General features: G+C 38.5%; 5 protein-coding genes across 9 annotated transcripts in view; 3 read left to right on the plus strand and 2 right to left on the minus strand.

Moving 5' to 3' along the window:
• Nucleotides 1-5,089: 5,089 nt before the first annotated feature.
• Nucleotides 5,090-28,325, minus strand: midn (midnolin). Its single transcript, XM_048165503.1, has 8 exons — nt 28,039-28,325; nt 25,501-25,732; nt 23,324-23,411; nt 23,169-23,231; nt 16,178-16,636; nt 15,921-16,041; nt 15,445-15,750; nt 5,090-8,289 (listed from the first exon to the last, which is right to left on the minus strand). Exons 1-8 carry the CDS (start codon nt 28,112-28,114, stop codon nt 8,027-8,029), a joined length of 1,608 nt encoding a protein of 535 aa, XP_048021460.1. The 5' UTR covers nt 28,115-28,325; the 3' UTR covers nt 5,090-8,026.
• Nucleotides 28,326-45,811: 17,486 nt separating this feature from the next.
• atp5f1d (ATP synthase F1 subunit delta) lies at nt 45,812-59,550 on the minus strand. Its single transcript, XM_048165510.1, has 5 exons — nt 59,297-59,550; nt 57,102-57,255; nt 47,240-47,328; nt 46,059-46,196; nt 45,812-45,934 (listed from the first exon to the last, which is right to left on the minus strand). The coding sequence occupies exons 1-4, from the start codon at nt 59,408-59,410 to the stop codon at nt 46,074-46,076; spliced, it is 480 nt and encodes a 159-aa protein (XP_048021467.1). The 5' UTR covers nt 59,411-59,550; the 3' UTR covers nt 45,812-45,934; nt 46,059-46,073.
• Nucleotides 59,551-61,124: 1,574 nt separating this feature from the next.
• Nucleotides 61,125-86,617, plus strand: cbarpb (CACN subunit beta associated regulatory protein b). 3 transcript variants are annotated; one of them, XM_048165541.1, is made up of 10 exons: nt 61,125-61,328; nt 63,725-63,795; nt 67,195-67,340; nt 71,045-71,106; nt 71,320-71,482; nt 72,371-72,542; nt 73,707-73,859; nt 74,803-75,034; nt 79,567-79,756; nt 83,081-86,617. In XM_048165541.1, the coding sequence occupies exons 2-10, from the start codon at nt 63,751-63,753 to the stop codon at nt 84,516-84,518; spliced, it is 2,601 nt and encodes an 866-aa protein (XP_048021498.1). In that variant the 5' UTR covers nt 61,125-61,328; nt 63,725-63,750; the 3' UTR covers nt 84,519-86,617. The 3 variants fall into 3 exon arrangements, with proteins under 3 accessions (XP_048021498.1, XP_048021479.1, XP_048021488.1); XM_048165522.1 differs by having other exon boundaries at nt 61,127-61,328; nt 71,027-71,106; XM_048165531.1 differs by lacking the exon at nt 61,125-61,328 and adding an exon at nt 62,696-63,373 and having other exon boundaries at nt 71,027-71,106.
• A 32,442-nt stretch (nt 86,618-119,059) lies between these two features.
• On the plus strand, nt 119,060-128,228 carry fstl3 (follistatin-like 3 (secreted glycoprotein)). The gene is made up of 5 exons (XM_048165604.1): nt 119,060-119,379; nt 120,242-120,427; nt 125,903-126,118; nt 126,486-126,713; nt 126,806-128,228. Exons 1-5 carry the CDS (start codon nt 119,304-119,306, stop codon nt 126,838-126,840), a joined length of 741 nt encoding a protein of 246 aa, XP_048021561.1. The 5' UTR covers nt 119,060-119,303; the 3' UTR covers nt 126,841-128,228.
• A 12,935-nt stretch (nt 128,229-141,163) lies between these two features.
• The window catches only part of bsg (basigin), a 14,922-nt gene continuing 11,906 nt past the window's right edge, over nt 141,164-144,179 (plus strand). For 2 of the 3 annotated variants that reach the window (XM_048165584.1, XM_048165576.1), the window contains exon 1: nt 141,169-141,406. In XM_048165584.1, the coding sequence (XP_048021541.1) occupies nt 141,337-141,406 (70 nt within the window). In that variant the 5' untranslated portion in view covers nt 141,169-141,336. Of the gene's footprint in view, nt 141,407-144,179 lie in introns of all 3 variants that reach the window. The other variant, XM_048165592.1, reaches the window with a different exon arrangement.

The raw sequence follows: 144,179 nt of genomic DNA on the forward strand, positions 1-144,179 counted from the left end.
AGCATGTCCCACATAAGTGTGACACCAAAAAAATCTCCCAGCACTAATTACAGAAACCACATACTGTTAAATTAATGTCATGAGAACTGGGGTAACAAGGACAAAGCACGGAGGAATTGCATGCACGGTCACTGACGAATAGCCAGAATCTGAAGTCTCTATTATCACAACACAAGGTGGTTCATGCAGGTCTGGTTCCATGCTCCAGAAAAACTCACTGTTAATTCGCCATGGTGGTGGACCAGGGTCAAAGTTTAACCCTGCTGTTGTGACCGGACAGCTGGAAAAGCATGAGAACCATCCAGAACAGCTTGGTGTTGTCCAAAAGCAGTAGAGAAGGACAGAAAGGAAAAACTATGATGGTATTAAAGGTCCATTCAGCCCCAACAGCTGCATAAATAAGATGAAGTTTTAAACAGATCACCATTCTTCTCTTGCAACTACACAGGAAACTAACAGACGTGGATGGAGATGCCTGTCAAGAAATCACATGAGGGTTTTCACTTTGTGTACTCACAAAGCAACCCTTCTATAAACGTCCTGCAAGACTACCATGATACATTTCAGTCTAGCATGAAAAATGGGCAGGTTTGTACACATGAAGCAAAAACTGGGGTACAACAATTATATTTAAAGTGGGGCAGGTGAAAATATAAAACATGTTAGCTTTGTTCATGAATATTAAATGTAAAAATTATGCAAAGCACTAGCTATGATTACGTCCTAAAGACGTTTTTCACGCAGTAGTTGTCTTTTACACAAGTATTTTTTGTCAATAAAAACAAAAATACAAACTTACAATGATTATGTCCCAAAATGTGTGGAAATGCCTCTAAACCTACACAATTGCACCATTTTTCAATCAGCTAATGCTAAACATAGAAATGTCAGTGTCACGTGACCAGTCTCAGCTGTGCCCAGTCGAACTGTGGAAATGTCTTAATAACGCAACCTCAAGATCTGCAGTTTGTGGTTTAGGTCCTTGGCCACAGGCTCATCTCTGTTCTCCATTGCTAAGTTTCGTTTTAAATGCGCACTGCTAACTGCAGTTTTCTTCTCACCAGCTGGGTGTGGAGGCAGATGCAAAGCTAAGACAAAGCATAAAAGAGTTGTCTGCTTCTGGGAAACTCGTCTGACAGAAGAGTTTTAGCATTACAGGAAACTTAAAAGGTTAGCCTTCAAGCTTTGCTTGGGCAGCAGTTCTTACTATGATAACAGTAAGTTACAACAATAGTACTTTGTTCTTGTGTCTGCATGCACTTGGACTCGATATTGCACTTAGTCTCTGCACATTCTAACAATTACCAGTGACAATTTTATATATGAGTTGCACATGACATTCTGTCAGATTCTAAAAAATACTATAAAACCACAGACATCAATGTCAGCGGTTGGCTCACTTCATAAATTCATTCTGAGTTTTTTTTTTTTTGGTCAATTTCTTTTTTATTATTATGAATCGAAGAAATTAGTTGCAGAGAATATGGATAATTTGAGTAGATTCAGAATGAGGAAATTAATCAATGTAAAGTTCATGGAAGCTTTGATTGAAGCAGTGAAATGAAAATGTTAGCAAGTTTTACTGATCCTGATCAAAAACTGAATTTTAACATTAGTTCATGGAAGGGGTTAATGTGCGGTAATGATACATATGAAAACTATCCTACCTGTAAATATCATTACTGAGGGAAGACCATAAGGAACTTGGGGAATTGGTGGGTTTCCCTCTTTTGCCAACCAAAACTACACAAACTGCTTCTGGCACACCACATATGTAAACAGCCATAAATCATACACCATAAATAGTAAGGAAAAAGATAAAGAAATAGCCTAAGTAGATATGTATTAATTTAGCAGATGGTTTGTTGACATTTCAAGCAGTGTATTCTGCAGTCACATTTGCTATATTTCATCAAAAAATACTTAAAATCTATCTATCTATCTATCTATCTATCTATCTATCTATCTATCTATCTATCTATCTATCTATCTACAGTATTTGTAAATGGTATAGAGGTAAGTTAGGCTATTGCAGCAGTTTAGGACAAACTCAGAAAATCAGGGACAAAAATAAAATAAAACACCATGGCAGGTATACATTTCAGTCACTGTGATTTTGCCAAGTAAGACATGTTCCTGGATCAACATATTTTGTGGTATAACATATTATGTGGTATAACATTCCAGTCAGAAAATGTAGTCTTAACCCTATTCCTACCCCTAAACCTAATCCTACCCATAACTTATCCCTAAAATCAGAGGGGAAAGATAGGTGAATAACATTGATGTAGATGTCTTGGCAAAATCACGGTGACCATAGATTTCAATGTATGCCAATTTTCCTACCTTATTTGTATATATCAAATTCATCCTCCGATCCTTCTTTCGTAACGATTACGTTAGCTAGGCCTATGTTTTTAAACCCATTTTGCCAGATAAAATGTAGGCCTACTTTGTGTAGGCTATGTCAAAATTTTGGTGGATTTATTTTCACAAAATGTGTCACAAAAACGTGAAATATACAGTTTGATTTAGCTGAGCTAAACCAATGGTATTTAGGTTATTTTCCGCTTATGCAAGTTAGATGCGGCATTTCTAATGCATGAAATCACCCTCATGCCAACCAACCAATGGGAACGTGAAACGATGATGATGATTAATTGCAGTTGAGCGTAGGTGTTAAAAGTTTTGTGGCTCCGCTGGCCCGAATCCCGACTGTATCAGATTGCAGAAAGCTACCTTTTGCCATATTTCCAACATGTAATTATGTGGCTTTATTGTTAACAAGCTTTATGCACCTCAAATGACAAGGACATAGGCTAGATATTAATGTTAATAATAACATTATTAATGTTAATTATTTACATTTAGAGACTAAATGTAATGTTTGTCTCACTGCATAACAGATGTGGTGATCGATTGGTCACAGCACCTAGCCTAGGCCGTAGGCTACACAATATATGCATCAATATAAATTTGAATGTAAAATCCTAAAAATGTTGCATTGACCTAGAAATAGTGCAAAATTTAGTATTAAATAAAGTATTTTGTTAATTTCAATGTGGATTCAGACTTTTGGATCCATGGATCCATTAGACCCATTCTTCAATTTGTTTAATTCAAGTCAAGTCACCTTTATTTATGTAGCGCTTTATAACTTACAATACAGATTGTTTCAAAGCAGCTTTTACAGTGATAATAGGTAAATGAGCTGTTGTTCAGCTGAAATCAGTTCAGAATTGATTCAGTTCCATTGTAAAGATCATCAATTATTAAATTAGTTCATTTCATTTATAAATCAGTTCTGCAAAAAAATGATGTCATCGTCCAGCTCAGTTCCATTTTCATATAGCAGGTGAATGTGATTTCACCAAGTATGACATGTTCCTGGATCAACATCTTTGGAACAACATTCCAATCAACCAATCAGATTTGAGGGACAACTTTACCATTTATGTCAAGTTTAGGCTTGCAACCAGGGATAGGTGCTTCTACATCAGTGTTATTCACCTATCTTTCCCCTCTGGGTAGGATTAGGTTTAGGGGTAGGGATAGGGTTAAGACAAAATTTATGTGTTCCAGGATCAAAAAATATGTTGATCCAGGAACATGTCTTACTTGGCAAAATCACGGTGACCCATATATCATCAGTGCAGTCAAATCAATAATACTGTGAAAAAAATATTAAGTGTCCCCAACTAAGCAAGCCAGAAGTCACCGTGGCAAGGAACCCAAACTTCACCAGGTGACAGAATGGAGAAAGAAAAAAAAAACCTTGGGAGAAACCAGGCTCAGTCGGGTGGCCAGTCCTTCTCTGGCCAGCGAACGAACACGGTGTTATTATGATTCAGGCAGCATCACAAGACAGAATTCAGACCGGAATAGGTAGCATTCAAATATTCATCCAGTTCCTTTTGCTTGAAGCTCAGATTCATCACACCGGTAAGAAGCCGAAGCTGGCCCTAGGGTCTGTGTGGAGGACTGGTTCTTGTGGTCTCTGCTGAGGATCTGTGCTGATGGCGCAGACTTGTAGCAATAAAACAGAGCTAAAAACACACGTAGAGATAAAAAAAAAAGATGCTTTATAATTGTGTTTGGCATTGCAGATTGAAGAGACCCAGAGGGAAGTCACCCACATACTATTTCTGAGATGACCCCACTCACTGGCAGGGATTTTAAATAGAGTAGTTGGAATTAGTGTGCGTGGTGTGTGCTAGTAATCTTCCTCTTTTGAAAACCAATTTGAGCTCCAATGTTCTTGTCTGTTGCTTTAATTTTTCTGCAAATAGCTTCCTCTTGTGTTATGCGATATTTTATTTCTCGATTCTTCGGGAGAGTGGGAGCTTTGAGCTGAAGACTTCTCCTTAAAACAGCATGTGTCTGTGCACCATTTGCCTACTGTACAAGCCAGTCCTGCGCTCACCCTCAATCTGTCATCTTGTCTCAGCTCTCGAGAGGACGACGGACTGGCTGACAGATGGGGGGAGCATTGGAGTCTCAGTCGCCGTCACTTCGCTCAATCCGGCTCTGATCTGGCACCCCTGCGGTTGAGCGAACAGCAGACACATATAAATCTATACGCTTTCAAAGCTAGCTTTCATCACGAAACTGCACAGCTGCTCTGAGACTCCATGCAGTACGTAGATATACGCCACCCTTTTTATAAACTAAAAGGAATTGGTAATAGTAAAAGACACGAAGGAGCAGTAAGGTGGCATGTAACACACAAGCTACCAACATAGTTGATCTCTTACCAAACCTAGTGGTATACCATTAGCATTTTAGCAAACATAGCTTTTTGAAGCATCATAAGTGCGCTCTTGACACAAAATTTGTTCTAAAAGTTGAGTATTTTAGCTATTCTGCCTTAGATAACTTGTTTTGGCCAAATTAGACAACATGACAAGCTCAGTGAAAACATGAATCCAAGATGGTGGACGATGCTCAAGTAGGCTGCTGTTGATTATAAATAATCTTATATTATCTATCTTATATAGTAGCTCATAGCTTTTCTTAGTAAAATATATATAACTTGCAAAATCCACATGGGATAAGTCACACATACAAAAAACACAAAATACACCCAAAGTCATTTTTTTTTTCAATTTATTACCTAAAAAAAGAAAATGTCCTATCACAAGTCACACTGAAATGTATTGCTTAAGAAAAAAATATATTTAGATATTTTCCTTTTTTTTTTACTTGATTATTTCCATTATATTCCACAAAAACAAAACAGGGCACAGCAACGCCCTTTTTTCCACCTTCTGCCCACTTTTAAAAAAGCACAAAGAAATACATAATTCACAGTTACCATTTTGGTTTCATAAATTAATACAGTCACACATGTGCTACACCGGTCTATAGCTAGAACATTGTAAAATTGTTTTTTTTTTTTTCTTGACTCTTGTAATCAGTTTTCATTGGCTACAAGAAAGAACAGGCAACTTAAATGATGTGATCAGAACTCCAACAAACTATTGAAAATGCCCCCGTTCCCTCCCTCCACCCTCATTCAATTACCCTATCCTAAAACTCAGATCATTTCCTATGCTTTTTTTCAGTTTTCACTTCTTTTTTTTTTTTTTAACCATTTTACATATAGGTGAGGCACACACAGAGTATATTTCATACATATATAAAAATTAAATAATGATTTTCTTGGGGGAAAAGGAGAAATCGTCCACTGAAGTAATTTATCTGAGAAGAAGGGAAGTGCACGTTGTCAATGTGTCCTTAAAGGACTTCTCAGTTGAGAGTTAGGGCACTTTGTCACTATAGCACTGCAGTTGAACCTTCCTTTTTTCAATTAAATTTGTAAATTTGTTGCTTCTTTGTAGGACAGCAGGGTTCAAGGGACTTAATCAAACAAACAATGGAACAAACTGATGGAACCCGTTTAACCTCCAGGTCGTGACTTGTAACAATCAAACCATAAAAGACAATATTCTACTAGAGCTCCTATAAATTGATAAAAACCTGCATAAATGCGAATTTGTTCAGATTTTTTTTTTTTTTTTGTACACACCGACAGGGCAAAACTTTAAGGCACTGAAGCCTTGACATAATAGAGCCTCCACCTCCTAAACACAAAAATTGCCCCAGAAAAAGTGATGCTTTAACAAAAACACAGGACAAAAACAACAGAAACATCCCTATGTTGTCCACCACTCTGCAAGTGTTTCGATAATGAACGTTAAGGCCACTTGAACAGAAAAAAAAGGAAAAGACAATGTTCCCTTTCAGGTAGGTAATCTCATTGCAAACTCAGTGAGTGCAACATCAATGTGGTTTAGGACATTTTCACGTTTATTTCCAAGTAGTCATTGGGGCAAATGTTGGTTGCTAACATCCCTGTTAGTCTGCATCTGGACAGGTCAATGGGAGTGCCAGGGTTTGCTCTGAGGATCCCTTGGATGTTGGGAATAGAAAACGTTCCATTGTTCCTTAGTTAGTCCAGGAATGATCCATGTACAGTAGAATTCCAGTCCGTTTTGGTTTGCGACTGATATGTAACATCACGTTTCTAATTCAAAAATCCCAAATAGCTGGGGCAAATGTCTTTTTTTTTTTTCTCCATTTTTCACAAATTCATGCTTGTTTATCTTTTCTTTTCAGCACCAGTTTCTCAGTATTGTTGTTATTATTATTATTATTATTTTCTTCTACAAAAAAGGATCAGGATAATTCACACGTTTGCATGCAAAGAGAAATCCCATATAGCAGCAGAACCGTCTGTCTGTGGAACGCCTGATTGAATATGTCAGTGCGTCTACGTATGAGGCACTATCAAGAGTGTGAAGGTGGGGGATACGCTCTGGTCTAGATGCTTATGTGGGAATCTGCAAAGAAGTCTGGCTGAATGGACAAATAAGGGTAATCTTGTTGAAATTTTGTCACAACTGTAAGTGTTTGCTGGGATAAAACCAGGCAGGTTGTTTTAGTTGAATGCATAAATGAGAGATTCCACTTTGCCATTATAATGTACATTTGTAAACTATTCCTCTGGCACCCCACCACTCTCTCTATTATACACATTTAGACAGTAATGTATTTAAATGATTATATAACATCAGATTAATTTCACAGCGTGACTTGAGTCTTGATGAGCAACTGCTGTTTTACATTTGGTTGGTTGGTTGGTTTGTTTGTTTTCACGGAGGTAAAAAAAAGGAAAGTCGTTCTTTATATATACTAAAAACAACCGACTTCACAAGCCTGGTATCTTCAATCGCATCAGCATATTTATGTTTCATGTTTTAGTTTCCTACTTGAACCTCTGACTACTGAGATGTTGTTAAGAAAGACTTTTTTGTATTTTTTTTTTGTACATTTATATACTAAACATGCACTGTGCCATCTCTTATGTTATGATATCCTTTGTCTATTTCAAATCACAGGTGTGTGTGCAAATGAACCCTCCTCATCTACAAGATAAAAAACCTGAATGCTTTGTGGGTAATGCTACATATTGTTTCAGAAATCATCATGATTCAAGAAAAACAGGACTTGAAAACAAGATAACCCCCTTCAAATGATTCTTGAACTGTGAATGCCCATTCGTAACAAAAAAAGGAGGAAGTAGGTTCAGTATCTGATTTTTGTCAGTTCATCATGCCCTTTATATGGCAAGTATAGATCTTCCCCCTGGATAAAAAAAAAAAGAAAAACATAAAAAAGGAAAGAGAAAAACAAATCCCAACACCGATGATGTCTGCTATGCTCATTTGTGTTTACTTCTTGGACATTCAGAGTCCAAATTCTGTCTATTCATCAGTCCAATCCATATCCAAACATTGTCATTTGGAAACTTAGTCTATTCCAAGATCGTAGTCTATCAAGGATGTAAGGATGTAAGTAAAAGTCTGTGAATCTTCCTTTGTGTAAAGTCTTTGTGGTCACAGGAGAGACGAGGAGTAAAACCTGCCAGATTCTAAATGTGCATCTGTGTGTACAGTCTTCGGAAATTCTCCTCTCTAAAGTGTAAACCCCAGTTTTCCTCGAAAATGGTGCAACCATAGCTGCTTTAGGCCATGATGAACTCCGATTTCATATCAGCTTTGACGTCGGGCTTCCACACAGAGTCCTCAAAGTCCAGGTCCAAGGAGCCTTCGCTAGACATACTGCTGTTACTGTTGCTGCGCCCGGCCTTGCGGTTGGGGAGCCAGTGGTACGGGGCACGAGAATCTCGCCGGGCCTTCCTGCGCAGGCGCTTCTGCTGCATGAGCAGCTGCAGTCGCTCCACCTTGCAGCGTGTGGCTCGGTTCTCGGTCTGACGCAGTCGGTCTCCTAAAGAACCAGGGAGAAAGAGCAAAAGTTAGTTCCAGACTACTTGGCACTGATTTGGTTAGTTTAAACTAGCTAAAGTTGCTAAGAATGTGCAAAACTACATAGTTTCAAAATCAAAGTGTCACTAGGTTTGCCTGAACAATTAGTTAACTCAAGCACAAAAGACTATAACAGAATGCAGATGTCTTGATTTGGATGGATTATATGCTTAAAATCACAACAAAAGTGTGAGATGTGAAGCAACGGCCAAAGACATATGGCTGTAATGGGGAAGAAAGGTGTGAAAAAAAGACAATTTGAGCATGTCAACAAATAGATATATTTAAATAAATAAAAAAATGATACAGAAAGTATATAACAATTAATAACTAGATGACAGAATAATAGAAAAAAAAAACAATAAAAGATTAGGAGGTTGTTGAATGACTAGTTGACCACTGTGACTCATTCAAAGCTGGCACACCAAAACATTCTGGCAGAGCTGGCTGACCAAGAAATACATGAAGATTAAGAAGACTTGTGTGGACACCATCTGCATTTGAGCATCCAATCCCAAGCTAACGACTAGCATCCAAAACACAACATAAGGTGGTGACTATCTACACTAGTGTTTTCAGCAGGGGAAGTTCTGGTACAGTACACATATTTGGTCTAGGACAGAATGACTCAGTGCTTTGGATCCTGACTGCTGATCCTGCTGAATGTTATCAAAGGCCGGGTGCTGGATAAATAAACTCAAGTCTGAGTGGTGACGTTGATGTTCTTAAAAAGGCATGCTGTGATTACCTCCGGCCCATCACTCTCTCTCTCTCTTTCCTTTAGTAGGTACAGAAATAAGAACACTACGTTGCTGTCTCATTTTAGAAGAGAGCAACCTAACAAGTCTGCTTTTCCCTTATCAGAAGTGGCTGAAAATGTCCTGGCAGGCGTGCCCTTGAGATACGCAAAAGGGAGAAGTGCGTTCTCACAAAGGGACCTACACGCCCATGAGAACACCGACGCCCGCATGTGCACACACATTCCTAAATGATACAATTTCTTTAACAGGAAGCAAATACCTTGCACTTTCTAATCTCACAAACAATGCTAAGGTTTTAGCGGCTAATGCGCCAATTTTTTTTGGGGGGGGGGGGGGGCATGAGGGGGTTTTCCACTCGACAGCTCAACCCTAAACCTTTCATTTATAAATATATTCAAGAGAATGGGAGAGAAAAAGAAACCACAATCTATTAGCCAGCTCCATTAGGAACTATCCCCGAATTAAATAATGAAATAGCCAGCTAGAATGTCAATAATCCCGAGCATAGACTTTCATCGCATGTGCTCCGCCACACATACACACACACAGCACCAGCAGCAGTAGCTTTTAACATGGATCGATGGCAAATTAAAAAGACCTATTGATTAAACCTTAGCTCTAGCGCAGCAATCCATCTCCAGGCGAGGACACTGCTATTGGCTTTCAATAGAAAATGCAAGCGAATGGAAATTGTAAGCGAAGTGAGCTGGGCCCTTTTTCCCCTCCTTTCTTTTCCTGGCCTAAGCTCATTGAACAAGTAATCACCCACCCAACCCCCAATACCAAGACCCCCACCCCCATATGCACACATAGTTCACCCCTCCCCAATACCTTTGGAGAGAAAGACAGACAAGGAGGTAGAGTGAGAAAGACATGCTCTGGAATTCCACCTGGAATGCAATAGAAAAAGAGATGCATATTCTCATTCACTAATCAATTTCATCCACCTCTCCATATCAAAATGAAATCAGGATTTCGTGTGGCTTCAATTTCCCCCTTTACTTAATACCTTTCCAGGGTGGATGGATTTGAGCCATCTAGGAAGGATTTGCGCTATAAATGTAAGTGGTAGTTTTAATAATTTGGATATTTGTAGAGAAAGAACAGGCTGTACAAACAATAACAACAACAGAGATCCACCAAACAGTTCCTTCCTAACCTGGTTAGACAAATCAGATTTGAGCCTTGCTCTGGCATTTTAGCATGATTAGAGAGGTTCTGGTCTTATAGGACATTACAGGTTATGAAGGTCTTTGTTCGACTGCACAAGCTCAACAGATAAACCATTCAGAAAGGGTTTCTATGCTTACACTCATGCTTTTCTCCTTCATCTGCCCTTTCAAAGAGTCTCGCTTTAACTCTAGGCCTCAAAAGTAGGCCAGCCACCTCACCTTGCAGCCTGTCAGCTCTTCTCTGCATACCAACTGGGGCTAGTGAAAAAAAAACCTTGCTGTATGAGGCTGCAGTGCCCCAAGGGACCTAACTACAAAAATCTGTGAAGAAAAAAAAAAAGCAGAGGAGCTCATTAACAGCACTGGGCACGCCATGCCACTGTCAAGGTATTGTACAAAGCTTACAATGGTCTCAAAGACATTAAGGCAGACCCTTGGCTACTAAGCCAAGTTCCTTTTTGTTCATTGTGAGAATTTGTGGCCCCTGCCAATGTCCTTTCCCACACAGTCACCCATCCAAACAAATCCACGGACACTGTGAAAACATCACCACTAGTTTGACATGGCTTGGGGACTGTGCTGCAGGGAAAAACAAACTTAACTTGAATGTCTTGAACAACCCCCGCATCATTATGAGGACGAACGTGGCTGCCCGGGGGGGTGTAGTCAATGCACCCGTTTAGGAGGGTTATTATTAGGCTATGGCATGGCTCGCCGGCCTGAAGCCATCCCAACAGATCTGCCTAAGCTGCCGTGAGTGCAAAAAGAGTGAACGGCTGTGGTATGGGGGCTGGGATACACTGGGAACAAAGGCAGAACAAGCAGAGCAAAAGCTCTCCCTTCTCTGTCCCTTCATGCTTCCTAGACCCCTCCCTATACTAAGGTTTGGACTTATACACATACGGGGGGTGGGTGGACAAGAACAGAGAGTTATTTTGCTGCCAGCAACGATTGCAAGTGAACATCATGGACAGAAAAAGCCCCTCCCCCCTGTGTTCACCCTCTCTGCCCTTCCCTTCCTCCCCTCATCCTCCTTCGCCAACGATGCATTGTCTCAGAGCTAGCCGTGTGTGCTGCAGTGTCCTCACTGCGCACTCGACATTCTCAGGCTCACGGCTCAAATTAGGGGGGTTGGGGCAAAAAAAGGCTTGTGACAAACTCTGCCCGAGCCTCAGGGGAAAGGAGCAGGGGGAGAAAAGGACAAAACAACCCTGGCCCCGCCTCCTGCCACACAGCTGTTTGGGCCCGCACATGAGATATACACCTGGCCTTCCTTTCTAACCCCCTCCCCCCAGCACCCGCATCCACCCACGCCCCTCCTCCTCAATACAGCCTCGTGACGGAGGCCTCAGAGGAACATAAATAAAGACAGAAATAGGCAAATGAGAACAAGCCATGGAGGGCGGAAGATTACACAAAAACTCCCTCTGGAATCTAAAAAGTAGAAGCATGCTGGCGAACAAAAGCTTGGATGTTATGCACTCGCCTCATGCTTTTTGAAGGGAATGAGCTGATGTATGAGAATGTATTGATCCCTTCATGGAGGGAGAAAGATTCAGACTGAGTGCTGATAACCACGTGAGAGGGGAAAATGGAAAGGAGGAGGATTAAGAATGAAGAGAGAGAGAGAGAGAGAGAGCAATGGAGGGAGGATTTTTACCCAATCGATGAGGCTGTTGGCCTGTCTGCAGGTATTAGGTCAGTTAAGCAGGGTTTTGGGTAAACATTAAGCCCAACCCAATGTGTCGGCCCACAGTACAGCGATCTGGCAGTCTCTCTGAGATTCCGTTTTGCCATTGATCCATTAAAGATCAGCTTAATTAACACTTGTCTTTGACTTGTTTGTTTGTTTGTCTTGATAAGTCCTGTGATCTTTTTGAGTCTGGGTGCAGCAATCACTCTACATCAAGGGGAGATGTCTTGGCAGTGGAGGAGGGAGTAACACAAAAGTATGTCACGGCGTGTCAGACATCATCTAATGGTTATTTTTCATCCAGATCGATTAATTTACCCAAAAATACCTTGAAAATGCAATTCACTCATAAAAATGAGTTGAATACGCTTCCTCTATGATGATCACGTTTTTAATTTAGGTATTAAAATTTATTTTGATATATTTTGGAGACATAAAGGTAAAAATTCTGTCAAAAAAACCTGTTCTGATTTTAATCTGAAGCAAAAAAGAAAAATTAAAAATAATATAAATAATAAATAGTACAATTCTTAAAATATTTTATGTTTTTATTATTATTATTAATAATAATAATAGTGATTATGATTAACAGTGTTACTTCTTAGAAATAATAATGTTATGAAAATACTGTAACAAAATTACTTCACTACTTATTAATATTTAAAAAAACTTTTGCCCACAAAATCAGTCATGTAAAGTGACCACCATGCAGAAAAAAATAAAATAATGGTCAATAAATGAAAAACTTTTCAAAACCATAAGAAACCAAAATAGGTACAAAGAGTATATTTATAAAATATTGTTTTTAAGTATTGTATTGTTTTCAAGTAAATTTGAAAAGTTTTTCTTTATTGTGGGCACTCTTATGGACCATTGACCCATATATAGCCATTTATAGCATTTGCAATGTCCAACCAAAACTCCTCAGGATCTTCTAACAGAGTGACCAGCTTTGCCCCCAAAATAATACTCTTTTATAGTTCTCAAGCCTTTGCAATGCTCCTGTTAAGATGTACTCTGAGATCAGTAGGTGCTCCTGTTCTATAAGCCAGCTGTAGCTAACTCCCAGAGAGCTGGGATGGGCGCCAGTGTTGCCTCTGGGTTGGGAGGAGCTCAGAGTGGGTGCACAGCATAGGACAGGCATTGTGTTCAGCCATCTGCACCCCTAGCAAGAACTAAACCAGGGGAGCAGCCAAGGCCTGACATCTCCATTGCTTCTCTGATGCGATGGCATCAATGACCCTGCAGGGAGCCGTGGTCTCAAATGACCACAATTTGCATACTAGGAGCAATAAAAGGCATTGGATATGGCTAGCCATGGCCCCCGCCTGATGAGCAGCTAAGGATAGTCAGCCTGGGGGGTTTCTTACATGCTTGTTGGCAGTGAGCAAGGAGGGGGAATTAATTATTTAACTACCGGTCGAGCTGGGCAGGTCTGAGCACCACAGTGACATGATAAGAGCCCTGGGGCACTTGATCAAGCAATCCTCATAGAGGCAAACTGTCTCTTTTGGGTTAGGAAAAGAACTTGGCAATGTTTAAGCACCAGGGAGCTCAGGACAAAGAGGACTGAAATCTTGACATTTCACATTGCTGCAGTATGTACACAGCAGCCAGGAACGTTTGCTTTTGGTCGGATTAAATGAGTGAGGGGAGGAATTTGAGCGCCCTTCCTTGTTCTTTCTCTCTCACTCTGCTAAAATACAGCTCCACCCTGACACTCTTACACAGCCCAAACTAAACTAACCTGAGCTGACAGAATGTCGAGGGGCGAAAGCATTCCTGCACTATCCGCCCCCTCCCAGTTTGAGACTCATTTCATCCCCCTTCCCTCCCTCTGTTCAGCGCAGTGGCCAGGCAATACCAAATCTAAAGGCCAGCCCTAAGTTTTAAACCTACAGGCTTTTCTTCTTTCACAAAAGGTGAGGCTGGTACACTACTGCACTATTTGATCACACTAGGTCAAACAAAGGGGTTGCCTGCAGTGGGCAAAGGGGTCAGAGAGACCCTGGCGAACACAGGAATTTGAGTCAAGAATAGCTAACCCTCTTTGCACCCCCAGCTCTCCATCCCCCATATTCTCCCCAACCTTTCTGCAAACACTGACTACAGTACGTAAAAGCCAAATGTCTAGAAGAATCCAACAACAGTATGCATAGATGGATGTCTAAACAAGAATGGTGGGGATATTGGGTTTATTTGGTCTGCAATCACATTAAGTAGACAGTGATGTGAGAAATGATTATACTGTGCTAAAAGTATGAGACATTTCAAAGTGGTCATGAAAGACACAGGTGCCTGTCCAATGTAGACAAGTTGGTCACCAGGTGCTAAGAGATAACATCTATCTAGCAATATCACAACTAAATCTTACCCTACACCATGGGTTCACAAATATGTTGACAAGCAAGGCAGTTTTGTCTAAAAAATAGGCCCAGCACCCTTCCCTTTTTTCTCTTTTGCCCAAGAGGAAGTGCCAGTTAATCAGTGGGCAGTCACTGGCCGGATATAACAAACAATTTTATGAATGGACTCTTGGTATTTTCCCTCCGCCTCCTCTTGCTGACTTTCAAACACAATAAGCATTCTCTTGGAGCTCATATTTATTGTGTAAATCTCTATTTAAAGGCTGATATGAAAACAAGCTTCCATTGACTAGCCCTGGCCCTGACTGCTGGGAGTTTTTGCAAATGAGCAAGAGGGGAACCAATAGGATGGCCCATTGACTTTCAATGTGGGAGCAGTATAAAGAGAGAAATGGGCCAATGACTGAGCATTAATATAAGCAGAAGAGGGGTTAACACACGGGAAAAGTGTGCATCATCTCAAAAAACGCGTAGGATTCCCTACCCCTTTGTGTTAATCGAGTGACCGAAGTTATTCCACCCAAGTAGTTGATGATATGTTTTCATATTATGTAGTGTTAGCTTGGTATGCTTTTAATCTAGTCTAGATTGATAACAGGCCCGTGCTTTGAACAGTGCTAGGATGATATTTCTTCATTATCTCTATACTCTCCAACAGTGGTGTTTCATGACAGAGCAGTTCAATTTCCTCCTCAGAGCTAAAGCGAGCTGCCCCATATAATCAGTTTTTACCAGACAGAGCGGGGTACCTGCCACACTTCTGTGAGTGCTATCTCGCTTCGTTATCTCTCTCGCTCTGGCTCTCTGCCTCCTTCCTTCTGGTAACAGAGTAGTCCACCCCCATTCTTTGCCTCTCAGAGGAAAGAGGACACCATCAGCACAGAGACAAAGCCAGACATGCTGTGGCTGCTGGAGCATGACTACCAGGGCCTGAAAGAACAAGCCTAGTTCTTCCTCCCCCTCTCTAACATCTCCACTTTTCTTATCCTTACACACTTGTCTTGGACCTTCTGAAGCTATGTTAACACTGCCTTGGATTTAAATCCTGAACCTCTTGGCTACAATCTAAACACTTTTACCTGAATAACTACACATACAAATTCTGGCAAATGCAATAAAACTTACCAGGAGGCTTGCACATACGGATCTGGCTCTGGCACTGCACCAGTGGGTGGAGGGTGGGCTGAGTCTCAGAGGGCACTGTGGTAGGCAGACTGGTTAGTCCGGGGGTGTGGGGAGGTGAGGGTGGTGGTGATGGTACTGGCGAACTTGGGCTGTTGCACTGGGTCTGGTAGCGGAGCTGCGTGAGTGATGGTGGCATGCCCTGGTAATGCCGGGTGGCACTCAAAAGGTCATTCAAGATTTGAAGGATGGTGCCTATGTCCCGCCTGGGACGTCCGGTGCTGTCCTGACAGTTGGGATGCAAAGTGCCTTAGGGAAGAACCAATATAGATATTAAATAGAGATTATAGATATATGGTTAATTGGATCACATAAAACTTCTATATAAATAGAGGATTATATAAATCTTCTATACAAGTAGAAGAACTGACGTCTTATGCTGGAGCCTATCAGCTAATAAACTTATTAAGAAGTTGTACCTGAAAATGTCCCAGAAAAGACTCCAGGAGCATGGTTCACAAAACTTTCAATGATAGCGCCTGGTTTGCGGGATCGCGAAGGAGTGTTACAGTTGCCGGACGTCTTTGCTGGGCAGTTGGCCTGTGCAAAACATGGGCCTATGGTCAATCCTTAGTATGGTTTGTACATTTTACTAATCTAATTGGTAAAATCAACTCTATTGCCATTCTTATACAAAAATACTGAATTGGAAAATGTAGGAAAAACAGTGGCTCACCTCTGGACAGGAAGCTGCAGGACTGGGGCTGCTTGGAGAGGTGGGACAGGCAGAAGATGACTGCGGGGAGTGAAGAAAACTTCCAGGGAGTTGAGAGGGGTTCGGTGGAGGGCTACAGTGCCCTGAGGCTGAGGTGGGGTACATGGAAGGAACGGGTGGGATAGAGGGGGAAGGTGGGAAGGCCGCAGGGTTAGATGGGAGCTTTGTGTTTGGATGGTGAGGATGTGGGTGCGGGTGATGTGGGTGGGGGTTGTGTGAAACCCTCGCCATCCCAGACCCTGAAGCTCCATGAGACTGTCCTGTCGTGCCCTCTGAACTCCCGCGTGATATGAGATGCCGATGCTGCAACTGTGGGCCGCCTGAGTGCTGTGCTGCCAACTGCAGTTGGACAAACATCATATGATCGCCTACTCGCAGAGCCAGGGTTAAAGGAGACCGGCCAGACAGGAAATCACTGACCTGTGAACAGGAAATGAAGAGGGGGGTGGCTTTAGTAATTCCATTTGTACTGCTATAAACTGGAAAAGAATTTGGCAATAAGACTGAATGCCTTTTTATGAATAAGCAGAAGTATACAAAAGGCACACACATACACACACAACACTCTTCCATTCAGCACACCCACGAAACACTAACTTCTCTCTTGCCCCAGGCCTGAAAAATCAGCCATAGAAACAGGATGCAGACCCACTCGCCACACAGTCACATAATAGCTAATTGTTTGAAAGGCTGGACCGGAAAGGCTTGTCCATTTTAGGAGTACCCAGAATGGTAGTTGAGCCAAGGGTCTTTCCAACCCCTTGGATACAAGGCGAGAAATACAGAGTGCTTGTCTTGACTTTGCTCTTCAAACACTCGAAACAACCTTCTCCTTGTTCGATCTCAACCCTCAGACTCTTTGTTGTGTCTGCCACATTCTGACAAATATGTGACAAATATATAAAAATGCAGAATGACTAACACACAAAGAAAGAAGAACCAAAGGTACCAGAAAAAAGACAATGAAAGCCATGAAGATTCCCCCAGCTGATCTATTCATCGTCCAAGTGTGCTTGTACTGGCTGACCTGTTGTTAACCTTTTGAATCGCTGGGGTCTACTCTCCATCATTTTTTCTCTAGCTTTTATGCTGATCTATTTTTCCATTGAACAGCCACTCTCACAGCCGACTAACCTTTACCACTCTGTGCATTTCACTGACAGACATGGAGAGCCAGACATGGAGACCCTTATTCCATCTTTAAGAAGGATAAAGTTAAAAAAAAAAATCCCACTTGATATCCATGTATGACTAAGAACTCATAAAATTAAAAGAAAACACACCGAATATCCTGTCAATTTTGATTGCAACCCCTCTTTAAACATCAGTTGTGAAATTGGTGGCTCTCCCCAGAGGGTGAATCCCATCCCTGACTGACAGCTGTCTTGTGAGTTGATTTGCATCAAATGCACAAATCAGACTCCAACAAAAGGTCCCTACTCTGCTCGATTACTCTGCTTCCATTACCATATAGCGGAGCGACTTTGTAATAGGATAAAGTCTTTGACTATCTGCAGCAATGAGGGCACTGAACATCTAAGCACTAATAATTAAAATTATTTGGGCCTGCGAATCATCAAGTAAGGCGTGCCAGACCCCACATTAGCCTTGCAGATCAGTCATCATAAAGCCCAAGCATCTCACTGACTCACTCAAAGCCCAGACTCATCCCACATAATGAGAGAGTGCGCGAACCCCCATAAACCAGTAAAAGTGTCTCTGAAAGGCGAGGACATGGTCTGCAGAGACATTCCCCACAACAGCCGTCAGTTTGAGTCACACAGACCTTTGTCAATACATCGGCCAGCCCACACGCTTCTGGTGCAATAAACGAATGACCACAAAGACACAGCGGGTTTAGATCTACAGTCTTCACTTACACAGCATCTAAGAAATGTGTGTTCAAGTATACATTGAACAATGTTTTAGAGGTATTTAAGGGTTCTTGACATGACTGGAAAACTAAGATATATTAACAGACCACTATGGAAAGTATTGGTGCTTGTGGAAGAACGCCAAAATTTATTGTCAAAAGAGGTTCGGAAGCCTTCTGGTCAAATATTCCAGACTTCGGCTAGATCTGTAACACTGCTATATAGAATCTGTCAGTGTATGGAACCTGAAGTGTCAACATGTAGTCTATAATGCCTAAAATGGATAAGGTACTCGAAAGTGTACTTCAACAAGTGTACGTTTGCACAGGTCTCTTTGTTCTAAAGGCCACTGACTCTCTCTTTCGTCAAGGCACACAGATCAAGTTCTATAACCAAGTGCACTTGACACTGACTTAGAAATGCTTTTGAAGCCAGAGGTCTACCTGGATCCACCCTTTCTTCACTCACTACATGAAAAATAAACAAACAAACTAGTGATTACAAATTCCAAAAAACAGGACCACATGGAATCTGCGGCAACAAAGTTTTTTTTTTTTTTTTTTTTTTTGCAGAACTGGAATGCCAATAATGCAACATAAAGAATTCCTTAACATTTAGGCTAATATGCTTCTAACTATAATTAATAATGCTGTACAATGCAGAAAAAAAGATAACTAGTATTTTTATGTAATATTCCAGGTAAGGTATCCATAAAACAAAGTTTTTTTTTTTTAAACTAACCTGAAAATATTAATACTTGTTTTTTTCTGAGAATGCCTATTTGTATCGCTAGGACTTGTTTTCAAATTACTTGTATTTTACTGCATTGGCAGATTTTTCAATTTAGTATAAACAAGTTCGCTAAAAGTGAACAAAATCTGCAAGAGCATGACTTGTATGGAAACAAATCTTAATATTTTATGCAGCGTTTCATCTTATGTAAATTGATCTTGTTTTAAGGATTTTTGAACATTTTACTGGAAAAAAAATCAAAAAGACTAATTTCCATTTAAAACATATCTCCATTTATTCTGCAAATTTCACCCTAAAATCAGTGCAGAAAATTAGGGGAAAAGTCATTCAGTTTAGGCTAATTTAAAAGGCAACAAAGGCAGATACTGACATGTCTATGCCAACAAGTTACCATGTTGAAGAATTCTATACTTTGGTTCACCTGAAACTGACTAACACTACTATTCCTTTATCTTTACACTTCGTCCATTTTGATTTGTTGGGGAGGCATTTTGCTCTGCAGTGGGCTGCGGTTGCTATGCAGTGAAGAGCGAGTGAAGGAGAGAGAAAGAAAACATGATAAGGGGAGACAGGGGAGGAGGGCTGGGGGAGAAACCTTGTAGTGAGAGAGAGGGTGGAGGGGATTGAGGATGCCAGTAGATGCTGATGAAATATTCAGTGAGAGTACGCCTCTGGCTCCTTCCGTTTTTTCTCCCTCCCAACTCTATAGCTGACAGTTTTATTTATTGGGGTCCCTGCGGTTCAAGGAACTCATTTGCAGGCGGTTTCTTCTGTAGCACAGGAGATACGGGGCTGGAGCTCGGAACAGCACCAGGCTGAAGTTCATCTGCAGTTTGAATATGCCCATCTATGAGGGGTCAAATCAGAAAACAGGTTCTTTTGATACCAAGCATGGCTAAAAGACTACTGGTCACCTATAAAAGGCCTCAGCAAACACGGAAAAGTTCTAAACCAGCTTATTAACCCTCATCATTGACGGTCTGGTTTTGAGCGCACCAGGGGCCATCAATATATTCCTCACAAAGGGCACAAAGGGTGTGGTTGCAATAACAAGCTCCTTTACAATAATCAATCACTTGCATCTTTCTTCAAACCCTGAAGAGAAGGCAACCTTCAAAGGTTTCGCTCGAGGGGTTTGACCTACTCAAGGTCTACATGAGATTGAACACTGAGGATTCAGTGGGTAAAGGCTAAATTCGATCATTCAGATCTTGCAAGGAGCCTCTTTACGCTTTCACGGCATCATGTCTGTAGACCAAAACTAAATAATTTTAAGGCACAGACAGAAACGATTCACCCAAGGATAGTTCACCCAAGAAGGAAGATGCTGTCATCATTTATTCACCATCACGTTGTTCCAAACCTTTATGACTACTTCTGTAGAGCACAAAAGAAGATATTCTGAAGAATGAAAAAAGGTGGCTTCAAATGGAAAAAACAGAGACTTTCCCATTTAAAAAACAGCAGAACATCTTTTTTTATTTCCACAGAATAAAGAAAGGTCATACAGGTTCAGAAAGACATGAGGCAAATGATGACGGCATCTTCATTTTTGCTCCTGCCGTGTCCCCTCTTCCTCATTCTCTGAGCTCCGGGTGACCATCAAAGATATGCGCCGTGAAAGCGCAACACCTTTTTCCTCAGATGACTGAACAGATTAGTCTGGGTAGGCGAGAGACTGATTCAAAACAGACGTGTTGCACTTGCAGCCAACAGGATTCAAAATATCTACAATCATGGGACTCAGCATTAATTAATGTCTTTAAAAAACAGAGAAAGGTCACAGGATAAAGAAACATAAAGAACGACAAATACAAGGAACGGTGCTAAAAATGTAACAGCTCAGTACAGAAGAGGAGTTTAACACTAATTAAAAAAAGCTAGCCTGGTGGCTTGGTTATCGGCTAAAAAGAAGTTCTCCATAGCCCCCCTCCCTCCTTCCTTTTCAATTCAGTCACGAAACCGAGCACTTCAATCACAAAGGCGGATGGGAAACAAGAACAGTCACGAATCCAAGTGATTGCCCATGTCAACTTAGTCCCCCTTGGATCGGGAGTGCTCTCTGTGCAAACACACATAGGCATGGCCCTGATCACAGATCAGATGAACGCAAATGAATATCTCCTCCCATGTGCCAGCTGTTCACACAACACACCAACACCCACCTTTTCCATTTCAAATATTTGCAAAATCAAAAAAAAAATCATTGTGGATATGGCACGAAAGCCAACGGCATCCTGTGGAGCCTTGCCACTCAGTGTGATGTGCGATCCCACCACTTCTATTTTTGTCCTCAATCTATACCTGGGATTCTGACTCATCACTGTCCTTTCTGGTAATCACATACACTCCAGACCCTCCTCAAGGGTGACGTCACTACGGCCCTTTCTCATATTCAGTTACTCTCATCCCTTGCTCCCTCTGGGAAGGGGGCTGGGTGGGTGGAAATGACAAGGGGGTGACTGAGAGGTGACTCGCTCTATATTGTTGGATCCCATTATTTGCATCTGCCCATTTTCAGACACAATGACAGGCACCGGACCCATTCTAAAATGAGTAGGTGGGTGTCTGGAGGGTGGAGAGTTATGACAGGAAAACATCTCTAGTCTGTGGCACTGAGACCGCTTGCTTGTGGAAACAAACCGATATGTTATCCACCAAGGACAAAGCGAGCAATCTACCTGCCTTTAGAGGTGGGTTAACACGGAAACCTCTAATTAACGTACTCCGTTGCCGAAAGAATCAGACACCAGTCATTATTTCTACTTGATGGACAAAGTTTCCAGCAACAAAGCGCTGCTCGAATGCAAAAATGGCATTTAAATGTTCAAGAGGACAGCCGATCAATCAAATGGACTGCATAAACTGGGCTATATTTTCCCTTGGAACTAAGAAACTCCTTGATGTCATTCCGTTCTTCCTCTTTAACGGCGGAGAGGGTAAAACTGGAGACTATGGAGAGACACGCGAAACCACAGCAGCTTTAAATTATAGGCCAGAAAAGGCTGTTAGGCCAGAGTAACAAGGGGAAAAATGCCATTCCAATAATTGCAAGCCTTCCCTTTCCATAAAACAGTCTGGTTACGAGGAAGTCTGAGATAGATCTTTCCCTGGAAGCTAACACTTTAGCTCTTGGAATTCTGCTATGTATATGTGGTCGTTCACTCTACCTACGAATCCTGACCTTAACTAGTCATACATGGCAAGAAGGGTAGGTATCATGTAGTGCAGATCACTTTTTACAGTCGTTGTGGCAGCACGATTGTGTTGACTAATATCATTCTGAAGAAGTGATATGTCTCACATTTGACAATGTTACTGACTCAGTTCATGTCTGTAACCATGAAGCTACAAAAAAGACACAAACGATGACTAAAAATCATTTCTAAAACAGGGTCGTTTCATAAGCAACCAGATGACACAGTTAGCTGCCTACAAAAAAAAATAGCACATTAGATCAGAGAAAAGCACATCTAAAGTTTGCACGGCACTGCAAAAGGTTTTTTGATGAGAAAGGCCAAACGTGAGCCACTTTTAACATGTTAAAAAGCTTTTCTATAGACACAGGAGACTGCCGGGAGAAGGCGTATTGAGCGTTAAGAGTTGTGCACTCCCCTGTCTACCCTTCCCCCCTTGTACACACAACCACACTCCTCTGTCGTCATTACAGATCAGTGTTTAACTCTCCTACACAAATGTACAGCCATATCACTCACACACAAACACAATAACTCAGGATTTCCCAAAATATCAGCAAGAAGATGCAGTGGAAGTGGACTATTTTTTGCACATAGAAGTATATTTCAAAAGATATGACTGTCAATATCCAGCAATAGATTGGACAACCAATCTAAACATTAAGTAAAATGAGGTAAGAACAGCTTTCATCATGAGGTTTACCCATTAGCTAAGAAACGAAATACACATTAGAAAGCGGCGTAATCATAAAATAGTAGTTGCAGAGTTTCTTTCATATGAAAGGTGGCGTTTCAATGAAGTGGCTTCTAGGTGGGGTTTGCCTTGGCTCACAGATGTTGCCTAGAAACTGGAAGGTGCTTCTTAAAATATGCGTAGTAAGTGCGTAGAGGTCTTCGAGTTAAAAGCTTAGAAGGGCATCTGTATCCCATTACCCTATGTGTCAATGCAACATCTTGCCCAGTAGAGAGTTCAAAAACATACAAATGATCCTTTAAAAAAAGAGCCAAGTGCGGGCGTTCAGTGCTGCCCTGGCAATTAGGTTAAGTGTACGCACAACTGTCCATTTTAATGGGCCACTGTGTAATTCAAACATCTACTGGGATGACCTTATTAGAGTGAAATCTTACCTGTGTTTCCGTCAAGCTCTCCAGTGCCTGCATTACTGACTGCTCAGGTCTTGATGCTTGAGACTTTAGGAAAAGAGATACAACAGGGTAAATATGAGTGTGACAAAAGGGTCAGCAAAGTACAACAAATTTAATGTAGTTCATGCTATTTTCACCATTAGGCCTGCTTCAACTGTCGGAACCAGCGTTAACTTGCTCCCATCCGTTATTCCCAAATCTTGAAGTTTTCCTGAACTCAGGCGTCTAGAAAGGACAAGGAGATGTTAGACTTCTAGTCTCAAGATGTGAAAAATTCCTGCATGTTAATTCCAAAACAGATCTGTTTACTTCTTTCTTTTGCCAAACACAAAATAAGTTATTCTGAAGAATGCTGTTTTTTCCCATAAAATAAAAGTCAATGGGGTCCAAAATTATGAAAACTTTTTTTAAATTTATTTTTGTTCCAAAAAAATATAAAAAAGAAAAATAAGTCACATAGCTTCGGAATGACATGTGGGTGAGTAAATGATGACCGATTCTTCAATTTTGAGTGAACTATCCTTTTTTAACTGTACACAATACCAGCATGAAAATATCAGTTTGGTCCGGACATGATGGTCACTTATCTAGATACAGATATTTATACAAGTATTTCAAACAAAGTAAGCTAGTACATGTGTAGCCTCTACCAGTAGACCAAAAAAAGTGTCTGATCCAAGTGCATATACAAATCAGCATGTTTAGTCCAAAAACACCCCCGCATGAATCCTAATGTTTCAAATACACTGTCTAAATGTATTCTTAACCCACCAATCCCTTAAAAATATCTGTCCTAGTGGCATAAATGTGCACACATGTGCTTGGGCTAAATGTCACCACCTCCTGCCGAACAAAGGGACTGAGCACTTGGCCTGGAGGCAGCTAAACCAAACAGAAGAGATTAAGCGACTCTCTTCGTTTTAAAAGGATGATGTAATTTGGTGGTGATTACTTGTGAGGGCTTTTCAATCAGCCCAATTCAAAGCACAAACAATGCAACTGTTAGGGTCATTTGCAAGTGACAAAAGAGCTTCTCTCTCACCTCCCAGCTCCACCACCCAAGTGCAATTGTTAGGCAATGTGCAAACTGCACTGAAACTAACATTGCCTCTTATTCTCTTAACGTTCGCTCAGAATATTCTAACACAGCAGTGCAAGTCTCACTAGGAATGCTTTATTCTCCCGGCATCAAATTTATAATGACAATTACTAATGCCATGCATTCTAATCAAGCAAACGAACCAGTTTAATCAAGAGATTCTATTTATAGGCATGTACTACTGTCAGCTGGGAACACCTTTAAGCTCTTTACAAGCTGTAAAACGTATATTGCTTGCATAATGTTTTGAAATAATAGTTCAGTTTCAGATATATCGCAGGTTTCTAGTGCACCTTGCACATGGCCTATATTAAACGGACTTCCACAGCACACTGTCAACAACTTAGATCACTTTCATTTCTCTATTCAAGAGGCTGTGGACTGCCACAGCCCCAAAAAAAAAAAAAAAAACCAAAAAAAAAAAAAAAAAAAAAAAAAATTCACAGTAGATATGTAACAACTGCAATGGTGCTATATGCATGCAACAAAATGAGCCAGGGCTCCAAGATGCATGGGTCTATGGCAAGCCAATTAAATATGTATTCCCTTACTTATTAGAGTTACTAGTACTTATTTTTATACTAGTGACTACCTTTCTTGGTCATACTAGTACTTATTCCAGTAGTGACTATCTATTCAGTTAGTCAACAACAGCTCATTCCTTGCATACTAGTGGTTATTGTTTTGCCTGTAGTCAATATCCCAATATTAGTGACTAGAACACTGGAATAAATGATAGTAACTATTGGAATGGTTAAAAACGACTAAACGGTTAGTACTACTACATAATTGAGTTCGTAAAACTAGAATACATACCAGCAACTACTAGTCAAAAGTATATATATAACTACAGATCTCCTTTTTGACAAATTGAAAAGGAGACAAAAACAGTAACATTGTCATTACTGAATAAGTACTAGTCACTAACTGAATAGATACTATTTATGTGCATTGAATAAGCATTCAATCTAATGATTATTTGCTGGTGAATTGGAAAGATACACCAGTCACTGCTGGAATACGTACTAGTAACATAAATATATACATCTAACAAGTTAGTTTAAATGAATAAGTGTTAAAACGGCTTGCCATCAGAGGTGGCTGAAAATCTCCATTAGGAAGCCCAGCAAAAATCAACCTTCTGACCTGCTCTTAACCATTGTTTAAAACAACCAACCGTGCAGCCTAACAGTAACACATCCGGCTACTACTCACGTTTCTTTGTGTAGCAGAGCGAGTCTTTCTTTGGGGACTTTCAGTCTTTGAGAGAGTCTTCGCTTTAGCCCTTCCACGGTCTCTTCTGCGGGAAGGGAGAGCTCGAAGCGTGTGCCGGTGGTGGAGTGGATGTACAAATTCATGGGGGGCTCGCCGGAGACGCTCTCGCAGGACGGCGCAGCTCCGCGACTGCTGCAGCTCCGGGCGCTCGGATGCTGGTCCATTCGATAGCCTACGATAGAGGAGACAGGGTCGATGGAAGCGGACGAATAGGGCTGGATCTCTCAGTGGAAAGCTATCTGTAAAAGCTCTTGGAAAATATTCCCAATGATTATTCCCGTTTGGTGATCGATCCAGAGGCGAGTCTCCAAATTAATAGCTTCTTACACAGAAGAATTTAATTCTAATTTTCCGATAGTGCATAAAAATTAATATTCTGTAGTCCTTTGTCGTTGACAGTGTACTGCAAAACCAGCGCAACGGTTTTTTTTTTAAACCCCAGCCCTCATAGCGAAGAGGAACTCCAGTGAAACACGCATAATAATGCCCGTTGTTTCGCCGTATCTCGCTTCCACTGTGCTGCTATGGTTACACCCACAAAAGCGCTGTCCAATCAGAGGAGGGTTCTGTAAAGACGTCACACACTCGTAGCGAATGGGGGGACGGAATGCTCACCCACGTGGAGCGCAAACCCTGCCTCCTTTCTCTCCCCCACATCGCTTTCCTCATTGAGGACAAATCCAATCTGAGTGGGCGAGGAGCTCCAGTCCTGGAGTTCCAGCCCACTCTTACCAATTCCACACCATTCATGAGGCAAACTGTCAAAGTAACACAAGTCACCGAATATAACCTTGAATGTTTAAATGGCTACACTAAACGGTATGTTTCCAAAACAACGCAAATCTACTACTATATATTCGCGTGCATTATAAACAAAAAGTGTCGCGTGCATAATTGTTGCCAACTGTGCAAATTATTCAATGACTTTTAGGGGTCGACTTTTCTGTCAGTATTATTTATTATTATCATTATTGAGGTTCGTCTTGTATAACCCATTTTGTTTTAGCGATTTTTGTGATATGTAAAATGTTGTATGTATGTTCAAGCGCGCAAATACCTACTTTCGTCGATACAAACAGCGATCGAGCAGCTTTTTTTTACACATTGATTTATGGGTGATTCTTCAATGATGACAGCCGTTTTGATAAGAGAAATGTGTTATAAATAAGTGAATAAAAAGTTTACATGTCTGGGTGTGGGACAAGTTCAATATAGAGAAATTTAACATGCAAACAATCTTTAAAATGAATGGAAACTAAAGCTATAATGATATTGAAGAATCATCCATATGCGAATATATAATTAAACACGCATGTTCTAAAAGCATGTAATCTTTCTACGTGTGCAGCTTACGTTTAAAAGCATGTATTATGATTATTATTATCTCTATTCAAATAGTCCTCCATAAAAGACAGTATGCTCTTAAGGAAACGTTGCGTCCCAGTCATCCAGCATAAGCATCGCTTGGGGCGATATACAAATCGACACTTACGTCAATCACTATCATGCTCTCTCGTGCCAAATGTGCTGTAAGCTACAGTCTGCAAACGTCTACAGACGGTTGGCCAGCTATGATATAACACCTTATCTGTACAGCAAGACTGAAACTACTGATAAAAAAGAACTTGTTTCGGGTTATATAGCAAATCTGCTTTGCGAAATGCAAGTCTCGTGGGAAAAAAAGCTGGCATAAGGCTTAAGTGTTTGAGCCTTGTGCCAGACTTTACAACTCATTCACGTGGTGCATGAGCAGAGCCATTTCTGACTTATGTGAACCTGTGTGAGAAAAAATATCAATCCATCCATCTACAGTTTACGGTGTGGTTTTAGCGCCTACCAGTGGCCAACAGAGGTATAAGCCAATTTCCAACAAGTGAGGCGTTTACATGTAGCACGTCCAAAACAACTTTTTGTCGTATAAGCAAGAAGTAAACATAAAGTGGAAGCTTATGAGCTTAATATTTCTTTGCTACTTAAAGGAAAAGTTCACGCAAAATTGAATTTTCTGTCATTTACCAACACTTATGTTGATCCAATCCTTACTTTCTTCCGTAGAGAACAAAAGGAAACTTTGACAACTTTGGCAGAATGACAACCTCAGTAACTATTTTATAGAAGAAGATGCAATTGCATCGAAACTGAGGCTGTCAGTTACTAATAGTCTGCTTTTGTGTGCCACAGAAGAAAGAAAGCGACACAGAACAACATGAGGCTGAGCAAAATATATTTTCTTAATTAAAATCCCTTTAATTCTCCAAGTTCAAATTATCCAAGAAGGTCATAGAAGCTTTTTCTTTTCTTTTTTTTTTTTTTACAGATTCTACTCAAAACAAATTTAAAAAGTCAAATTAAACACCTAACTTATCTTAACACGTGATTAAATATGTAACCTGACTTAATGAAAAATTCAAACAGACAGCAACACAGCTGTTGCATAAAAAGTTCACCATCCTCATCAAAAATGTGACTGACACTTACCAATAATTGTGGCGAAAACCTCAAAGTTTCGCGACAATGTCTCAGAATCGTCCACAAAGTTGCCTAGCTTTGGCATGTATAGAGGAAAAAATTTATATAGTTTAGATTTGTCCACAAAGAATGTCCACTAAGATGTGGCCACAACAGCCGGTGCGCTTGGTTAAATGAATCGGCCGTCCCTGTGCAGACACCGGTTTAAATCCCAAGTCTATTCCAGTGCTTCTGCTATCCGAAACTACACCGTGTGACAGCATTCGAGCGTTGGAGTTAAAGTACAACACCTCTTTACAAAGCTGCTCATAGAATAGGTGGAGACTTTGCTTCTTGCGATGTCAGCATGTGATTTAAGGTGGAAGCCTTAAATCACACGCTTTATTTCATTCTGTGTGGACGTTTCAAAACATTTTATGAATTTCGGACAGTAGTTTCACTCGGATGTAATCTAAGACTGAAAATGAGGTGCAGTTGGTTGGAAAACCACAGATATATAGCCAAGTTTGAAGATCCGAACCACCTTAACAGATGCTAACGTGGAGAAGCCTTTGATTTAGGAGGGGCGTAACTATGTCCTGACGTCATAAAGAAGTAACTGGGCAACCAGTCAAGGAAAACACATTGCTTGGATACGAGAGAAGTCCACGGTAAACAACAAACTTACGTGGAATTCGAATCTCAGGAAGCTGGTGACGCCACTTCGATATAGCAGTAGAAATACTAGAGATCAGAAATTATCATGAAATACTTCAACATTTCAAGACATAAAAGTATGTTATGTAAGCAAATAATTTGAACATAAAAAAAGAAAAAACAAAAGAAAAAACAAAACAAATATATTTTGTTTTAAGAGGGAAGGGCTAGGCTATATCTTATTTTTCAAGTCACAAAATGTGTTTTCTCTCAGTGATTTACAGGTTTAAAAAATCTAGCGCAAAACCCATTTAAATTAGTGTAATTTTTTTGAGAATTTTGTCCTCCAAAAATTACCAACCTAATTTTGTGTAATTATCAGATCAAGTGTATTTTTTTTATTATTTTTTTTTTATATATATAAATGCCAGAAAATGTGGTCACAAAATGACAAATATATTTTTTTAGGGGCAAGAATAGTGGAAAAGTTAGGGTTTATTTTGTAGCCAAGACTTTAAGGTGCCTTTACATCAATTGGTTAAATATATAAAGTAGCCCAGTCAAAATAATGATTATGCATTTATATGCATTTATATCATAATAAATACAGAAAAAACTGTAATATTGTGAAATATTATTACAATTAGTATTACAATTTAAAATTATGGTTTTCTATTTTAATATACTTTAAAATATAATTTATTTCTGTGATGCAAAGCTGAATTTCAGCATCATTACTCCAGTCTTCAGTGTCACATGATCCTTCAGAAATCAATGTAATATGCTGATTTATTATCAATGGTGAAAACAGTTGTGTTGCTTAATATTTTTTTGGAACCTGTGATACTTTTTTCAGGATTCATTGATGAAGAAAAGGTTAAAAAGAACAGCATTTATTCAAAATATAAATCTTTTCTAACAATATAAATCTTTACTATCACTTTTTTTTAATCAATTTAACACATCCATGCTGAATAAAAGTATTAATATCTTTCACAAAAAAAAAAAGAAAAAAAAAAAATTACTGACCCCAAACTTTTGAACGGTAGTGTATATTGTTACAAAAGATTTCTATTTGAAATAAATGCTGACATTTTTTTACTTTTTATTCATCAAAAAATCCTGAAAACGTATCACAGGTTATAAAATAATATTAAGCAGCACAACTGTTTCCAACATTGATAATAAATCGGCATATTACATTGTTTCTGAAGGATCATGTGACACTGAAGACTGGAGTAATGATGCTGAAAATTCAGCTTTGCATCATAGGAATAAATTATATTTTAAAGTATATTAAAATAGAAAACCATAATTTTAAATTGTAATAATATTTCACAATATTATTGTTTTTTTTTTATTTATTATGAAATAAATGCAGCCTTAATGAGCATAAGAGATTTCGTTTAAAAACATTAAAAATAGTAATGTTTCCAAACTTTTGACCCGTAGTGTATATATGTGTATGTATGTGTGTATATATATATATATATATATATATATATAGATATAATATCTGATTTTATTAAATCTAAAATACTACAAAACTGAAATGTCTCATATAATCCTATAATTATTGAACCTTTTCAAAGTGGTGATGCAGCAAGGTGGAGGCCATAAACCTGAAACTGATTTACAAATTGTTGATGAATAATAAATTATTTGTACAGTGTTTCTAATACGCTGACACAATGTGTTGTAAGGACGTTTAGCTGCTTTCCCACCCTAAAGGGAATTCCATTAAAGAGGTTCTTTGCCTTTGCCAATTAAACAGCTTTCGATGAATCAATTAGCTAGAATTTCTGTCTTTAAATGGAATGGGTGGATGTGAAGGATGTGACGTGTCACATACAACGAGTTTCTTTATTCTTTATGCTTATCTTTTAAATGTGTGAGACATGTGTGGGACATATGTGGGCGTTTGTGCATGTGTGGGTGAGCAGCATTCCAAACCATCAAAGTCACTCTGGTTCCCATTTTCACGTTCGAGAAATATTCAACAGCCTGTATCCGTCAGCCCATTCCGATTGTTGTTTACCCCCTATTCCTTTGTTGAAACGGAGGGGGAGGCATTAGGATATGCCTGTAAATGCGTAGGGCCATGGCTCATAGGTTTGTCAACAGGAAGTTGGGGATAAATGAGTACTGTGGGAATACAGAAATTACACAAGAATTTACACATCCACCTAAAGGTTATGAAGCGAAAAGACGACAAAGTACTTTGCAACAAAGTGTACTTTGCAGGTGTATTTCCTCCTACAATGTGTGTGTTGACTGTTTTCTATTTTAATATATTGTAAAATGTTTATAGTAGCATCAGTTTCAGTTACTCTAGTGGACTGATTTACAGCGTTGTTATGGATGACAGCGAATGTTAAGAAATATCTGACCAGTGGATGCTGTGATTAACCAATGAGAATCAAGTATTCCAGAGTCACGTAGGCTAATGAGAAGTTAATACCGAACCACTCTGCCAATAGACCCTTTTCACATTTCCGGGTTTCTCAGAAGCGGAAGTCGTCATAGTTGGGTAAACTTTTGTAGCGGTGAATGAGAGACTTCATTAAATATATTTTTTTGTGTTTCCATTTGCACAAATAGCAAAAGAAGAACATTTCAAACCGTTCAAACCAGTGTTTTCCTAGCTTTCAAAAAGAGGGGGAAAAAAGATTGCAATTGATAACTGCAGTCAGGAGAGAAAGATGTAATTTTTGCTGTCACTTCCATAGTTGCTGTATTAGAAACACCCTCGCAGCAGCGTTAACTATTTTTTTAATTTTTTTGTAATTTGATGCAATGTTAATATATAATACTGTTATAAATGTACATACATTTAAAAAAAAAAAATATATATATATATATATATATAAAAAACACAACATTAAAGATCTAGCAGTATATTTAACCGTGGGCATAGGGTACTTTTTATCCATATGTGCACCAAACCCATCTGGTGGGTTTGCTGCCAAAAAGTTAGTTTCATCTGACCATAGAAGCAGGTCCAATTTGATGTTCCAAATTGGATGTTCATTTGATGTTGTGATTTAGACACACGTCCTCTTCCAGGCAGATTTGTAACATCTTGATTGGAACTTCTTGCCCTGATGGTGGAAATGGGGATTTAGCTATTTTCTTACAGCCACTTTCTATTTTGTGTAGCTCAACAATCTTTTGCTGCACATCAGAACTATATTCTTTGGTTTTACTCATTGTGATGAATGATTAAAGGATTAGTTCACTTCTGAATGAAAATTTTCTGATAATTTACTCACTTCCATGTCATCCAAGATGTCCATGTCCTTCTTTCTTCAGTCGAAAATAAATTAAGGTTTTTGATGAAAACATTCCAGGATTATTTTCCTTATAATGGACTTCAATGGACTCCACTGTTGAAGGTCAAAATTATAGTTTCAGTGCAGCTTCAAAGGACTTTAAACGATACCAGACGAGGAATAAGGGTCTTATCTAGGGAAACGATTGGTCATTTTCTAAAACATTCAAATGTATATGCTTTATAAACACAAATGATCGCCTTGCGAGTGCTTCCGTCTTCCATATTCTTCAAAAAGCTTACACTGTATGTCCTACGCCTTACCTATTCAACTTACCAATTTATGTTCTATTCAGTGGTGGAAACAAGCTTAGCTTTCTTATTTAAAGTGGTTAATCTGCAGCTAATCATGAGTTCACTGATGCAGGTATTTTAGATATATAATCACAATATTACATCTTTTGTTCCAGGCCTTAGTAGGCATATTCCATTTGTACAGTCTTTCATAAGTAGCCACCTGCTGAGCTTGACCACATTATAAATGAAAAGCACTCCTTTATGGAAGCCAAGAATAAGCACAACAGAATTGGTCCAACATGTCAGCAGAGCAAATCAAGTGTGTATTGCCTGTTATTAATCCTCATTTCATTCCATATTCTACAAAACATATGATGAATTAAGACGAAATGAAATTACAGGGGTATCTTTGTTAGCCTCATGTTCTGCAAGGTTTATTTGTTCTCCGCAAACCCTTGTTATCCACCACCCACTCAGCAACCCACACTCAAACACGCATTCTCCCATGTACTCTCGAAGTCCTGCAGGCTTAATCCTGGGTTGGCTCGGATTAGCAACTTCCCACGTTAGGCTCATTTAATCAGAACACAGCCTCTATAGAGAAGCAATGCACGGGGGCTGTGTGGCACACTGACATTTCACCTGTATCCGCTGTACGGCCGGTTGCGGTAATCTAATCATTTATATGGAAGGTTATTCTGGCCCTCTGATTCCATCTGTGACGTAGGTCAGTCATCCCGCATCCAATCAGACTTTAAAAATAGAAGCATACACTTCACAGGAATGCCATTATTTCCCATCTCTCTCTAAGCTGCAGTCCCCACGACTGACTGTTCTTGCTAATGTGCCTTATTGCTTACTTCCTTATTTCCCTGTGCTGTTCGAGTTCACCACAGAGAGTTCAATTGTGTCCGTCCGGTAAAGCATTTACATGTGGGCCAATGAGCTTGTTTACTTTTACAGCTTCCTACATAGTGGCAGAAGGAATCAGCTTATGACCTCTATGAAGTGTTCTTGGAAAAAGCTGGATTAATTTAAGACTAAAACATTGCTGGTTTCCTAGACAAGTTAATCCTGTTTCCGAACTAGATTGCTCTCTCAGTAGAGATTGTAATCTGAAAATGCTGTTTATGTTGCTTAATTAGTGACTTCAGAAGTCAACAGCAATATTAAAAGTGTTTTATAATTATTTAGGTTAAGCTACTTAAGAGTTAATCAGGTTCATTATTAAAACAAGATAGATATTGTTTTAAAAAGTATAATAATCTAAAACTAGTGCTTATGTACTGGAAAAGTAGAAGTTTCAACATTCTATACTACTTCATTTCAAAGGAAAAGTGTCATTTGTTCATGCAAATTAATTCTTCTGTGTACCTTTCAGTTCCTTATTAGTTGATATTCGAACAGCTGCAAAGATATTATGAAGCAACAATTTTTACTGAATAGAATTACATTGTACTTGGCATTAAAATTAAATACACAAACAACTATGCCACAAATAATGAAAAAGTGCAATTTATCAATTTGCATTTAGTAATTATATCCAAGGAAGTTTATATACAATGCCTGGAGAAAGCTATCCGTTTGCATTCACAGTCATCTCAATGGCAGTTACTCGGCTGGTGTGGAACCCCGTATGCAATGTGAAATCATGAGCACTTGTTTCAGCAAGCCATGTGACTACTCACTCTAGAACTGCAGCAAAATGATGTGGCCACAGTGCTAATTGGTAATGAATGAGCTGTACAATCCTTAACTGTTTATTGGCGATTATCTTTGTGATGTCAAAAGCAGCATTTCCACTGAATCACGGAACAAACTGTTAAAGTGTGTAACATAACTCTAAAGACCCCGGTATACTTCAAACGAAATCGAAGAACGAACTGATGTGACGTCATTTCGAACAAAATCAGGCCAAAACGAAGTTCGTTTTGTGTTCTTTTTTGGAAGTTCGAAACGGCTTGCCAAACTTTTCCTGAAAGTTCGCTTCTTCAGCTGCAAAACACCTTCGTATTACCATTGGTCAGTGACGATAACATAATAGGAGGTGTGCGCTGAGGCTCCGCCTTCATTCGCGTGGACCGCGTCTTTGTAGTGATGGGAAGTTCGGATCATTTTACTGACTCGGACTTTTGAGTCTCGTTCAACAAAATGAACGAATCTTTTTTCGAGTCATTTAGTTCATTTTAGCAAAATGTAATTAAAATGTTACGTGTTACTTCCCCAACACATCTACCACTTATGCAAACGTTGATCCCACTACAAACAGTACAAAACTACAATGCTATAAGATTCAGAAATGATTAATTCATTACCTGGGTCTTCAGTTTATGACAAGCTGATTAAGCTCACCTCACCTCTTGTCTGACAAGTCTTCGGGTTTAAGTCATTCCTTAATGACGTGACAGGCAGTCCCATGCTAAACCAATGCAGTCGGAAAGGGAACTGATTAGTTCATTTCATGAGTCTTTCGGGTTTTTGAGTCGTTCCTTAAACACGTGACAGACCCATACACTAAGCCAATGCATTCTGAGCCGGAAAGAGAATTGATTAGTTCTCTTCATGAGTCTTTCGGGTTTTGAGTCGTTCCTTAATCACGTGACATACCCATACGCTATTTCTGACATTTCTGTCACTGTTTTTGTTACTGTTTCTTGAGGATCTGTGGTGTGTTATTATAAATAAATAAAGCCCTGTTATAAATAAAATATTGATTAATTTATCTTTTTGACTGTCTATCTGTAAATAAACACTAGGCTATATAATAATATAATAATCCAAGCCTACAATACAAAGTATTTATAGCCTAGTTTGTTCATTTTTACTCCAATTTTGAGTTTGCTGTTATAATAATTGCTTTTCCTAGGCAGACTTGACATATTGGTCTAATATAAGAAGATTGCTCAAAAAGGACATAATGACAAATTAAAAGCAAATAACATTTTGAATTTGAATTATTAATGTTAGTTTAAAACATCAAGGTTATGATAACTTCAGCTTTAACAGTTGTAACACAAACTCAAACAAAACTGGAGAGTTAACGTTATTTACTAATAAATATAATGTGATTAAGGAACGACTCAAAACCCGAAAGACTCATGAAATGAACTAATCAATTGAATCATCAGGCGAACTACTTCTAGCAGTAGCCTACAGAACCTGTAGAATATTGCACATGCGCGACTGAACGAATCACCCCCCGAGACGACTCGTTTTTCCCGAGTCACATTAAAGATTCGTTCAAAATGAACGAATCGTTCAAGAACGACACATCACTACGTCTTTGACTCATTTCAGTTTGAGCTCGTCGAGGTAAGAGCTCCGCGGGTGAAAACATGAACACACTGGATAGCCGCTTTATAGTACAAAATGAAGTTGTGCTTCTGATAAAATGAGGCACTAACACTGTTTTTCATGTTTGATACTTTAAAGCTGCTTGATTTTGAGCAATCTATTGAATAAAGTGCTTTATGAAGACGTGACTTTACTGGAGTGCTAATTTGCAGAGCTCGTGCTAACATTCCCATGCTGTTATGATCAGACGCTTTTTTATGCTTTCTATAAAAAATACTTGCTGTTTTCTAATTTTGGTTGTGTTTATTTTGTTACTGAGAAGAAAGTGCACGGCACATATTTACATATTCATCTAACCGTCGATCTCAGCAGTGTGGGCGGCCTCAGATGTTCGATTACAGTATATTGCTGGTCACGCATTTCGAACTTCATTTTACTCCTAAACGAAGAACGAAAAAGAACTTCGTTTTAAGTATACCGGGGCCTTAAGTGAATGAAAACATCCTGTGCAGTTTTAAATCTGAAAGTACACCGTATATAAAGTTATTGTCTCTCAAATGTAAGAGTCGACTGTATCAATTAAACAAGTCCTTGTAAAACGAATCCTAAGCCATTTCGTTGTGACATCAAGACGAAACATTAGCATATTGCCCGCCCACTTATTGCGTGCAGACACCAGGGAAAACTTCAAACACTGCCAATACGTGAAGAATCAGTGGTTAAAGTTTATTTTTACAACAATACCACAGTAGTATAGCCCAAACCTTGTGCTGTGTTCCCGTCATTTTACTGATGACTGCTTCTTTAACCTAAATGCGTTCAACAAGGGATTCACAGACTGGTTGTTATTGAAGGATGGGTCAGTACCCAGTTTATTTGGACCAGCTTCTTCCTCCTCCGATTTACAAGCTGTAGTATGATTAATAATTGTTGCTGTTATGTTCTCCGTAGCATGCACAATATGTATTTAGTTGTGTGTGTTGTGTACACTCCGCGCAGCTTGTAGGTCTCCGCCTAACCAGCTAACAGCAATATGTATTCGCTCGCAATTGTCTAGAAATGTGTCAAATGTTTGTCGTTGTTATTACTTGGAGTTATGATAAAGCATAGAGAAATACGTTGGTGTTCAAATGCAGTGCTTTATCAATACGTTTCTGCATTGGGCAAACACATATACACTATATTGCCAAAAGTTTTGGGACGCCTGCCTTTACGTGCACATGAACTTTAATGACATCTCATTCTTAATCCGTAGGGTTTAATATGGAGTTGACCACCCTTTGCAGCTATAAAAACTTCAACTCTTCTGGGAAGGCTTTCCCCAAGGTTTAGGAATGTGTTTATGGGATTTTTTTTATCATTCTTCTAGAAGCGCATTTGTAAGGTCAGGCAGTGATATTGGTGAGAAGGCTTGGCTCACAGTCTCCGCTCTAATTCATCCCAAAGGTGTTCTCTCGGGTTGAGGTCAGGACTCTGTGCAGGCCACTCAAGTTCCTCCACACCAAACTCGCTAATCCATGTCTTTATGGACCTTGTTTTGTGCACTGGTGCACAGTCATGTTGGAACAGGAAGGGGCCATCCTCAAACTGTTCCCACAATATTGGGAGCATGAAATTGTCCAAATTGTCTTGGTATGCTGAAGCATTAAGAGTTCCTTTCACTGGAACTAAGGGGCCAAGCCCAACCCCCTGAAAAACAACCCCACACCATAATCCCCCCTCCACCAAACTTTACACTTGGCACAATGCAGTCAGGCAAGTACCGTTCTCCTGGCAACCGCCAAACTCAGACTAGTCCATCGGATTGCCAGACAGAGACGCGTGATTCGTCACTCCAGAGAACACGTCTCCACTGCTCTAGAGTCCAGTGGCGGTGTGCTTTACACCACTGCATCTGAGGCTTGGTGATGTAAGGCTTGGATGCAGCTGCTCGGCCATGGAAACCCATTCCATGAAACTCTCTACGCACTGTTCTTGAGCTAATCTGAAGTCCACACAAAGTTTGGAGGTCTGTAGCTATTGACTCTACAGAAAGTTGGCGATTTCGCTGACCCCGCTCTGTGATTTTACGTGGCCTACCACTTTGTGGCTGAGTTGCTGTTGTTCCCAATTGCTTCCACTTTGTTATAATACCACTAACAGTTGACCGTGGAATATTTAGTAGTGAGGAAATTTCACAAATGGACTTATTGCACAGGTGGCAACCTATCACGGTACCATGCTTGAATTCACTGAGCTCCTGAGAGCGACCCATTCTTTCACAAATGTTTGTAGAAGCAATCTGCATGCCTAGGTGCTTGATTTTATACAGCTCAGCTGTGGCCATGGAAGTGATTGGAACACCTGAATTCAATGATTTAGAGGGGCGTCCCAATAATTTTGGCAATATAGTGTACCATGACTGTTTGGGTGTTTACCACCGAGCTGTGGGCTAGGTTCGCTAACATAAACACAAAACAACATATTTCCTCTCTGAGTCTTTACTTTTAGAACAGAGTGGCACACCATCATTATTATAATACAATGTAAGTGATGCAAGTACTGTATACTGTACTCCTGTATACAACTGACTGGGTTATTTGACCTATCACCACAGATTAACATCAAGCAAAGGAGGGGTTTGGAAAAAATGAACAGTTGAGGGAATCGTTTGGGAGTCGTTGAGCAAATAAGGTAAAAATAAATGCATATTATAAGACATTCAAAGTGTTTTTTTTGGCCTTGCATGCATATAAACCTGTTGTAGGGGACTCCCAAAACAAAAATAGGAACCTTTCAAATACCATAATAGGGGCACTTTAACCTCTAAATACCTTTTAATTAATAACTCTTCATGCTAAGAGGCTGACCAAGAGACCAACACAATCCATTTTTAGTCAGGTTGGTGTATAACAGATCAGAATATCTGCAGCGGTTCTAGCTGCCTACCAGTTCATTTGTCAAAGAGGCCTATTTTTGTACTCTTATTAACCTATCTGGCACCAAGCACAAGGATGTGTTTACATGCAATGCTATGTTAATGTTATGCTAATGTTTCTGAAAACTTATTTGCCTTACTAAAGGTACATCGCTTGTTGGATGGGTTACAAGTGCAGTGAGTCAACACACTGAAGGTTCATTAGACGTTTTGTACACTGATATTGCACACTGTTCATGAGGTGTTCTTACTTAAATGCCTTGCTGCAAAACCACACCAGCAACCTTCTACTTATTACATGTAGTGGTTTCCAATAATCTGAGGCCTTGTGAATTCTAAGAGGTGATCTATTTGGGGGATTGTCCTGGATTGAACCCAGTATTTTTTTTTTTGCCCATGTAATACTTAATCAGCATTCTGTAACCACTGTGATAATATGCATGCCACATAACACCGTGGCTAAACAGTTAAGACGTGTCGACCAGTCAGTAATAAGTTATGTAGTAAATCATGTCCATTTGTCACAAGGAGTCTTTTTGCTTCAAGTCGCCCTAAAGCTGAAGCATTAGAAAGCTTTTACTAGCTTGAGTCAGTACGGAAAATGTGAAAGCTAGCTTTAGCATGCACATTAACTTTCTGGAATGATGACGAGTCGGGAGTTCCTGGGAGCACTGCCTCAGAGGGATCATCATAGCATAACTTGGCGAAAGGGCAACAAGGTGGTAAACATATAAGGTCACTGTCAAGCATTCATTTTGGCATATAAGTCCAGGGTATTAATTTGGATACTGCAAAACTGCTGTCATCATTACTTCTCGTCATCGTGTCCACCATAAATGTAAGTGACCAATTGGCATCGTTTTTCCATCTAGCGCCTACAGTCAGTGCATTCCTGACCTCGCCTAACAGCCCAACCTTCCCCGCCCCACCACCTGCTAATACCGGGCCAGCTGACAGAATTAGATCAATGGCTGGGCTCATGGTTATGTTTGGTCTGCTGTTTGCCAGCACTGGAAAGCGTCATACATTTGCATGGGGGTGTGGGGCCTTGCACCAAATCCAGGACTTGTCCAAAACAGAACAAGCATGTAAATGGCGCTTGGATAGTGCTGAATGGAAACTAGCTTGATGGCATATTTTCCTAGTGCTTCAGCTCAAAGACATGTGATTAAGAAACCAGCACGAGTCACTCACGTTGGGTAGGGGACAGGAGGATAAATTTGAATCTACATTACTTTGTAAAATTATGAAAATAAATTAGGTAAAATTATTAATGCAAATGAACAATTCATGTCCCATAACCTGTACGTAAATTCCATAAGGGATGTTCCAATACCATGGAAACAATTCAATCTTGAAAACCCCCCAAGAGCAAAGCATATTTTTGCAAAATATACATTTAGCGCAGCTGCTACTACAGGCAATGCAACTAGCTAAACCAAAGTTTTTGAGAGTCGGTGGCGCAGAAGTAAGGGTGTGTTCCTACAGGGTGCATTCTTGTGAGCAAGACAGAGCACAAGAGAACTGATCACAATGAAGGAGTCTCAAATAGTTGCTCTATTTTTGTTAATTGATTGTAAAGAGTTTACTGGGAGAGTTGCCATTAAGTCTTTGTTATCAAAAACTATTTTTTTTCTTATTTTGTGTGCAAACTCACTCAATGTTCTTACCAAACAAGAGGTTCTACTTTGAGAGTAGAGATGCATGCACAGACGTGCGAGTTTTTTCTTTTTCTTTTTCTTTTTTTTTTTTAGTTAAACAGTAGGTCTATGTGACAACTGGGTTTTCCCCAATTGGTTTTCCATGCAGTGCTGCAGGGTTGATTCCACAGTGTAATGCATTCTAAGGGGCAATGTTTTGCATTGGGAAAGGGGAAAATCAGAGCTTTTTTCCAGCTGGACACCTTACGTGGGAAAAAGTGATGGGGGTGGAGAAGGAAAGTGATTCTTGATTGGTAACTTTAAGACTAGACACTTCTAGGTTGACATGGAGTCATATGCTGGAGACCGAACAGGAAGTCTTTGGATTCTGGCAAGTTTATGGTGAAGGTTTCTTGAGTTGTCAGTCATTTCTTGATGTCTTTACAGAGAAAATGAGTGCATCTCTATTTATCTGGCCATATAAATCTTTTAAACCTTTACAGTATGTCATACGAGTACGTGTTATGAGCAATCAAACATGGTCTTACTGAAACTGTGCTGTAGAGTTATTGTGCAGGGTTTTACTCTACAAGAGACCCCTGTGCCCACGCCTCACCCTCGCTTTCCCAGTCAACTGATTTAACAACCTCACCCTTCTGGAATGTGACACTTTGCTCGGTGGAACGCAAGACCACCACAAACGTCACTGTTAGCCTGAGGGAGATACAAAGAAAGTTAGCATGTCCGTTCCTTTACTTGCATTCAATAAAAAAGTATGTTCTTCCTACCTCTCTGCCATGGTTTGTGGAGGACTGCATATTTGTCTTGACCAAGTAGGTCAATAATACCTGGTGAAAGTCAGCCGTTAGCATTTCCAGTCATCTCCTCCCTTTAGCTTGCAAAGGATCCCCGGAAGTAAAAGTCTAATATCTTTGGAAAGATACTGTACTATTTACGATCTAGTTACTACATCTACTAGCAGGGACTAACTTGTAAATGATAAACAGTCAAAACATATATATATATATATATATATATATATATATATATATATATATATATAGTTGATTACTTGAGGTGTCAATCAGGATTTTTTTTATCACTAGAACAAAGCTGACAAAGTTCAACCACAAGGTTTTGAGGTGTGTTGTGGATTTGCAGGTTTCTCTAGAATGCTTGCTCTATTTTCTATTTGTAGACACCATTGCAAGTGTGGGCGAGAGTGACAAAAAAGGATGTGGTGTAGGGTCTACATCGAGAAACAGCCCTAAAAGATTGACCTAAGACCGGATGCTTTTCTCAGAACTCCAGCCGTAGTCAATTCCAGTAATTGCAGAACTGGTCGCAGATCTGCGCTGGTCCGTATGTCTGCGTAGGCGGGAGCGTCAGGCCTCCGCGCCCACTCCCAGCCTGCGTGCAGTATCTCACAGCCACCTGAGAGTCTGAAGCCCTGCAGACTGCAAGCAAAACCAGGTCAGAGCTTTAAGCTGCACTTTTACAGTTGTCTGTCCTCCTGCAGACATCTCAAGCATGACTAAGCCAGTGGCTCCCAACCCTGGTCCTGAAGTATCTGCATATTTTTGATGTCTCTCTTTTTTGACAAACCCATTTAAGGTTAGAGTCTTTACTAACACTGGGAGCTGGGGGTACTCCAGGACCAGGGTTGGGAACCACTGGGGACAGGGATAGCTGCAGGTCGGAGTAATGAGCATGCCGAAAGGTGAATCGCTACAACAGAAACTAACCCCTAACCCTACCCCACAACCTGACAGACAGCTTTAGTGACCAATGATAAAGACCTTTCTCCACGTCTATTACACCAACCTGCAGATACCCACACTTGAATCACTGACCTAAGCAAAACCCCTCCAACAAAGGTGTCCAGTTCTTCTCAGAGAGGGCAATTCCTGCAGAGTTTAGCTCAGGGGTGTCCAATCTTGCTCCTGTCGTGTTTAGCGAACACACCTGAGCTAATCAAGGTCTTCAGGATCACTCAAAATTCAGGCAGATGAGTTGGAGCTAAACTCTGCAAAAAGTTTGACCTCTAGGAACAACTTGCTGTGTACCAATTCGCATACTATCCATACTAAAAATTAGAATTAGTGTGTCCCAATTCGTAGAATGTTGAAATAAGTATTGCAAAGCTGGTTTTGATTTGATTAGAACTACAAACACAGTGTTAAAAACTACAAACATGGCAGATGTGCAAGTCTGACTGTCAAGTAGAAAGGTTTAGAAAAAGGGGTTTGAGTGATTAATAATCATTATCTAACCTGATGAAAAGATATTTATTCAATGTTATCCATTATATTTAATCTGCAATTGTGAACTTTTGTAAAGACACATGCAGCAATGGTTTAGCTAGACTCCTAATTAAACACACCTGAACCATCTAATCAAGGTCTTCAGGATGACTAGAACTTGTGGGCAGCTGCATTGAAACAGATTGGAGCTAAACTGTGAGAATGAATTCAGAATTGGGCACTTTTGTCCTATCCAACTTATTTTGCAATGTGGAAGCTATTTTCTGTGAATGTGTTATTTCATTAGCCGCTATAGGTAAATAACTAGAATAAGTACAGTAAAGAGAAGAACTATGTGTGTTATAAATCAGTGTGCTTATGGTAACAATAATTAAAATGATTTCAAAAATGGCAGTTTGCAATTTCAAGCAGCATAGAGGACAGTTTTTGCTCTACTAAAATTACTGGAAGCAGATGACATCGGGAAGCCTTGCACATTGCACAATGGCCACGCCCACTTTTACCTTAAAATGTGGACAATGAAGGTGGCTTTTTTCTTTGGACATTGCTAGATCTGTTTATACCAATTTGGTATACCATTTCTTCAAAATGTGCAGTTGGGACATCTTGTTCCTAAAGTGGTATATATTCATACAGAGGTTTATAAAGTTATGTAAAGTTTTGCTAGGGCAGAATTTCTGACCTAAAATGGTCCCTTCTTGGGACTGCAGAATGGTAATTAAGACTATCCTGTAGAGGAAGTTTAAGAATAGAGGCTATACTCACATTTGAGATGTAGGAACGAAAGATGGCAACAAGGGAAACATTGTGTGACATGAATAGAACCTTGTGGCCTCTTAAACTGTAAGTAATCTTAAAGGTACCATAGAATTTAAAATTGAATTTACATTGGCACAGTTGAATAACAAGAGTTCAGTACATGGAAATGACATACAGTGAGTCTCAAACACCATTGTTTCCTCCTCCTTATGTAAATCTCATTTGTTTAAAAGACCTCTGAAGAACAGGCGAATCTCAACATAACACCGACTGTTACGTAACAGTCAGGATCATTAATATGTACGCCCCCAATATTTGCATATACCAGCTCATGTTCAAGGCATTAGACAAGGGCAGCCAGTATTAACGTCTGGATCTGTGCACAGCTGAATCATCAGACTAGGTAAGCAAGCAAGAACAATAGCGAAAAATGGCAGATGGAGCAATAATAACTGACATGATCCATGATATCATGATATTTTTAGTGATATTTGTAAATTGTCTTTCTAAATGTTTCGTTAGCATGTTGCTAATGTACTGTTAAATGTGGTTAAAGTTACCATCGTTTATTACTATATTCACAGAGACAAGAGCCGTCATTATTTACATTTTTAAACACTTGCAGTCTGTATAATGCATAAACACATCTTCATTCTTTATAAATCTCTCTAACAGTGTGTAATGTTAGCTTTAGCCATGGAGCACTATCAAACTCATTCAGAATCAAATGTAAACATCCAAATAAATACTATACTCACATGATCCGAAGCATGCATGACTAACATTTTGTAAAGATCCATTTGAGGTTTATATTAGCTGTGTGAACTTTGTTTATGCACTGTATTGTAGTCGAGAGCTATTTAAAGGGCCGCAGCCTGAATAGGCGCATATTTAATGATGCCCCAAAATAAGCAGTTAAAAAAAATAATTAAAAAAATCTATGGGGTATTTTGAGCTGAAACATTCAGGGGACACCTTAGACTTATATTACATCTTGTGAAAAAACATTCTAGGGCACCTTTAAAATCTTATATCAGTCTTTGCCACACCTTTTTTTGACACTCTCAGTCTGTGAAAAAATAAAAATGAGACTTCTGACATGACTTCATTGTCTTTTCATTCTATTTTTAAAATATTCATAAGCAGTTCATCACAAACATATAGTAAACATAAGTGTAAGTCACAATTTAGACAAACTAGTGAGCTTTTAACCCAAAAAACAACTTTTCTTAGCAAAGGACGATTACTACATTCTGTAAGTGATCTCTGCCAGTTCTGTACATGTGCTATTGGAGCAAGCTGCAGCATGTTGCCACGATAGATGTCTGACTTTCATGCATACGCATGTGGTTTAGTCTTGTAAAACTCCAGTCAGCACATGCATATAGCTCTTGAGCAGCCATGTAAAATTACCCTGTACTTACGTAAATTCAAAAATGTACCACCACCACATCCACCGACTGTAGAGTGTTTCTTCTTGCAGTGTAGACTAGCTGTATCTCTAACTCTGTTGCTGCTTGTGAGTAACTATCAGTTTTTATGAATCAAGAAAATGTATATGAAGGCAACTTGAATAGGCTGAAAATTAGGCTTGAAGAAGCACAAAAAAACAAATGCAATACAGGTAAAAAAATAATAAAAATAATAATAATAATATTATATATATATATATATATATATATATATATATATATATATATATATATATATATATATATATATTATTATTATTATTTTATTTTTTATTTTTTTAAAAAAATGCAAGATATATATATATATGCATATATATATATATATATATATATATATATATATATATATATATATATATATATATCTCTTGCACAAAAATGTGTCAATAGCTATGTTTCCATCAAAAGATGCGAACGTAACTTGTGCAGAACTGGAATATTGCATAAAACATTTGCGAATAAAGCGCAGTTTCCATTTAGTGAGCTAAAGAGAACAAAATTGTCATTTCCTGATAAGCTTGTGCTAAATATCACAAAGAAAAATGGAAGTTGCTGCAGTAGGAGAAGCCACTGTATATAATAAATTGCACCTCAGGGAGCGTGGACCGAATGCAATAAATGCGGTAATGTTATGTTGCTTTTGGAGGCGGATGTCTGCTGTTTGGGAATGCACTCCTGTAAGACAGTTCTAGGAGGTAATTATATTAAACCACTTTGATGACAGACTTTACTCAGGCATTTCATAATGACCAAAACAGCATTTCAGATGCTGTACAACGAGATTGGTTCACTGATTGGTCCAGTTATGCAGTCACATGACTGTCACATGACTTTGATGCACACTGAGGAATTTATTCGGTAAATATGTTTCCATCGTTGTTTATGCGCATGTTTCCTTATCTGAAGTTTATCTGACTCATTTGGGCACAAACATTTTTAATGCCCATTATAGAATTTATGCGCATCTTGGCGTTTCCATCCAGCGTTTTTATTTTTATGCCATATCCCAAAACGCACATAAAAATACGTGAATGGAGACATAGCTATTGACTGAATAAAGAGGAATGGATTTGCTCCAATTCCCTCTGCAAACGGCTTGGTGATCTTTTAGGTTTCATCAGTACTATACTGCCCCCTTTCTGTCATGAACAGTACTGTACTAATCAAATCTATAGCACAGCAAATCCAGCTTGAATTAATAGAAGCGCAAAGAATGTAAGTGAGACGACGTGTTATTTCAAATAAATTTATTGTTAATTTCATCCACTGTACAAAGCAAGCAGTCTTGCAGTTTCTGACTTCACTGGGGTGGGGAACAGACAAAGCCGGAGACTTTTTCACACCGACAGAATTTCCTACCGAGAAACAAAAAATACAAAAATAGAAAATAAAGCATAAGTACATTCATATGCCGCATGTATTATATTGTATTTAATGAGTGTTGTCCAACATTTCGTATTTGCTAAAAAGTGAACATACCAACACACAAGTCATTTACTCCAGCGCTTTGACGATTGCCTCGTTTGCCTCTATGCTGATCAGAACCTCTGCCCGGGCTGCCTCATCTGAAGCGCCCATCAGTTCTGACTGGGCTTTCTCGAGGTTCGCTTTGGCCGCCTACAAAAAAAAGACATGGCACTCTTGACATTTGGTTCACATTCACTGTTATCTTGACACTGATGTATCGGGCAAAAAAATCAATCTATAACAGCTGACATTATAAAAGGAGCCATCAATTGGAACAAGTGTCGTATATATCTGAGAACTTCAATATCTTGAAGCACCTTATAAGTGAGAAAACTCATCTTTGCCATAAAAATCAATGCTGATGCTGCTGCTGCTACTTGAGCCACATTCTAGACTAGCACGGCCATTTTCTCAACAGTGTGAGCAAATAAACGTGGCCTCTTTCCTGTGAAGGACATTTGTCACAGTGGCGATTACACAGTGTAAAGGCCAAACATTGCTGGGAGTTAAAGGTCTCTCAGTGGGGATTTGACACATCTGCAACACTTCAACGGTGACTGACCTTTCCTTCCTTATTAACCAGCGAGGCCCCCGAGCATAGCTATCTCTAGGAAGAATAAAAAAAGTGGCCTATTTATGTGGAATAAACCCGAAAGTGCTCTTTATTCCGTGTCAGAAAAAGGGCATGTCCGAGAACATCCCGTTTGGAATCAGCTTGATGTGTCATTCTGAACATTTGAGTTGTTCTGAGAAAGAGGTGACTAACAGAATATGAAGAGCATTGTATTTCTTTTTAATGATGCTGTAAACAGCATGAATACAATCAAAGGGTGGCTTGATTTAGTTTCATAGGCTAAATTTAAATGATAATCCAACAAAAGGTGTCTATACAGTCAGACGGACAGATAATAGGGCGTTACCGTAGCAGTATGAACTATTAAATATATTGCACAACTACACAGATTCAACCTTATTAAACACCTACAAGCCAACATTTTAATCTTAACAGTCTTTGTTTTCAAAAAGCACAAAATACCAATCCCTTTCTTTCTTAAAATGGACCTAAAATAAAAAATGCCATAATGATGCATTTCTGAGTGAATAAAAAAAAAAATTAGTGGAGAACGGGGCTATGTATGAATGAGTTTTTCCATTCTTCTTTGTGTCGAGATAACAGAAGAGCAGGGACTCACTGCGAGGTCGAGGTTGTCCAGAGGAACGGCCTCCTCCGCCAGCAGCTGCACTGAAGAGTCGGCATTGACAGTGACTGATCCACTGCTCACTGCAAAACACAAAGCACATTAAATCTCAAGCATGGATGGGAGTTCAGAAGGTGCGCTATATTATTTGTTGACGCTTGAAGAAGCTCTCATTTGTAGGACAAGTCTGACCCCTTCTGGATGGATTTCTAAAATCATATGCGCTAATAAGTCAATCTTTATGGCAGGTCGCTTTCAAACACGCTTGCTTCACCATGGAAAATCATGTTACAAATATCCTTTTGAAGTGTGCAACTGAGGACCAGAATACCCAAAGTCAGAGTCACATCCATCCCCTCCTTGTTTCATTCCTTTTGCAAGCATTTCTATAATTAACATTATATCAAATGTTTTCTTGTCTTTTTAATAGCACTCCTTCCAGATGACATTCATCTTATTCATATTACTCAATTACATGGAAGAATTTGGTGGCAAAATCAGGTCAAGTACTACCGATCAGACTGGATTTAAATGAAATTAGAGTTAAGAAAAATTCTGAAAAAAAAAAAAAAAAAAAAGTTAAAATCACTTTAATTTGATGATTTTTAGCAAGCTGTATTTAGCAAAATGTATTTATTTGGTTGTTTTATGCCATGTCAGAGTTTAAGAACAGGGTCAAATCAGTTAAATTAATGAGTTTGATTCCCAGCTGCACGATTTATCACATCACATCGCAAGATGTTAATATGTAATTCATTATTTCCAGGAGCTCATTGCTTCTACCTTAAACTGCCAACAGTGATTGTAAATTAAACTGCCTAAATTTGTTAGCTAACTGCATGATTATATATACATTTCTGAAACCACATACATTGGATAGTCACCTCCGATACCAGATTCTCTAAATTGTAATGTTGACATGCATTCTCTGTAAAGCTGCTTTGAAACGATAAGTATTGTGAAAAGCACTATACAAATAAATGTGAATTGAATTGAAATTGAAGATGTGCAACGTCAAGGTAGCAGGGATCGTAGTTGATCCCTGATGTGTACGGACCAGGCCCCATGGTTCGGAAAGCATGTGATTTACGGATTAATTGCAAAGTTTAACCATCATAGAGTTAAAGGCCCGGTTTCACAGACAGGGCTTAGATTAAGCCAGGAATAGGCCTTAGTTCAATTAGAAACTGGGGGGATATTACAGAAACTTTATCTTAGGTCTCAACTTAAAGTGCCCCAGTATGCTTTTTCAAAGATTACCTTTCATGTTTAATGTAGCTGTGAATGTAAATGATCTGCAAAGTCGTGAAGCCGAAAGTACACAATAAATAAAAAGTTATCGTCTCTCAAAAGAAAGAATCGACTCTAAACCACCTAAACAAGTCGCCAGGAATTCGAATCCCACTTCGGTGACGGCTACACGTCACTGGGTAACACATTTGCCTAACGCCCGCCTATGTTCTACGTTGTCCATCCCTGAACAACTTGACCAACTCTCAAACACTGGAGCTACCTGTTTGTGTTGTGTACATGTCAAGACGTGTGTACACGTTTTCTGCTCTGCAACAGCAAATTCTCTTTGTAAAAACTTCCGAAGGATGAGGATGTGAAGAGTCAGTGGTTAAAATTACCACAGCGATACAACAGCAGTATAACCTTTTGAGGATTGCTTCTCAAATCTCTGTGAGGTCTAAATAGAATTTACAAAATTCTTATCCATGGGACAGTACCAACTGTACCAACATTAATGCACACTGTTGTTCTTACAACTCTGAGTAATGATAAAGGATGGAACAAGATTTGTTTTACAAACTTTAAAGTTATATCAGTTTTTTTATGTTAGTACTCGGCTAACATTAGCACGTTTAATGATACAGTTAATGATGCAGTTCTCACACGTGCACCGCAATAAATTAGAAATATACACATTGGTTTGCTGATGGACATACACTCAGTGCTTCCCACACATAGACTTTACTTGGGCGGGCCGCCCAGTGCCCAAGGTAGTCGACCGGAAGTTGAAGTCGGCCACGTGCCGCCATCTTGTAGCAGAACTTCACTTGCGTTAGCATCCCATTGACTCCCATTAATTTTGGCGTCACTTTGACAGCGAATAACTTTACATCCGAGGCGTTTAAAGACTCCATTTGTCCATTATTTATTTCTAAAGATACACGACAATGTATAAAGGGCTCCATTACCTTCTGTGTTACATTATGGCCCCGTAGAAACAGTTTTTGTAAAAAATAGGCTAACGATTGCGTCATAACCACTCGACTCTCTGTCGCACAGTAGAGAAATTACCGTACAGACAGGAGGAGAAGCTCGCAGGCAATAGTATGCATTAACTTAATATGGTGTACTGGCGTTACATTTTAAAATACTATACAAACTAATTAATCAGAATACTTACTCCTGCTCACTCACGCCAAAGAACTCCCCGCTCAAGCTCGCCGTCTCTGCAAGATTAACGATGGCAGTTTGCACGCACAGCTACTAGAAGATTTACATCTGTCAGACAGGTTGCGGACGTCATCAAGCTTAGTTTGAGTCTGCGCGTCAGAAACGGAAGTGCTAAAAATCGCTAAAAATGGGCTTCACTTGTCTCAATTGAGTTCCAATGGGGTCGCTGTGTCCATTTCTTTTACTGTCTATGGGGTCGCCCAGGAAAAATAACGGCCGCCTAAGTATATTGGAGACACATTTTTGCTTTTATTATATTTATCTCTTATACTTTTATATCCGCCCAAGATAATGAAACCATCCGCGATCGATTAACTAGTCGTTTCGTACCTGCTCGTTATGTGTGCGTCAGAACTGTTTACTCCCGCTGACATTCCCATGTGCGCTGCATTTTGCAAAGTCACAAGGCGGCGCTGTTGTGTGTTCAATTCTTTTTTACAATCTATGGTTCTACAGGCTTGCGCAAAACTGCTTCAAAGTGATTCTCAATCAATGAAAAGCGCAGATTTATGCCAAGCGATTGCTCATGAACTGAAATTGATGAATTACTACAATGTCTACTTCATGGCCTTTATATAAAACATTTTATACGGTTGTAAGAATCTGAAGGAACAGACATTTCAAAATAAGAGTCCCGGTGTATTTCGGGCTTGTTTATAATTAAAAGTCACACGCTAAGTTTTTTTCTTTTTCTTTTGGGCATTATTGGTATTTTGGTTACACAAATTGTATTTAATTTGATTTCCATTTAATTCATAGTAAATTACTGTAGTCTCCCCCACAGGAAGAAAAGACTAAACATTATTTGACACACATATTATTCATTATATAAATTTTACTAGTAAAATCTGTGTCCCATTCACTGAGAGAGACACTATATGACAGCAAAGAAAACATAGGAAAAGGAGAACCATTTAAATGCTGTAATTTTGCATAATTTACAATGCATAATAATGCATAATATTAGTATGTAATTAAATGTAATAGTATGCTATGTAATTAAAATTAAATAAAAAATAAAATAAATAATGATAAAAACATTATTTGTTTGTCACATGTAGTAGACCATTTTTGTGCTGTGGGTAATAGGAGGATTTTTCACCTGGCTACCACCGCAAGTATATTTCAAACCTGTGGGAAGCACTGTACACTCGTAATGCTGATGGTGAGGAATTACTGTTGCAACATTTCATATTGTACGTCAAATTGAGTAGTGCATCACTGAGAAACATCCTGCTCAAGTCGTCCTTGTGATTGAGGTTGGGGTTGAACAATTAGTTCTTGAAATGTTTCATCATCGGACTCGTTGTGGTAAAATTGACGGCATCATTACTGTCTTTACAGTGTGTACAATCACAGAGCTGAAGTGCACTTATGGTAATGGCCGTTTTGTTTCCACACGCGCTGTAAGCAGTAGACTAATCACAACAGACTGCCAATCTGACCAATCAGAGCAGAGTAGGCTCGCGGAATGTGACTGGTCCTGAATCTTCGGACGAGTCGTTTGAGAATCATTGAAAAATCTGATGTGCCATGTATATTATGAGAAAATTAAAGCGTTTTTTGACCTTTGATGCATATAAACCTGTTGTTAGGAGCCTTTAAAATAGCACAATAGGGGCGCTTTAAGATATAAGTTAATTTAGGATTTTTCAAATTCATTTTACAGAAGTAAATCTTAAAGGATTAGTTCACTTTTAAATAAACTTTTGCTGATAATTTACTCACCCCCATGTCATCCAAGATGTCCATGTCCTTCTTTCTTCAGTCGAAAAGAAATTAAGGTTTTTGATTAAAACATTCCAGGATTTTTCTCCTTATAATGGGCTTCAATGGGCACCAGACGGTTCAAGGTCCAAATGACAGTTTCAATGCAGCTTCAAAGGGCTTTAAACGATACCAGACAATGAAAAAGGGTCTTATCTAGCGAAACGATCAGTCATTTAAAAAAAAAAAAAGTAAGTTTTATAAGCACAAATACTCGCCTTGCTCCGATCTCGGATGCGCATTCGTGACGTCATGTAATACGCAATTACGTTGAAAAGGTCACGCTTGACAAAGGCGGAAGTACCAAGTCAGTGTTTACAACTTGAACGTGCAAATACTAAGTCAAACGCCGTTTACAAAAAAAGGTACAACAACAATGTCGGACGAGGAGAAGATGAGTTTTTCACCCTGCCCTACCTTTTTGAACCGGAATACACAGAGGAAGAAATTAGGCAGATGGAAGAGACTGCTGCGGCGACACACACCTCTCCAGCATTGGGCAGACGTGGTGGTGCACATGTGGCAAATGCCAACCATTGCCAACAGAGGAAAAATCTCAATGCTGCCATGACTGGACCATTTCAATCCTGCCATTAGAATCAGTCGGTGAGTCCCTGTTTCCATCTCACTGCATTACCGGACAAAACGGATTTCCACCGTTACTAAGCAACAGCGTCGCACACCGGACGCGAAGCTCAGCACCGCGCCACGTCTTTAAAATCCGAACGCATTGTTTTCTATGAGTGTACACACCGGCGGCGACATTCGGCGCCTGTCCGCGGTGCCCAGCTACGACTCAAAATCCTGCCACGCCACAGAGCGCCATGTACATTGTTTTATATTAAATGTATATTATATTTCTCTCAAATCGTCGTTAATGTACATACTGACTTCACCCTGTGCTGCAAGATACATTACTTTTACACTTTTAGTTTAACAGCTTGAATAAAGTCTAAAAATGTATAATAAACGTAGCCTTTTCTTTCATTTTGCTCTGTTGTGCCATTTTCCATGTACACTAACCGCGAAATATTAAAGCATATGTAACATTTCCCTGTTGATGTAAAACACTGCCATTGTGCAGCTCTTCTATCAGGAGTCGAGTCAAAATTGAGCTCGCGCGAATATAATGTGCGCGTCCGGTGTGCGACCCCCTTTAGAGTTGTTTTTGTTCTGATGGAGAAGGGTATGACAGTCTGATGGCACTGACAACACAGGATGGAAGAACCATTAGTTGTTTTACCTTTTTTTGTAAACGGCGTTTGACTTACCGTGTGTCTCAATCAGCTCCCTAGTTCAGTAGTCACGGCACTGATCAGGGAATCAGCCACATTCACTTTCATGATATACTGATTCACGACCTAGGGAATTAGGGAGCTGATTGAGATGCAGGGTTAGTATTTGCACGTTCAAGTTGTAAACACCGACTCTGTACTTCCGCCTATGTCAAGCGTGACCTTTTAAACGTAATTGCATATTACGTGACGTCACGAACGCACATCCCAGAACAGAGCAAGGTGAGCATTTGTGCTTATAAAACGTAAACTTTTGTATTTTTTTTTTTTTAAATGACCGATCGTTTCGCTAGATAAGACCCTTATTCATCGTCTGGTATCGTTTAAAGCCCTTTGAAGCTGAATTGAAACTGTCGTTTGGACCTTGAACCGTCTGGTGCCCATTGAAGCCCATTATAAGGAGAAAAAACCTGGAATGTTTTCATCAAAAACCTTAATTTCTTTTCAACTGAAGAAAGAAGGACATGGACATCTTGGATGACATGGGGGTGAGTAAATTATCAGCAAAAGTGTATTTAAAAGTGAACTAATCCTTTAACTTGATTTAGGATTCTTATCCTCTCTTACAAAATCTCATCTTATCTATAGTTACAAAATCTTAAACCGCTCCATCGAGTTCGGTAATCAACTGGCAGGTCTGTTACCAAGCAACCAACAACACCCAAGCAGCTGCTGTGAAATAAACACTAGAGATTAAAATGGAGAAACACAAAAGAGTCAGTGGTTAAAATTACCACAGCGATACAACAGCAATATAACCTTTTGACGATTGCTTCTCAAATCTCTGTGAGGTCTAAATAGAATTTACAAAATGCTTATCCATTAAAGAAAGGACAGTACCAACTTTATTTGGACCAATTTGCTCCTCTGTGTCGAAATCCTTAGACATGTTTGCGAAGGTTGTTTTGTTTACAGCGTGCGTCTCCCTCAGACTGTAAACGAAGCTTGGGCGCACCGGGTAACACGTCAGCAGCGTCTTACGTCAGCAGCGTCACTGCGGAGTCGTGAACGCGGATTGACAACAGACCCGGAAGAGAAGACAATGCTGAATAAAGTCGTAGTTTCTGTTAGAGAATGGCATTACATTTATTAATGTAAATGGACTAAAGTGCACCGTACATACATTTTCAATGGAGGGACAGAAAGCTCTCGGACTAAATCTAAAATATCTGTGTTCCGAAGATGAACGGAGGTCTTACGGGTTTGGAACGACATGAGGGTGAGTCATTAATGACACAATTTTAATTTTTGGGTGAACTAACCCTTTAAGTGCTGCAGAAAGCAAAGTTTTGATAAGCTTGGTAGAAAAAGGCAAATCCTATCACTATATTTCAATGAAGTCAGTAATTATCAGTGTTTGGTCGTCAAAGTGCGACAAAGAATTTGGGTGTTCAAAAACTTTCTCCCACCATCAAACATCATAGTTCTTCATCTTGAATCATTAATAAATGTAATGCCATTTTCAGACAGGACTATTATTATGTGATTTTTACAGTTGGCTTTCAAATAATTTTGAAGTCAGGACACCAGTGGGGCTGTCCTAAAGTTAAGACAGTTTTTAGGATTTTTTTGTGGAGTTAGGATGCTTCTGTAATACCTGTAATTTTCCTATCTGTAGTTAAGATAATGCACTTAAGAAATGTCATTCTGTAATAGCTTTTTTCCTAAATGGAGGTTCTAACTGAAATTGCCATGGTTACCAAACAGATAAGACAGGATTCTAAATTTAGGATCTTTTCTTTAGGATCTTTAGAATCTTTCCTGTAATACGCCTCCCCCTTCTATCTTAGGTCTTAAGATATGATAACTTAAAGCTGCAGTCCGTAACTTTTTGTTTGGTTAAAAATGATCCAAAATAAATTAAGCAAGTACATAACTAGCAAGTGTTCAAAACTATCTCATTATCTTAGCTCGATTCACAACGGTAAGCTTGTAATAATGTTTTATAATAAGAGCGACATGGTGGATTTCCGCGGGAAATTTGAGCATGCAGCAATTCCTCTGTGCGTCATTATGTCACATCCGTAAACAGAAAGGAAGGAGTCCCAGGCTAGTCGGTTTTATCACACGAGGATGCTGCCGGTAGCGGATCATTTATAGCCTGTTCTTACAGCAGCTGGAATAATTAAACTTATCATTTTGATGGTGGATTGTAATCCAGAAAGGTCCAAATGACAATCATCAGTGACAACTGGAGATTCACCCGTAGTCAAAAAGCAAAAGACTTTGGACTGTTGAGTGGCTACAGAAACTGAAATCTACAGGTAACGCTAATATGCACAGTCATAGTAATGCTGATGTTGTTAACATTAACGATTTGAGAACAAAGTATAACAGTAATAATAATTTGCACGGTTTGGCATGATCCGAGCTAAGCGATCGTTAGATTTAATCATCAATGGCAGCGCAATTTATTGTAGGCCTGATGCCTTTTTCCTCAGCTGGTCAGAACAAAAGTGGCAGAAATGTTACTTGTTCAGATGATATTTTCCAGTGAAAATTCTTATATTGGTCACACTTTCAAGACGTAGAATCTGTGATTCTGAAGTACAGTATCCACCGGTGTGGTGATTGACAGCAAGCATTACATTCATCCGCGCTGACGAGCTGTGCCGATTCACAACGCACGTGCAGATAACTGTTCCGCATATGACTGCAATTGCAGGTTTCAAACAAGAGATGGCGACAAAGAGGAAAAATAGCAGATCGCCATTCTTGAAAAAGTCTTTTATACGGTGATTTTTATTGTTGGATTTCAAATAGGTTTGAAGTTAGGACACCAGTGGGGTTGTCCTAAAGTTAAGACAGCTTTTAGGATTTTTTGTGGAGTTAGGATGCTTCTGTAATACCCATTTCCTATCCATAGTTAAGATAAGATTATGCACTTAAGAAATGTCATTCTGTAATAGCTTTTGTCCTAAATGAGGTCCTAACTGAAATTGCCATGATTGCCAAACAGATAAGATAGGATTCTAAATTTAAGATCTTTCTGTAATACGCTCCCAGGTCTGCATCTTGAGAAAACAACAACAACAAAACAATGGCACTGACATATTTTAAGATATGTCATTGCAAGTTGCTTTCAGTTAAAACAGCTCAAATCTGCATTATAGTTTGGGACTAGGTTTAAGTCTTGTCTGTTTTTCAGTTTTATGTTTTTAAGTCCTTTCATTTTAAACATTCAAGTCAGTTTAAAGCATTCAAGTGCAAGAAGATGAGAAAGAGAACTCAATTTGGATCCATACATTTGGTCTTAAAGTGTGATGGGTCTCCTTTTCCTGCTAAGGCCGGCCAGTGGGTGTGGCTAGAAGGCTCATCAACAGAAAGATGTACACCTGTTCTTCACTCTATAAAAGCTTAGGCTGTGTTAGTGTTGAGCAAGTTTGCTCCTGGTTGCCTTGTGTTTGATTTTGGCTTTTGTTTGTTACTTAGTTTAACTTCTGTTATTTGTTTGAGTATTTTTTTTTTATGTTTGAACATCCATGCACCAGACAGACATTACAGATGATCATGTTTTCTTGTTTTAAACATTTTTCTATTTACGTTAATAAATGTTTATTCTTGCAACCATCTTCACTATGTCCTCCACTCATTTATCACGGCTTTGAGCTGGTCGTGACAGCAGCATTATAAACCTGCTGCTGTCTGTGTCATTATTGTTAATCAGACAACAAAAGACAAAGAGAAAATCACTTTTGTCACTTTAACAAAGATGAATTATAATTTATACAGTGAAGAAGACTATTCAGTGTTATTTTACATTTGATTATTCAATTTCTGTACTTGTTAGACTTACCTGACAAACATAAAGCACTGTTTATTTCATTTATATCTTTGTTCTATTGCATTTATCCATGCATCTGCCAATTGATTAAATGTGAATGTAAAATGAGATGAGAAAATGAGAAATAATTTATAAACTGAAAGATAAAAATCTACATAAATTGATATCTACCATTTGCTCCAAGGTTGTAATATAATGATATACACTTTTGTAGAAACCATTTTTACATTACTTTAATAAATAAATATTCACCATAAATGTTTAATGAAAGTACTACACTATGCATAACCATGATGGGAGAATAATCCTACACTACCCATAATGCTGAAATTATCCTTATGGAATAAGGAATATCAAATAATGCAATTCATCAGATCTGATTGGTTTGGAATTTTGTGAAATCCCTACTGAGAAAATAAATGGAACCAAGGCTTTTTATGAATAAATGGGACCAAGAGTTTTTATAATAGTTGGTGAAACAGCACTAGAGAATCACACATCTGAATGCTTTGGCTAAACGCATACTTCAACTGCAGCTAGAACTCACCAAAATACTTGGCAGAGGAACCATCGTCATTGAAGACGGTGACTACGCCGGGCCGGAGCACCTGCAGTGTGGGGACGTGGGCTGGCAGGATACCAAAGGCGCCTGTCAGTGTTGGGACGTCAATCTGTTTTACGCTGGCTTCCTTGAAGAACACCTGCAAATGGCATAACAAGCTTCAATGCACCAGGTGAACTCAGTTTGAGGATGGTGTACTGAAGTTGCTTTAAGCATTAGCTAAAATTATTACTAAATACAAAACACATTAATCACTTTCAAAAAATAGTTTTTGCTAAACTCAGGGTTCCAGCATCATCTGACTAATGACTTATTACTTATAGTGAAATATTTATGATTACTGAAGGATGTTAAAAGATAATTTTTCAGAGATAATAAATGTATAAGTTATATTTAAATAAATGGCTATATTATATATCCTCAATATTTCTTTTTTTTTGCCATCTAATCATTTTGTATGCCCACCTTTCAGTATTTTTATTTTATTTTTAATAAAATGTCACATTTGTTTTGTATTATTGTGTTATGATCTTTGTGCATTATTTATTTGCATTACTTACTTTTGCATTTAATGTTGTTCTGATTTTATAATTATAAACCAAATGTAGATTTTAAAATGATTTTTTATTTATTATTTATATTACTATTTATTAAAAGGTGCAATATTTAAAATTTTCTGTCCGCTAGAGGTCGCTAGAAGCCTATTCAAAACAAAGGCATAGCTTGATGATGCCAAGTTGGAGAGCGGAATCTTGGGACATGTGGTCTGCACATCACAGCTGGTGGAAAAGAATTGGAATAGGACTGGGGTAGATATCATGTTCATGGATGCGATTATTAACGTTACTGTAGTATGAAGCAGAGAAGGGCCGAGTGTTGTGGGAGCTGAACGAGGCCGCTGGAGCGATTGCGCAACACACGCCGCGAGCAGCGGAGCTTTTATTATGTCACAGTCGCCGGCGCCGCTTCTGCTTTTCCAGTCATGAGTATGAGGTAACGCAGCTCTGTTTATTATATTAGATACATTTGAGAGTGTTGAAAATAATGTCATAACGTTTGGTGTTTCCATGGTTTCTACAAAATAAAACCAGAAACCAATGGTAACGCGGGTATGACGCCATTGACAGGCGACTCCTCACACCTCCCGGAGCCAATTTTCTCACGATTTACAAATAGTTGGAAACATTTGGGTTATATTTTAAGTACTCAACTGAACAAAATATATAACACTGGCCTAGTAGTTTTTTGGATATTTTACTGCAAAATTCTTACATATTGCACCTTTAAGGGTGAAAGATATTTGAAATAATGTCAGTAACCAAACAGATCTCGCCCCCCGTTTACTACCATAGTAGGAACAATAAATACTATGCTAGTCAATGGGGGGGCGAGATCTGTTTGGTTACAAACATTCTTTCAAATATCTTCCTTTGTGAAATTAATATAGTTTTGGAACTACTTGAGGGTGAATAAGTGATGACAGAATTTTCATTTTTGGGTGAACTGTCCCTTTAATATCCATCACTAAATTATTATAGAAATGTACTTGACTTTTAAAGCTTAATTGTACTTTATTTTTTCTGGGAATCATTTTAAAATACCCTGATATTTCCATGTTTTCCATGAGTGTGAACAAAACATTAATGTCGACTGTGTGACGGTTACTTGCACTGCTACTATAACACCAATATAACAATATTATGTGCGATTAACAACTTGATGGTTCATAATTTCATGAAGAAATTACATAATTCATCAGCTGTTCTAAGACATTTAATTGATCTTAACCCTGAACTGTCAAAAAAACAAGTCAAGGTGATCGGTGGCAATGCTAACAGTCTGCTAAAGTCATTCAAACTTTTGTCCATGTTTTTCTAGCCAGAAAACAATACAAAAACCTTTATATTTACAGTGTAAACATTGTATAGTGTTACATTAAATTCTTTAGATGTAGATGCGAAATAATAATCTATACCACAGTAGTTTTACATATTGACAGATTTTACCCACGTATATAGCACGCGCGCACACAAATCAAACTGCAGCTACAATAAAGACTATATCCATGATAAGCTGAGTGTAAAGCATGACATATAGGACATATAATATTACTGAAATAATCACAGCCGGTGATTAGCGTGTTAGCAGACCGTGTAGGCCTGAGGCCGGAGCGTCAGTACCTGTGTCGGCGATGCGAAAGTGAAGGACATCTGAGTGGCGGGCGCGTCGGCATAACAGCGCACGTGTCTCAGCGCAGGGACCGCGCGACGAAGGAGAAACCTTGCTGCCATCATGTTTATCACGAAGAAGCGACCCGACCTTTACAGCACTGCAATGCACAAGCCTCGGCTTCCCTGTCCACACGGGCAGTCAAGTCAGATTGTGCGCGGCTGATAGGACAAGGGCACGGGCAACCTTTCCCGTCAGGCCTTGCGAGAACTGTGGGGCTGATGGGACCTGTAGTTTTTTTTCTCAAGCGAACGTGAACTGAGACGTAGAGGATATTATTTATTCATATAAGTATCGGGGGTGTTTTGCATCGTTTAAATTGCGTTTTTGCATAGATTTGATTGTTTTAGCCTAGCTTAAAATATTTATATCGATCATAAAAATATTAATTATTGCACGTTTAAATCACGTCCGAACAAGGAGGAAAATAAACACAAACGTTTTTAATATGCAGTGTGTCCAAATTTATTTGTAAATCCTTAAACCCAAATTTACAAATACAGATAGACAAAACAGAAAAATAAAATAAAATGAAAAGGCAGAAACATATAAAATGTAATGTTTACAGCTTTGCTAGTTTTCAAACTTTATAAAGTAAAATTCTGAAAATCTAATTTTTTTTTTGCAAAACAATTCTTAGCTGTGACGTCATTTCCACCGAGTTTACCCCTTTCAAAAAGGTAGTGCATGCATTTGTTAATCAAATAGACTAAACTATGAGAAGATGTGTAAAGAAAACAAAGGAAAAAATAAGGTAATTATCACGTGCGAACAAAATATTTTTATTGTACGTCATAGCCAATCCAGCTGTAATCCTGTCAAATTATGAAGATGTGTATTTAGGAGACATAAAATCCTTTAGTCTTAGAAAAACAAACGAGTCGGCCATTTTATTGAAAAAAGGGGGTTAAATGAGATGGAAACGAGAGACTCTCTGGTGGATTTATATTTATATTGTTTCAAATAAAAAACGACAGAATTCTCCTGTGATGTGCATGTTCACTGATGGTTTGACAAATAAACAAATATACCTTTTCCACTTTTTGCTATATCGGTTTGTCTCGTGATTGTTTAACTGTAGCCTAATCTTGCTCATAAGCCCTTAAACAACTTATAAAAGCCGTTGGGGCATGTTGTCACAAACTATATCAGTGAGCTGTATCTTTGTTTCTGTGCAATAACTATCACATTTATTTTTGTCTTTAAATATTAGTTTATATCAGAAAAAATTAATAAACTTACTGTGAGAAATATTCACTGAAGTACAAACTAGCCTAAAGGTACGACCAGGAGGGGGCGCTCAGTAAATATCAATTTAATATATTCATCGCACGAATTGAATTGATTATTATATTCATTCTAGTTCAAAATGATGATCACTATGAAATATAATAGTAATTCACTTCAAATAGGTTAGTACTGTTTAGTGTTTTCTCCTCAATGTGCTATAGGTATTGCGGTTTTCTCTTCAACATGAACTATATTTTTATTTATTTGTTTATTTGAATAGGGGCAGTACAAAAAACATGATTCCAGCCAAAAGCCAGAAAATATGAATTGCACATAGAGAGTATAGCAAATGCTAATTTGCACCTCAGGTCCATAGAAAGGCTTTTCTAAGAAAGCTACCAACCCTGCTTAACTTAACTTAAAATATTTAGATATATGTTAACCACAACTACACTGAGGCCATACCGCATGGGGATGCCCGTTACTGAGGATTTTTACTGACTCAAATGGGGGATTACCTCATTTCCATAACATCATCATAGGATGAGGGCGTGATAGACTCTCGTGATAAGTAGCGCTGTACCTCACTTTGACGTCACAGTCTGCGCTTCTCACTGGGCGACGGGAGAGTGGGTGTGTTTAACGGGGGACTTCATTCATAAATAGAAAAAGACTTAAAACCCCAAATTAAAGAGAAGATCGGGGAATCGTTTGCGAGCGTTTTGTCTCATGGACCACGTGAATTATAGTTAGGTGAGTTTTGTCTGCTTGTCATTCACACAGCTATTGTTTCCGTGATGAGCGCTCAGTGTCTTAGAATGACATCGTGCTTTATTATTGGAGATGATGGTAGTCTTAAATGCGGAGAGCATCTTCAAGCAGCGAGTTTCTGCAGGTTTGCCAAACAGACATGGATATCTTGTGTTTTAAACGGCTATAGATTAGAAATAATAGCCTGAACATCAGTGGTTTGGAGTGAGGTTTAAATTCATCTATACGGTTTTGTATCGCCTGTTTGATGCACACAGTAATATGGCAAGCGGTTTGAACATTTATTCATGTAGACTAACAAATATCTATTTTTATCTTACTAATAGTTTTTTAAGTACTAGTAAGTAGCTAATCCAAACAGTGACTAACCAATTTCACTTGTAACTATCCATTTTGTCCTAATAGATACTAGTAGTATATATTCCAGCTTTACTACTTATTGATTCTTGTATTTAGGCACTAGAATTGTTACTTGTAATATTTATTTATTTTTAATCTCACAAATTGCAATACCTTTTTACATGTCATATTTAATGAACATTCAGAATAGCTACTTAAGTAAGCTATAATTTATATATTATGTTTTAAAATGTTACATTAGTGTCTAAAAATATACTAGTATCTATTGAAAAAGTTGGTGAACGTGATTTCACCAAGTACAACATGTTCCTGGATCAAAATCTTAACTGATCCTGGAACAACATTCCAAATAACCAATCCAGTTTGAGGGACAAGTCTACAGTTTATGTCAAGATTAGGCTTACAACCAGGGTTAGGTGCTTCTACATCAGTGTTATTCACCTCTCATTTCCCTCTGAATTTAGGGATAAGTTTTGGGTATGGTTAGGTTTATGGCTATGAATAGGGTTAAGACAAGTTTTTTGGACAGGAATGTCATTTTTTAGGATAAACAAAATATGTTATCTTACTTGACAAAATCACAGTGACCTGAATAAGTTGTTGAAAAACTGCAATAGATAAGTAACTTTTTGAATAGTTACAAATAATGAATATTTACTAGTGAAACTGGAATAGATTCCATCAACAATTTAAGTACTTGTCTGAACAAAATCATTAGAATTTTACAACTGAAAAAAATGCAATTTGTTATCAATAACAATGTAATATTTACTTATTGTTGAAATAACTGCTAGAACTTAATGTATAATCAGTAGTGATGATGAAAATGATAAGTATAATGAAAGTACGAGTCATATGAAAATACTATATGAAGGTTCTAGTTTGTTTTAAGGAATTAATGTAAATAACATTTTATTTAAAAGTCTATAAATAATCAAGAAATGCTTATGGAAGAGATTTTTGAATGTGATGCACCTCCGCAGAGTGTGCCAGGCATGACAAGAAGAATCACAGGAGCATATGTTGCAAAACATTCATGATAGTTGTTAGAAACTGTAAAATATGTTTCTTGAAGTAACCTAAAATGTGCTTTATGTGGTAACTAGTTTTATTTAAGCCAAAATATTATTAAAAATAACCCAATTAACCTGACGCCTTAGGCTACGCTAACAAAGGTCATATTTAAGGGTCATATTGAGTCATAACTCTTTAGAGTATATCATACAGCAAAATATTTAATTACAGAGAGACATAGTGAAAACCAAAGAGAGCACTTGATAGTGAAAAAGTAATCTGAAAGAATAGTCCATGAATGCTACAAATGAGTCTCTCTTGATTTGTTTTAATAACCAATAACGCAGTACATTAGACGTCTTCGTGAACAATACAGCAGCATTATGCTTCAGAGACACAAAAGAATGAGCTTAAATTATCTCAGGAATGCCTAATGCTAAAGACTTCAAGAGGGAGAAAGAGAGAGAGAAGCTATGAAAACAGGTAGGTGGGCAGAAGCTGGATGAGTATGCAGTAGGAGCTGAAGGCTTTGCAGTCCGAGCCGTTAAGCACACTGCTATCTCTGCATCTCTTGCACACAAACACACGCTGCCTTCAGATAATGGGAGAAAAGGCAGCGTCGCAGCATTAAAGAAACGAGGACTGCTTGGGAGGTGAGTGTGCAGGAGTGAGAGAGAGAGGGGGGGGGGGTTTGCAGTTCAGGCAGAAAGCTGCGGTGTTAATGGTATTAAAGGGAGCATATGTTGCTGGGCCTCAGCCACTGCATAAAAAAAGGGTGATATTTTGCCACATAAGTATGTGTTTGTATACATGAATTGTGAACAAAATATGTTAAGAAGGAGATTGGGAGCTATATTCATGTTTAAAAGCCAATCGTTCTAAAGAAACTGTTAGTTCAGGGATGCATTTGTTTTATTTTCCTTCTAAAAGAGAATTCAAATCCTTCTTTAGTGCCATAACAGGCTTCAAAGCAGCTGCCTGACTTCCTGTAATGTCTTTCTCAGGGGGGACACTCTCTCTGGCTTGGACCATGAGCAATGAGTCTGCCATATGGAGCACACCAGAATCCACCACCGTAAGTACTTGTGCTTCTCCTTCCTGTGCTGGTTACATTCATTATGTCCATTCCCTCTCTTTGCAGTGCTATCTCCAGACATGTGAATCAAAAATATCCTGTTCTGCATCCTTTGTAATTGGATCCACCACAAGATCTAAGCAAATTAGCCCTTGCGAGAGAACTTTGAGTCAGACCGAATCCATTGCGCCGTCAGACGATGTGATAGAGCATCAGAACCCTGAGTTACTGTCAGGAACTTCAATTACCGGCATAAGCAGCATCATTCGATTAGGTTAGAATAGAGAGATTTATTCAGGAATAGTGACTAATTCCAGGATGTTCTGGGATTTTGGACCTTATATAGGCTTGAAGGAATAGTTTACTCAAAAGTGATACATTTATTCGTTCCAATCCTGCATGACTTACTTTCTTCTAAAAAGGAGAACATTTGAAGAAGAATGTCCTAGCTGCTCTTTTCCATGCAATTACAATGAAAGCACCATAAAAGCATAATAAATGTGGTCTATATGACTCGTTTATGTATTCATTTAGCAGATAGTTTTTCCACAGCAACTTAAAAATTAAGCCATACGATAGCTTTGTGTGAGGAACAGAAAGATGGAGCAATGTGTGATTTGTGAATAAATCATTCTTTCGAGTTGATTCAGATCACAAAATTGTTCTTGAAAATTTCTCCATTTGTGTTCCATGGAAGAAAGAAAGTCATACAGGTTTTGAATAACAATTAGTAGGGGTGTGACGAGACAGGTATCTCACGAGACGAGACGAGACGAGACTCGAGATTGAGTTCACGAGATGAGACGAGACAAGATTTTTACACACTATTTTTAAGAAATCCTCAATGGCGAAATACATGACTAGAAAAAATATTCTGCAGGTGTATTTGAAATGTTTTAATTAATCATCTTATAATGAATGTCATTCAGTTCTACTTTCTGAGTATGAATTATCATATGCAGTAAAAGACAACAATACTCAATTACTGTAAAAGGTTTTGCCACAAACTCAACTGACTGACTTCTCTTTTGTATGATTTCAGTCTCTTCAGATCTTACTGTACATGATTTATGAGCTTCTACAACATTTGACCTCCTAACTGAACTCCTTTCCACAAACTGATCATAGAAATAAAAAATAAAAATGGTAACACTTTACAGTAAGGTCTCATTTATTAACATTAACATATTAATCAACATCAACTAACAATGAGCAATATATTTGCTACAGTATTTATTAATCTTTGTTTATGTTAGTTAATAAAAATAGTCATTCATTGTTAGTTCATGATATTTCACAGTGCATTAACTAATGTTAACAAATGAAACCTTACTGTTTGTGCTTAATAAGATTAAGAGAAAACTGTTATTCATTTTTATGCTAACACTTTACAAGTTGAAACCATAATCACACTCTCTCAATATTCAAAGTGCAAATAAGACCAACTTTTTCTTTGATACAGAGCTAAGAGATTGTTACAAATACACTGCCCAGCCTAAAATAGCTTTCATATTGAGAGATATTTGCATTCATCAGGGAGACGCTTTCAAAATGCGGGGTATTGAAATCGCGTTTGAATGCGCGCGTACTCTGTGAATATGGAGCGGCGGCGACCGTTATCCAACTGAATTAAATGTTTTTTATTTAAACACAAAGCAAAAGGACAGTGGAGGCATAATGTTAACGTAGCGGTGGCATATTCTTTCCTAATCATCCTAACACTCTGTCATGGCAACATCAAGAGACTACTTTTCGCCTCGACGAGAAATCTCCTCACACTTTAGTCTCGCGAGATCTCGTGACACCCCTAACAATTAGTAATGCACCAAATTCATTATTTTAATGAAACACCAAAACCGAAATTTCTAAATTTCATATAGCTGAAAAAACGTGACCAAAACTAAAGTTTCTGTAATTTAATTTGGGTAATTGCGTAATTGAACTCGGTTTTTGGTTCAAGGTGTTGTGTTCTTCGCCAATGAGCCGCCTCTCGTAATTTCAGCCGAACAAATTTTACGTATTGTTACTCTAGCATAATTGTGATGTAGCATATTTTTTGGTTATATCTACTTTGTGTGCATGGAATAGATGCTAAAACAGTCAGTACGCTAGAAATGCTAATTAAGCATTGTTCTTTCAGTCAGTGATTTCGGCTCTACAAAACTATTTCGTCCGAAAACAAAAGTTCATTTTTTTTTTCAGTTGCCGAAATTTCGGTGGCTAACTAGACAGAAAAATCATTTTTATTTAAATAAGAGAGATCAAATCAATTCTTCCGGTCTGGATGTCCTCAACGCTCTCAAGGTGAAGTCGCATTTCTGATTAAATTTTGCAGGCAAAAAAGGACAACAGTGTAGCGATATCTGTGTTGCAAACTTTTTTGCCTCTACGCTGTCTCTTTCTTAAACAAGTTAGTCTGACTTCTTGAAACTTTCGCAATGCTACCGCATGGGAAATTTCCCGGGTTCTTCTTTGAGAACATCCTTCATTCTTGCCAATGTGGGTTAATGTTGGAGCGCCCCAGTGATAAATAACCTGCTGTCGTTTATAGATTAAAACAGAGAAATCGGTCTTCCAAACCCTTCCACTTACAAAGTAATAGACCCGATCTGAATAAACTCTTCCCTGATCTTCAACTGAACAATGTCTTCTGGGTAATTAGGATGTTGTTCTCCACCAATTTAAACTTAGACTAAGAATAATTGTAAGGTGTTACATTTATGGGCCTTGTTCAGGCCTTGTTCTTATGCATTCTTTCCATTGAACACCTTTTCAGAACAGTTAGTTCAGACAATTAAGCAGATGGCAGGGTGAAAGGTGCTGTATGCATTTGTGCTTTGATGTCTATGAGGAAGAAACCTTCTGTCTCTTCCGTTCTTGTCTCTGTGGCATAGGTCTCCACCTCTAGATCTTTCTAGAGACTAAAGCCTCTTCAGAAACTGGGCTTTATGTAATATCGCTATATACTCATCTCATATATTGGCGTCTGGTTCCATGAAGAACCTTTAACAACCACGCAACCTTTCCATCCCACAAAAGGTTGTTTATAGTAGTAAAATGTCCTTTAGATTATTAAATCCTTGGCATTAAAAAATCTTTTAGGTACTGTTCACTGAAAGGTTCTTTGAGAAACCAAAATGATTCTTCTATGGCATCGCTGTGAAAAACCCCTTTTGGAATTTTTATTTTTAAGAGTGTCAGGGCCAGTTTTTGCTTTTATGCCAAAAAATGTCTCTGGTTTATGTATATGTCAGTAAATTTGTAACAATGAAGGGTTTTTCAAGTTGGACTATATAATTGGAGAAACATATATAATGTGAAAATTGAAGTCATGCGGTTTTAAACGAAGAAGGAATTTCCATTTTGACTGGTTTGTTTCTTTCCCTGGTGTTTACCTAGGAAGCCCCATTGTCATCAGGGACACAGAATGGCTATGTCCTCCTGCTGGTCCTCTTGTCCATCTTTGTTGGGGGGACACTGGTCCTGCTCTCTGTCCTTCTGATTGTCTGTCGCCGATGTTGTGAAGGGGACAGACGCCATGCGTGGTAAGACCAATACCTCACAATTTATACATTGAAATGCCCCTGAATCAGCATACTAGTTCTGGATAACCATTTCTGGCAACCAATCAGATTTCAGGATGAGGAACTTTAATAAAATTCAACCTACCTGTAACTTTTCTCACTTTGTTCTTGTCGCTGAAAATTGTCATGTGGTGCAACTGCAGTATCTATTTAAAGGATTAGTTCATTAATTACTCGCCCTCATGTCGTTCCAAACCCGCAAGACCTTTGTTCATCTTTGGATCTCAAATTAAGATATTTTTGATGAAATCCAGGAGTTTTTTTTTTTATCCCCAATTGAAAGCAACGCAATTACCGTCATTCAAGTTTGAGAAAAGTACTAAAGACATAGTTAAAATGCGAATGTGCGTAAAATGAAGCGCTGAGAATACTTTTTGTAAAACAAAAAAGTATTCTTGTCATTTCATAACATTAAGGTTGAATCACTGTAGTCACATTGACTATTTAACAATGTCTTTAGTACTTTTCTGGACCTTGAATGACGGTAATTGCATTGCTTTCTATTAGGGATAAAAAAAACCCTCTTGGATTTCAAAATATCTTAATTTTTGTTCTGAAGATGAACGAAGGTCTTGCGGGTTTGGAACGACATGAGGGTGAGTAATTAATGACAGAAATTTCATTTTATGGGTGAACCAACACTTTAAAATAAATACTAATTAATATATTACATTCATTTTAGATAAGTAGTAGTAGTCAGTGATGTTTTAGTATTATTTATATACTATTATAGCATTTATTTATATTTTAAATGAGCTTTTTTATATATATTTTTCATTTTTATTTTTATTTTAATTTCATTTTTCTTCATTTTTAAATATTTCTCTTTAGCTTTAATTCATTTTTATTTCAGTTATAGTAATTTAATACTTCAACTTATTTTCTTATTTGTTTTTTTTTTACATCTAATATTTATATTTTATTTTACCTCAGCTTTATTTCAATTACCGATTTAAAAAAAAAAAATAGTTTTAGTTAGCAATAACAACACTGACTAAAGTTAAAGGTTTATTTTTTATAAATCTTAGTAATATTTCTATATTTATCTTTTCAGAGCAGTCAAAATCAAGGATTTTGTAAAATTTACAGAACCTTTAAAATGGTTGCAAAATGTATAACAAAAGGATCCATGTTAGCACATTGTATCAGTGATTTATTTTTTAGTTTTTTTCCCATAATTAAGATTAGGATGCTTTTCACACAGGACGTCACATCCTAAAACACATCATAAAAACACCGAAACAATTACAGTTTATACAATAAAAATAACCGAGATGAGAATGCTGTCATTTTGAATATACATTATACAGTCTGCAGATTTAATCATCATTGCATGATGTTTGCATGTTGGTGCATATGTTACAATTCTGGCAGATGAAGCATATGACTATGTTTGATGTTAACTTATACATCAAATGGAACCACAGAGATTCAACTGGAATAAACAGATCCTCCCGTGAAGCCAAGGACGCTCAGCCCCAATGTTTTCTGTGCACATTCGTCACAGCCTGGCTGCATTTGTCAGTGGCTGCTGAGAGGTGTAGAGTCTGTCTGCACTCCAGGCAGCCTGGAGGAGTGCAGGCTCACACAAATGACGAGTATAATGAGATCTCATAGCAGCCATCAGCCACGATAAATCACTCCTGGTGCGGGAGAGAGTGCACTCTAGCCAACACCCACTAATACACACACACTCGCAGTGTGGCACCGTGCACTGTGGTTAGAGGACTGGAAACTCATTTCCAGTTTCTCATTACCCACAGTGCCTTATGGCGTATGAAACCGTATATTGTCGTAATAAAGCCGGTGTTGTTATTGTCTCTATCATATGGCATTTAGTTAGATGTCAAGACAGGTGAATGTGAATGAGTTTTTTTTTTCTGAATTATTCACAATTGGGGCATTCTCAAAATCTTTCTGTCTAGCAAAACCCCATCTAGAGACCCCATAAAATCAAGTTTTTCTTATTGAAACAGGAAGTTTGGCCACAATATCTCAATTGGTTTTAAATTACATCACAGCCATGAACTTTGATTTACTACTTGTTATCTGGTTGCAGGTGGCATTAGGGAGAGGGACATTTTCATTCCAGCATTTGATTGGACAAAAATCGGTGTAGTGCAGGATGACATCATCAGTATTTTTGTTCTGTTTTTTTTTTTTTTTCTGTAAATTTTTAATGTGTATTTAAGTTTTTAACAACTTTCATGGATATACTAGCATAAACATTACCTGAACGCTAACACACATGGACTAAAAGCCACTTAAACTGTTTTTTATTATTCTTCTTGCTTTGAGTATGCTTTATTTTGAGTAACAATTATTTATGCATCATAAACAACATGTTGTGATAAAAATCACAATTATGTTAATGTATACATTTAACAGAGTCATACATTTTAATTTGACTGTCAGATGGACAATTAAACATTTCCTTGAACTTTAGCTTCAAGTTTACTAAAACTTCACATTTTAATTTTACTGTGAGATGGACAATTAAGAATCAAATCACTGAGTATCTGAAGTTATTGAGGATTTTCCAGTAAAGTGCAGATGTAATGTGTAAACAATGGCTCCACCATAACAAAAATAGCAATAGTAAAGTCATTACTTTTACAAATAATTGGAATGGAATTTAAAAATATATATTGATAAGCATATTTTTCTAGTAATCTATTAGTCTGCTTTACATCTCGCATATCTATTTTGAAATGCCATATTTTTGTCCTGTGCTAGTATCACTAGTCAATTACAATTTCGAGAGTGAATCACGGATTTACATGTAGATGTTAATTTCTGAAACTTTGAAGCATGTAATTGGCTGCCAGTCTCATCTCTTAATACTTTTATTCGATGGATTACAGCTATATAGCCTTGAAAGTGCGAAAGACTGCTCACTTTACAATCACTAAAAAGCTGTCACTCATCTCAGTTTGTGATTTCACAATGTTCTATTAAAATTAGTCTACACTGCATAATGAACCTCTTACTTACATCGTGTCTTTGTTAATGAGAGGATTCGCAAGAGGGAGCAGAATTTAGTGCTTTGAAGCGGTGAGTGGATTCTAACTTAAACACCTCTGATTGGCCATTGCGTTCAAGAGATCAACAAACATGCCTGTGATTGGCTACATTCCTCACCGCTGCAAAAACACGCTGTAAATAGGAACATTTCATGTTCTCCAGAGATTTAACTCAAAAACGCAATGGAGCTTTTGCCAAATCTGTTTCACCAATAATATGATACTATTACAGTATCAGCTGAGGATGCTCTTGCTTTCATTTCAGAGTGCTTATTTTTAAATTTGACTTTGTGATGTTTGTTACCCATGTTTTATTTATTTTTTTAACAAAATATTATTTATGATCAAACATTAATTGGCGGACCCCTTGCAGTTATGGACCCCAGGTTGAAGAACCTTGATATAACTGAATACTAACTTAGTAACTTAATATAATATAATATAATATAATATAATATAATATAATATAATATAATATAATATAAAAAAATAAAATGTGCAAAGCAATAGAATTAAACTCCAGGGACATGATTGTCATCATATTTTGAGAATAAACCACTTATGCATGCTATGAATGAGATTTACATAAATTTGAATTTGACTCATTAACTGTTTGCATTGAAGGTTCATTGTTTGCCTCAGGGCTAGCGATGACACCGAGAAAAGTAATACCACCTATATTGAGGAGGCCCAACCAGTACATGGTAAGAACTTCACTAATAAAGTTAATGTTCATATTGTATGTCAACCTCTAAGTTAATGCATTTCCATGTGTATTTAAATACAGGCTTCAGGTAAAATGTCGAGGTCAAGTTTAAGTGACATTTATACTTTATACAGTCTCACATACATCAACTGAGGGCGTCGTGCAAAAAAACAAATACGTCCTCTGGTCTAATCTGTCTCTCCCCGCACAGAGATTACGATTCGCGTTGATGAGTCAGACTGCCTGTCGGCAGCCAGCTCCCACGACATGGAGACAGAGCGTTTCCTCTCCACGGGCACAACCGGCCGCCGGGTCTCCTTCAACGAAGCAGCACTCTTCGATCATAGCAAAAAAACACAGGAGAAAGGTCGAAGGTCAGCCGCCCACTCACTCATGCCGCCCACTCTAGACACACACAGCGCTCCTATTCACAGCGCTTACTGCCGCAGCAGACTGCAGCCTTCATTATTCCTTTATGCATGCGTTTTACATTTACATCTGTGCTTGTCAGATGCATTAGCTCTTTAATGAATAACATAGGCATTTGTCAACATCAAGATTTTGGGTTTAAAAAATTAATGAGAATGTATAAGGGGAAAGTATATTTTGTAAAAAACAAAAAAAAAAAACATTAATTTGACATTAATTTAAAACGTAATTTGACATGAATATTTGAAAATAGAAAATGTTCTAGTCTCTAATTTATTTGTAACATCATAAAAATGTATGCATAATAAATATTAAAGAATTAAATGTATATTACAAATGTGAATACATACATATATATAATTATATATATATATATGCGTGTATGTATGAATATATATATTTAGTTTGAAATATTTCATTTAAGAGTATTTTAAAAAGCATTTAATTATTTAATTTCAATTCTTTAAATTTTATTTGTTGAGTCTTTAAATTTTAAACTATTTGAACATTTACATTTAATTATTTTCTCTCTCTCTCTCTCTCTCTCTCTCTTAAAACAATTAATTCTTTAATACTTATGCATATAAGTATGCTCATAAATAAAGACTTATAAACATAGAAAATAAAATATATATATAGAGAGAGTTATTTTTTATATAATTACTTTATAAAATATGATTATATAATTGTTTGTCTAACAGGAACTATGCATAAATCTAGCACAGTTAGCTCATATCTATAAGACATTCAGCAAACACTGCCATGATATATTTGTGTTATAAATCTATAATGAAGTGATAAACACTAACAGTGTGTGTCATTTCTCACCACAGGTACACGCTTACAGAGGGTGACTTCCATCACTTGAAGAACGCGCGGCTCACCCACCTCCACCTCCCTCCACCCGCCCTCCAGATACTCACCATCCACGAGTGTGAGTCATCAGAGAACAGTATTGCCATGACAACACGCCCCGTCGCTAAATCCAGCCTCTCAATTTTTCAGGTGACAGCCACATTGCTCTGCTAATAGTAGAGTATGATGTCAGACATAAGAAGGGCAGCATGAGTTTGTATTTTTAGGTCAGTTAAAAGCTTTGAGGTCATGATGGATTGTCATTTTGTCAAGTGATGTGGTGTGTAAGGAGATGTCTATGCTTTGGAGCAATTGATTTATCTAGATATTGGGGCAATAATGTTTTAACATGTTAGCTTTTACACTTACTTTACATTAAGCAAGTCATGATGAAGCGACATGAGATAAATCCTGCTGTATCAAACAAATTGTACGTTTTTTTTTTCGTTTTTTTTTTTTGTCCTAATCAGCTGCAGCTGCTACATGCGACCCTTGACAAGAAATTGTCTGTTCAGAATAGTATACTAACCTAGTATGTACTTTACAGTACACTGAATATACAAAAATAGTATGTGAAACAGTATCATTTACATTACCATAAAAATTGCTCAAAAGTGACAGTAAAGACTTTTATAATGTTATAAACGATTTCTATTTCAAATAAATGCTGTTGTTTTGAATTTTTCATCAAAGATTCCTGGAAAAAATGTATCATGGTTTCCACTGAAATATTAAGCAGCACATCTGTTTTTAACCTTTATAATAATAATAAGAAGAAATGTTTCTTTAGCAGCAAATCAGCATATTAGAATGATTTCTGAAGGATCATGTGACACTGAAGACTGGAGTAATGATACTGAAAATTATCCTCAAAGGAATAAAAATACATTTTAAAAATATATTTAAAAAGTTACTTTAAATTGTAATAATATTTCACAATATTACTGTTTTTAAATGCAGCCTTGGTGAAACTTCTTGTAAACATATGTGTGAAAAGATTAAAAATCAGTTTCATCTTCATTCCACAAGGAAGCCCCTCCCACAGTCAAATCACACTGGTCCAAAAAATTTTATAAGAAACATCAAACATAATCTGATTGGCTGTCGCATTATAAAAATTGGTTTCATCATATCTGGTTAGTATATTATGTATTAATGCTGTTCCAATAAAGTTATTCATTCTGAAGCTTTTGATAAACATTTTTATATCTGTACTGGAAAAGTTTCAAATGACTGCATGATTTTGTTTGTTTAGGTTTGTTTTTCATTACTGCCATAAGAAATTAACATGCATTGTATTTGTCACATGCACAGCCACCAGTATGTTCACTGCCCCAGACTGCCCTGACCAGCCGAAGTCTCAGTCCCAGCTCTGCCCTTCCTGGTGACACTCTCAATTCCACTGTAGACACAATGTTCTGTGAGAGCATTGCAGTGGCCTGTCCTGAACCCTCCAGTCCATGTCTAGTGAGTCACACACACTGATACACTCAACCGCTGAAGCATAATAATTTGCATGCAACCGATATTGATTTTTAGAGTGCCGATATTTTAGAGAGGAGGGCCGATATTAAGCCAATATATAATATCCATTTTGATATCTATTTCTGATATCCAGTTTGAAATCAAGAATTAAGTTTGTTGACTGTGCGTGTCCAGTGACAGCTGAACTCTCCTGCCCACATCCAATTCACACATAGTACACACATTTTTTATACAGTCTACAAATACACACTTTAGAAGATCTCGCAGGTTCCCCAGAGTTTGTGAAATGTAATGTTTATACCGTATACCATCCAAAATTTTATTTAACAGAACTGTTAAATAGAGAGAGTAAACTAATAATGACAGACAATGGGGGTTATGTGCAACAAACTTTCATATTCTGTAAAACAGGTCGCATCACTTTCGGTTCGGGTCTTTTGTATGAGCTTCGTTAAATATAGAGCCGTTTTACTCAAGATGCCTTCAAAGGAGCGAGCTAAGATGACCAAACAATGTCCATCGCATATGCAGATTGATATCTAAAAGTTTTCTTTTTCTTCTTCTCACTAACATTTAGATAGTTACATAGAATAAATCACCAAAAACATGGCATAAAGCCTATGGCCGTTCGGACGCTCAGGCATTGACGTTCTCAGTGCTTTCAAAATAAAAGTCCGGCTAAACAGTTAAACTTATCGGCGATGCTGACAATTAAAAAATGTAAGTATTAAAAAATGCCAGTATATTGGCCTTGGTGTTCTATCGGTCGATAACTAAGCATAATACACACAAAACAATCCATGCAAACTGAAAATTAAAAGTTAATTTGAGTCACAAACACATGCTGAATACATAACAGCAGATCATCTAATTGTTAATCTCTTATAATTGATTTGCAATTATGTAATCTTGTGAACAAAAACAGATGGAGGTCAGAGGAGTCAGCAGGAGGGCAGACATTATGGGTAATGGTAGAGAGGGTGCATCGGCTTCAGCCACGGCCCTCTCCTCCTCTGGAGGGGCCCCACAGGGCCCCATGCTGCAATTCTTCACCAAGCTCCGCCGACATGCCAGCCTTGAGGGAGCAAGTCCCTACTTCAAGATCAAGAAGTGGAAATTTGACAGCAGCCAAAGAGCTTCAAGTCTAGACATGAGAGGTCAGTGACACATCCACCACCTGGTGTGAATTTCATCACAAATGAACAGACTGTGTTAATGAAATTGTTTTTAGTTCATATTATAATGGTATCGCTATATGCTGTTATTGTACCCTTATATAGTATGATAATCTCCTTTTGATGTACTCCCTTATTAAAATGTACTATATTTACAGGTAATACTGATTAAAGTGGTGTGGTTTAGATATTTTTAGGTACTTCAGTTAGCTTTACCTGCTAGAAAGTTGCATTTTAGAGGGTTTTACTTCTTTTGAAAATTGCAAAATTTGATTATATTTAATTTTATATATATATATCAACCCGATTCCAAAAAAGTTTGGAAGTTTGTCGCATCTTCCTCTTTATGATGCGCCAAATGTTTTCTATGGGTGAAAGATCTGGACTGCAGGCTGGCCATTTCAGTTCCCGGATCCTTCTTCTACGCAGCCATGATGTTGTAATTGATGCAGTATGTGGTCTGGCATTGTCATGTTGGAAAATGCAAGGTCTTCCCTGAAAGAGACAACGTCTGGATTGGAGCATATGTTGTTCTAGAACTTGGGTATACCTTTCAGCATTGATGGTTCCTTTCCAGATGTGTAAGCTGCCCATGCCACATGCACTCATGCAACCCCATACCATCAGAGATGCAAGCTTCTGAACTGAGCGCTGATAACATCTTGGGTTGTCCTTGTCCTCTTTAGTCCGGATGACATGGTGTCCCAGTTTTCCAAAAAGAACTTAAAATTTTGATTCGTCTGACCACAGAACAGTTTTCCACTTTGCCACAGTCCATTTTAAATGAGCCTTGGCCCAGAGAAAATGCCTGTGCTTCTGGATCATGTTTAGATATGGCTTCTTTTTTGACCTATAGAGTTTTAGCTGGCAACGGCGAATGGCACGGTGGATTGTGATCATGGACAATGTTTTGTGGAAGTATTCCTGAGCCCATGTTGTGATTTCCATTACAGTAGCATCCCTGTATGTGATGCAGTGCCGTCTAAGGGCCCGAAGATCACGGGTATCCAGTATGGTTTCCCGGCCTTGACCCTTACACACAGAGATTGTTCCAGATTCTCTGAATCTTTGGATGATATTATGCACTGTAGATGATGATAACTTCAAACTCTTTGCAATTTTTCTCTGAGAAACTCCTTTCTGATATTGCTCCACTATTTTTCTCCGCAGCATTGGGGGAATTGCTGATCCTCTGCCCCTCTTGACTTCTGAGAGATACTGCCACTCTGAGAGGCTCTTTTTATACCCAATCATGTTGCCAATTGACCTAATAAGTTGCAAATTGGTCCTCCAGCTGTTCCTTATATGTACATTTAACTTTTCTGGCATCTTATTGCTACCTGTCCCAACTTTTTTGGAATGTGTAGCTCTCATGAAATCCAAAATGAGCCAATATTTGGCATGACATTTCAAAATGTCTCACTTTCAACATTTGATATGTTATCTATATTCTGTTGTGAATACAATATAAGTTTATGAGATTTGTAAATTATTGCATTCCTTTTTTATTCACAATTTGTACAGTGTCCCAACTTTTTTGGAATCGGGTTTGTATATATATATATACCGTTGTCGGGAATACATACTTTCCACACAAGCGGATCCACATAGTTATATGGAAAGCTCCGGACACCTATGGGGTGTGCAATGAGATCAACTTTATCTTTTATCTTAACTCTATCTCTCTAAGAGCTGACACTCGTCTATCCTCAATAATCGAAGCTATCGAGGCGCCGATGTAGGTATTGACCATTTCCCGCTTGTTGCAACCTGCCGACTTCGACTGATGTGCTTGCCAGCCCATGGCCAGCGACCAAAGCCTTTCGATGTTGTACGACTTCGAGACCTGGTTGTATTGCAGTAGTACAATGATGTGGAATCACGGAATGACCAGAATCACTTTGAACTATTGGCCCCTCCTCATGACCTGGATTCCTGCTGGGAGAAGTTCCGAGATACCCTGGTAACTGTGGCAGAGGTGGCCATCGGGTGTCGACGGAGTACCTTCAGAGAATGCTGGATCCAACCTCGATCATGGGTGTTGATTGATGAATGGCATCATGTGAAGCAAGTCCGGGATCAAGCATGTGTAGACACGGAGCACCAAGCTACGGAGACGAAGCATAGGGACTCGGATCGGGCCAAGCCAAAAATGGGCTAAACCAAAAATGGCAAAATGTTTAGTGGTCTTTTAATGGTCTTAACTTTTTTAATCACAAATCATAGGAAGAAGAATCAGTATTGTTCCACTCAATGTTGATGGCATTAAACAGTTCATGAGTAGCTGAAAAAATGTCTTCCAGTTCATTTGAATTTAATGTGAGACCAAATATTCACTATAGGGTTCAAATCTGGACTCTGACCAGGCCAAAACATGAGCCTGAAGCCAATTCATGGTTGTCTTTGCAATTTTGGCAGGAGTATTGCCTTGTTGAAAAATAACATCTGATCATTCCTCTTTAGATAACAGATTTCATTTGTTGGAAGCAAGCCATTCTGCAATATTCTTCTGTACTCCAAAGCATTAAATGACTGACTTTTCTCAGTGAAGTAGTTCACCAATAGCAGCAGCTAAAAAGTATCCCCACACAATGACATCTCTCCATGCTTTACTGTGGTAGAGATGCATTTATTATTATATTTCTCAGCAGATTTTTAAAGACACTGCTCTGGAGTATCACCATGCAACTTGTGTTTCATTGTGATTCGTCACTCCATGTACAACTTCCCATATTCTGCAAAAAACGTCTGGCTTTTTAAGTAGTGCATTTGCTTAAATTTTGTTAATATCATGACCAATAATTTGTGGTTAAGACAATTAAAAGCTTAGAATTTAGCCATTTTGGGCTTGGCCCATTTTTTTTCCACCCAGTAAGGTACTCATAGATTGTCTGATGCTTGGTGTACAAGTATAATATTATCCTTAATATTTAAAATATGAGAAAAGTGCATGGTGTAGCTGATGGGATTGATTGAATGAATGAATAAACATGAATAAATAGATTAACTAGAATACTGTTGTTCGATTATATAAGTATTACTGTAAAAAACTTTAGATTTATCCTCTCAGGTCTGTCAGCATGAAAGGAAGTGAGATGCTGTGGAAAGTACAGACAGTGTTATGAACCTGTGAAGCGATCAGTTTCCTAGCCTTAGGGGATGCAAAGCAATATTGAATGTTTCTTTGCTTTTCATTTAGCCCCTGCATTGTGTATTACCTTGGAAAATGATTGAAAACCTTAATAGAGTTTTAGTGCCTTCATGTAGCATGGAGCAGAGAAACAGTTCTGCTTTTTTGTGTGTGTGTGTGTGTGTGTGTGTGTGTGTGTGTGTGTGTGTGTGTGTGTGTGTGTGTATGTGTGTGTGGCAGACTATAGAATATTCTCTCAGCCAAGACGGAGCTGCTGTATTTGCGTGCCAAGACTCGCTCTTAAGCAGATGGCCGGTTGACGCAGGGCTCTTCCATTCCAAACTTTTTTTTTTAAATGGGAGATAGCGAAAAAGAACGTTCCAAACATTCAATGTTTTTTTTATTCTGTGGAACAATAAGGTCATGATTAAAGCAATGTTCTCAATCTAATGGATTTCCATTGTAGAGTGCCCACGTTAACTAATAAGATACATATTATATTGTTAATATGTTAATTATGTTTTTGAATGCATTACAGCTAATGCACTACAGGGGCAATTAGTTCATTATTAAATTGTTTTATATTTTAAAATAATACCAATAATAATTAAATTAATATCAATTCAAATTTTAATTTAATAATTAAAAGGAATTATTAAAATATATAATTAAATACAATTGATTGACAACTCTATATTATATACCAAAATGGAGCCAGACCAAATGCAAGTTTGCTAAAACAATGCCTGAATAATCATTTTGCTATTGGTTAACATTATCCAATAGCCTGCATAGCCTAAAGCCGCCCTTTTACTATCTCCAACAAACGATGGAGCAGAAGTTGTTTATTTTCAATGGAGAGTAGTACGGGAACTGCGTGGAGTTCTGAGCTTATGCTTATATGGAATTTTTGGATTCATTTTGAGATTTGCATGCGTACATTAATTTTTCTTTCACCATGGTGCCGAAGCAGAGGATAATGACAAATTTAAAAGGGGGGAAATGCAACAATCGTATATGAAAAGGCTTGAGAGGAAAAGCAAGTTATTGCATTTAGATTAGAGATGACAAAAAATTGCGACCATATTTGGCTAATACCATCAAGAACCTATTCTGTCGAGAGCTGTTGTTCCAACCGCAAAACTTTAATGTTTGTGAAGGTTCGTTGGAACTATGATTTTCGGGAAATGCAGAATTGCTGAACTATGTTGGTGACAACGGAACTTGCGGCCATAGTTGGCTAATACTAACAAGAAACTATCCAGGTTTGATGGATCAATTCATCATTCACGATAAAACCTGGAATGTGTTGATTTTGATTTCATGTTAGCCTTTTAAATTGCTTTTTGAGATTATTGATGAAAAATTCATGTCATTCCCAAAGGCTCCCCCAAACGGAGGCAGTTCCAGCGGCAGCGTGCAGCCAGCGAGAGCATGGACCAAGAGGAGCATGACGCCCATCACATCGACCTCATACAGTACATCGCTCGCACCAAGGATGTTACCTACTGCCCCACCCGGCCCAGTCCACGCCTTCTGTCCCCCCCTTCCACACCCCCACCCTCCCTCGGCAGGTATCTTTAATTGCCTCGCCCATGCATTCGCTATAGCAACCATCTGCCTTGCAACTCCTCATACAGCAGACCCCATTCCATGCTGGACTGATCTAAGCGCGCTGATTGCATTGCCTTATCATGGCATCATCAGCTTACAGTGCAAAAAGCTTTGCTTTAAATATAGAATATGGAAGTTGTTTCCTTGAATGTGGGTAAATTCCACAGATGTATCTTTTGGTATTTGTAGCTACTGGTTTGCATATGGTTTGCAAAATGTTCCAGGAAGGTCAATACGCATGGTTTTGATCATTAATATATTTGTTTATATTTGCTTACCTATTACAACTGACTTCCCTGTATCTGTTGCTGGTCTTCTCGAATTAACCATCACAGAGTGAGTCACAACCATCTGTGCGTTAATGGAGGCATCTGTTTTAACATCTCTGAATCTGGGCCTCAAAGCTTTAATGGAAAGGAAAAATAAAGAAACATAATATATTTAATAAATAAATTTAATATATATAATAAAATTTTACTTTTATTAAGCAAGGGTGATTAAAGTGATCAAAAGTGGGAGTAAAGACATTTACAATGTTAAGATTTCTATTTCAAATAAATGCTGTTCTTTTGAACTTTATGTTCATAAAAGTATTTTGAAAAATACATTTTAAAATATATGTAAATAGAAAACAGTTATTTTAAATTGTAATAATACTTCAGTATAGTACTCTTTTACTGTATTTTAGGCCAAATGAATGCAGCCTCAGTGATCATAAGAGATTTCCTTAAAAAACTGAAGCATAAGTCTAAACACGACAATGAACTTGACATTGGCCAGTGACAGCCAATGACATCACTACAGGTGAGACCGTGAGTATAAAAGGGCACCTGTGAAAAACATCATCCACTTCTTGTCTGAAGGAGACATGTGCGGGAGCATGACAAAGGGACGCAGTGTCTCGTTTCCATTCTTAGGGAACTATGGTTACATGCAGAACCTGAGACGTTCCCTTTTGAATGGGAACTCGCTCTGTGTCCCCTAGAGGCCGCTATGGGGAATGGAATACCCATGCTGCCATGCTGAAGGGATGAGTGACTAAGTGGCTGACATAAGTCAAAGTCTCAAAGGAGTCACCATCCCAAAGTACACACCAGCGGCTGTCATGAATGATTCCCTATGGCCAGAGCCCGAGTAAGCTCAAGAGCTTGGTATTTATAGGAACACCTTCACTATAGGGAATTTGGCCTTTCCAAGGAGGCTCAAGATAGTCTAACCACTCTGAACTACTGTTCAGCAAAAACACTTAGGAAAGAAGCCTCAGAAACCGACTCCCAAGCAAGATGAGGCCTAACCAGCCTTAGGGAAAACAGCTATCAAGGAGGCCCAGAAGAGCCTAGCAACTTCATCTAACTGGACAGGCGAAGCTCTGTGGAGAGGAGGCCTGAATGACTCCAAAAGGAAAGGAGGCCTAACGACACTCTGCATAGAGGGCAGTAGCCAAGCTCTAGGAATGAAGGCCTTGGCACTGCATCCTACGCCTGTTCTAACAGTAAGCGGAGCTCAGGGGAGCCTAATGGTGCTCCATTTCCAAGCAGTAACCAAGGAGGCTCACAAAGAACCTAACAACTTGGTCCCTAGCTAACTAGGCATCAGCACTACATCCCACACAATCTAGGGGCACTAAGGAGGCTCAAGCAGACAGCCTGCAAATCTGTGCTACTGCATAACCTAGCTCTGAGAATGGAGGCCTCAGCAAGACAACTTTCTGAGAGGAAATAGGCAAGGACACTCAAAAAAGCCTAAAAACTTGGCAGCACTACCTGGTCGAGCTCTAGAGGTGGAGGCCTAAAAATAGCGACTCAAAGAGACCAAAAGAGAGGAGGAACAATGCCCAAGACTCAGGACAGCTAACCAAGGAGGCTTGCAGAGAGCCTAACTACTTGATATAGCTATCCGGGCTTAGGAGCGGAGGCCTCTATAGAGCGACTCTCTATAGTGAGAAGAGGCCTAACAATGTGCCATAATAAAGGCAGTAACCAAGTAGGCTCAGATAACGAGCCTAACAACTCAGTAAACTGCCAGGCACCAGACAGCATATTCACAACAATCAACCTGTGCCGAACCATCAGTAAGGCAAATGTTGACATACTGCCATCGCCTCCCTAAAGTTCCCGACCACCGTCTCAACGGATATGCTGAAAAGTTCAGAAGGCAAAACCGGCTCGTTGAGGAGAAAGTTTTTCTTTTTCTCCCTGATGCCAGCCAGGTTCACAAAGAGATGTCTCTCCGTGGCCACTATGGCCACCATAGATTGATCGATCAGTTTAGACCGTTTAATCCATGGTGCAGCGCAGCTCATCTACCGCCTCAGGGGGAGCCCCTGACCCTTGTCCAGGTCCTTCAGAAGGCCAGTTTGGTAGGCTTGCAAAACAGCCATAGTGTGCAAAGCCTTTTTCAAATTCGTCGGCCAGCTCCATCTGCGAGCCCCACGACTTTAGTCTCCTACTCGCCTAGGCTGCAGCAGGTTCTGAACCACAAGGCACAGATGATTGTCCCAATTCCCTCGAGAAAAGGGACAAATGAGAGCAAAGTTTCTTCATAGAGAAACTCTCACAATGCACACAATCAGCCCCCTCAAGGACTGAGCGTGCATGCTCCTCGCCAAAGCACATAACGCACATTTCATATGTGTCATCAGGTGTCAGATAGTGCTGACATTGTTGAACACACTCTTTAAAGCTCTTGTGCTAGCCATAATAATTGCCTTAGATACACATTCAAACAAACAGACTCCTGAAGACAAGAAGAGGATGATGTTTTGCTGAAGGCATTCCCCATAGTGTCCTCATTTGAAACGGAACATTAAAAAATTACAGACCTCATACTTTTGAACAGTAGTGTGACCTACACTGATATAAAGTATATTAATATACTAGGGATGGTTCACAGTAGTTGACTCCTTGACAAGTTTAGACTAGTCAGTTAGTTAGGTTAAAAAGTTTACCTTAGTTATGATCTATATATATTTTCAGATATTTTTAGCAGTGCTTATTTAATTATTGTGGGAGGTTTTGTATTTACTTTTTTGGAGCATTGCCATTTTATATAAATTATAAAATTGTGAAAAATTTAAAAATATCTTTAAGTTAAAATAAAAGTTAAAATGTCTGAATCTGGGCTCAAAGCTCTAACGGAAAGGAAAAATAAACAAACAATTTATTTGACAGATCCACACTGACATAAAACATGATGTTGTGTTACATTGTGGCATTTGCTAAAGAAATACTGACTATATGTAGGAATATGAGCTTGTCTGATTTCATATGTGTGCTGTTCTTCAGGTTAGAGGTGGAGGTGATGGTGGAGCCCAGCTGCAGCAGAGCGATGGGTCCCGGGGTGATCGGCCTCACCTCCGAGCCCCCAGATGAGAGTGTTGGAATAGGCTGTCATCAGGAGAGCTTAGAACCTCAGACCTTGTACCGTGATATCTGGACTCTTCGTGCATCCCTCGAGCGGTATGTCTCGTCCGACCAGAGCAGCAACAATGACAAAGACTCAGTCCGTAGTGACGCAGACAGCGTGTGCTCTCTAGGGAGTAAGACCGAGATGGGAGGGTTGCCTAGGTACCCCTCACAGGATATTGGGGATGAGATAGAGGGGGATGTGGACTTGCCTCTAGATGAGGGACTGGAGAAAGGTCGTAAACAGGATAGTGTCGATTCTGAAAGAGGAAGTGACGGGGAGCCAGGAAACCGCAAGCTCCTCCAGATGGACAGTGGTTATGCCTCAATAGAAGCACCTTCACGTGCTCCTGAGGAGCTACGACTGTTCGGAAGCAGCAGTAGCAGTAAGGATGGCTCCGCTGTGGAGCGCAGGCACTTCTTCAGTTCCGGACGCAAAGGGACCGTGTGCGAGAGCTTCGACACGGATGTCTTTGACGAAGAACTCGAAGAGGAACCTGCAGGTGCCACCGGCGGTGTGGACGGAGTTGAAACGGACAAGAGCACCATGCTGTGGTCCCCTTATGGCCAGATGTTCACTCAGCGCAATGATCAACCTCATCCCCCCATCCTTTCCCGTCGCGACTACAGCATTGATGAGAAAACCGACGCACTTTTCCATGAGTTCTTGCGGCACGACCCGCAGTTTGATCAGCAGGAGTCCCCGCTGCGCTCCAAGCATCGTTCCCGCGTGCACCTGCGCAAGCAGTGGCAGCGCTCCAAACAATACAGCGACCCCGGCCAGCGCTTCCAATCCTCTTTTGACCGGTACCGCACTCCGCTCCGACGTGGCGAAACTGTCAACTATCCTTTAGAGACTAGCTACCACAGCACGCTCCCACGAATCATTAGTGCACCTGATGAAGAGAGCAGCGAAGGTGCAACCAGTACTCCTGAGACACCCAAGGCAGATCAGGATACTGCTACTGATGTGGATCCAGACAACATAAGAATATCTTCCAGCACTGAAAGCAGTGGAACCATCAACGAAAAGGAAGTCCTTGAGGCATCTCAGCCCCTTCCAACAACTGACATTACTGGAGAGCAATCGGTGGGCTGGGAGAACTCTAGGCGAGGTTTGCCACCCCCTGAGCCTCCTGATGAATGTACGCCTGAATGTACAAGCTACGGCCCACAGACAATCACAGAAGAGCTGAGTGACAAGCTAGCGGCTACCCTCGAAGAGCGGCTGTACTCAGATCTCCGCAGGACCAGGGAACCGCCCGAGTGTAGTGCAGTGACTTTGACCTACACATCGCCCGATCACAGTCCAGTGTAGCATGTGGCTCCCTTCATCTCCTCGTACAAGAACACTTTGCAGCAACTACAGGTCCAAGGTTTTGATCGACATTGGCTCCGATCTGGAAAAGGTTTGCTTTGGTAATTTAAATGATGTTGAAATCATTGTCATTATGCCCTAGACAAGTGGTGTAGAGACATTTCTTCCATGCCCATTCTTAAATAAAAGGCAGTTAAGGCGCATACCTCATGTTGCTCAACGGACCAATTCTTAAACAAATGAAATGTCAAAAGTCTGTTATTAAAGCTCTTAATTTAGCTACTTGTTGACTTCAAAAGCCAATATTTTCTCTGCACTAGGTAATCCACTGTGAATTTGGGTGCTATTAGATTAAAGATTGATTATATTTGTAAGTGCATGAATTATATTGCAATGCTGCCTATCTGGATGTCTGTTCATGACCCAAATTAATAATATTATTATTATTTTTAATTTGGAAAGTACTAGATAGCCCTCCATTTGGTTACTATGTTTTGCTTTTCATTTCATTTCATGAAATACTTAATAATATTTATTATTAGCATCTGGGTTAGCTAAAGTAGCAAACCTGCTGTCAGATTTAATCAAATTTCAGAAAAAAACTTATAAATAATAATTAGTATAAACTGTAGAAATTTCCTGGTATAGGTAGATGTGTCTAATTATGTCACATAACCTGTATTTCAAAAACAACAGCATTATCAATACTAAATGTCTTGTTTTATTTGAAACACCATGGCGTTGGTCCAATTCCTAAGTAAACTCTTTCCCAGTGTTTGAAATTTGGGTTAAACAAGATGGGATTAGTTGCACTAAAACACAAGGCGTGTTAGCTTGTTCCCCACCAACACATTTGCGATCCATTATTAAGTGTCCTTTTCGTTTAATATCGTTATTTTATCATTGAAGTACTGAATGGCTAAAACTGCCTCTTTGTGAGATACTGTAATTTTATGACCAATGACCATTGAATTATTATTATTATTATTATTATTATTATTATTATTGTGCTTTTTATCATTTGTTCTGTATCGTTGACCACATCTGTGAGAATGAAAAGTAGAGTGAACAATTTTCAAGTATATAGTGCCAAATTGTTGTCAGGTAATACCAAGATCAAACATGAAAACACTGTAAGCAACAGTTGGGAAAGAAAAAACAGTCCTGCAAAATACGGATCACAGATATGCCTCATAAAGGGTTTGAATCAAGCCTGAGACATTTTAATGAATTTCATTGAGAGAAGGGCATACCTTTTCTTGCATGTATTTCACAGCTCTGTGTGTACACTAGCATTACCTTTACTTGAAGGTGACCTAGAACCTAGACCGTGAACGGCTGCACACGCTGCCTTTGGACAAATTCGTCATTAAGAGTCAGTTGGAGCAAATCTCACTGCCCAGCATAAGCCATTGTCGTATCTGGGTGCAAATGCCACCATTCACATTAATCCAAACTATCCACTATGCTAGTATTCCTGTCTGTCAGCAGCCTCCTGTCTGTCTTGGGTTGAGCTCACAGTATGGGTTGCGTTGTATTGATCATTCTGGGTTTGATCTTGCAAACAAAAGGTTGTCCTTGGCAGATTCTCAGTTGGGATGTGTTAGAAAGTCTATCATTGTGAAATGTGAGAGAAAAAGCCATTGGTGACATATAGAGTCTCTTGATGTAATGAAGCAAAGCTTGTGTAGCATCTGCTTTGTCTATGAAGGCTCAAAAGGTTGTGTGCCCTTTTAGGGTGATTGTTTGAGCTGTTGAGTAGTACACAAATGTCTACATGTGCTATTTAGGCTGCAGCTGAAGTGCCCTGTCCAGAAATAAAAAGCTTTCATTATCTATGTGAACAATGGCTGATGTGCATGGAGTAATTAACAATGCCAGAGAAAAGAGAGCTTCAGACTAGCTGAAATTGTTGATTGTTTCGGTCTAAATGAAATGCACAGACCATCTCACATGATTAATACGGTGCCTTCCTGTGTGTTTAACATTTAAAGGGATAGTCCACTTGAAAAATCTTAAAAAGTCCATACAATGAAAGACAATGTGGTCCAATCAGTGTTATTTTAATATAATTTTTGAATTGCATTTTTATGTTTTCTGTTGTAATTTTAATTTAATTTAAAGTTTTAGTAATTTTGTTTTGTTTGTAATTTTTATAAGATTTTAATGTCTGTATGATTTTTATTAATTCATTTAATCAAGTTCACAGTGCATTAACTAATGTTAACCGATACAAATTTTGATCTTAAAAATGTATTAGTAAATGTTGAGATTAACATTAACTAAGATTAATAAATGCTGTGGAAGAATTGTTGATCGTCATGTTAACTAATGTTAACTTCCCTATTCAACTTGCAGAACGAACGTGGCGCCAGTTCCATTTTTTCCATAAGCTGAATAGGGAAGGTGTAGGACATACAGCGTAAGCTTTTTGAAGAATACGGAAGGCGGAATGGTTTCAAGGCGCTTTCAAGGCACTTTCAAGGCGATAATTTGTGTTTATAAAGCATATACAGTTGTAATTTTTTTAAGAAAATGACCAATCATTTCACTAGATAACACCCTTATTCCTCGTCTGGTATTGTTTAAAGGCCTTTGAAGCTGCACTGAAACTGTCATTTGGACCTTCAACCGTTTGGAGACCATTGAAGTCCACTATAAGGAGAATAATCCTGGAATGTTTTCATCAAAAACCTTAATTTCTTTTTGACTGTAGAAAGAAGGACATAAACATCTTGGATGACATGGGGGTGAGCAAATTAACAAATGTAAACTTATTGTAAAGTGTTACCTTACATCAATTATTTATTTCTTTTTTTAAGTAATGCTGATGTTTTCTTATGGTTTTAATTTTAGTTTTGTTAAATATAATAACACTGTTTTAGACCCCATTGCCTTTAACTATATGCACAAAAACAGTTGAAACATTGTTCAAAATATCTTCTTTTGTCTTCAACACAAGAATGACATGAATGGGAGTAAATGATGCCAGAATTTCTATTTTTGGGTGAACTATCCCTTAAGAGAGTGAGTGTTAGGGTGAGATCCCAGTAGAGCACTTATTTCTTAAAACTCAGTTTGAGCATACATAATTGAATAGGCCAAATTACCTTACAGAGGTTATTAAAACAAACAAAACATAAAAAACAAACAAACAAAATCTGTTATTGCATTATGGAAATGGAAATCCAAAATGTGGTGCATTTTACATGGCATTGTCAAATATACATACCACAAGGGTTAGCGGTTACAAATCCAGACCTTGGTTTTGACTAACTGTAATCCGTAACATGTCAGGGACAGCTAAATCTGTACAAAGGATAAAGTAGAGTTGTATATAAGCACAATGATGTCCCATTTCAGGCACTAGAATAGTCTATGTCTTGGATTTGACATAAACCTAGTTGGGACCTTTGGGTGATATGTGCACAATCAAATAGCCTGTCGGTTGATGGATTACTGTGTATAGATTTGCATGTGATGACAAATTATTGTTTAGCAGATCCAAAAGGAAGCACCAAATCATAGATATTTTGTGAATCCAAGAATGAAAACAAATAGACTTGGTACTAAAATATTGTAAAGTATTTTAACGGAGTCTGTTATTTTAGAAGTTATGCTTTGCTGACTTGATGAGATTTTTTGCCATATTTCCATGGACAAAAAGAATTATTTCTATTGCTGGGTATATTTCGATGAAAGAGGAAATATATTTATGTGCAAATTTCCATGTAGAAAAAAAAAAAATCTGTAAAAATCTGCTTGACTAATTACTCAGTCAAAAAAGAGAGAGCGAGGCTTTGTTTTGTTTACCTGGATCTCTTTGTTCTAGATCTACTGAGCCTTGAGGGACCAACTAATCTAAACGTTTATTTTCATGTTATGTTTTTCCAACTAGTCAATAAAGAATGATGCATTATGACTTTGCCCGAGTCCATTTTTTTTTCATCTCAAGATCAAGAGATTGTCGGCTCTCTCCCGAAAACTGCTATCAGCACCTGTCCATGTTCCATCCTGCTGTTCTCCATCTTAGGTGCTGAAATATCCCTTTGGGAACATCAAATATTCATATCAACCAAGCTAATAAATTAAAGATGGCTGTACAGTCATTATGATTCTAAATCAATAGCAACCCCAGGTAACCAGGGAGAATGGGAAAGGGCCTTTACGCTTGTGATAGTGGTTATCAATCATCTGCACAACAACGCGAACAATGTCACCACTGACACATCCTATTTATACATGTCCCTGTGCTGTACTGAACGTTCATCATCTGAATTGAAGATGACCAACCCTATGGATGTCAGAGACTTTTGAGATTCACCTCTCCAATGGAGACCGAATGTTTGATCATGATTCTATTTGGCACTAAAACTTTAGGCAAAACACTAAACAATTAATCACTGTGGTGTACAAAAATGATGCGGTGAGGGAAGATAAAGGAAAAAAAGTACTGGCCAATTCTAGATCTTTTTTGTCAAACAAGCATATTCCAAACCTTATCACTAACCTCAACTCTAACCATTAACTTCCAAAGTCAAATGGAAACAGTGCTTGAAATGGGCCGTCATGTAATTTCTTGATAAAAATGTTGCTCAAGCCCCAATTCTAAAATCTGATTGGTCGATTGGAATGTTGTTCGAGGACCAACAGGAAGACATCCTGCTTTCCCAGAAAGACACTTCTGTAGTGAACGTAGTAAAATGTAGTCATTTCAGAATAACGTATATAATTGACCATTTAAAGCATTTTGTATGCATATGAATAAACCTGCTGTCCTCAATTATTTATATCGTTTCCATCAACAAGGCACTTGAAATCGACAAACTCATAATTACAACATCAGAAATGGGAAGTAGGACATTTCTGAAGGCAACATTAATATCCAACAACTCTAGTTTGTCACAAAACATGAACTTGCCAGTTTTAGGTGGTACTAAGGGTAGGGACATTCTCGAATTCGATTGGTTCAGAATCTGTGTAGTGCAGGATGACATCATCAATATCTTGACAATTTCCTGCGGTGAAAGATTGTACATTTTAATTTGCTTATATCTGCCAAGATTTCATTTTCTCAAATTTTAGTAATATGCTAGCTAATAAACATTGCCCTTTTAAATCTTATTTGAGTATAATAGTTTCTGCATGGTCACACATGTAATTTATCGCATTTTAAGCTAATTTAAACCTCATTCAGTACTTCGGGCAGAAAAGCTAAGAGAAGAAAAAGACTCGTCTCCCCCTTCAAAGCTTGGCACTCATTAGGATGACTGTACTCTGTGAAGCGTGCTTGGTGTACATATGCACCGCTCGAGGCTACATAATATGATGTGCTTCTCATCATCATAGTGACAGCACATATGGTTTCAAAGGAAGTAGCCTCCTAACGCTATCATTTCGTAGTGTCTACTAAGAGCAACTGCTGTTGCAGACTTATCTGCACATATAATTTATTCTTAAAATGGAAGCGTCAACTGTGCCTACAAACTGAAATCACAGGAACAAATGGTGTCTGAAATATCTCTGCTTCGTGAAACACAATATCCTGTGCAATCCATTAAGCAGTGATGGCCAGTGAGTCACCAGCAATGCACAAATTAATGGAGATGAAATGTAACTCACTGACCACCCCATCCTATCAACAGACAGAATGGTACTCTGAAAAGCATCAACATTTCGCTTGCTCCATTCCCTTCTATGAGGGAAAGAGAGTGAGAGGGATGAAATGCGTGGGAGATGCCGATGACTCAGACAGGATAAGACACACTTTTATCGGAAGGTCACTCAGGCTCTCCTCTCCAATTAAGCCGTGCTGAAAATGTTAAAAACTGGTTACTGGACTTTTCGATGTACCAGATTTCAGAAGCATCGGAATGTAAGTGCCAAATATGATCCGGTTCCCACAGGAAAGAAAAATCAGAACTGAGATCTCTTTTACCTCATTTGTTTCTCCTAGACAGCAATCAGTTGAGTTTTTTTTTTTTTTTTTTTTTGCTTAAGTTTCCTGTTTACGAGATGTGTCTAGAAAAAGATGGCAGTAATCTCTTGTGAATCCTCTAGAGATTTAGAGATCTCAAAATGTCTCTCATTGTGCTCAGCCAAGAAGACTGCAATGAAAAGTCAGATATATAAATCAAATGTCTCAAATACATGTTCTCTATATTCATTATTATGTATAATATTGTTATTTTATATATTTTACATGCATTTAGATATTCTACTCAGTCCAAATTATCAGAGCTGAATATATACAGTCCTGGTCAGAATTATTGGCACCCTTGGTAAATATAAACAAAGAAGCCTCTGAAAATAAATCTGCATTGTTAATCCTTTTGGTTTTTATTCAAAAAAATTCACACTCACAAAAAAAAGCCCCTAACCTTTCATTGAAGTAAAACAATTGAAAATAGGGAGAAAATCTCATTATGAATGATTTTCTCCAATACATGTGGACCACAGTTAACGGCACCCTTTTATTCAATACTTTTTGCAACTGCCTTTTGCCAAGATAACAGCTCTGAGTCTTCACCTATAATGCCTGACAAGAGATCAGAGACAATTTCTTCATACAGAATCTCTCCAGATCCTTCAAATTCTCAGATCCATGTTGGTGTTTCTTGTCTTCAGTTCACACCACTCATTTTCTATAGGGTTCAGGTCAAGAGACTGGGGAGGCAATGACAGAAGCTTCATTCAGATCAGCAACAAATTTTTGTGTTGATTTTGATGTTTGTTTTGGATCATTGTCCTGATGGAAGATCCCACCACGGCCCTCCGGCAGAAAAAAATGCCTACATTTTAAAGATCCAGCAGTATATTTAACCATGGACATGGGATACTTTTATCCATGTGTGCACCAAACCCATCTGGTGGGTTTGCTGCCAAAAAGCTCTTTTTTAGTTTCATCTGACCATAGAATCAGGTCCCGTTTTAAGTTCCAGTCATGTCTGACAACTGAATATGCTGGAGTTTGATTTTGGATGAGACCAGAGGATTTTTACTTAAAATCCTCCCAAACAACATGGTGATGTAGGGGCTGTTTGATATTTTTTGGAAGCTTTCTGACCCCAAGACTCTACAAATTTCTGCAGTTCTCCAGCTGTGATCCTTGGAGAGTCTTTGGCCACTCAAACTCTCCTCTTTGCCACGCATTAAGACGATTTAGACACACGTCCTCTTCCAGGCAGATTCGTAACATCTTTATTTGATTGGAACTTCTTAATTATTGCACTGATGTTGGAAACAGGAATTTTCACAACTTTGTATTTCGTGAAGCTCAACAATCTTTTTGCTGCACACCAGAACTATATTCCTTGTTTTTTCTCTTTGTGATGAATGATTAAGGGAATTTGGCCTTTGTGTTTACACATATTTGTACTCCTGTGGAACAGGACGTCATGGATGGCTAAAAAATGTAAATATGAATGGGAATATACTTTAGAGATATTTTACTCATAAGAATTTCTAGTGGTGCCAATAATTGTGGTCAAAAGGATAAACAATGTAGATTTATTTTCACAGGCTTCTTTGTTCATATTTACTAAGGGTGCCAATAATTCCTGGACTGTATAGACCCAAATATTAGTTCTTTGAGAAGTACATTCTGTTCAATAGTAATAGGGGCAGTTGTTCCCTAATGGTTAGAGAGTCAGACTTGTAACCTGAAGGTTGCAAGTTTGAATCTCAGTACCGGCAGGAAATGCAGGTGGGGGAGTGAATGAACAGCGCTCTCTTCCACTCTCATTACCCACAATTGAGATGCCCTTGAGCAAGTCACCTAACCCCCAATCTCTCCCCGGGCACTGCATCAAAAATGTCTGCCCACTACTCTGGGTGTGTGTGTGTGTGTGTGTTTGTGTTTAATACTGTGTGTATGCACTTGGATGGGTGAAATGCAGAGCACAAATTCTGAGTATGGGACACAATAGTTGGCTATATGGCTACAACTTTATACTGTACTGTTTAATACAAACGTATATAATAATGATTATTGTAAATATATTTAATGTATTTCCACACTTCTACATTATACATGAATTTGTGTATGTTTTATTTTTCATAAGAAACTTTATGAGAGCTGATATATAATCATTATATATATATATATATATATATATATATATATACACATGAATATTTTAGAAGAAAAAGCTGAGACAAAGGTAACAAACGATTGAAACAAAACTGAGTAAGGAAAGAGACCTTTGTCTTATCTTTCCTGCTTTCATTTTGACGTCACATAAAGTGACTTCTTGCCATGTTACCCCCAACCCTCTTTTACATTCACCATGATGAATGGTAATGGCTGCATCGGGAACATGATGTGAGGTGATTTTAGCAGATGCTTTCCTAAGGGGCCAGGTGGGCAGAGGAAAGTGGGAACTTGTTAAGAAATTGTGCTGGTGCTTATGAATGAGTCATAGGGAGTGTAGCCCACATGAATGGGCAGGTGCCACTGCGATAGAGAAAGAAATAGAAAGAGACAAAGAAAGAGAGAAAGAGAGATGAGGGGGAGACCAAGAGGTATAGAAAGAGACATAGATAGAGAAAGACAGATCCCTGGAAAGCTGATTAGGATCCAGCTCATGCCCACACATCCACCCACACACTCTCCCTCCTCCGCCTCTCTTCCTCCTCTTATGAGGATGATGAGTGTAGGGTTCCTCTTGTCTGCGTCCACCTCCATAACAGCCCTGTTGCGTCATTCTTCTGTGATATTCTTTATCTGTTTAAAAAAACAACAAAAAAACACACACACTTGAATGATGCTAATCTAAAGAAAGCACAGCCACATAAATGTTTAACCAGAGAGGAATGCTTCACATAAAATGTATTTGAATTTGAATCTTGTTCATTTCTGAGAGTTATTGTATAGCTTCGTGTGTGTATGTGTGTGTGTGTGTGTGTGTGTGTGTGTGTGTGTGTGTGTGTGTGTGTGTGTGTGTGTGTATATGCATCTTTTCTTGTAAAATATGATTCACAATTTCAACTTCAACAATAGGGCTGCACGATTTAGGGGAAAAACTAATTGCGATTTTTCTGATAAAATTGCATTAAAAATAGCTGTGCTTGTGAATAAGTATTACTATAATAATAACAGCAATAATAATTGTTACTATTACTATTATTATTACTACTACATAAAAATAAGAAATATTTGTATTGTAATATTTCACTGTAAAATAAAATATACAGTATTTAACAAACATAATTAATAATAATGTATAATAATATATAAAATATATGATAATAATAATTTTATTTTACAGTACAACAGTAAAACTATAGTATTTAATATTTATGGCTTCATTTTCAAATTTTAAACCATCAAGCTATTATTTTGACAGAAAACTGCAGGGAGCCCTTAAAGGGCTAGTTCACCCAAAAATGAAAATTCTGTCATTAATCACTCACCCTCATGTCGTTCCACACCCGTAAAACCTTCATTCTTCGGAACACAAATTAAGATATTTTTGATCAAATCTGATGGTTCAGTGAGGCCTCCATTGACAGCAAGATAATTAACACTCTCAGATGCCCAGAAAGACATTTAAAACAGTTCATGTGACTACAGTGGTTCAACCTTAATGCTATGAAGCGACGAGAATACTTTTTGTGCGGCAAAAAAACAAAATAACGGCTTTATTGAACAATATTTAGTGATGGCCGATTTCAAAACACTGCTTCATGAAGCTTTGAAGCTTTACGAATCTTTGCTTTGAATCAGTGGTTCGTAGCGTGTATCAAACTGCCAAAGTCATGTGATTTCAGTAAACGAGACTTCGTTACGTCATAATTGTTTAAAAATTTCAATGGTTCACCACTGGGGTGCGTGACTTTGGCAGTATGATACACGCTCTGAACCACTGATTCGAATTTGTAAAGCTTCGAAGCTTCATGAAGCAGTGTTTTGAAATCGCACAGTAAGCCAATAATCACAATAAGCCATAACACAATTTCAGTTTTATTCCAATCACTTGCGCAGCCCTGCTTAGCAAGTGTAACCTGTCCTAAAAGGTCGCTAAAGACCGCAGTCTCTAGTGTGCCTCTTGAGGCCAGGGGAGTGAGGTTTACCCACACAGCTCTTACTAGCTGGCCTCTGTTACACAAGCAGCGCTAATATGAAACAAGCATTCAAAATATGGCTTGGCAACATAATGAATGGCTCTCAATCATATCACGACTATGATTGAACCTTCCACTCGGACAACACAGGCACTTCACACAGGCATACGTCATCAATCTACCTAATCAGGCTGTCTAATTATAATACACAATCAGCATAATCAGCAGCTGTAAACGACGGGGATGAGATGATACAATTGTAGTCTGTGGGTGTAACTGCAACACTACTTATCTGAAGACTAGTTAATTAGATTCAGAAAAATAAAATAAAATCTGCAATGAATAAGATTCTGGGGAGTTGCTTGATAACACTGGCAATGAGTTATTAGCCTGTCTAGCGCAAACAGCAGTGACCCTGTCATGTGTACTGCCATTTAAATGCAATCGACCTCTGCGCCTGTGGTTTATAGGAAGTCATTCCCCTGTGTCTGACACCTGAAAACACAAAAGAATGCATACCGAACTGGAGATGTGGCCATGTTGAAAGAAAGACACAAGGGGGGGAGCACATTCTATTGTAGAAGTGTGACTATTCCGCTTGCTGCAGAATGACTCACAGTTGCCATGGCAACTTTACCACACACCACTTTCTAATCGGCTATTTCAACAGCCCGACGAAGAGAGCCAGAGCTGAGTAAAATGCTACATGCCGGAAATAATCAACGCACCTCGCTGGACAAAAATGGTGCTGCGACAGAAATTCTAACTAAATGGCACTTTTTGACAGGTGTTTGAACACTAATGGAACTGGAATAATGGCATGACAGTGAAAGTGGGAACAAAATGAACTTACTGGAGACTTAAATAGGTAATATTGTTCACTGTGTTGGAAGCTGGCGGAACTGAATTTTTTTTTCTGCACACTGTTATGCAACAGAGGGTGTTTGTTGTGGTTCAGTTCGAGTCTACTTGGAAATATGGTTTGGAGCCAAAAGTATGTGTTTGTCGAATTTGGGTTCGGGCCAAGCGAATGTAAAAAAGTGATTTTTTTTTTATTGTTATTGTATGTTATTATATTATTTGTGATGTATTGTATGGTGAAGCCAGAGAAAATTTTCCACAACATGGACAATAAACTAAACTAAAACTAAAAGCACATCAATTTTGTAACCTGAAATGACATTTTAGGTTTGAACATTCATCTTCGGACCTCCTTGGAAGCATAAGCAGGACACAATTACAGTCTTAATATACAACTGAAATGATCATCGTCCCATGATTATATGAATACAAATAAGCATTATTCAAACCCGGGGTAAGCTTTTATCAATCAAAACAGGACATTGAGGAGTTAACGAGTTCCCAGAAATAAAATGTATTTTTAGGTGTCCCGCTAGCATTATGTACTGAGGAACAAATGAGTCAATCTAGATTTCTTGCTATTTACTAGGAAAATGGCACTCTTCAAAAACGGCATCCTGATTGGTAAAGAAAATCATTGTGAGCTCAGAAACATAATGAAATGTGTAATGGGTTGGCCCTGTCTGACCTTGGAAGCCTTCATTTTAGATTATCAACTGAGAACTACAAATGCAGCGAAATTAAAAAAAAAAAAAATCTATTTTGAATGGATGGACTATTGAAGAGGTCTCCAATTGGTGGAATGAGGTGTAGGAGGCAAAATTGGTTACAAAAACTTTGTAACTGTTCTGGCTGTTTAGAATGTAATATAATGACAAACACATGATTTATTGTTTGTTTGTTTCTTTGCAGTGCTGTTATTGTTAACTAAAACCAAACCCATTAAAAATAGTTTTTGTTAATTGAAATAAAGCTAAATTTAAAATATATATTAAACTTAAATGAAACTTATAAATGTTGCCTTGGAGTTAATTGGAGGACTAAAATTACTAAAACTAAAACTGAAATAAAAATAAAGATAAATATAATCTTTAAATTAAAGATAAATATAATTATTTTCTAAATGATGACTATTCTTTTAATTTTTGAATAAAAGCCATTTTGATATTTTGGGGGGCATAAAGTCAGAAATGTCATGGTGATGCTAATGTCCTAAAATCATAATGAAGAAAAAATCTTTCTTGCTCCTTTAATGTCATAGTAATAAAACAAATTGCAGTTACTTGGTCAAATCTTTGCTGGGAAGCAAATAGAGATTTGGTTTCATGCATTACTGCGCTAAAACTGACCCTGTAAAAACTCTTGCTGAAATTATCATATGTGAGATCCTGCCTGCCTGCAGTTAAGAACAAATTAGAGACAAAAGTGAGACCCTGCTGTCTTTCTTATATTGAAGAGATTCAATTTAATATATACAGTATGCTCGTCCAACTTCACTTTGAGAGTTTAAAATTTATACCTTTTCGGTCACAGCAGCTGTTGCTGACAATTCGTGCGTCATGACCTCAAAGAAAAAGTCTTTTAGCCAGCTCTCGATGTTACACAAACTATGACTAATATAGCTTTTACCTTGTCACCGGGGAATAAAGCTCAATGTGTTGTCCAATCAGACGCTACACATCAAATGATGGAATAATGCCTGCCTGAAATGGTGTATGCTTTGGTACAAACCTTAAAAAGCAAATGGATACAAGGAAGTCAAAGATCATTAAAAAAAAGCTTTTCAGATATCTCACCAAGGACAAATCTATGAGTGTGTGTATTTGTATTTGAGGAGGAAGAAAGAGAGGCAGAGACAAAATGAGATAAACCAACATCTATCCATCAAATGATTTAATTTAAGAGAACATATTTGTCGCAGTTACAGTATTTTAGTTTAACAGTATGTGCGCAGAAGCTGCAGTGTTTTCTCAATTTAACCCAAACTGATTGCCCCAGCAGATGCCCTTGCACCAAAAGTCATTAAAGTGCCCCTATTATGGATTTTTGAAAATTACCTTTCATATAGTGTGTAACATAGCTATAAGTGAATGAAAACATCCTGCAAAGTTTTAAATCTGAAAGTGCACCGTATATAAAGTTATTGTCTCTCAAAAGTAAAAGTTGACTCGAACGAGTCGTTTGTAAAACGAATCCCAAGCTGATGTCAATGATGTCACAACAGAACATAAGTATATTCCCCGCCCACTTTTTGCACATGCAGACACCAGGGAAAATTCTTTTTTTCAACAATACCACAGCAGTACAATCTTTTGTTGTGTTCCTGTCATTTTACTGAAGACTGCTTCTCAAACCTTGGGGAGTTTAACACAGGATTCACAAAACGCTTGGTCTTAAAATATGGGTCAATGCCCAGTTTATTTGGACCAGTTTGCTCCTCTGAATCTCAACCTGTAAGTATGATTAATAATTGATGTTTATATTTTCTAGCGATCATTCAAAATTCGTAGTTTTGTTTATTATGTTGTGTAACGTCAAAGACTATAGAACAACACAAGACGTTTCACTCGGATTGTTTTGAATGGGAGAAAGTGTAACACGCAATATGGCGGAATAAGTCCCGCCTTCTGAATAAGAGCCAATCACCAACTAGTAAAGTCATCGCGTCACTTCAGCGGTCGTTAGAAACACCGGTTTCTATAGAAACAGTCAGACGCGCGCCTCCGAAGAGACGCGCATTTAGGTCTGCGCATGCGCATTAGCTTGATCCAGCCTGAAAAATACATTTTTTTTGTCATTATTTGAGCGTTTAGAAACTAAATTTATGAGCCGGTTGTTGTTAGATTTCATTGGTGATTTCAAATATGAAATTTAATCGTAAGGTTGGCGAACAGTTTTGTAGAATTTGATGTTTTCCCATTCAAAGAGATTGCATGATGCCCAGGATGCCCGAGAGGCGTTTCAAAGATGGCCGCCGAGTGAAATGACTTGTCTTAAAGGGACTTTGGTAACGTACACCCTAGTCTGTCTCCTGCTAACTGGCTAACTCACATTTCTGTAGTTCTGCTATTCAGATGTGGGTCCATATTGTCTAAAAATGTGTCGATTAATGCAGCTTGTCTGTTTTATTACTCGGATGGAGCACGACGTTTGTTTACAGAGTGTAATGCATTATCAGTTATTCACGTTTGTGTTCGGCTCACTTGGGAGTTTACAACATAGCTGTGGGCCCGGTTCGCTTACATAACTGTAAAACAAACTGTTTTTTCCTCTGCGTTTTTATTATTACAATAGAGTGGAGCTCTATCTGTGTTGTAGTCCACACTAACTAGTTGAAGTATTCTCTCTGTAAAGGGTAAAGACCCAGTCCTGCTCCATTCGTGAATAAGAAATCAGTTTCTGGTTGATCAACTACTTCAGACTTTTCATCGTCGAACTCGGGCTTTGATACAGTAAAATCGATCTTTTCTGTCCATACATTGTATACAATCTCTTGCGAATTGATAGCTGTCATTCAGTTATGGCAATGGGCGTGTGGTGCGCGCAGTAGACCAATCACAAAGGTTTGGGCCATCTGACCAATCAGAGCAGTGTAGGCTCACACAGGGACGTGCACAGGGGGGTTGCTCAGGTTGCCCGGGCAACTGCCCATATGCCCTTCTCGACTCACGTTGCCCTTCCGAGGTGGAAAAAAATAAATAAAAAAATCGTACAATGGATGCAGAATTTCACGTAGGCCTAGATAAAAAAAAAAAAAAAAATCGCTAAGCCTCATTCACTTCCATATTCGGGCACCCGTCCGAAAGTTAAAGTCAGTAGGCGAAGGGCAAACTCTGTTTACGTGGCTGCAGCGCTGCACGCGACCGGCACCTGAGCTGAGCCTGCATGAGCGGCACTAGAAGGAGATTGTCGCGGTTGTCGGGTGAGACGATTTAACGTTGTCGGAAAGGTGAGTAAGGTTATAATCGTTAACGAAAACGAACGAAAAAACGAAAACTAGGTAGGAAAAAAAATCGTCGTTAACTGAAATAAAAATAAAAACGAGGCATTACAAAAAAAAAAAAAACGAGGGGTGTTGGTAGGGGAGTGCCCTTGTTTTTAGGTCAGAGCAACTGCCCCTCAAAATTCCTGTGCACGTCCCTGGGCTCACACAAAGGAGGGGTTTAGAGAGACTGATTCTTTGAACTGCTTCTAACGAATCATTTATGAATAATTGAGAACTGAGGTGAAATTAAATGTAGCCTATATTATGAGAAAATGAAAGTGTTTTTTGACCTTGCATGAATGTAAACCTGTTGCAGGAGACTCCCAAAACAATATTAGGAACCTTTTTAAAGGCATAATAGGGGCACTTTAACTTCAGAGAGTGATTCCTTTAAAAGGACAAATCATGCCCATAGATGAAAATGTCCAAGGTGAATAGATTAGCATATTTAGTATGAAAATAAACAGAAGTGAGTCACGTTTTTAAGTATTATCATACCGAGGAACAATTTGGCCTTTACTTACAAGCAGCAGTAATGAGCTATTTTTTGACCATATGGTCTCTAACATTAGCAACAAAAGGACATAACTATGTGCACAGAATGTGTATATATTTATGTTCCCAAACCAATACCTTGTGACAATAAATGCGAGAAATTTGCCGTTTCACAATGAGTCATCAAACCTTGTTTAATCCCAAAAGGATGCAAATACAGAGTAAGGTCAAAGTTTCTTGATGTGGAACTCAGATAACAGCTGATTCACTCAGACAACATGGTCTTTATGAATATGTAAAAGACCATACCTGATCCATGTTAATCATGCAGAATGTAAATTCCAGCTTTGCAAATGTGCAAACAAGGGATGTGACCCATAAAAGTGAAAAAGTTCTAGGATTTGAATATATTCAATGACAAAAGAACATAAAAAGGACATAGACACATGCTGTGCATACACATAATAACTTTGTGCTTAATGCTGCTCCTCAAGACAAGGACGTTTTCTGAAAGAAGTCATTAAATATGCATATGTTACAGCATGGTGCCTACATCCTACGGTAAATCCCCTTAACGCTGATATCTGCATGGAGCTGTGCTGTTAATTTTAAAGACCTGTCTGCCCTTTTGGTTGTTTAAATATTTATAAAGCTTTTTCTTCTTCTTTCAACCTTTGGCTCATATCCTGCTTCATGTTGAGTACTGATGCGCCCCTGTGATTGAAGGGTAATTTATTTCAGAGTGAGTAATGGCTTCATCCTTCATTATTCTGTGTAATGGTATATGAAGTTTTAGCACTGCATGAATGCTATTGATGAAACAGGGATGGTCTGGAAATAGTGAATATTAGGGCTTTTTTAACAATTCTAGTTGCTTAACTGATCCATTAACGATTAGTTTGGAAAAAAGAAATACAATTCTGTTTCTAAATGTTGTAAATGATCTGAATGGGATATTTTCAATAAATAATAACCTATAAAACAAAAAAGAAATGTTATTAATTCATACATTTTTTATAAAATATTACAAACAAAACTCATAATGTGTATCTTTATTGTCGTATAGGCTAAACAACAGGGTATCGGTTCCCTTTTGAAGTAGAATTTGACGTAGTGACACTATGGGGATGCCCTCAGTGTCACCGTTCATGTTTGTCACTCTTTTCGAGAGGAGAGGGGTAATCGTCTGCACCTTTTCAGGTCGAGGCAGCACAGCGGCTACACCTCATGGGATTTGCAGGTTGAACTAGTTTGGGGAAGCAGTTTCCCAGTCTCCTCAAGCTTGTTTGAGAAATCTGTTGGATCTCAAGGCACACTCTGTGGAACTTCTGAGGAACTGCATGTGGTTGGGGAAGCACAAGATTACGTATTGATCTGAATCTGCTCCGTCCACCAGCCCTGCACATGGGGAATTGTTGGATGTAATGGTCCGCGCCACACACAGGTTAAACTTGCTTGAGAAACGGAAAGTCGTTTGTGGTTGTTTGGATGAGTGCTTCATAGTGGGCCATGAGCATCCTTCCCCTGTGAGCTTGCCATTTCTTCCTGACCTTCATACTAAGGTAGAGAGGAAGAAACCATACTTGGCACGTATATATTTCCATTCCAACATTCAAGTTATTTGAATGTGGAGGGATTGTAAGAACACGTATATGTGGGCGAACCACAAGCTGGTTATCTATCTTCCATCTTCACTAAAGGCTGCAGCTCTGCCTTCGAGGCCATGCCAGACCACCTCATACCAGCAGCGTATCAAGCCAGCAGTGCTTTACACACCATGAAGGTGTTTACAAGCATACTAGGTCAATCCGCTTGAGGACCAGGGATGGGATTTGTCTCCTGAGGTGCCGTACCACAGATCTGGCTCTCAAGACCACCAAGCAAACTGCTGAGGACATTGGTCGTTCTATGGCGGCGATGGTGGTTACAGAGAGACACTTGTGGCTCAGTCTGCAGGGATTAAGGTGAAAGACACGTCTTTTCTCCTTGCTGCCCTGATCTCTCCCTCTGGTTTCTTTGGCACCTCTGTTGAGATAGTGGTGGAGAGATTTAAGGAGGTGAGGATGCAGTCCGCTGCCTTTAGGAGGTGTATTGCCTGGAAGTCCGAATCCAAACCCTCTGCTTCCTCTAAGCCCTCTGACCTATCTCCAGGGGATTCTTAGAGCCAGAGTATGAAGCCTAGTGTGTCTGCATGTGCCCCCATTATTGCAACTTGAAATATTAGGAGTTTTTTTTAGTAAATCTCGTTCCAGTACACTTAGCAGTGGTGGTAAAGAGTCAGAGGGAATGTGAACTACAATAAAGCATAGCTCAGGTCAGTCAAGCTTGCATCAGCTGACTCTGAGCTGATCCACATCAACCTATAGGAATAGGAGGCCTATCACAGCATCCCTATATAAGGTCATCAGTATTATCAGAAGCTTATTGTGTTGCTCGGGAGCTAATTAAACAGCAAATTAGGCAGACAAAAACATATCATCTCACTAGGAATTGTGCAATCAGGAATTTAGCAAGAGGAATTTGTTCCCCTCTTGGATTTCACCTCAAATTCATTCAAGTTTCTTGAACTTGAACACGCAAATACACTGCATTAATTATTTATTTGGAAGTGACATGAGTTAACACTGCTTCTCGCGTCACTGCATTATTGACATGGACTTGCTGAAGTTATACTAATGTGACTGCTTCAAGAACAAAGTTCAGATGAGATCTGCACTCCCCACATGAAGGAGATCAAGAAGGAGCTCAAGCATTCACTTCACTGCTGGCTATATTTCACTTTCCATTCATCTCTGATTGTCTTCACAAAGCTAAGCTAAGTTAAGTTCTTTTTATGCTCATTGCTTAAAAGCTATCAGGTTATTGGCAACATGCTTGTTGCTCAAGGCTATCCATGCTGCTTAGGCTTATCTAGTTGTTTTCAGTTAAATGCTTGTGCTAGGCTTATGTAATCATATTGGCAATGTGCGTTACTTATCTGTTGTCATTACGAACATGCTTGTCACTAGAAATAGGCTGTGGTTTAACCTATCAAGTTAAATCAAGTCACCTTTATTTATATAGCACCTATACAGCACAGATTCAAGCAGCTTTGCGGTAATAGACTGTGGTTGTATGCAAATGCCACAATGTGTAGTCGGAGCTATTGCTGCAGAGTGTATGCTTCCCTGACCGGACTACCACTAGTTTTAATACTAGTTCTGTGATTATACAACATGACTGTTGTACTAAAATTTGGTGCCTCTAGTCAGAGCTATTGCTGCAGGGTGTATGCTTCCCCGACTGGACTACTGCTAGTTTTAATACTAGATCTGTGATTATACAACATGCTTGTAGATTTTAGGGGTGTAAGCTTCACCAAATTATTTTAAATTTGGCTACAGCAACATGCTTGTTGCAAATATGTCATTGCTTGCTTCAGCTTGGGTGATGCTTCCCCCATAAAATTGGATCTGTAGTGCTCAACAATTGCTGCTATCTTCAGGATGTTATTAACCATCCTAAAAAAAAATGTAAAAAAAAATTTTGGCAGACCATTTTTGGGTTAACTAACCCTTTAAACGGCTTACAAGGGTCTTTCTTTTGGAAATCATAATGTATGCTTTTGATTCACTAAGAAGAACTGCCTCATGAGAGTACCGTACTTCACTGTTTCATATTAATGCAGAAAACACTTTCAGAATAATTTAATACAGTTTCGCATCAGCGGATAAAGGCACATGTGAGAATCGTTAACTGAACCAAACATCATGTTCCCTTTTTTAAATGTTTAAAAATATGTTTCTCCTATTTTAAAAAATGTGCTTTTCATATGTCACAAATAAAATTGAAAGACTTAAAATAAGATGTTAGGTAATTAATAAAATTAGATTTTATAAAACAACAATCTGAGTAAGTAGCAGTTTTCAGTTCCCTAACACTATACAGTATAGTATAGTAAACTCCCGGTCAATCCCTTTGTTCAAGCTATATCAAATCTGAGGTAAGTAAGTATAATAGATTAATATAAATATTCTAACCATAGATGTTTTGTATATTCCCTCAAACATCAGTTGCTTTAAATGTTACATGAAAATGGCCTATACATTCATTTAGTATGGGAAAAAAACCTGTCGAAAACTACTCTCCACTAACCTTAGTTACAGATACAGTGGTAACAGCCATCAGTCTGTGTTAGAGCTGAAAATACAGTTCAAAGAGTTTAATCGTTTCGTTTCTTATTTTCACACCATTAACAGGTCATCGAGTCCGTTCAACTCATAACAGAGAGAAAGTAGGAAAGGGAAAAGCTCCTGCTCTCACTCAGCCACAGAAGCTCAAACGTTGGCCCAATGTGAGGATGTTACGCTTCAGTCATTTGTTGCCATGGCAACTGTGTCCTGACCGTCTGAGCTATCAAGCTTTCAAGAGTTGTGAACTGTCTAAAAAATATATTAAATTAGATATTTTTTTTCACTGAGACATTGAAACAGAAATGATTCTACTTCAGTATTGCCAGAAATGAAAACATTGAGTCAATTGTCTTCTCTCCCACAACTGTAGCATTTTTAAACAAACAAAATATAATATAAAAAGTTTTATATAACACCAAAATGTCAATGTTGCATTATATGGAAACAACATATTTTGTGTAAGTGCCCCATAATTTGTACTACCTGCCTATCTGGTTAGCTGGTCTTAACTTAACAGACTTTATTTAACATTCTGGGAGACCATCAAACATTTTTTTTCAAAAGTTTAATTCCAACAATCTACTTATTGAATTGATGTTCTGCAACAATATTTTGCAATACAGACAAATGGCTATAAAATAATTTATAATAACTACCTTGCTACCTTGATAATGCAATTATGAAGTCATTGCATCATCCTCCCTATATGGAAGGGTTGGTAATGTTCTGACAAAGTTGTTTGTTTTTGAAAAAATATCATTTGTTTGTTGGTTCAACAGAGTGATACTCATTCAACAGACAAACAATGGTGTAATGCAGATAATGTTTTGTCTCTTGTTTTGTATTGAGGGTCATTTTCAAGTATGTCATGAGACTGAATGCATTGTCGTGATATCCCATCAGTGCATCACAATAGACCCTACACCACATTATTCAACTAAATTAGTCCTCACTGTCATCTGTCACTGTCTGATGTTCAAATATGAAACAGCACTGTAATAGTTCCCATTAAAACATTCAGCCATTGTCTAATTACAATGTTTAAGCAGTGTGTAAAAATGAGTTGATTTGTCAGTGTTATTTAATCTATCAATCACGCATTAAAAGTGTCTGGCAAAAAAGACAAAAAGCCATTTGTGTTAATATATAACTATAGCCAAGAACTAAAACGCATTTATTAACTGTCTTTGCCCTCTTGACCTCTCCGCTTATGTTGTAACACCTCTTCCTATAGCATCTGAAGGCAATCTTAGCGCCTGTAGACCAGTGTTTTGATCAACACATCACGACTCACTCTCATCCTACACCCACTCATTTCAGTTGCAATAGCATACAGTAGTCCAGTTTGCCAAGTGACATAGAAGGGGCTAGTGCCATAACAGTGCCACCTACTGTACAGCTGGTAATATGTTGACATAGTATTAAATCCATCAATCATCTGTATCATCTGACTCATTGGCTACTCCAATACCAGTGTATTCTTCCTCTAAGGTCACACAGTCACAAACAAGTGACACACAGTAGCTTATGTTATATTGTGTCATGTTTATCAAAATAAAACTGATAAAAAATGTAGACCCCACTTCTTTGATATTTAAATAGTATATGCTTTTGTTGAACTTTATTCTTGTACAAACAGACGCCGTAAGCAGTACATAAAGTATTGAATGAAAATGTCTCTGAAACATCATTTAACAAAAATTGCATTTATTTCACTTCAGCTGTGATAAAGTATGCAGACTATGGGAAGCAGAAAGTGTTTGAGTTCTCTCAGTTTTCAGCTCCTCCCAGACTGCAAGCAGCAACTCTCACAGATCAGTTGCATCCAGCCACAGCCGATGTTGAACACACGAGATCTGCCGTTTGCAGGCGGGGGAGGAATAGTTGGTCAGGACGGTTGGACACTTCGTGCTTTCCGTAGTGTGCTGAACCAATGCCATTCATTGCAGACCACGCCCATTTTGCATTGACTGTAGCCGAAGAAGTGGATGCGATTGAAATTCCCATGTTTGAATATCAGATATTCAATATCCAGATCGGTTAAATACAGGAACTTGTCTAAGAAAAAACATGCAACACACGTCAATATCATCATCTGACCAATGAGAATAAAGTGTGTCGTCATCAAGGCTTTCGCAGCCGATTTTGAGCAACTGCAGTGCCTGACCTAGGCGGCTGGTCTCCTTTTGCTCCTTTTGAGCTTTGATGGCACATCAAATCATGATCGTAAGGCGGCTGCAGCGCTGATCAAATTCGGACAAATTTTCTAACCAGAATGCATTGCTTTTGTCAGGCGGCACCGCATGAAGTCGACCTTTGATGTTTCTCCGGCTGCTGTAACTATGTGTTTCTGAAGCACATTTGTTATAGCAAAAGTTGCAAGAAGAAAAACTGATCTGATGATTCAGTCATCATGTAGTGATTCACTGATCTCACCCAGAGTTTGATCTCTGAGGCCATTATTTAGATGTAATACTTTCACATTATAGTAGCCCTAGAATAGCACTGCATGAAATGTTGTCCTGCTTTAATATTTTGAACATTTTTAATTCATTATGCAGAAATTATTTGGACAGGATCATGAAGATTCACACAGACATCATGAATCAGCGTATGAACCTCAACAGTGGTGAAAATCAACGAAATATTCAAATCGAGTCTATTCACTTCATGCCTGCAAAGCCAGAGCCTGTTCATGTCACGCATGCCAAGCCTGAGTTTCTTCACGTGACACCTGCCAAGCCTGAGCCTCTTCATGCCACAGTTTCACTTCATGTCTGTCAAGCTAGAGACTGTTCATGTCATGCCTGCCAAGCCTGAGCCTCTTCATGCCATGGCCGCCACGCCAGAGCCTCTTCACGCCACGGCCACCACACCGGAGCCTCCAACCCCAAAGTCTTCTTCAGAATGTGCAGCACTGACAATTGTCCCGCCCATAAAGGGGGGGATCTGTCACGTCTAGTTCTGGTTTTGTTTCATGTTCATAGTTTCTTGTCTTTTATTAATAAACTGCACTTGGGTTCTTCAAGCTCGCCTTCAGTGGACTCAGTGTTACAAGGTTATAATATAAAAAACAAGATCTAATACAAGTATGTTTTTGCGATCATATCTTAAATTTTGTGGGCTTTTATATTAATTCTGGGTTTTTTGAGACAATCCTGCATTGATTTCGAACCTTATTGATTGCATTTTAAGCAGTAAGTATTACATCAAACCACATCAGACATTGGAGAGCAGCTCATGTTGTTGCCTTGCATTCATGTACATAAAGGTGCATGATATCATTAGAGCAGTTTACCATGTTGTTTCATCGCTCACACTACAAGATCATGAGGTGATAATATCAAACAGGTTTGAAAATATCGCAGCGTCTGTGATCACGTCAGGCTCAGATCACGTCACTGACATGCTCGTATTTGTCGAGCATCAGCGACCGCAACGAGCACCGATTTGGCAGCAATCCGGGGGTTTTGTTACAGACCTTGGAAATCTGTCTGTGGCAGCAAAATCCAGCCAAAATTTGTGTAGTGTGACTTTGCCTTTAGGCCTAGTCTACACGTACATGGGTATTTTTATACCAACAGGTTGTGATATAATGCTAACTGTAAAGCCATGTCAGCCAATCAGAAGCCTGACAAAAGGTTATTACTGGTTCCGGTTCTGACGTCACAAGCCAAAATCTACAGTTTCACCAGCTACACGACAACACTGCAACCGGAGTTTCTGAAAATCTTCACCCTGGCAGGAGTTTTCAAAAAGGTTCGGTTTCAGTGACCTGGAGTGACCTTTGGAATTTTACAGACCATACGAGTTCTTGGTTCTTGAATGCGGTTTTCACTCGCGTAAATAACTTTGTGGGCTATTAAACACACTTCTGGATTTTAACATTTGGTCAATAATTCAAGAAGGTTCAGACTAACTTGAAGAACCGGAAGAACAGGAGAGTCACGTCTGGTCTTTCACAGCTCCAGTGCTGATACAAGGAAGCATGCACAGTATGCTATTCTGTTTGTGACTCCTCAGAATGACAAAATAAGAGTTCTTTTTTTCTGTTTTATCCATGTAGTTCAATATACATTTGTTAATTTAAATAAAGGAAATAAAGCAGCGTAATCAGTGAATAACAATAACACAAACATACTTTGCGTGTATCACATTAGCAATGGTTACCTCCAAAGAAAGGCATGCAGCCATAGTCGCTTTGCAATAAAATGGCCTCACATGAAAGGAAATTGAAAGCTCAAAGAACAATTTACTGGATAATCAAGAACTTCAAGGAGAGAGGTTCAGCTGCAGTGGAAAAGGCTTCAGGATGTCCCAGAGTGTCTCTGTCTCCTCCTGAGGAATCAGCTACAGAATCGTGTCAACCAGCAGTGTGGAGTTTGCTCAGTGTTGGCAGTAGGTGTGTGTGATGCATCTGCACACACAGTGAGACTTTTGGACAATGGCCTGGTGTCAAGAAGGGCAGCAAAGAAGCCACTTCTTTTCAAGAAAAACAGCAAGGACAGAACAAAATTCTGCAGGAAGTACAAGGATTGGACAGCAGAAGACTGGTGCAAAGTTATTTTCTCTGATGAAGCCCTGTTCCAACTGTTTGGGACATCTGGAAAATCGATTGTCCGGAGAAGAAAAGGTGAATGCTACCATGAGTCCTGTGTTGTGGCAACAGTGAAGCATCCGACCATCCGTTTGTTGGGTCCAGTGAGAAGCATTTGAGTTTTGTGCAGAGGTCTACAATACAAACACAAATGTCTTGGTGATTTAAACAAATAATGAAATATAGGGCAAATTACATAAACCAAATGGTTAATTTTAATAAGTGTATAGTTCTAACTCAGTAAGATATTTAAATTTTACCCTTTAAAAATTAGGTTGTTACACCCACCTGTTGGTGTTAATGGAAATAAATTTAGCCCCCAGGCGTGGACATCCCTGTCGTATATTTAGCAGAGACCTTCAAATCAACTGTCAGAAGACAGTCTACAAAATGACCTCTAAATGTGTATCAGGGATGGGATATGTAAAATGTATATCTTTTGTTATTTGACTATTTTGTTTTCTGACAGAGATTTAGAGTCATTATTACCCTCTACAAATAGACGCTCACTTAATTGTTTACTTTGTCAATTCGACTGCAAACTGTGCATGATGTTTGTGTCCTCTTCACTGGCATAGGCCTTAGGAGACATCAGTGTAGGATGCTTCCCATTGCCCTGAGGCTCCCAGGCTCCCTGCCAGTGCGCTCTCCTTTTAGTTAGTATTGCGTCAGAGCACGTCCTTTGCAGCAAGATCAGCACCCCGTGGCGTAGCCGGCTAAGAGAGATTAACTCACCCATCAATGAACAGCTGGAGGGACTTGAAATGGCCATTAAGAAGGAGGCAAGATGTGAGGGGGTGAATGAATTAGTCACCTACTTCCTCTTTGGTAGATTTTCCAATCAGCAACACACATGAAAAGTGAATTAATTGATTGATCATGTGTTTGTCAGACCAAAAAACTAAAGGGAACTTCGATACTAAAATCTTAAAATGTGGATTTTTACTTCTCTTTGTTATGATCACTGCACAATGTTTATGACAAAAATGGGCTTTTAATGGCACGCTGTGGAATTAAGCATATGCATCTGTTCCCAGATGAGCTTTTATTCTGCATCATAGATGTGAATCAATGCTTTTATCTCATTAGGCAACAAAATGAATCATGCGTTGATTTTGTTCTGTTAAAATCCCTTAAATCAAATCACAAACATCATTATTATCAGCATTATGCAATGTAATCCAATTAGCAAAGCATCTTTATAATTTATATATTTATTTAGGCTATTGTTGAACAGAACTAAGAGCACCTACACCAAAGGCTATAAAATAATAAATAACTAGGTTCTGCAAATTGGATTAATGTGACAAATACCTGCATGATTTATTTCAAGCTCATCAAGTGCAAAAACAAAATAATGGCAGAACATTTTCGTGTTACTACTTTATCAGGAAATGGTGTATTACGGACGAAATCCAAGACAGCATTGTTGATCACCATTCATATACTATAAGCAAATTAATTGTCTAATTCCTCTTTCCATCCTGGTCTATACAAGAGTGAAATATTCAATTTTGCTTCATACAACCACCAGCAGAGGGCAGCATTGCTAAATAATGAGGCTTCAATCATTAGTACCATTGAGATTGTTAAAGAAAATGAATTAGAGTGAATTTTATACTTAAGTCTGGCTTGACATTAGAAGTGTAGAAATGCTTCTGAGTTTTTAACATAATAGTTTTGTTTGACACATTAGAAATGCTCCAACTTCTCATGTTTTTATAAAATGAGATGTTTAAGCTATAAATAACACACTATTTGGTGTACTTTTTTAATAATAATTTTATATTTCTATCTTTCTATCATTTCTATCTTGTGGAATAATTTATTATCTTAATGTAGAAACAACATAGTATTTAGTGTATTACTTTATTTCAAATATATTCTAAAATTATCTGATATTTCCAGGTTCGTTTTTTAAATTGCTTTAATCTCTATATCTATATAATTTACATAAAAAAAAAACATATAATGATCATCCAATCTTACCTTACAGACACTGAATAAATGTATGGCAACTGTAAAAACATTCATAGTTCACAACTGACATTCTGGGCTTTTTACTTCCCCTCCTACCAGGATCAGACCATTTTCAGATTTTGTCAAAGTGGTGCCAAAATTGGCTACAGTCGCAGACTCGCAGTGTGTTTTTCATCATTACAAATCAAAATCAGACATCTTTAAGTATCTTCTTGCACTCATTTTCACAGCTCATAAATATTTTGATCTGTGAAAACGAGTGCAAGGATAACTCAGTCTACATCCAAATGAGTCTCAGACAGGTCCAGATGTTTAGCATGCTAAATATTATAGTGAATTTCATAGATTGGTTTGACATTAGAGATTCTAGACTAAAGCCACTGAATTATCTATTATTTTTTTTTTTAACAAACTAATGTGTGTACATATAACATGATATTTAGCATGCTAAGAAGATGTTATTGATGTTATTGAGATCTCTCCTAAAACTTCAGAAAAGACACATGTGAGAGTGTTGGATTTTTTTTTTGTCTCAGGAGACAAGTGTGAGAAGCAGGAGACTCAAGCAAAAGTCTCGATTTGATGTTAAAGTAACCTCTTTCTGTCTAGGAGAAACATTTGAGATGTTAAAGAGATGTGTCCTGTGGGTACACCTGTATTTAGTGCTGTACACTGATCCGACTGACCAAAACATCTTAATACCAGGTGTAAACCGGGCTTCAGAGTCCTGCAGTGTGAAATGTGTTTTTACTGCTTCCGAAATCGCATACTCTATTGAGTAGGTACTTATACTGAATAAGTTGCGAATGCTAAAAAAGTACATTCTTTAAAGTATGAATGTAATCTGGACATACATTCGTGTTGCATGTTCAATGTTGTCATTATCATGTGACCTGCCAGCATCAGTTACATTGCTTCACTTCCATTCACAAATCCTCTCCTATGTATAGTAAAGTGTCCATCGTATGAATCTCGCCAGAAATAGTAGGTCATCCGGGTACTTTTTGTCTACTTTTTTATGAGTACTGTGAATTTGGACATACTTCTTTTATCACATACTGTTTTTCACCTACTACAGACAGTTCCGCACCTGGCCTGAAGTTAACTTCCTGTCTGTATTTGTTGAACGGGTCTGGTACCCAGACAGCACAAGTGCGTCTGCAAGTTGTCTGTTAAAGATCACTTCATCTGGAAAGCATCTGCTGTTTACAAACATCTGATAGACATCTTTAAGATGTCAGTTTTACATACATTCTAAATGATAAACATCTTAAAGACTAAACGTCTATTTGACATCTGACAGGAAACATTTGAAGATGTATTGCAGATGAGCAAACACTCTAAAAATACATCTTCCAGAAGTAAACACACACATCAATTCACAAGTTCACACTTACAAATAATCAGATTAATAGTATGAGTATCAGATAGAAATGCGTATTTGGCGTGCTGTCCAGGGAGAAGGCTCCGAGCTCTGTATTTGGCGGAGGGATGGTGGTGGAGGGATGCTGAAAACTGTCAAGAAACATAGGTGAGTCAACTGCGTATATATATATATATAGGTCTCCACTCATGCTGATTGGGTAGACATGTTGATTGCTGACTGATGGTTGGAGTAACTTTGTCGCATTTAAGTTTGGCCAAGTAACGGTTCTTTTCTTCTACTGGTAACCCAAAATAATACTGGCTAAACATAGTTTTAACTTGCTAGCTAATGTAATTTACTTGTTATTTATTTTGCTTGTTATCAGAAATAACCTACTCTAGAGGGACTCTGATGTTACTGATTCTTTGGAAGTCTACCGGAAGTTAAGTTTGGGCCACAAAATATTTGTTTATGTTGTTGTTGTTGAAACTCTATAGTAGGGAAGTATGCGATTCTGGATGCAGTAGACCTGCAACAGAACATCAGCAAGCATGGCTTCTGCAAGCAACCATTCTCTCTTTCATATTCGTCTTCTTTTTTTCTTTTTTTTTTGCTGCAAATCAGAGCACAGACAACTTGGGCTGCATTTAAGTCAACTTTTAAATGCACTTCCCTCCATCTTGTTCACTTGGATACATTATGGATGCTTAAAGGTGCCCTCGAATGAAAAATTGAATTTATATTGGCATAGTCAAATAACAAGAGTTCAGTACATGGAAATGACATACAGTGAGTCTCAAACTCCATTGTTTCCTCCTTCTTATATAAATCTCATTTGTTTAAAAGACCTCCGAAGAACAGGTGAATCTCAACATAACACTGTTACGTAACAGTCGGGGTGTACGCCCCAATATTTGCATATGCCAGCCCATGTTCCCAACATTATGAAAGGCATTAGACAAGGGCAGCCAGTAACGTCTGGATCTGCACAGGTGAATCAACAGACTAGGTAAGCAAGCAAGAACAATAGCGAAAAATGGCAGATGGAGCAATAATAACTGACATGATCCATGATTACATGATATTTTTAGTGATATTTGTAAATTGTCTTTCTAAATGTTTCGTTAGCATGTTGCTAAGGTACTGTTAAATGTGGTTAAAGTTACCATTGTTTCTTACTGTATTCACGGAGACAAGAGCCGTCGCTATTTTCATTATTAAACACTTGCAGTCTGTATAATTAATAAACACAACTTCATTCTTTATAAATCTCTCCAACAGTGTAGCATTAGCCGTTAGCCACGGAGCACAGCCTCAAATTCATTCAGAATCAAATGTAAACAATATAACAGTATACAATACTCACATAATCCGAAGCATGCATGCCGCATGCATGACGAACACTTTGTAAAGATCCATTTGAGGGTTATATTAGCTGTGTAAACTTTGTTTATGCACTGTTCAAGGCAAGCGCGAGCTCCGTGGGCATGGAACACGAGAATTAAAGGGCCAGTAGCCCTGAATTGGCTCATTTATAATGATGCCCCAAAATAGGCAGTTAAAAAAATGAATTAAAAAAAATCTATGGGGTATTTTGAGCTGAAACTTCACAGACACATTCAGGGGACACCTTAGACTTATTAAGTTCTAGGGCACCTTTAAGTTGCACGAGTGCCTATTACTGGTGGAATCCTTCCAATGGGTTTAAATGGAACACCTTAAGCCCTTGATCACTTGGAATCTGCTATGGAGCTGATTTATTTATAGTTTTTTTTTTCCTTATGAATTTGATTCATACACCATTCTATAGACCTGTATGGACCTATGGCTGTTGGAGAAAATATAAAACGAAATATACAAATGAAAATGATACATAAAAATGAGCAATACAATAAACTATATCTGAGTAAAAAAAAAAATCACCCTAAGGTAGCTACAAAATAAATGTCAAATTAACGGGTGCGGGTAAATAAGCGTGATCTGCTGTGACGTCACAATCCTGTTACATTGTGGTCTATGGATCTCCCTGAATTGTACATAATGGCTGTTTCTCAATTCCAAGAATGGACTTGCGTTCTCATGGAGACCGGCCTTGCCAGGCTACTTTGGAAGAACGAACTCTGAAAGAGGACGCAAGGACACAAAGGGTATCCTTGTGAGAATTGAGATGTGCTGCGATCTTGCTGAAAGGATTAGTTCACTTCTGAATGAAAATTTCCTGAAAATGTACTCACCCTCATTTCATCCAAGATGTCCATGTCTTTCTTTCTTCAGTCGAAAAGAAATTAAGGTTTTTGAGGAAAACATTCTAGGATTCTTCTCCATATAGTGGACTTCAGTGGGGTATAATGGGTTGAAGGTCCAAATTGCAGTTTCAGTGCAGCTTCAAAGGACTCTACGCGATCCCAGACAAGGAATAAGGGTCTTATCTAGTGAAACGATTGGTCATTTTCTAAAAAAATAAAAATGTATATACTTTTTAATCACAAATGCTCATCTTGCACTAGCTCTGCGAGGTGGAAGTAGGTGGAAGTACTGATTCAGTGTCTACAAAGCGAATGTGCAAAGATTAAGCCAAACGATTTTGAAGTTTAGAATTAGATGATGTTTTTCACCCTACCACGGTACTTCCGCCTACGTCACGCGTGACCTTTCAACGTAATGCATGGCGCGTTCCAGAGCAGTGCAAGACAAGCATTTGTGGTTAAAAAGTATATACATTTTTTTTTTTTTTAAAAGATCGTTTCGCTAGACAAGACCCTTATTCCTCGCCTGGGATCGCATAGAGCCCTTTGAAGCTGCACTGAAACTGCAATTTGGAACTTGCACCCAGTGAACCCCACTGAAGTCCAAACTCATATTATTTCAAATATATATGTTGCAAACTCGTATTTCTTACCATGTTATTGCCGTAATTATAAATACTGTAGCGCAAATAGTTTTACCATTTACTACACTTTTTTTAGTTTTTTTAGCTAACCTTAAAATGTCGCAACTGACCAATCAGAATCAAGCATTTCAGAGAGCCCTGTAATAATTATTCATGAGTGTTAGATGAATGATAGAAAATTAAGCAAATAGTTTCTGTAGATCCAAACCATGTGAGAAAGTCCTTGAGCAAGTGCTTCCTTTAGGCCACCCACCTCAAGGTCAGCATTGTCTCTGGAAATTATTGTACATCAACAGAACACCCCCATTTTTATAAACACAGATATAGACAGTTCATATGATACTTTCATTTTCTTCTCCCCCTCATAGATCAAAGACCCTCCATTGAGGATAAAGACATATGGAAAGACCTGAAAAATATTAGCTGGCATGCAATATCATACCACAGCGATGGGTGTGCCAATGCAGAAAGCATGCCAGTGCATGACTATGGGAGTTTACATCAGAGCCCAAGTTGCCAATATGAACCATGTGTTCCACTCTCAAGGAACTCCTTGACTTGAGCACAACATCTTAATGAGCTCCATGCTCAGCGGACGGTGGTTTTCCACATGACTGAATGGCCCATAGACACACTAAGTCTCATCTATTTAGCGGTCATGGCACTGATTTTCAAACCACATTTTAATGGAAGTCACGTGCTGATAAGTGACAGTCCATGGATGCTCCTGCCAGGCCCCTCTTCTTGTCCCGTTTGGTAGCCACAGCATTGTTTATCTCCATTTATTTGGCGACATGTGTCTCTTATCAGTTATTTAAACTGTATAATAGCTAAAATAAAATCTTGCAAACAGACTTCTGCAAAACAAAACTGACAATTTACTGCCTCTTCAGTTGAATCACACAGGTTGCTGAATTAGATTTGCTGAATTTCAGAGCATCAGCAGAGACAAGAAACATAATTTTGATTACGTATCAAAGTACCTTTGTTGTATAGATCAAAATTGCCAGTTCTAATAGTCTGCACTCTTACAATAAATTATTTGGGAACATTTTTTATTATCCAACATTAAGATTTGAATTTTGAATTTGTTTATTTAACATGTATGGATTTGGCAAATGCTTTTAGCAACTCACAGTGCTTTTTTTTTTTTTTTTTAGCAATAAAAGCATTCCTGAGAGCTGAACTTATGGTCTTACCTTTGTTAGCGGCATGCAGAATATGAATCCATAAAGTAAAAAATATTGCAGGTTACATATAAAAGTGCTTACCTTTTATTATTTTGCAGGTCATTTAAATAGTCCTGCGGATAAGTTTTGTACAAATATTACATATCGCAGTATGGGCAACATTGTAGTATTGCAATTCAAATTATAGTCAGGTGACAACATAGTGACGTGACGAGGAGCCAAGTATGGTATCCTATACTCGGAATTTGTGCTCTACGTGTTAACCATCCAAGTACACACACACAGCAGTGAGAATTGAACACACACACACACCATAAACACACACCCGGAGCATTGACGGGAGTGATTTGGGCTTAGGTGCCTTGCTTAAAGGCACCTCATTTGTGGGTAATGAGAGTGGAAGAGAGCGTTGTTCATTCACTCCCCCACCTACATTTCCTGCCGGTACTGAGACTCGAACCTCTGACCTTTGAGTTACAAGTCCCACTCTCTAACCATTTGCCCCCTGCCAACTGCAAACTACACAACTGTGTTACAGGCTGCTGTGTATAATCCAAGGAACAAGGAGTGGGACATGGAATGACTGACTATAAGACTTTTAATTACCATGAAGAGTGAGAGCATACATCAAACAACTAACATAACAATTATTACTGGACAAGGAACTAAGGAAAACTCAGGGCGTAAATACAAAGAGAGTAATCAATGAAACAGTGAACAGGTGTGAAACACAAATTAGAAACCAAGGTAACTAATAAGGACAGTGAACATTAGCAAACAGGATCAGAATGAAAAATTAAAACAAAACAGAATGAGACCGAGACCGTTAGTCCAACTTAGGAGTGAGGGGGCTTTGTAGGAGGATGAGGGCCTGGCACTAGGTAGGATGCAGGAGGATATGATGGCGGGAGAAATCAAGGAGGAGATGAAGGCAGGAGGAGCCAGGTGGAGACCCTGAGCACAGGACCATGGCGGAGTCAAGGAAAGGAGGAGCCATGGTGGAGACTTGGCAGGTGGATTCAGGGGGATGACAGACTGAGACGGAGCTGATGGATCTGGAGACCTAGGCAGAGCCGTAGTGATAAGCTGCCAAGTCTGGGTGCCAGGGGACTGAGGTGGAGCCAGTGGGACTGAGGACCAAGGCAGAGCCAGAGGGAAGGCGGCATTGATGGAGCCAAAGGAGGGGAGGGATGAAGCGCAGCTGAAGGCCCAGAAGTCCATGGCGCATGCAGAGCGATGTCTGACCAAGGTGGAACAGGAGAGACAAGGGAGCCCAGTGGATCCACCAAGGACGATGGTCCCTGGTGAAGCCGAGGGAAGGAGGAGCCAAGGTGGAGCCAACTGGTTGACGAGCGGAGGTGGAATGAGGGGCTTAGCAGCTGGAGGCAATGCCAGGGGATTCTCTTGCCAAGGTGAGAATCTTGGCAAGAGAAGACTCAAGGCAAATCCACGCAGTAGAGTGGAGTCAGAAGAGGAGCTGAGGGACTGAAAACAGTTGAGGCGGGGCCAAGGAACTGGCTGTTATAGGCAGAGGAGGTGGGAGAGGGAGGATGGGCTGAATCTTTGGAGACAGAGGAGACTCGGAGCTGGGTGGGACCAGCGGAGACACAGGAGACTTGGAGCTGGGTGGGACCAGCGGACATGGGAGACTACAGGGATAATCCTCTTCAAAATCCTCATAATATTTTACAGAGGTCAGCTGCAACTCAGCCTCAGCGGTGGGAGTGTGGGCAGGGTTCAATTCCATTCCCTCAAACTCCACGAGCATGCCCACTGGAAAGGTTGGTGTTGCCGGCTCATGCACCTGGTCAGAATTTTCATTGAGTGCGGGCTCCAGGGCAATGATTGCCACAGGCATCCACTCTGGTGCTAAAATCGTGGCAGGCTCGGGCTCTGGCATAGGCTCCGTGCAGTGAGTGGGAGGTGGCTGGCTGGGCTTAGGATCCAGAGCGGGGCTGGTGATATCCTCTTTGGCGTGGCAGATAGTAAACAGCGATCCGTTGTTTACCAGCACCCACTCCAAAAACGTGGCAAATTCCTCTTGGGGACCGTTCATGGGCAGGTGTGCCTCTAACCTGACGCATGACATATTGATGAATGCGGAAATGCAGAGGATAGAGCAAAACGAAACACTGGTCACACATTAAGTCTTTAAATTATTAAATAATTAGGTCTAACAAATTAAGTCTAAAACAAGATTTTTTAAAGTGAAATGTCAGAGGAGCTTGAGTTTGTTGCCCAGCCCTATTTGTTTGAATCATGAGAGGTATCTACTCTCACCTAAGCAGAAATACAGAAACAGAACGAAAAATGAAGCCAAAACAGAAGGAGACCATTGCGCATAGACTGCATTTTGAGACATTTTGCACATTATAAATGTACATTTTTTATTTATTAGTTCTGTTATAAATACTGACGGGGCTAGATGTCACATGGGAAAGTTGTTACAAGGGCTACATCTCAGTAACTATGAGGTTTTGATTTAAACAGCAGTTAGACAAATTGTGTGTTTTCTCTAGCAGTGGTTTTGTATTTTGAGAGACAAGATTAAACTATTTACTTGAGGTAAATTTTAACTAAAAGGTTGATCTTTGTTCTCTGGACAGGGGTATTTTTTTTTTCTATTCAATGATAAGGTTATATTGGTTTATTTAAATATTTATACAATAAAATCTTTTCATGGTGAATAATGTTTAACATATTAAAATTTTTCTATATAGATAGATAGATAGATAGATAGATAGATAGATAGATAGATAGATATTATAAGCCAAACTTTAAGATATGTTGAATTTTTAAAATGTAAACCTACCTTAAGAAATGTGCATAGACTTATATGCATATATATATTTGCCATTAAAGATATCATGGTAAATTTCTTGGTTAACTGAGTTCAGACGGACTGAGATGAAGTGTGGGAGTTTTTCAGCCTCATATCCGAGAACTGACTCAAGTACACAACGGCATCAGTAACGTAACTGGTTGGAATTATCGCCCATCCCAGAAGCATAATTTACTCGGGCAAAATATTTATACAGAGGCGGACCAAAATCATTTACAACAAGTCCATTCACGAAACCGAGTGGAAACAACCCATGTTAAAGGCTCTGTAGACTTCTTGTCAGTCTATACTTGTAAGGAAAGGCGCTGGTTCAAACATCTGTGTAAAGTATTCAGCAGCATCATGAATTCTTTGGCTGTTCTACACTGTGTGATACTTATTTCAGTTTGTGAAATACTTGGAGAACACCGAACGAACGGTAAGTGAAAAATAATGTATTTTACGATATTTCGCTTTTCATGATAGTTTTTTCAGAAGTTTAGATGTCAATGCACAATAATATTAACACGTTTTGTTATACTACATTTGTAAGAAGAAGACTTTTAAATGTGTTTTAAAGAAAACACTAACGTTAATCTATAACAAATAATGATATTACAAAAACTTTTAGTTAAATTTCACAGCGATCGCGCAGCTGTTGCTATGGCTACCTCGTTACGCAAAGGGCGATTTCTGTTCGCGAGTGAAACTTACAATCTTTTGTGATTACTGAAATATTTGAAAACACTGTCGAAAAATATATAGCCTATAGTTGATGTAAAAACAATACATGCTTTTAAGACCGCCAACCTTTTTCTTTGACATCTTTTATGGGTACATTATACATAATAATTTATTTATTGCATTTTTTGCACACTTTATTAAACTTAAATGGGTGACAACAACCAGCCATGTATTCGGAAACTACATTTGAGCTATAAAATGGAAATATATGTTTTATTTATCCTGAAAAAAGAACTGTAGTTGAATAATAGCCTGTTTACTAAGTCTCAGAGAATATATATATATATATATATATATATATATATATATATATATATATATATATATATATACTTGTGACATACAAGATATTTCACATATGAAATATTTTATTGGGCAATAATATGACACATCTGAGATCATTTTTATTTTAGGCATAAACATACTTTTCAATCTCTCATGTGCAAATGAGAAGGAACAGAGAAAGTACATCTCTTAAAGCTGATATAAGGGTTGTATTGTTGCCATTGTCCCTGGGATGGATTATATATGTTTTCATTCTGTGTTTGTGTGTCTAGCGGGAATGTGCTGGCTGCAGCAGGGTCCGGAGCACCGCTGTGACATGGTGCTCATGAGGGGCGTGAGCAGGGAAGAGTGCTGTGCGGCCGGCCGTCTGGACACTGCCTGGTCCAATACCAGTCTGCCCATCAATGAAGTCAGCCTGCTGGGATTCCTGGGAATAGTTTCCTGTAAGCCGTGCAAAGGTACAGACTCGTATTTACCCTCCGTTCTAAGATCTCAGCAGGTAGACTGGGTTGTCCCGCTGTGTAATGTTCCAACTTGTTGATATCAGTGAGGGACTGGTTACTACCATTTTAAGCCTTCTACACACATAACATTCCTTGTTTGTAAATTAGGGCTGAAACCATTTTTGTTGTGGAGAAAAAATCTAGTACTGTAGGCCAAATCTTGGTTTGGAGAGTTTTCTTTGCAAATGCAATTCTTCAGCAAGTTTAAAAAGCATGGATCTACACCAGATGTTTTGTTAACTTTCTCCGGCTGTTGTGGAAAGCGTTCACTACTGGTAGCTTTGGCCAGGTACGTAGGTTCATATAAGGGCTCCAAACCTCTACTATCATCAGGCATTTTAAATACAGAGTGTTATCACTGGAGTAAACAAGTTAGCTGACATTGTAATTTTAATGAATTTTACTCAGCCCATCAAGCCCATAATTGTGCTCAAAATTGTAGTTTTGTGCTTTTTAGTCCATATCTATTAGCTTTGAGGTCATCTGTATGATAGTGTACTATTAAAATTCACTTTTAGCAGGTAGGCGCATTTAAAATTTACAGTCATCTTCCAGAAAAACAGACCAAAAACTGATGACTCATCCTGCACTCATTTATTTCATCCAATCAAATGCTCTCTAGAATGAGACTGTCCTTTCCACTAAAGGTGCGGTAACATTAGCAAAATTTTATGGGCAAAAAAGGTCCATTGCCTTTTGTCAATAGTGTAGTGATGTATGAAGCACAGCTCACACAGAAGTTGCTTTCAAACCAAACCAAGCACCTTGGTTGACCAACTTGAACCCATTGCGAAATCTATGAGGAAATCTGAACCTTAAAGGGTTAGTTCACCCAAAGATGAAAATTCTGTCATTAATTACTCACCCTCATATCATTCCAAACCCATAAGACTTTCGTTCATCTTCTGAACACAAATGAAGAACTTTTCTGTCCCTCAAACAGCTACATTAGCGAACATAAGCAGAAGCTCAACCGAAACTGCTTCACGTGCGAGAACAAACCTCTTCCGGAAGCTCAAACATGCTGCATAACACATGAGAATGAGCCTCATTGGTTACACAGCACGTTTGAGCTTCCGTAAGAGGTTTGTTCTCATGTGTCATTCATGTTCAGTTGAGCTTCTGCTTATGTTCGCTGAATAATGTTTATATGTGAGTAAGTTAAATCTGTTCATCATTAGCCGCTTTTCCACTGCAGGAACGTTCCCCAGGGACTAGGGACTTCGGGGTGGTACTCTGTGTATTTCGACCGCAGGGACCAAGGTCTAAATGAAGTTCCGGGTAAAAAATTCTCCTGCTTTTTCAAATTTCAGGAACTTTTGGGCTTGAGCTTGGGCGCTGAACATTTTTATTGATTGACTCCACGCAGAATTTTATTTCAACCCCCATTTTTAAAAGTCTGTTGCGTTACGTGCAGTAAGAGTTGTTTACTAGTAGAATCAACAATGAAGTTTAAAAATTACGACCGATGGACCGACAACGAGGTTCAGGCTTTATTAAGCTTATATACGGAGGACGAAATCCAGCGGAAACTGGAAAGTTGCGTGTAGTCCTACGTCACCGGACTAATCTTTATGGTACTTTAGACCGTGTTACACTGTAAAAAAAATCCTGTTGTTTCTACGGAAAAATACCGGCAGCTGTGGTTACCAGAACAATACTGTAAAAATGACATCCAACCGTAAACATACTTACGGAGTTACATGTGAATTTTACATTTTAAATATGTATATTTAACATTGGATTTCAGTAATTTCATTAACTGATATAATGTTAATTTACCAACCTAATGAAGTACTAATATCTGTTTTGTATCTTTATAATACACTGACAGTCACCAAACACAGTGGTGATAAGAGTCACATGATGAATCGAAGTTCATCAAAAGCAGCTTTTCCACAAGCTGAGAAGGACAACACTAACATATAGAAGGTGCACACAGTGTCATTCACACACACACTAAACACCATCATGGTAACATGCATGAAATTTTAAAAATGCAATAAACATTAATTTAACAACATTAGATGTAACATAAAACCCTAATGTACATAACTGATTAGAAAAAAATGAGAAAAACTAAGAAGAAATAGAGTTATTTCAACAAAAATATATCAAATGTGAAGTGTCACGCAGGGAATTGTGGGAATGTCAATTTACGGTTTTTCACTGTAAATTTTACAATGAATTGTTATTTTTCACTTTCAAAAACTGTGAATTTAACGGTATTTTACCGTAAAATTACATTAAATGTACCGTTAGATCTATTACAGTTATTCACCGTATATAGTACGGAAACTTTCTGTAAACCAATTAACAGTTTTTCACCGCAGCATTTTTACAGTCTTTTACTGTTAAAATCACGGTAATTTTTTTACAGTGTACAGCTACAGGTCTGGGGGAAAGAAGTTCCTGGGAAAAAAAATTCCTGGGGCAAATTGTTCTAGTGGAAAGGTGGCTATAAAAAGCAGAAAATTTGGACTAAAACACTCAATTCATATGGATTAGCTTTCCGATCTCTTTATGAACTTTTTGAAGCGTCAAAATGATAGTTATGTAGCTGTCTATGGAGGGACAAAAATCTCTCAGATTTCACCAAAAAGATCTTCATTTGTGTTCCGAAGATGAACGAAACTCTTACGGGTTTGAAACAACATGAGGGTGAGTAAACGATGACAGAATTTTCATTTTTGGGTGAACTAACACTTTAATACAACCTACTATCGATTAGCAATATTGAAATGGCTGGATTTTGCGCACAAAAAATCACAGAACAATGGTAAATTTTAGAGTACCTTAATACGACCTTCTGATTAGCAGTAGCAAGTAGCAACTTGTGGCTCATGACCGTGACACTTGGCTATTTCAAAAAATGATCTCTATTGACTATTTGTCATTATGCATTAAATAAATAAATTGTTTGACTCAATAGCAGATATTCTCCCGCCCCTTCTCTCCTCCCTCTCTCAGCATTCACTCTTTCCCAATGCTTATTGGAAACCAGACTTGTTTTGCCTTTGCCTCTCGGAGAAGACTGAATTCTAGCACACCGCAAAGAAAAATGTGTGCCACATGCTGGAGAGGTCTGGTCCTCATAATCCTCAAACACAATCAGCATCATTAGACACTTGGGGGGAAGAAACACTGGAAGTGAAAGTCTGTTATATTGTTTGTTCCATGGCGTTTGCTTTCCATTATCATAAAACTATATGGACTAGCGGACCCTACTGTGTGACCTCCCCAGCGTGTTCTCAATGTCAAATGCTTCAAAGCATTCCTGGAAGCTCAACTCACGCTTAGCGTCTGTCCGGCGCATTTCCTTACATTTGTTTTTCGGGGGCAGACATGGCAGTTCGTAAATCATGTGTGACTGCCTGCGGATCTTGAGGAAACATAACAGGGTTATGCTGGGATTTCCAGTGGAGGTGGAGGTATCTGATTCGGTCTTGAGTGATTTAGTTGGCTTCACAGGGAAGGGGAGCAACAGGATATTAAAGGACTTGCAGGAATGGGAACCAGAAGCTGAATCCATTTCAAAGTGTTTCTGATTTGCTTTGTTTGCTCTGGCTTTACAGATGAATGGAGAAGAATGGACAATTATTGAAAAACATGTCAATGGATGACTCTGTAGAACTTTTCACACTTTAAATAGTTAACTCTGGGTCATTCTAAACCCCAGGTTAACGGAGTCCTCCTATGTTATCCTGCTTCATGTTTCACACTGATCATATTTTACAATTAATACTGCATTTATAAGCTGACGTTTCACACTGTACATTCCAAAACCCTGCTGTGTCAGCGTAATCGATTGGATGAACACCACATGCGACCTGCTCTGACATTTCGCTTCCTCATATTACACATCACCGACTGCACTATCAAGTTGTTTTCTGAACAGACTTTCGGACTATAAAGTCAAGAATAAAACGGTCTCCAATTGACACGTTTTCCATCGCTGTTTGACATTTTTCCCATCAAACACTGAAACGATGTGTTTTTGTGACTGTCCAAAGCATGTGAATATGAGGCATGGGATTGGTTGCCAGTTGCTAAGCGTCCAATCATAACATTCTAACACTGCATCATTTCATACTACAAACATTTGGCACAGTGATTTGGGGTTAACAGTGCAAAAGCAATGCTAAAAGTGCTTCATAGACCCGGCTGTGTAAAAGGCGGTGATAAACACACTTCTCTCTTGTGAAGTACAGTGTGAAAAGCCCTATTCACTTAGAACTTGCAATTAATTTCAAAAGAGTTTGATGTTAGCATGTTGTTAAGCTAACAGCGTAATACGTTAAATGTGCAAAAAATAAAAATAATAGTAAAATAATAAAAAATGTTAATTACACTGAACTACACTGTAAAAATTATTTCATTGTGAAGTAAATACTACAAAAAACAAATGTAATTTTTACATGAAAAATTTAGTTCAGGCAAGAATTAGAAGCAAATTCTATATTAGTACTCAATTTAAGCTTGTAGAAATAAAGTGTAAATATCAACATTATAAAATTAAGTAAAACTACTCAACTTTTCTGATACTTTTCTGCCCATCATGCACTGGGCCTTGAATAATTAATGAGGTCAATTTTTCACTGTTTTCCAGCTGTATTTACACTGTTTTAGCATTGCTTTTGTGGTTATGTTTAGTAACTTGCCATTTTATGACATTTGGAGTTCATTTTCTGCTCAAAATGGCACATTCACACACACAAAAAAAAAACGATCCATCGAATGTTACCGTCATTGTGTATTGTGTACCAAGTATTGAGGGCTCTGTGTTCAGGTACCACATTATACTTCTAAAATGTAGATATGGTATCTACACAATATTTATTGTATTATTTATATGATATCTATGAGGAAAGCTTACACCTTAAATGTATGTTGTTTGAATAAAATGTATTACAAAGAAAACTTCAACTAAGTAGAAATTACTCAACCTGTTAGCCTACTGGCAATGTTAAAATTACTTATTTTCTTTGTTAATTTTACTTAACTTAGTCAAGTAGAGTTTACTTAATTCCATATGTAAAATAGACTTAAATATGTGTGCAAAAACTTGCATAAGTCAATTTTATCAGTGATAGACTCTTGTATAAAAAATACTATAAATCATAATAAATTTATAAGCGTTACTTAAGTAAAATTTACGAACAAAGAGTCAATAAAATTTACTGGGAATTCCTAAGTAAACTTAACTTAGACATTTCTAATTAAAGCTACTAATAATTATGTTTGGCAAATGTATGTATGGCAAATTTCTGTAAATTTACTAGCCTTTTCTGAGTGAAAATTGTTTCCAAGCTTTTTTTCAAGTCCTACTCCAAAAAAATTTTTCAGTGTACTTTATTAACACTTTTCAATATTGCAATATTAATTACTTATAATCAGCCTTTTCCCCATTTTTTCCATCTTCTCTTACAGAGAACTGTGAAGGGGTCAACTGTGGCCCTGGAAAGGTGTGCAGGATGAAGTCTGGACGTCCCCAGTGCGTGTGCTCTCCGGACTGTTCCAACATCTCCACTAAACATGCCGTGTGTGGGAGCGATGGGAACTCGTACAAAGACGAGTGCGCACTCCTGATGGCTCGCTGCAGAGGTCACCCTGACCTGGAGATCATGTACCAGGGGGAATGCAAAAGTACGCTGCTGCTCTTCAGGTTCCACATGCAGAGTCCATTATTTTACTAAGATGTTTTGCAGACTGAATAAAAAGCTTCATATTCAGATTATTACTTAGACTGAATAATCATTTTCAGAAAGAAAGTGCATATTTACCATATGTATTCTGAAATATTTCCAACCAGACCGTTGTTAAAAAATTAGTGTGCTTAATTGTATTGAATGTGCACTTCCAGTGTACTTTTTTTTTTACAAACTGTACTTTTAGATAATATAATATTAATGAAGTGAAAGGCCACTTAACTGTACTTAAGATGAAGTACACTGTCATGACTTAGTCACTTGCATGTCAAAGTATGCTACATGGGACTAAATATATTTTTCAGAATCCTGCTCTAATGTCGTATGTCCTGGTACACATACCTGTGTGACGGACCAGACCAACAGCGCCCACTGTGTCATGTGCCGCACTGCGCCCTGCCCAATGCCCATGGTCACTGAGCAAATCATCTGCGGCAACGATAACATTACCTACCCAAGCGCCTGCCACCTGCGCAGGGCTACCTGCTTTTTGGGTCGATCCATAGGGGTTCGCCACTATGGGCACTGCAGAAGTACGTTTTTACACACCTGAAATTGCTTGAAGGTTTTGAAATATCCAAATTATACTTGTTGAACTCATTTTAACTTATGTTCTGTCTTACAGGTAATGAAGGAAGTGAAGAAAATTCACTCTTCTGAGGATGTCAAGAGAAGTTCCGCTCCATGTACATATTATGATGGCACATAAGACGTGAGAGAACCTGTTTGAAACCATATAGTCTCACAACACGGTCCTCTGTACCAAAGAACCACTACTAGTATTTTATACGCATGCAATTCATACTTAAAGGAAATGTGTGGTTTTAACAGGAGAATTGAACTGATGAATTGACAGTGTGTATATTGTAAATATACTACAAGCTACTATTTATTGGTGAAAAGTAAGGAAGTCAGTGTTATTTATGTGTTAACACATTTAAGACACCATATATACGTACTTTAGCTGCCTTTATCAAGGTATTTATTGTGGGTTTTGCTTCAGTTTTCTTGTACATGTCAGAACTGCATGATTACTAAATACAATTTTTTTTTTTTTTTTTTTTTTACAAAGAGCTATTTCTTGCCAGTGAAGTACTTTAGAAAATTTCTCTAACATTTTATGTTTAATATTATTTTTTGTTTTAAATATTTTATATTATTCTATATGTTTTATTTAAATTATATTATCTATTAATTCCCATGATTTTCCAGACCTGGAAATGATCATTTTAAAACATTTTCTAAGATCGTGGAAACCCTGACATGGAGAAAAACAGCATTGTCGGCCATCTTTTTGATAGCTTTACTTTAAACAAAGCACACAGAATAGTTACCAGCAAAAAAGATGACCAAAAACCACTGAATTATCTTCTTGAACATTCCTAAGTACAGCTTTCCCAAAAATGTGCCTCTCTGCAAAATCTATGTGGACACACGGTTGAAATTCTTATGGACATGGGAGACTACTTACTCACTGAGATAAAGTGTTATGCGTGTAGTGTTTGTATTCAGAGGGATTACTCAGCCAAAACAGCTACACTTCCAGGCCACGTTCCACTGACGCGAAGACCAAACTGAGCCACCCACCAAGCAATGAAATTACCAGCTACAGTCTTATGGCAGCAGTTTTTACGAGGACGCTGGGACAGTCAAAGAATGTACAGTACATTCTACTGTTTTAATGGTTTTCACATTGCCGGATTGTGTTTTTGTCATTTTGTGTGTGGGTTTTATGGTCACTTGACTTTGTTGTATACTTAAATGGTCATAAGGAGAAATTCAATGACTAGAAGTTTTGTTTGGTTCCCAGTAAATCGTATGGTGTTGTGAAAAAGAGATAGACAGATTGGCGATATTTGTGTAAATCATCATTGTACAAGTTTGTTCCATGTGTATCCTGTCAGAAGAGAACTTTCTTGTACCTTCTTGTAAATAGAGACCTTTTGCAGTATCTGAATATGTACTGTAAAATCCAGTTTATTCAATTGCATATTTTTGTATTGTTTACTTACATTTTTTATTAAAACACAAAATTAATGTTGTGTTAATATGATTCTCATGATTCTTGATCAGGTTATTTTAGTATCGAGAAACTATTTTATTTTTTATTCATTCGTTTTTGTTTTTATATTTTTCATTTTAATTTTAGTTAAACTTTTAGTAATTTTGTTACGTATTGTTAAGTTTTTTTTTCCCTGTAAAAGTTTACCTATGTAGTTTTTATGAATTTTTATTGAAGTTTTAGTTATTTATGGATGCTTGTTTCCACCTCGGAATAAAATAATTGTGACTATTTATCTCACAATTCTGACTTTTTTCTCGCAACTGCGAGTTTGCATCTTAGCTCGCAATTCTGACATTATAACTCACAATTGCGAGTTTATATCACGCAATTCTGAGAAACAAAGAATTGTGAGATATAAACTCGCAATTGCGAGAAAAAAGTTAGAATTGTGTGAAAAAAAGTCACAATTACCTTTTTTATTAAGTGGCAGAAACACGCCTCTATAGTTATTTTAGTAATATTTTTATTTCAAGCAACAATTTTTTTTTTTTTTTTTTATGGGTTTAGTTTTCATTTTAACTATAATAACCATGTTCTTGAAGGTTTATATTTAAGATTTTGGGAGCCCAGTTCATGTGGTTCCACTTGAGATATTTAACTATACAAACAAAATAATTTGACATTAGATAAATAATGATAATACAATGTAATTAGTAAAAAATATACATTTTGGAATTTATAATATAGAAAAAATATATATATTTCATAATGAAATTGTTAATATTTACATTTTTTTCTGGGTGTCAGGACATTGCAGGCCCCTAGTGGCCCTTGAATTGATCTCTTGTCATCCTCACTCAGTTGTGGTATTGTGCAAAATACTAAAAAAACAAACAGTAGTTCTTAATCCAAAGAATTTACTCTCAATAGTCTTTCTAAGAATTTAAAATTCTAGCTTTTTCCCCATTATATAACATGGACTTAAAAGGATGAGCTGTCTATGAGGTGGACCCTTAAATAACAGTGACAGTAGTGAGAAATATAGGGGTTATTGACTCATTTTCCTGTCTGAAAAAGCTCACTTGTTTTTCCCCCTCTTTAAGAGGCTCTCCTGAATCCTGACTGCACTCCGCATCTGGTTTAACTTTGAGAGATGTTTATATTCTGATCCAGGGCTCTTTTATTACATTGGAACTGGAATTAATTGTTTGCTCTAACAGGCCATAACAATTCCATAAAAATGTTTGTAATGCATTGTTTCGACGTCTTGCTTTTCTCCTTTTCTGTTTGTCAAGAATGTTCCACAGTAATCCTGAAAGCAATTTACAGGCCTGATTTAATTTTCTTGTTATGACAGAAGGAGGTCATCAGGTGATCAGCCTCTGAATTATGTTTTGCTTTCTGTCCAAATAAGAAACAAAGTGCTGTTTGTTTGGGTATTCAAGTAAAGCCACACTGTACACCACACACAAGTAAGGTGATCTTGTTATGTCTATCTTAGACATTTTGCCACATCCTGAAATTAATTCATAGCTGATGTGACGTTTTTATTCAAAATTCCACCAGAGAATCACCACTTGTGCGTCATTAGTGTTGTCATAGAAATTATGAGTGGCGCCCCTAATTTGTTCATGGTGTGTCGTTACAGGCCGGTTTACTGATTCAAAATGTTCAGGAAGTGCAATCCAGTGGGGTATCAAAGCATTAGTAATTATGTGTAGCGTGACACACTCAGTGCAGTAAAGTTAAGTGCAGTATGTTGTCAGGATTGCAGTCTTCACTTCCTGGACAGGACGTAACCTAAGGAAAGACAACTTAAAGCAGATTTTGATTGCTTTACACCGTGTCCTAACCAGATGCGATGAGATAAGCACACTAGCGAAAAGCATTTTGTCTATCCAAACCAGAGGCGACAAGGCTACAAGCAAAGGCTTCAGATATACAAAGACGGTGCTCTTATATTACATTTGAATGGGAGAAAGTGCAACAAGTTCAACAGTCAGGTTCCGGAAGTAAAAACATTCATTTTCTCCATAGCGAAACTGATTTTTAATGATAACTTAGAAACCTTTTTTGACAGCCCCACTTTGAGCCAGGAGGTTGTTAATCAATGGTATATGCTTCTGTTGTGAGCCTGTATTCTCCCGTTGGATTATCAAGTAAAGACTTGTTTAACTATTATCTTCCTCGTTGTGTGTTTGATACACCAGCAGTACCATAACACTAGTGAGACATCTATGTATATATATCTATGCTCCATACGCTCTCGAAATGCATACATTTTTAATACAAATACATTTTTATATAGTATATGCATATTTTTTAATAAACATATACTGTTGTTCACAATGTTTCATGGGATTGTAGTTGTTTCCCCTCACCAAAGTACAGTCTTGTACCTTTGTATTTTTTGTCCGATTTTCAAATACTATTTTGCTTCAAATCAAAGTTTGTAATGTTATGATTCATCCTGGTTCATGGCTTATAATGCATTAACAACATTTTTTTGTTTTGTTTTTTTATGGGAAAAATGAATGTAAAAGATACTTCCGGAACCAACACCACAAAAGTGGGCGGGCACTGTTATGGCGGAATAAGTCCCACCATCTAAATAAAAGAGCCAATCGCCAATTGATAAAGTCATCGCATCACTGCAGCTGCCATTAGAAGCTCCGGTTGCTATAGATCTTATGTGCCAGAGAAACAAGCGCACAGCCATCTTTAGAATTTTGTGTGTGAACTTCCATTTTTGCAGTAGCTCTGTATATTTCTATGGCATCGCTGTCGAAGAACAATTAGCTGAAGTGGATTTACTTACTGTAGAGTTATCATGAGCAGTATAATGTTTGAAGCAGTTGTCATAACAAATGTCAGTAGATCGGGAAGATTTTAAAATGGGCGGTTCATTCATAAATCTGTAAGATCTTACCTTCATGCTGTTGAAATACAAACCAGAAGACAGAATGAGTACAGCCCTGAAAGGGGCGGGGCTACATAAGGTCTGTAGAAACAGTCATCACTGCATCTGAATATGACTTCCATACTATATAGTAGACGAAAAACAGTATGTGATCTGAGTAGTATGTGCAAATTCATAGTATTCATAAAACACTTGGTGAAAAATACCCGGATGACCTGCTACTTCCTGTGAGATTCTGAAGTGCGCATTCGATGGACAGTTTAATATCCCATGAGGCCAGAGAAGAGGATTGCACAGCTGCTGTATGTCCGAATTTCACACAGTCATACTAAAGAACATACATTTTTAAGTCGCGAAGTAAGTTTCAAACCTAATGTAGTATGTAATTTTGGACACAGCATCAGTGTCCTGAAACTGGGAGTGCAGTCTTAGCACACTGACTGGTTTAGCTTGTAATGCTATTTGAGCATAAGAAACAATATTTATGGGACAGTTCATTTCAGATTTTGTTGCTGAACAGACTTTCCTTGAAAGATGTGGCAAAATTAATCAAAAATCACAGCCAATCAGAAGAGTGTGCGACCGGCCTCTCTCTGCAAGTGCACTGCTGTCTCACACTCACAAAGCAACTGATATGTACATAATCAAATTAATAAAAATCAAACCATTTTAGCATTACAATCTGTATCACGGAATACACTTGTTTGTTCACAGAGTTTACTGTTTGTAATGTGACTGACCGCCCCTTAACATGGAAAACATGTTGCAGTGTCGCAGTGCTAGAAAACTTCACATTTCCTTGAGCATCAAATGTGTACTAATGACTTTCTTTCTTCTGTGGAACACAAACACAAACATCTCCTTTGGTGTTTCATGCATGAAAGAAAGTCATATGGGTTTGGAATGACATGGAGGTGAAAGAATAGTCAGAATTGACATTTGTGGCTGAGCTATTCCTGTAATTGATAAAACCACTAGCTAAAGGTTAACAGGTGCAAACAATTGCATTTTGCTTTGAGGCAAATAGATTAAGACAACAGTATGCATCGGAAGTTATGCACTATATACCTCTAAATGTCCCGGTTGAGTGCGATGTACAGCAAACCCAACAGAGATGGTATCTTTCTCGCTGTGTGGTCTAAAACTTCAGTAAGATTTGACTTTGAGACTTCAGGACTTGGCACAATGATTCTGTTTCACTTAACAAATTACATCTCAAATTAAAATATCACTTGCATTAAAACCTTTTTATCCTGAGATGTCATAGAGACTTTACTTTAATAAATTAGGTCTTATTTTTTCTCAAAATAATTCTTGATAAATTGGTGATTTTTGTTTTGGAAAAGTAATGGAGCATAATAATTTTCATTTCAACATTGCAAAAAAAAAAAAAAAAAAAAAAGATTTAATGAGTCCTGAAATACTCATTTTGTTCTCATCTGCACATATGGGGTCCATTTTCTCTCAAATTCAGCCCTAGAGTTGGCTTATGATACATGAGCTGTCTACAGGACAGGCCCCCTGAGTTGACATCTACAACTGTTGTGCATGAGAACCACAAAAACATCCAGATCCATTTCCTCTTATCTGGACCATCAAAGTCATTACTGGTCTGAAGCAACTATATTGTTTTTAATGCGCTGAGGCCTGACCAAGTCCAATTGACTAATCTGGACTGGTTAATACCTTCCAACAGGCTGATAACAATCTAACTTCACCATAGCCTTGTGCCACCAACGATGGATGTTTACAGCAGCAACAAGGTACTAACTATAAATACATCAACTCTGCAGAACACAAAAGGAGATGTTTAGCGCAAAGTCAAAGCTTCCATTCACTGAAAGTCTATGATCCTGAGTGTGACTTTTTTGTCACACTAACATACAATCAGATATTATTCAGGGATGCAAACAGGTAAGGGGGAAAAAAGGTGGGAACATTGCGTAGGGCAGGGGGCATGCTGCGCATGGAATGTTTTTTTAAAGATATTTGCTTAACATGCTCATTTGTAGTTATTTAAAAAAAAAAATTAAATTTATTTTTATTACCTTTTATGTCCAAAACTGTAATTTTTCATGAAAAAAAAGCATATTGTTGCAGCATTTTACCAAAATCAACATTGGGTCATGTTATAAAAGATGAAGTGATATGCACGCTATTTAAAACGGTATTGTCTGATTAGACGGCAATACTGCGCTAAACTGCAAACTGTTTGCCCTCTCTCTTCACCGTTACCACATCTCAGACATCTTAACCACCTTAATATTAATCACCACATCTTAAATACAAAAAAAAATTACCCTTTATAGACATAATTTTTAAAGTAAAGAGTAAAGGAAGCACTGTACAGTACTTGAAACAACCAGTTCTTTATTTACCCTTGTAAGTTCACAAGTACCCTTGTAAGACCCCACCCCCCATAAAACACTTTCTCATTGGATCTATGCAAATCCCATGTGACCTATTTTGATCTCAAAAAGGTGAGTTGTCACTGAAAGGTGAGTTTGCATCTATGATTATTCCAATTTTTTTTGCTAGCAAGTGTTGACAAAGTCATCAAGTCTCATGCCATTTAGATGAAGATTTAGATTTAGATTTTTTATTTTATTTTTTTTTTTTTTTTATTTCATCAAAAGTCATTTCGGGTCGTCACAGACCTCAACAGCGCATAAGGGTAAAGTAGTCTTATTGAAAATATTGCTTAGTTTGGGTTACCATTTACTTTCATTGTATGTATAAGACCAATCAGAACATTCTGTTATAACTCCTTTTGTGTTTCTTGGAAGAAAGAAAGTTGGGTTTCGAAAGACACAAGGATGACACAGAATAGGAACCCGGTGTGTTTCTTCACCTCGTGTGAAGCAATGTTCCCAGCTGGTGTGGATAGCTCACATTCACAGTATATTACCATTCTGTCTGATACATGACGCCTGCAAATGGGTGTTGATGACGGATTCCAGTTGTTCAAACCTAAACTAGCACATGACTCAGGAACCTAAGAAGTTCCAGTCTGATGTTTTGGCCGAGGGAAGAGTGTTTTTCCTGCTCTGTCTTTCACATTATCTGGACATGCTCAAAAACAGGTGCCCATGAAATCTCAACAGCTTACTCTAAACAGATGACTCAAATGTGAACGGTAGTTCTACACTGGAAAAAAGGTTCATAAAAATAAGGTCCAATACTGTGTTATTATGAAGGAATTTTCTGTATTGATTTTTCACAGGTGTTTTCACTGTATTTTGAAATACACATTGTATTGTGTTGTGTTTTAGGGTTAAAGGAAATGTCCATAAACTTATCCTAGTAGAAAATTACCAGATTTTTTTCTACAGATTTTTTTTTCTTACAGTCCAGGTTTATATGCTACTAATAGAGCTCTTAGGCCAGAGAACAAGTTTCGGATTCCTGATTTTCCCAAATAATACTAATATTAGTGTTTTTAACTGGAAAAATTAAGTGTGTTCACAAACAGTTGTTTATGGGGAACTATAGGCCTAACCATAATTCCCTTTCAAGGGAACTCGTGCTGCGTAGTCGCTATGGGAACACCTCTGCGTGATGTCGTCATGAAGCACGTATGAAATCTGTCCAATCAGGAGACGGTACGTCATAGGCGGGTGACGTCACTGACCAGGAACCTGCCGAGCCCTCTTCGAGGAGGGTGGCTCGGTTCGCGCTCCCCAGGGCTCGGGCCCCGCTTCTGCTGAGGCAGGGCGGCGTCTCATGTCCTGGGGTTCGCAGATGGATGTAGCAGCGGGGTTAGAGTTGGGCCCAGCCTTATCTCTGCCCTCACCTGCTGCATCCGGTGTGTCAATTCGGAGGCAGGAAGCACACGTTGCGGTTTCTTCCACTCCGGTTGACACTGTCACACTAATGGGGTCTAGTTCTGAGGAGTTGGATGTTGTTAGTGTGACAACGGGAGAGACCGAAGACTCGCCACTTCCCTCTCCCGTGAGCGAGGAGCTCATGGAGGTGCTTACTCGCGCTGTTGCCAAGCTTAACATTGACTGGCCAGCCGAGAAGCAAGAGCAGCAGACCCGAAGTAAACTTGATGAACGCTTCCTACCATCAAGGTCTGCTCAGCCTCCACGTCGCTGCAGTCACTCACTGTCAAACAGTTTAAGAGACTGTTAGGTCTTATGGCAGCAGCTTTTGGCCTGCTGAACATGAGGCCACTACAGTGGTGGCTCAAAACCAAGGGGTTCTCACCGAGGGGGAATTTTTTTCGTATGATCAGAGTCACACGGCGATGCTTACGTGCTCTAGACATTTGGAAGCAACCTTGGTTTCTGTCCCAGGGACATGTGTTGGGGGCTATCAGTCGTCGTGTCATGCTAACGATGGATGCATCCCTCACGGGCTGGGGGGCGATCATGAGTGGTCGCTCGACTCAGGGTCTGTGGCAGGGCCATCATCTTTTGTGGCACATAAATTGCCTGGAGATGATGGCGGTATTTCTAGCTCTGAAATACTTCCTTCCAGACCTCAGGGATCATCATGTGTTAGTTCGATCAGACAACACAGCAGTGATCTCTTTTATAAAAAATTATCAGGGGGGTCTGAGATCACGCCCACTTTACAAGTTGGTGAATCAGATCCTCTGTGGTCCCAAGGGAAACTACTCTCCCTCAGAGCAGTTTACATCCCAGAGTACCTGAATGTGGGAGCAGACATCCTGTCAAGGCAGGTGCTGAAGCCCGGGGAATGGAGATTTGAAGCTCTTATGGGAGAACTACGGCGAAGCCCAAGTGGATCTGTTTGCGTCTCGAGAGACGACTCACTGTCCACTGTGGTTCTCAATGTCAAGCCCAGCACCTCTTGGGCTGGATGCTATGGTACAGCCGTGGCCGAGGCTACCGCTGTATGCATTTCCCCCGATTGCACTGCTCCCAGAAGTTCTGGAGAGAGTAAGCCGAGACGGGGCCCGTCTGTTATTAGTAGCCCCGTTCTGGCCGGCCCCAGTATGGTTCTCGGACCTGGTATCCCTTTTCCACGGGTCTCCGATGGAGATTCCGATCAGGAGGGACCTTCTCTCTCAGGCAGGCGGTCTGATATTGCACCCCCACCCGGAGTTATGGATGCTGTGGGCGTGGCCTCTGAGGGGGCACAGCTCATAGATTCCGGTCTCTCAACTGAGGCTGTTGAGACCATACTCCAGTCCAGGGCTCCCTCCACAAGGAAACTGTATGCCTTGAAGTGGAGATTATTCACTTCTTGGTGTGAAAATCACCAGTGGGATCCTGTTAACTGCCCAGTCAACGGAGTTCTGGATTTCCTGCAGGAAAGATTTTCTTCAGGGTTATCCCCCTCCACATTAAAAGGTGTACGTGGCGGCCTTAGCTGCTTACCACACTCCTTTCAGTGGAGTATCTCTGGGGAGACACCCACATATATCTCGTTTCCTTCGTGGCACTTTGAGGCTCAGACCTGCAGTACGTATGAGAGTACCGGCTTGGAATTTGGCCATGGTATTACAAGGCCTGTCTGTGGCACCCTTCGAGCCCCTCGAAGAGGTGCCAGAGAAGTTTCTAACACTTAAAACAGTTTCTATTAACTATTTCGTCTCTCAGGAGAACTGGAGACATTCAAGCCCTGTCGATTTCTCCTTCGTGCTTAGAATTTGCGCCTGGGAATGTAAAAGCATTTTTACATCTCAGGATAGGGTACATCCCTAAGGTCCTCACTAATCCTGTGAGACCTATTGTGCTGCAGGCATTCTGTCCGCCTCCGTTTGCGTCACTGGACCAGGAAAAGCTTAATCTGCTGTGCCCAGTTCGAGCACTGGATGCTTATGTCCACAGAGCTGCCATGTGGAGAAAATGTGATCAACTATTTGTGTGTTTTGGAGCACCAAGAAAAGGTCTCCCAGCGTCCAAGCAGAGAATGAGCAAGTGGGTGGTTGAGGCCATCTCACTTGCTTATGAGTCAGTTGGACAGCCTTCACCATTGGCTGTTAGGGCTCACTCTACGAGGAGTATGGCTGCTTCCAAGGCTTTTATTTCTGGGGTTTCCCTATCTGACATTTGTGATGCGGCAGGATGGTCATCATCACATACTTTCATGAGGTTCTATGAACTAGACTTCGGCTCCACTCCAGGGGCGCAGGTGCTTCTGTAACGTGTGCGCCTCGGCTACACACGTACGGTCACTTGCTCATATGGTGAAGTTGGTATTGTCGTTCCCATAGCGACTACGCAGCGCAAGTTCCTTTGAAAGGGAACATCTCGGTTATGTATATAACCTTAGTTCCCTGAATAGGGAACTGATTGGACAGATTTCATACGTGCTTCATGATGACATCACGCAGAGGCGTTCCCATAGCGACTATAGCGACTACGCAGCGTCTCGTTCCCTATTCAGGGAACTAAGGTTATATACATAACTGAGACGTTTATCAACATCCATGATTTATCGCACTAAATAACAATGAACGTACACTATCATTCAAAAGTGTGGGGTCAGTAATATATTTTTTAAATTGATCGAAAGTGACAGTAAAGACAAAAAATGTAACAACAAAAATTATATTTCAAATAAATGCTGTTCTTTTAATCTTTCTTGTCATCAAAGAATCTAGAAAAAACTGCATTGGTTTCCTCAAAAATATTAAGCAGCACAACTGTTTTCAACATTGATTACCAAATTATTTCTGAAGGATCATGTGGAGTAATGATGCTGAAAATTCAGCTTTGCATCACCGAAATAACCAACCAATAAATAAATAAATAAATGAAGCACACAAGGACAGTAACAACCAATGCAAACAGTATTTCTGAAGTCCTGAATAGCTGTCAGTACTCTCCAGACACAAATAATCCAGCTGAGACAGACGTGGGGGTGTCGCACGTGGATCAGTGGATACAATAGCTGAGTTAATGGGCGCAAACATAGCAGCGTCTGTACTGTCAGATTCCTCCAGTCATCGCTCCCACACAAATCAGATAAAACTCAAACCAATGGGCCTGGGGAACTGAAGACTTCATGAACTGAACAACCTTGTTAACATAAATATGACTTCAACATACTATGAATGTTGTGTTGCACAAGTGTTTAGACGTAAAAAAAAAAAATGGGGGTGTTTTCTCATTATTTCTCATTATCAGTCGTTAATGCATTATGATTTGGCCAAAAGAGCATTTTTGCACAGCCAACTATTTTTGCGTGCACTGGCAATCTGGAAACTAATTAGCAACTGTTATAAATTCAAAGGGGTATTGTTTACAGTTCAGATAGACCTAATAGAAAAAATATGGGAAATGTTACTTAGCCTACCGAAATACATTTGCTTGCTGAAAGCACAAGCACAATTGACTCCCAGCTGTAAAACTTAAACCCATGTTTTGCTTCTAGTGTTACTCTAGGTCATAATTGTGATGAGTGCACACCCTAAAAATGATATCTAAAATCGCGGTCAGGCGAGTGGTCAGGGGAGCCGTGATTGGCTGAGGCACAATTATGCGGAAACTCCTACTTACTCCCCGAGATTCTGATCTGTTCCTGTAAGCTGGAGGCATTTCAAAAGGTAGGGCACAAGCCCGGCAGCCACAGGGTTTGGATTGATATCTTACAGATATGTCTCTACAGGCCATTAAATCATCATTTCTACAGCCCACATGGGATTGTGCTTAAGTATCTTAGAATGGATCCAAGAATGGATTTATTGCCTTTCTTTCCCCAAAGCCCCAAGGATTCCTTTAAATATGATAAAACACTTACACATTAGCTTAAAATGCAGATGCAGATAGTGTCTTTGAAATTCATCATGCTGCTAAACTAATCATTTTTCCATCATTTTTCATTTACTGACTGACTTATTGAAAAATAAGAAGTGAGAGTGGAATTTGACAGGTTTTATATATTACGAAATCTAGTAAAACTGCATAATGAGCAATGTTGTTTTGTCATCTACATAAACTTCCCTGTTGAAAAAAACAGCTAAAACTATAGCCTAAGCTGGTTGGTTGGTTTTAGAGGGATTTTGACCACTTGGCTGGTCTTAGCTGGTCAGGCTGTGAGACCAGCTGACCAACCAGCTAAACACTTGCTTAAACCAGCTCAGACCAGCCAATTCTTCAAATGTATTATTTGTGTTATTGAGTATTGCGCCACCCTAAAAGACCATCATTGCTCAAGACAACCGTTGGTATTGAAAAACATTTGAGCAATCGCGCCATCTGCTGGTCGGAATATGTAATCAAAATTCAAATACACTGAATTCATCGCATAAAGCATAAAGCTCAAAGCTCAACCCAAATAAACTAGGAAACAACATCAAACTAGACATTCAAATGAAACATTAGCCCTACAATAGTATTTTTATAAGCAGAAATAAACAGAAATTTTTTGTTGTTGTTGTTGTTGAAAATTTCTGTAGCATACTCAAATCTGTGTAATTTAACTGTATTTTTTTTAGGCCTGCTTTAATGTTCAGGTACCTTGGAGGTCCATCATTGTCATGTTCTCTCTCTAGAAGACTGAAAGACAGGGCTCAGAGTATTTGGACAGCCACATATGAACAAAAGCCACTGGGGGCAGCATAACAGTTAAATAACAGTCTGTTTCTGACTCTATCTTTCTAACAGCTTGTACAGTATACAAATCTGACTGTTGTGGCTGTGATTTATGTTGTAGAACAAAATATAATTCTGTTGTAGTACAAAATATAATATAATATTATAATTCTACACAAGAAGCTGAATATTAATTATTAATATTAATTAGGAAGATATAGGGTTATTTAGTTCAGTTGACTGTATTCTGGTTCTACAGAAGCTCTTGCATTTAACCCCCTTATTCCTGTGAGACTTGCCTGACTTATACAAAATAAAACAAAGGCATCTGTTCTAATACATTCCCACCATAAATACCTCCACATGGATGCAACATGTATATTTTTCCAAGAAAGGACCATTCCCTATATAATTAACGGAACAAGCGAACAATGAGCACAGTTTGAAGCTCTTTGATAAGTATGAATTCAAACTTACAGGAAGAACATTGTCTGCTGAGATGGATTTGCAGTTTACAACCTCTCCTGTATAAACTTTAGAAACAATTGTCATTGTCATGTTAATAAACAGTAAGTAATATTTTACCTAAAAATGACAATTGTGTCATCATTTTCTCACCCTCATGTCGTTCCAAACCTGTATGACTTTTATCTACGGTGGAAAATATAGGGAAGAAGTTTAGCAGAATCTCTGTTTTGGTGCTACTTTCATTAGGGAGAGATGACGTCTGTCAAGCTTGACATAACAAAAAAACATGATGACTAAAGCAAATTTAAAGTGATGTGATAGCTTTATGTGAGTAGCAGACCAAAGTTTAAGTTGTTATGCTTAAATGTCATCTTCCCCATAGGAACTTTTTATATAACTCTTGCTTTCAATTGTTTTGTTATTTCTCCCCTCGTGTTTGGAGCTAAAGTGTGTACATTTTGCTCAATAGTGCCTTTTTGCTTCTTGTACATCCATGTCAGTCAGGGATCATGAAGATGCAGAACCAAAACCCCAGAACGCAATTTTCAGTAGGCTATATTATAATACGGAAAAGTTTAAATGTATAACTTTAAATGTATAAATGATATTAAATGTATTGTTTTAGAAGGAATTTCGAACATTATACTCACAAAACGCGTTTGGTTAGTTACAATGACAGAGCCTTCAATTTTCTTGTGCATACTATCCATCCTAAATAGTATGTGACATCAGTCATTTTCAATACTATTTCGGGCGGATAGGGTGGACAGTATGCACATTGGGAAGCAGGGTTGAGCTCGTGAGAGAGATTCGTTCTCCACAATGATTGTACGTAACATGAGATGAGATGGAAGACGTACCTAACAAAGTTCACGTTAGGATCCACACAGCCAGATCAATGAGCCGATTTTAACGACCATCAGTTTAAGTGTCACAAAATACTGAAATTATCGTACATTATGGGATTTTTTTTCATTATTGATCGTACATCGTACAGAGTTCAAAATTATCGTACAAATACGATAATTATCGTACGTCTGGCAACACTGATTACATACAAGCACATAAGGCGGTGACGTTGTGGACCGGACGTGATGACGCAGGAAGTCTCGCCTGTATACGTGCGCGTTCTTGAGTAAGCTCGGAACAAGTAGAGGACGACGAGGCTTTATCGAGGTCTTTCACCAGTACCGTGTTTTCCTCTTGAAACAGGCCCGGTATTTACACTGTTACACATTTAACAACACTTCACCATGAGAAGGAAGCTGTTCGGTGCCATTTTCGCCATTTGTATCGGTTGGTTTCAAGCCGAGGCGCTAACAGGTAAGGCGTCTCGTTTTTCTGTTGATCATGTAGCTCGCGAGCTCATTTTTCACAGGCCTTCTGTTGACATAAACATGACCTAGACTAGACAACAAGCCGACTGTTTGCGCTGAATTTACCTCACAATAAAGAAACACATAATTAATGAACGTTTGTAAGGGTTTGAAATGTTAAAAAGCCGTTGAAGCCGTCGGCAAACTGTCGAGCACGAGCACACGAGAAAAAGCTCACGAGCACAGAGTTATAGCAAACAGCTTATGTTTGTAGAACAATTTCTCGTTAATGCTCTTTCAGTCTTTTCAAATTCCAAAAATAAAAATATTTATCAAATGAGGTTATATACTATATTGATAGAAGCAATGAATAAAAAAACGTTAGAAATTGACGTTAAGATGTTAGCGACAGTAATGATCATCACGGTATTGAAGGGATAGTTCATCCAAAAATGAAAATCGTGTCTTCATTTACTCACCAAGTTGTTCCAAACCTGTATGAATTTCTTTGTTCTGTTGAACACAACTGAAGATATTTTGAAGAAAGTTTGTAACTAGGCTGCTTTGGGGCACCATTGACTTCCATAATATATATATATATATATATATATATATATATATATATATATATATATATATATATATAAAAAAATACTATGGAAGTCAATGGTGTCCCACATTCTCCAAAATATCTTCCTTTGTGTTCAGCAGAACAAAGAAATTTGTACAGTTTTGGAACAACCTGAGGGTGAGTAAATGATTTTTGGCTGAACTATCCCTTTAAAGCCAAAGTACAAAGCGCACAAAACCCACCACGTGCATTTGCTGTTCTTTCATGAAAAAGAACCTTTAATCCCAACACAGGGGGTGTTGTAGCCTTCTAAGTTACACATTTCTCAAACTGAAGAGGATCTTCTCTCTTGATCATGCTTCTTAGTTGATGTTTAATTATTGCAAGGTCTCATCCAAACTTTGCTTGTTAAAATATTTATGCCTGTCCTTATCCCTGGCAGGTCAGTTATTCCAGTGAATGATGTACTAACAGTAAGCAGCAGGCAGCCATGACAACTGGTGCAAACTGGTTTATGGAGACATGCTGTCAAGTACAGTAAAACATTAGTTGAGAGAAAACTGTAATTATAATGAAAGCTTAGGGAGGCAAAACATGTTTCGCCCAATCATTTGGCATGAAGGAGGCCACCAGGCAGCAATTTTCATCTTTTAGTCTATCCTTGTTCAGTAAAAAGCTTAGCTTAAGCTCATTATAATGTTCCATAACTGGAAATGGCACAGGAATCCATGCAAACCCACTGAACTTGTAGACCTAAAATCATCGCTCACTTACGATAATGAAAGTTTAGCAGTTTAGCATTTAGTTGTAAATGTAAATCATGTACTGCTAAATTTGTATTTAAATATATTAAACATTATTTCCATCCTTTTAGATAAATCAATTGTTTTTCATGATGAATGAAAATGGCAGAGTAATGAGAATGATTTTGTTTAATGGTCTGGCTCCATCATAATTTTAGTCCCCAGCAGCAGCTGATGAATGGCAGGGTCGGTAAATCCGAACATAATCAGCTTCGTGCTCACAGTTAGAAATAGAGTGCTAAACACACTAGGAGGTGCTTTTCTGCACGTAAGCATTGATACTTCCTCAAAATGACACAATTTGTGCAAAAGCACATGCTGTTCTTGCATTGTCTCATAGTACATGCGTACAGAACGTCAGGCCGCGTTGATGGATGGTGGAAGTCATAATGTCTCAATTACAATGAGATTTTCCCCTGAGTACTCGATCTTCAGCTCTGCTCAATAAATTGTGTTAAAGTGAAAGGGCAGGGGTTTTTTTTTTTTTTGTTTTTTTTTTTGTGGTTGGTGTGATATTGGCAGCCATTTTGAACTTTGGAAAATGCCTAGAGAGGGTGTTTGTCAGCATGGTGGGTGAGGATAGTCCTGTCCTTCAACTTTTTAATTACACTAGCTAATCTGTTGGGAAATCTAAAAATATATACTGTAAAAGCTAGTCACTGGGTTGCCTGAACAAAGTCAGCATGTTAATGAACTTATTCTGAATAATTCATTGTTTTATTTATTTACCTCATGATGTTAAATCAAAATGTCATAACTTGATCTTCCGGTGAAAACAACAGCTGTATGCCAGACATCTCCAATCATTTAGTCTGTTTAAACCCCGCCCTTCTACAATTGACTTCAGGTTTGCCTAGATTTGAGTGTGGTGTGCACATCTCAAAATCCAATCAACGATCGATGAATAGAACCAAGTCCCCGCCTAATGTTTCTTTCATTTTTCGTCTGAGTGTCACAAATTAATGTCACAGTTCAAAAGAATATATCTGTCACTACTTCCATATCATTGCAAAGAAAAAAAAAACTAAAAAGACAAACCAAGACAAAATTTAAATCGATACTTTGATACTTTCTTTTCTCTCTGTTTTCTGAGAAATTATTTGCATAAAAAAAAACACTTTTGTCATACTTTGTTTTATTGAATAGAGAATTAGGAAAGCTCCATTAGGACTTTTGCAGCCGATATGACTAAAATTTCTTGTCGTCATGATCGGGCCATACTGATTCCGACCATTCAAGCTTTATATAAGTGATATGTAAGCTCTCTGCTGACGGTCACTGTTAAACCCCTTACACCCTGAAGGCATTTTTAATGATTTCACATGATTTCAAGGGCATACTTTAAAATTTAAAATTTTGTTGATATCTTATTGCATTTGGAACCGTGGTAGCATTTTTATCCAAAT

This window comes from Megalobrama amblycephala, linkage group LG2 (assembly GCF_018812025.1).
Source record: "Megalobrama amblycephala isolate DHTTF-2021 linkage group LG2, ASM1881202v1, whole genome shotgun sequence".
Taxonomy (NCBI): Eukaryota; Metazoa; Chordata; class Actinopteri; order Cypriniformes; family Xenocyprididae; genus Megalobrama; species Megalobrama amblycephala.

What these genes read in the sequence shown, in the direction of transcription:
- midn (XM_048165503.1), bottom strand. Translation starts at nt 28,114, where the DNA reads ATGCCAAAGCTAGGCAACTTTGTGGACGATTCTGAGACATTGTCGCGA. An exon ending in GCTCTGCTACACAAAGAAAC is followed by an intron (nt 23,412 to 25,500) that starts GTGAGTAGTAGC and finishes TGTCCTTTCTAG; the next exon opens with ACGCCTGAGTTCAGGAAAAC. An exon ending in CTTTTCTGGGACATTTTCAG is followed by an intron (nt 15,751 to 15,920) that starts GTACAACTTCTT and finishes TTCTTCCCTAAG; the next exon opens with GCACTTTGCATCCCAACTGT.
- atp5f1d (XM_048165510.1), bottom strand. Translation starts at nt 59,410, where the DNA reads ATGATGGCAGCAAGGTTTCTCCTTCGTCGCGCGGTCCCTGCGCTGAGA. An exon ending in CTTTCGCATCGCCGACACAG is followed by an intron (nt 57,256 to 59,296) that starts GTACTGACGCTC and finishes TGCCATTTGCAG; the next exon opens with GTGTTCTTCAAGGAAGCCAG. An exon ending in TGGACAACCTCGACCTCGCA is followed by an intron (nt 46,197 to 47,239) that starts GTGAGTCCCTGC and finishes TTTTTTTTGTAG; the next exon opens with GCGGCCAAAGCGAACCTCGA.
- cbarpb (XM_048165522.1), top strand. Translation starts at nt 63,751, where the DNA reads ATGAGCAATGAGTCTGCCATATGGAGCACACCAGAATCCACCACC. An exon ending in ACACAGGAGAAAGGTCGAAG is followed by an intron (nt 71,483 to 72,370) that starts GTCAGCCGCCCA and finishes TTCTCACCACAG; the next exon opens with GTACACGCTTACAGAGGGTG. An exon ending in CCCCCACCCTCCCTCGGCAG is followed by an intron (nt 79,757 to 83,080) that starts GTATCTTTAATT and finishes GCTGTTCTTCAG; the next exon opens with GTTAGAGGTGGAGGTGATGG.
- fstl3 (XM_048165604.1), top strand. Translation starts at nt 119,304, where the DNA reads ATGAATTCTTTGGCTGTTCTACACTGTGTGATACTTATTTCAGTTTGT. An exon ending in GTACCAGGGGGAATGCAAAA is followed by an intron (nt 126,119 to 126,485) that starts GTACGCTGCTGC and finishes TATATTTTTCAG; the next exon opens with AATCCTGCTCTAATGTCGTA. An exon ending in CCACTATGGGCACTGCAGAA is followed by an intron (nt 126,714 to 126,805) that starts GTACGTTTTTAC and finishes TCTGTCTTACAG; the next exon opens with GTAATGAAGGAAGTGAAGAA.